This window comes from Dermacentor variabilis, chromosome 8, assembly GCF_050947875.1.
Source record: "Dermacentor variabilis isolate Ectoservices chromosome 8, ASM5094787v1, whole genome shotgun sequence".
Lineage (NCBI taxonomy): Eukaryota > Metazoa > Arthropoda > Arachnida > Ixodida > Ixodidae > Dermacentor > Dermacentor variabilis.
This window is the reverse complement of record NC_134575.1, coordinates 92,420,297-92,564,475: the sequence shown is the minus strand read 5'-3', so window position 1 is coordinate 92,564,475 and position 144,179 is coordinate 92,420,297. Positions and strand designations below refer to the sequence as shown.

The following is a 144,179-nucleotide window of genomic DNA, read 5'->3' as shown; positions in this document are numbered from 1 at the left end:
CTGTTACCTGGTTGCAGCACAGACGACACCCGCGAGAAAAATAGCAACAAGTCCAGGAACTTGCACAAGATGAGTTGTAATGTAGTACAGCAAAATCTGAAAACAGGCTCGAGAAATGAAAGAACGAAGCTTATTTCGTCGTCAAAAGATAATTCTTGAATTCGCTTCAACCGAACGCATCTGTGTGTTTTAACAAGCCTAGCTTCATTTTTGGTCGTCGCAGCGAGTATCAAGATAGTTGCTTTGACGATTAAAAATATCAATAGCTTTTCTTTAAACCTTTCACTAAACTTTTCTAATGTATATTGTTTAACACCAATAAATGTATTCTGCTAAATAGTAGTCTATTATTAATCAGGGCATGGCAGAACCCGAAGGCAGGCGTGTAAATTAGAAAACAATTTTTTTGTCTATAATTGATTCCTTGAAGTAGCGTCAACATGTCGCCCGCAGGTGCGTGCTTCCGCAAGGTTACCTTCAGTTTCAGTCATCATTGGCATTATCAAGATAGTTACCTAGATGTATAAACACAGCAACAGCTCTGATTTGAATGCTTCTCTGTATTTGTTTCTTACGCTATACGTGTAAACACTACGGCGAACGTTCCCAATAAGCATGAAAAAAGTTAACCTTTTTAACCTTCTTTTCTCTACGAACTGCAGCCAAACATCACAGATATAATTTCTAGAAATAGACCGCATTAGCATCTAGGCTGCAGAAAATAAGCTTACACAACCAGATGTTGGTGCGTGACGAAAAAACCCAAGTGCTCAAAATTTGTCCAGCATCCACCATTGAGTATCTCTCTCTCTCTCTCTATCTCTCTCTCTCTCTCTCTGGCCGTTCGCTGCTTTGAGGCGGTAAATCTAATGCATCAATAGCGTCAGACAGAGATGACTGGAAATTTCTGAGAGAGCAAGGCCTTTGTACTACGGTAACCCATTATTGGGTTCAAGATTGTGTTCACCTAGGCTGGTTAGTACATGTATTGTGAAAAAACTGCCCAAGAACGGGACATCTGATGGATATTTGATGCTTAATGGCGCAAGGGCCAGGTGTGGCCAAAGAGCGCCATGCCAGTGTTTATGAGTTCGCAGTGGACTGATGTGTTCTGTGATCTTAGTGTGACGCGGCTGTAAAGGGCCTAAAAGAGTTGATGTAAACTCCATAAAATCTACGTGTAAAATTATGGGAATGACTATTGACGTGTACTATGAACATTAGAATGCAGAGCGAAAGCATGATGCAATATATAAAATCTTTTGGGTCCTAAAATTGACTAGAGCACTACTGCCTCACCAGAGCCATTGAAATCCAAGGGCCCAGAGGCGTGTGCTATACAAAGAAAACTATCGTAGCAGCATTCTCTGGAAACAGGCTGCGTTACTAAATTAATGGGCTTGTGGCATGGAGGACAACATCTTTCAAAAAGGCGAGGGCTGCTTCGGTCTTAAAAAGCGGTTCATCACCAAGAAACATACCCGGATGCAGGGAAATACAATGGCTGTATGCAAAAGGGAAATGTTTCCTCCTGTCTCTTTCGACTTCCCGGCACTCCAGGAAGACATGGAGAAAAACATGGAGAAGACATGGGTGAAACGACACCCTGCCGCAGATAGTAGCCGCGCGGGCATCTTGCACGTCACGTATGACGCGCTCTAACCCGGAGCTACCCCGGAGGCCGTCCTCCCAACAATTTTTTTTATTATTGTACGTGCACAAATTAGACCTCAAACTGTTAGCCAGTGCCGCCAATGTATCAGATATAAAGTGACATTTTTATCGCTGAGGAGACGAGTACTGGGAGCAGTGCACAGAAATCTGCGCGACGTAGGTCCCCCACGCAGACACGTTCTGCTTTCGTGAAGGTGTTACCTTGTTAGTTGTGTGCAGGGGTGCTAAGCAGCAATGCCCGAGTTTCACAAACTTGGGCAGCTCCGCGAGCTCTGGCAGCACCATAAGAGAAATTTGCGAATTGTGTGGAAACATGCAATTCGACCCTCAGCACGCATCCAGTTTCATTGGTTTATCTAGATTCACTCGCGTTATCACTACTTGGGCGTTGCCTCATGGGCGGCCTCAAATAAAGGAGTCACGAGGTCGAACCACGGGTGCCTTCTTTGTTTATCGTTGCACTCATTGTATTACCTGCACGAGTAACGCACAGAAAAAAATGTTTTCTGCTGTATTTTTAACTGCGGAAGCATTGCTATGCCTACCCAACGAGAAAACCAGTCCGTCAATCCGTCCGTCACGTAAGACGAATCGCTATAAGGACTATATATGTATGGATGGACGCTATATATGTATGAAACAAAACAAAACTCGAAAGCAAGACCGTTGGTGGTAGTGAGTTTCATGACTACGATTCAACGCTATGAAGCCGAGAGTCTTACCCACTGGGCTAAGCCGCCACGCTTGCGATTGTGAATATATCTGAACCATATGAATGTGATGTAGTCGTGGTACAAAACAAATGTCAAAGGATAACGGTTTCTATGAAGTCCTTGTTGCATGATTTGGTGATGGTGGAATAAAAGTCATCTTAGGACATCATGTAGAGCCGACTTAAAGCATTGTAGACATCAGAAAAATTCCCATATTGTGAAAATTTATTGCCAAACACGCCCCATCCCCGATACATATCCGTGGTCGCTGTATGTGACTAGCGTTGGCGCATTCCTTCGCCGACCAAAATGCAACCGATCTCTGAGAGCGCGTGCGCTTCACGTAGCTGCAGAAGCCTTCTGTCTGTGGCGTAACCGGTGCGAGGCAGTTGCCTCGGGACGTCGTCACCGCGCTCTGTTTCCCCTTATGGGGAGGCTCTACTCTGAGCTACTGTCGTTTCTGTCGGAGGAGTTGTTCTTCCTTGAGCGTTGCCTCATGGGCGGCCTCAAATAAAGGAGTCACGAGGTAGAACCACGGGTGCCTTCTTTGTTTATCGTTGCACTCATTGTATTACCTGCACGAGTAACGCACAGAAAAAAAGACGATACGAACACTGAGTCATAATCACGGCACAATTTCGCCGGGACGATAACATGTAAGAAACGAAACACAGCACGTTTTCAACGTAAGTGAGTTATTTATTATTTCAATAATAATAATAATAATATTTGGGGTTTTACGTGCCAAAACCACTTTCTGATTATCAGGCACGCCGTAGTGGAGGACTCCGGAAATTTTGACGACCTGGGGTTCTTTAACGTGCACCTAAATCTAAGCACACGGGTGTTTTCGCCCCCATCGAAATGCGGCCGCCGTGGCCGGGATTCGATCCCGCGACCTCGTGCTCAGCAGCCCAACACCATAGCCACTGAGCAACCACGGCGGGTTATTATTTCAAAGTACCTTACAGGGCCCAAGAAGAGCATTGAGTAAGGGGGGCGTCATTGAACAAGAGTTCCTTCGACAGTGGTCATGTTATTTCCTGTCGGTGGCTGATGGACGCGTATGGCTGAATTTTCGTCCAGCCTGGTTCTTGTAGCCTGACCATCAGAAGTATTCATTTAATGCACATAGAATGCTAGTGCCCGTGATTTCTGTGTGTGTGTCCTCTCGTACACATGATCATTTTTGTACATACACATCTCGCGCACATCACTTCAAAATTGTCTAAAGTGTTCTATCACATCATCATTGTACATAACCATTGTGTACAGTGTATATACTGAAAATCATTTTGTACATGTGGCATTTAGTTTATGTGTGACTGTGCCTTTCCGTGGGTATATGTGTTTATGTGTTGGTGCGTAAGGACTCGGACTCGCGTTATGTACTCGCGCTACGTACGTTATTTTGCGCGAGTGTTACATCGCTTTTTATGTTAGGGTGATTTGTACTTTTCATTCCTTTCCCGATAACTTTTTGTATTGATTTAGCGTTTTTATTTTTTTTTTTGCACTGTTTGGAAGCATGTGATCATTACAAACATTTTTAGCTCTCACATTTTTTAGCGCTCATATATCTGTTTTCTCTTGTAATTTGTTCAATCACGCCCCCCTTACTCAATGCTCTTCTTGGGCCCTGTAAGGTACTTTGAAATAATAAATAACTTACTTACGTTGAAAACGTGCTGTGTTTCGTTTCTTACATGTTATCGTCCCGGCGAAATTGTGCCGTGATTATGACTCAGTGTTCGTATCGTCTCTTGTCGAAATAAACTTTTTCTAAACACACAGCACATCAAAGACAGATAGACAGATATGCAGTGAATGAGTTGGTAAGGATAACAAGAAGTCATGAGGAGTTAGATGGGTCTCATCACCGTTGTTAACGGTTCGACGTGTATGAATAAGGTGCCAAACAGCGATGAGGGTTTGTAATGGTCTGAGCAATTCTGATAATGTTAATAAGCGCCGATAAGGGTTGGATCAGGTACGATAATGTTGATAAGAACGGATAAGAGTTAATAATCGTTTAAGTAGCGCAATGCTTACGCATACTTTGACAACCTCCAGAAAATTTTCAGCGTGAATTTTTTTTACATCCTTTACGCTATTGCTCCATCCCGTTCTGCATTTTTTTTTGTGTGTACCGCTGGATAATGTCGATATTCCGCAATGACTACTTGTAAGTGTTAATCTTGCCGCGTGCGTCCACACTTGTTTACTGATGCTGGATGAAAAGCCTGTTATATGTGCGGGTAAATGTATTTCTTCAATATATATATATATATATATATATATATATGTGTGTGTGTGTGTGTGTGTGTGTGTGTGTGTGTGTGTGTGTGTGTGTGTGTGTGTGTGTGTGTGTGTGTGTGTGTGTGTGTGTGTGTGTGTGTGTGTGTGTGTGTGTGTGTGTGTGTGTGTGTGTGTGTGTGTGTGTGTGTGTGTGTGTTTCGGTACATGTACACTTACGGATATGTTTTGTACCTCTGCAATACATTCTTCTATTTTTGTATTCACTGTAGCTGACCGTTAAAGAAAGAAGCAGACATCCCATCTAGCTTCTGTTGAGCAGCTTTTGGTTTCTTGCTCTTGCACTTTCTTCTTATTGTCTGTCTCTGTAAAAAAAAAGCGCGAGAATGCGAATTAAAGTTCAGATAAAGTTGACAGTAGTTTATAAGCATTTAAAGATGTACAAAATGAGCACTCAATGTTCAAAAAGGAAATAATTTTCTTTGTAGCGCGAGGGAACGGTAGATAGACAGATAATGCCCGAAAAAAAAGAGGCACGTCCGTGACGCATTTGTTTCATATTTACTTCAGGCTCACATGATCTGCGGGAAACGTGAAGAGCAGTGTAGAATACTGATCCTGGAGAGCACAATCATGCCAGCAGCTGCCACGACTAGATAACATCCGCTCAACACCTGTGTACTGAATAGAGCCGGTGTCCGCGCTTTCCATGTGTTCTAATGCGACGCCTTCCCAGTTGTCGCTTTTGTTATTATTCTTCTGAATCATTCCAGCGTATGTTCACAGTGGGGCATTAGCTATGAATCTTATGGCTAGGTGAAATGAGCAAGAGGAGGAAAACATAAAAAGAAATTCAGTTGTCGAATATAGCTAAAAGGTCTAGTGTGAGGGATGGAGTAAAAAAAGATTACCACGAACGGCAGAATTTAAACAGTGAGAATCAATTCAGCGTGAGAATCGATCGGTTTCAGCAAGAAAAATTTCAGCTGCGAAGCAAACATTTTTGCCACTGAAACCAAGAGGCTCCCAAAGACCGAATCACAGGCACAGACTTATTTATACACACGCTTCAAAGGGGAATTTTTAATAATATTTCTCTTATCATAGCGAAACGTCTGCAGGACAAAAAGGATTGATCTGTCTCTTCTGGTTCCCCTTATAATGAGCACAGGGGGGAGGGAACTAGCCCAGGCCTGTGTGGATACAAATTTAGCGTCGGTCAGCGACAGCGAGGCCTCCTAATGGACACTTCCATTTTTCATTCCTGCTAAACTACCTGCCCCAGGCATGTAAACATCATGAGCCATTTCCACTCTGTGAATGTAGCGACGCTGCGTAGCATACGAGAAGCAGAAGACGCGGTATTTTGAACAAAGATACGGACACATTTATCGTGTTCATCAGTGGTCAGCGCGACGAAAGGTACGCACACACATTTATTTTTGGAGATCCGCGCTAGTTCTTGATACATTCGTGTTTTCATTTCGCGATATATTGAGGCAGTGAATTTGAGACCGAATTCACCGCACCGACTGGCAGTGGGTCAGTGCCGTCAGCGCCTTCGCAGAACACGGGCACAGCAAGAGGGAGGGTGTGCTTAGGGGGCTTCAGCCCGACCCTTCACCGAATTTTTTTCATGCTGTCATGTACCGCCGACAAAAACAACCCCCGGCACCGGGAATGATCCTGGATTTTGTCTAGAATGTATTTTTCACGCTCGAAAAGGCATCTCGGCGCGAACTCAGGCTGGATTTCGTGGCAATGCCCATGCACCTGGAATCAAATAACCAAAGGAGCTCCATCCGAGCACAAAATTTCACGGGCGTTTTGATGACGAGCGGGCTTATGGCGGCAGCTCGCGGAAGTCGCGGAGCGTATGTTTTTCAATTCCGAAACTTTATGGGTATGATGTTCTCATAAACTGTTGATGCAAAAGGTGCATTGATATTTCCAAAGTCGTGTTCTAGATTTTCTATTCCGGAACTTTGTGGCTTTAAAGTTGTTATAAACATTTGACGCCAAAGGTGCATTGACTTTTTTTTATAGTCGCACATCGGACCATACAACTGGACAAGCCAAACCAACACATTATCACACAACTTGACGAAGCAGGCAGCAAGGTCCGATGACAGGAAGCGTTGTGGTGGCTCATTTGTGCTGTCATGCCAAAGAAAAGAATGTCATCATTTTTTTTTCACCTGCGCCAAAGCATACATGTCAAGACACTAAAGTCAGCAAAGGTAACTACGTTCTTATTTATTTATTTTCACTTTTACTTTTACTCGTGAGGACCACATGGAGCCATTTCAATTTTCTTGTCGCTACCCACGGGTTGCCAGAGCCAGCCAAAGCGCATGCGTTTTTCTCGTGCTGCCCCGACCACCGCACGGCGCACTTCGGTGCGCGTTCGTTTTTCTCTGAACGAGTGGATTTTGGCTTAGCCGACTTTTGGATGCTTTCTGGCTAGCAAGTGAGAAAAAGAAACAACGGTCAGTCGCCCCCATCGCTCTGGGTACTCGACGGATTAAAACGCATTCGCTTGAGGGAATTACCTTCACTTCAATGCTATCGCAACCTCTCCGGCAAGTCTTTTGTCTGGCTGGTGTAAGATACCGAGAAGTATGCGTGTGGTTCTCTGTGGACCAAGCGTCTCACGTGTTCATCGATATTCCTTTGGTAACCACATTTGGTGCCCAAAGTATGCACTCGATTGTGGCCAACATGCTCTCCTTCTCATATTTTTTTTTTACTTCGGTGCCCCAGCCCCACAAAAGAAATAAAGACATTGCTGCGGCGCAGCGAATTGTCGCATGGTGAAATTTCGATTTTGTTACTTCTTCATTTGCGGAAAGTAATGGGCCATGGGACTGTTCAGTTGCCAAATACTCTTATTATATTATTGCCGATAGCATTTATATCGACACTACAGGCATATTGCTAGCATATCCTCATACTGCTTATAAAGTTCAAGGGCGATAACATCATCACCACGCGAAACATGCTGTATGTGCGAATGAAAGCGTAGGGGGGGTTGGGGGGGGGAGGATGGATGAGCCGAGGATGGTGGCCTAGTCTTGTGTAAGCGAGGTAGAAATGAATCGAAGGATGGATGCTATGAGCGTCCCCTTTACAACGGGGAGGAGAGTTGCGCCACCAAGTTCTTGTTATTATATTGCCTAATGTCCTACCTATGCTAAATAAGAGAGACGAAAAGGGTAAAAAAACACAAAAAATTCCCATAATCAAACTTTCTGAAACCCTATTGTAAATTTTATTTTTGTACGCCACCGATGTTTCTCGTTTCCCTACTTTTCTTCCACCAATCTTTCAATCACCTCTTACTAATCTCTATTGCGAACATGTTTCCTTTCCCCCTGCTCTAGCAGAACCCAAGGCCTTCAAGTAGGCCAGTGGTTCTTAACTCGACCGCTGGGCAGATATCTTCGCACTCTCATAAAAGCGGGAAGGAAGCGAGCCGCCTTCCGTCGCGCTCGATGCATCGGAGAGAGGGAGGAAGGGGTTGGCGGGCGGGCCTTAGGATTCTGTGAACTGTGAATCTATGATGGCGCCACACGTTTATTTGCCTTGTTTGGCGCATTATATGCAGTGGCTTTCACTTAGATACGTAGATTTATTGGGGACTTATACGTATATTTAAATATCTTGTTGCGAGGTCTTGTGCATACATGCAGTGAACTTTGTTTCCAGTGACATTGTTTGCCCTTTATCAAGCTGTATCTTCGCATTTGTATAGTCCATTGTATATTCGCATTTTAATGTATATTTTACAGAACTCCTGCTTTCTGTATGTGGTTTCTGTTGCGACCACAGTTTCGGTGCAATCACCCACAATACACGACTGGTGACAGCTGCTCCTGCGCAGTACATTGGAACGAAGGACAGCGTCATGGAGATTTCTTCCTGGCCGTTGCATGACAGTTCCGTGAAAATGTTTGTCGTCAACTTGTTCATTTCATGGCCTTTGCGTTTTCATTTCAGCGGCATGCACTGCTTTGCTGGTTTCGAAATGATATAGTTCTAAAATTCGTGCGATATTCTCTTTACTTAGTAAATAGACGAAAACATGGAAGCATGGATACGGCTATTTCTTGCACAATTTTCGGGTCATACCAATATAGTCTTTTGTTGTCTTGACAGTGCCTCGCGTTCAAGAATTCGTTTGCAGCATCTTTGGCAATGCCAGTGCCGTTATTTTTCATATAGTTAATCCCTCGACAAATTCTATAAGGACGAGGCCGAGCTGCAACGTACCCTTCAACAGCTTCAAGGTTTCCCAACAAAATGCAACAGACGCGCTCATTCCGTCCTCAGTTACTGCGCCCGTACATTTTATAGCCTCGAATGAAGGCGCATGCGACACAGTATTATTCCTCACGAAGCTACATGTGCCGCAGCGAACATACGAGGTGTTATATTGAGGTTGACGCTAAACGAGTGCGCCGGTAAAAATTTTAGGTCAAAGGCAATGCAGTCATTAAAACGGCCACAATCGTAAATGACTGGAGGCGTGTGCCACAATTCTGTGATTCTAGAAGACAAGGATACGCTAGCGTAATTTAGTTTATTCGGCCTTGTTCGGGTCACAGGCCCTGACACGGGTAGTGCAGCCCACGGATCATCCGCAGAGCTCATCCTTTCCTTTCGCAACGAATCCTTTATTCCACTTCTTTTGGCGCTTACGCGTGCAAACTTGATCTAGGTTACAATATGCCTGTGCTGTTTATGATAGTCGTCAAGTTATTATAGTCGATACTCTCGAATCGGTCCAGAACGGATTCTAAAGCTTATACATAATGAAAAAACATGGCAGTTTTGCCCGAAAGGCGAAACATCGATTTCGATAGCAAATTAGTAGACAGCTATAAGAAGTAAGGATAGTAGATTTATCAGCCGCATATGCACGTTTCGCCGGCTATTAAATTATCAAGCAAGGCATCACGCGTGCACAAGCAAACATGAGCACCTCTCACTCGATGACCGCGCACACTCGCTGTCGGTAACCCTGAGATTACCGTGCAACACACCCCCAGAGAGGCTCCTACAACTGGGGGTACACAATACTATTGACGAGCTAATTGAAGCCCACCGTACTGCACAGCGGCACTGCCTTGAAGGCAGTAAGACTGGCCGATGTATCATAGCCCGTATGGGTCACCGGGTGAACCCGACCAGCTGCGCGCCGACCACAATTCCTTCCTACATCTGAAGCATCATTACGATCCAGCCACTGCCTAAGGACATGCTCGCCGGCCACCACGACGGCCGACAACGGGCCAGGACACATGCCCTCCAGAAGACATACGGAACCAACCCCGCCGTGATGCATGTCGACGAGTCTCAACATCCCCTACAAGGCTAATTCCTACTTCATGTGCGCCAATACGAACTCACGACCCGGCCTTGAGACGCAGACAATATCGGGCTCACTAAGAGCCGCCAACCCTACTGAGACGGAGGAGGCTGCTACTGCAGTAGCCGTCGTCTCCACAGGCGCCCACATTGTCATGAGTGCATGACTCCAATGCGACCATTAGTGATTAAAGCGAAGGAGTTGGGGCAGCCACCCGCAACCTAATCATGCAGACACTGAGCTCATGCGAAGAAGCCCACTCTGTAGAACTGATATGGGTCCCGGCACATCCGGGGAATCCAGGGAACGACACGGCCCACCAACATGCTCGCAGATTCGTCTGCCGAGCGCTCGATCTTAACGACCCAGAGACGCCCGGCGAGGGTCTGCACTCCTATCAAGACACTACTTAATGTTGTCGACTATTAAAACGCACACACCCTCCCCACACGAGTCACTCAACAAGCGCCAGGAAGTTGCCTGGCGCAGACTCCAAACGCGCTCATACCTGAAACCGCACATCTGTTCTCACATCTATACAGACCGGATAAATCGCCACTGCCACGTCTGCGAAGAGCTGGCCACCCTCAGTCATATCCTTCGGAACTTTGAGGAGGATCCACCTCCTCTAATTTTCTTGGCCACTCCCTCACCCGAATTATGGGAAGAGGTGCTGTTCAGCTCCAGCCTGGACGTCCAGCTAACGGCGGCCGAGCGAGCCGAAGAGGTCGCCTTGAAGCACTGCCTGACGGCCATCTGGCCTGCCTAACGACACCATGAACTAATTCCTCTCCACCTGACGAAACAAAGCTGTTTCTCTCGCTCTTTCCTCTGCGATTCTGTGCCACAGTATGGAAATCATCATCATATTCAGCACGTGGACATACTCTTTAACCGATTCCCTGCTGTGAATATACGCCATTGTAACGCCCACGTTTAAGCCAACCTCACGTTGTAGATATGTAGCATAGTATGATAATATCAGAGATTTCAAATCATTATCATAATCAATATGGAAAGCGTCATGGAAATAATCATCGTAGTGAACACGTGGACACGCTTCTTGGCCGATCCCCTGTTGTGTGTATGGGCCATGGTATGGAAATTATCTCACTGCGACTGTATGAAAAAGCTAGTTTGTGACAGTTTGCTCGAGTGACACGTACGTGCGATTTGGCCTGCTGCTTACTATTGAGGATAATGTGCTTTTCGAAAAAGATTTTTTTACTATAGGAATGCAATGTTTGTGGAAAGCGCAAATGCTGGACCTCAACGTCGAAGCGACCGTACCTTCAAGGCTGCATTATATTCAGATGGCTTTACACCTAAAACAAGTTTACGATGAATTTAGTACTCAGCCGGGCTGGTACCCCATTTTGGTGAAGTGCTTATTCTTACTACCTTGCTAAAACGAAACCTTCATTTCTAGCTATACTATGAACAGTTCTTGTGATTGTGCTCTTCTTTGTGTGTGGTTGTCATTATGCCCGCCAGTCTGTGACTATGCACCGTTGGGGAATGCTTTGTGTCGTTACTTGCTGTAATAAATACCATAAAAGAACAAAAAAGCGCGATCAAGCTGCTGCACAGAGAGGTCGAGATTGTAATTCCGCGAACACACGCTCTTGCTTTCTTTTTTTCAGTGAGAAGAAATCTACTCGGCGAGAACTTGACCAGGCACCGACCGACTGATGAACAGTCCGAACGACCAGGTCGATACCATGGGTTCAGTGGCGTAGCCAGAAATTTCGTTCGAGGGGCTCACGCTGCAGCTCGGCCTCCTCCTTAAGAGGAAGCTTTGTGCTCCTACCTAAATACATGTAGAAGGGGAGTTTGTTTTTCGCGGCAACCACTGCACCAAATTTGACAAGGTTTGTTGCATTTAAAGTAAAAACTAAAACTGTAATGACTGCTGGTTTCGGATTTTTCATTTGGGTTGTCAATTCTTTATCAAAAATTGCCCAAAATCGCAAATTTTCAGAAAACGAAACTGTCTAGCCTATAACCCTATCTCAACAATGAAAATTGACGTCAGAATTCTGTGAGATGCACCTAATAGTGCATCTACAGTGAACAAAATTGATATGTAACGCATGAATCTCAAAAAATTTGTATTGTGGAAATACGGCTTTTGCAGAAACCTTGCAGACAACATGACCAATTCACATAAGCTACAAATTAACATACCAAATTTCACCGCTTTTACTGTTATTATAGATGTCGTTTACAGAACAGCGATATCTGTTCTTTATGCAACGCTATTAGTTTGTAAACGCCGTGCTTATAGTTTTTTCGAACTTGAATTTTTCGAAATATTTTAAACAATATTCAGGCCCTGAAATGGGGCTTCCAATAGACACTAGAATTGAACTTTCTCTCTCAAATACAACAAATTTTATTAAAAGCGATCCAGGGGTTATCACAGAAAAGCGTTTCTGAGTTTTACATGTATTTGAATGGGCCGTGCAGGAGTTGCGCCCGAGCTAAAGCTTCCTCTTAAAGAATTTGTCGACGGATGAAATACATGAATAATAATTGCACTGCCATTGCCAAAGATGTTGCAAACGAATGCTTGAATGCTACGCACTGTGAAAAAAAGTAAAATATATATTTTTTCATAATATATGCTCGTATGTGCCAAAAATTGTGCCCAAGATAACTGCTATTAATGCTTCCACGTTTTTTTTGTGTATTTAATAAGTAAAGAAAATATCACACAAAGTTTAGAATTTTATCACTCCAAAATCAGCAAAGCAGTGCATGCCGCTGATATGAAAAATGTAAACGCCACGAAATGAACAAGTTGAGGGCAAATACGTTAACGAGACTTTGTCATTCAAGAACTATGTTTACGTGCCTGTGCATATGCAATGGCCAGTGAAAAATCTCGATGACGCCCTCATTTGTTCCATTGTATTACGCAGGAGCAACTGTCACCGCTCGTGCATTGTGAGTAAATGCACCGAAATTATAGTTTCAACAGAGAGCACGTATAGAAAGCAGGAGTTCTGCAAAACATACGAGGGCGAGTGAAATGAAAGCGAGCCAATGCGAATATATGAGAAACGGGGTACCTTATTTAAAAGTAGTCTCCATGAGCATTTAGGCATTTGTCCCATTGACTAACGAGTCGCGGGATTCCCGTTTCATAAAAGTCCTTTGGTTGCTCTTCAAAAAGTCAGCAACTGGCGCACGTTATCGTCCGACACGAATCTGGTTCCCTTGAGCTGTTTTTTTGGTTGCCCCAAAATGTGGAAGTCGCAAGGCGACAAGCCTGGCCTGTACGGCGGATGTTCCAGCATTTCCCACTTGAACTTTGCAAATATTGTATTAACCGCATCAGCGACATGGGGACGGGCATTGTCGTGGAACAAGATGACCCCATTCGTCAATTTTCCCCGTCGTTTGTTCTTGATTGCGACACGCAGCCGTTCCGGCGTTTCACAATATTGTAAACAATTGATAGTCTCTCAAGATTTAGCAAATTCTCTCAGTAATTGCACCTGACGATCGAAAAAAAAAAAGTCAGCACCACCTTTCCGGCGGAAATGACGGTTTTTGCTTTCTTTGGGCATGATGAACTCGAATGTTTCCACTGTAGGCTTAGCTGTCGTGTCTCAGGCTCGTTTTAGTGGCACCATGGTTCGTCCCTGATCACAATTGCAGACAACAAGACAACAAGTCAAGGCAGCACCGAAATTTTCCGTCATCTGGCGGTGGTTCAAAATCTTGGGCATCCATTGCGCACACAGGAGCCGATAACCAAGATGTTTATGAATTATGCTGTGAACCGGACCGTGATTGATGTCCACGCGCTCTGCCAGTTCATTGATGCTTATCCTCCATTCTTGTCTCATCAGCTCATCAACCGTTGAAATTTTGTTAGGAGTGATTGCACAATGGCTTTGGCCCGGTCTTGGACCGTCATTGTAATTTCACGTCCTTCTTTGAACCGTTTCCTCCAACGCTTCACAGTGGCCAATGAAATGCCATGTTCAACATACACGGCAGCCATGCGGCGACTAATTTCTTGTTGGAAAATGCCGTCAGCTGTCAAAAATTTCATGGCACCATGCTGTTCAACTTTTGGAGTGTCCATTATGTCATGCAACCATGTTTAACCCATTGTATGAGAGCATTAAAGAAGATTTATCGTCACACATGCGTGTCCCTTTTGTAAAAGAGAGATGCCTGTGTGCTGCGCGCATGCCTCGCAGATAATGAACCGAACCATTATTGCGCGGAATGGGTTGGCTCACTTTCGCTTGACTCGCCCTCGTTCATTAGAAATACTAAGATACAATGCAATACGCAAATGCGAAGATACGGCTTGATAAAGGACAAGGAAGTGTCACTGTAAACAAAGTTCACTGCACGTATACACAAAACCTCGCAACGAAATATTTAAATATACATATAAATCTCCAATAAATCGACTTATCTAAGAAAAAGTCACGGTATATAATTCGTCAAAAAAGGCAAATAAAAATCTTGCACAATCACAGATTCACAGATCACAGATCACAGAATCCTAAGGCCCGACTCTCCTCCCTTTACTCCCCCTGATGTATCGCCCGCGACGGAAGGCGGCGCGCTTGCTCCCTGCTTTTCTCCTTTGCGCACCCAAGACTGAGTCACCATCGTCAGCCCACCCATTCCAACCCCCCCCCCCGCTCTACGCTTTCACTCGCACATACAGCATGCGGCGCTCGGTCGCGAATCGCCTTGGACTTTATACAAAACATGAGGGAGACGGCGAGGGCAGGAATGCGCCTGGAGTGTCCATATCATTGCTATTGCAATAAAATAATAAGGGTATCCGGCAACTGAAGCGTGCCGTAGCCCATTACTTACCGCAAGAGAAGAGGTAAGAAAATAGAACTTTCACCATACAACAATTCGCTGCCCCACAACAACGTATTTTTTCTCCCTTTTGTGGGGCGTGGGCCCCGAAATGAAAAAAACTCAAAGGAAAGTATGTTGACCAGAATAGAACGCCTACTTTGGGCACCTAATGTGGCTACCGAAGGAATATCAAGGAAAACGTGGGACGCTTGGTCCACCGAGAATCATACGCATACTGCTCGGTATCCTACATCGGCGAGACAAGACCTTCCGCAGAGGTTGCGCTCAAGCGAACGCGCTGCAATTCGTCGAGTCCCCAGAGTGATGGCGGCGAGTGACGATAGTTTCTTTTTCTCATCTGCTATCCAGAGTGTGCCCATAACTCTGCCAGGCGAAAATCCACTCGGCCAGAGAAAAGCAAACGCGCACCGAAATGCGCCGCGAGGTGGTCGGAGCAACACGAGAAAAACGTATGCGCTCTGGCTGGCTCTGGCAGCCCGCGTGTAAAGTAGCGAGAACAAAAAAATTGAAGATGCTCAATGAGTCCTCGCGAATAAATGTCGAAGTAGAAAAAATAAATAAGGGCGTAGTTACCTTGGCTGACTTATTGTCTTAACATGGATGCTATGGCGTAGGTGAAAAAAAAATTGATATTTTTTAGGTGACATGACGGCACAAAAGAGCCACCACAACGCTTCATCTTATCGGACCTCGCTGGGTGCTTTGTCAGTGTGTTGTCAGTGTGTAGAATTGGCTTGTCTCTTTGTATGTTCCAATGTAAGACTTTAGAAAAGCAATGCACTTTTAGCGTCAAATGTTTATAACAGCATTAATCCTACAAAGTTCCGCAATTGGAAATATAAAGCACAACGTTGGAAATGTCAATGCACCTTTCACATCAAAAGTATATTGGAACTTTATACCCATCAAGTTTCGGCATTGAAATGCATGCGCTCCGTAGATGCCGCGGCCTCCGCGAGATGCCGCGGCGAGCCCTTTCGCCATCAAAACGCTGTTCAAGCTTGTGTTCGGTGGGGCTCCTTGCGTTACGGTATGTGACTCCCGATGCATGGGCGATGCCGCGAAATCCTGCCCGCTTTGTCAATGTTCGCGCTAAAATGTCTTTTCGAGCGTGAAAAGGGCATTCTAGACAAAATCTAGCATGATTTCCGACGCCGGGAGTTGATTTGGTCGGCGGTCCATGGGCAGCACGAAAAAATTTCTAGGGGGGCTGAAGTCCCATAAGCCCCCCCCCCCGCGCCGCCCCTGGCTACGCCCCTGCGATGGGTTAATACAGAGTCTCGAGAAGTGTACAGTGTTCTGTGACTGAAAACCAGCACTGCAACTCATCAGCAATTATATGAATGACAGAACCGCATACAGTCCTCTGGTTTATGACGTCATGTCATGACATCATGCTTGCTGAGGCGTCTCATTCCGGACATACAATCATGCTGCAGTGGATTCCTAGCCATTGCGGAATAGCTGGAAACGAACAGGCTGACGCGGAAGCAAAAAAGGCGCACACTGACGGAACCATTATAAAAATTCATTTTTCCCGGTATGACATTAACGCCTTGCTCCATACCTCCATTAAAGCTTCTACGGCGCGACATTGGGACAACCCCGAACATCGAAAAGATCGCCTCCATAGACTTGACGCTGGATTACAATTCTGGCTTCCACTTCTGTTGCGGAGAAGCCAAAAAACACCCATTCATCGATTACGGCTGGGTGTGGCATACACCCACCGATGCCTTCACAAGATTGGACAAGCACAGACCCTGAATATAGTGGCGCACTCTCGAGACAATAGCTCACGTACTTTGCGTGTGCCCTCAATATGTGGCCGAACGAAGAACAGTCAAGTCTACTGTTGACTGCTTGGACTCCCGCCCGTTTTCAGAAGAAAAGCTTTTGGGCGCGTGGAGGAGTGTTGACTCTGTCCAACGTGCCATAAAATCACTTTGGAACTTTTTAAGTGAGACTTGTTTAGACGATGGCCTCTAGAAGCTGTGAGACGTGCAGTCAGTGCGAAATGTGTTTGCGCAATAACTTTTTGTGACAAGATTACTTTTTTGTATGGACAAAATTACTCTTACATGTATTGCGTCCTCAGTGCGCATCCACATATTGGACAACGTGTATATAGTATCTCATTGTACCATAACATAATCACCCGCCACCTACCTTTCCCTGTATTTCCCACTTCCCCTTTCCCCAGTGAGTAGTAGCAGGCTAGAGACACTCTCTCCAGGACGACCTCTCCTCCTTTCTCCTCATTAAAATCTACTCCTCCTTGTTTGCCTACGAAATCCCGCGAAAAGTGCCGCGCGACTAGTTGCGCGGCACTTGCCTGCTTCTTTCAGTCTTAGAAAAAAAACTTTTATGAAGTTCGTATTGAGCGACAAGTAACAAGATCGAGAATTTTTCAGGATGGCCTACAATTTTTCTCATTGACACATGTGTAAATCTACAGCGTCAGTTGGAATTGCATCATTTCCAACTAACGGTATACAGCTGCACCTGTCCACATTGAAATGTGCCAGACACCCTGGCGCACCTTCTACTGCAATGTAAGAATACCGGAGCAAGCATCATAGCGACACAACCCGCAGCAGCAGACCCAAACCTCCTCACACAAACGTGGGAGGCTGCGATCTGTTCGGACCTCGTCGACTAGCGCAAGCTCGTCGCCTAGGCCCGGAGGGGGGCCCAGGCCAGAGGGTTCCTGGAATCAGGGACCCTCCCACCTCGAGTTAGAAGTCAGGGTTTCTAATAAAGGTTTATTTACTAATTAATTTGTTCAATCTTGCCCTGAATATGCAATTTCAGAAGTTAATTAATGTTAAGTAATTATTTAATTAGGCGAAATATAAAAAATACATTCTGACTTGCTCCAAGCGACGGCAGACAACGTTACCTTGGTTCTGTCCACCTTACGTGGCACTCGGATATGTTGTTTTTAGTTTTGGCACAATTTAGGTACGTTGTTGGACAAGCTGCTCATAGAAATATTGCAGGCACACCTATTATTAAAGGATATACCTGCAATGAGCTGCAAGAGGGAAAACAGGAAAAATAAAGGCGACTGTGTAGAAATGCTCATCTCTCAGAACTGAAACTGATGCGTGAAAAGCGAGGCCTTCAAGAAACATTGCTGAGTGACAATTAAGCACGATCGTGTGGAAGAAGGTGCTTCTATAGGGGTAGATTCCTTGAGGAAAATTAATAACGGCGGAATTGTAATAAAAAATAGAAAACGAATAGTAATAGCAATGTCCACATAAAATATTTGAAAAGGGCATGAGGGATAAGATGGCCATTTCATTTTGTCATATACATGCGAATACTTCCATTGATTACCCGGGTAAACACATTGAATTGAATGCGAGACTGAGCAGGCTATTGAGCATTCGAGGTATTACCCGTTTTCACTAAGTTTATTATTATATTTGTTAATAATCGACATTCACAAAGGAATATGCAGAAGGATATCACAAAGCAGTGCTCTCCGCGGGGACCTATATGTCCAGCCAAAAGTGCCTATGCTAGAGGCAAAAAGTGTGTGGCAGTGAAATTGCGGAAAGCTAAGGTAGCTAAACGCACATATTTATTGTAGTGATTAGCGAAAAAAGATTGTTAACTATCCGATAAAAAATTCCGTCAGCGGTGCGGCCCCGCTCTACGGCGCACGCACGGGTCGCATGTGGAAGGTTAGAGGTCATTCAAGGGTGCGGAGCGCCTTTGGCTGCAACGATGACGAAGCGAGATCGGCGCACTGTTCATACTCGGGTCAGCGCCAGGGTGGCGCATCCGTGGCCGCATTCTGGCCTCCGCCTGCTGGCATGAGCATTTCACGCGCGCATAATATAAGGACACAAGTGTTCCTGCGGGACAGCTCTGTCCATGCAGTGGTCTGAGCGCAACGAACGGACAGTAAGTGTCGAGTTAACGTTACCTAATGACGCCGACTAACGCCGACGGTAATCCTGTCCCTCTTGTGCACCATCGACGCCCGGCGCCTGCTGCACCACTGTTAGCGCTCCTCATCACGCCACCGGTGTGGGACGACTGGCAGCCGCCAGGGCACTGTTTCCTCTAGCCGGCAGGATTCGTATCGCGTGCTGCGTCGTGCCGACATGTCGCAGCCGCGTACAGATAAAACACCTACATAGAAATCCACGTGAAGCAGTAAACCTTGCTATCACTCTCAATGTTTCGTCCTTTGGGCGAAACTGACAAATTCTCTGAAGGAAATTTTTTTTTCTTCCTGCCCAGCCAAATGGATTAGCTAGAAGCCCGTCGCATTCAATATCACCAGTTAGACCACATGTGAACTGGTTATAAGAGATGAACTGGAGCAGGTAAAAATTATACTTAACCTGCTTTAAGAAGGCCCAGGGGTCCCAAATTGGGGCTGTCAAAGAGCGTAAAGGGTCATTCGCTCCGCAGCTGGGCTTAAGATTCTGTCTGAGTGAGCTTTATGTGCTTGATATATCCACTCTTGCAATGTGCCCCTGATGTTGTCTCAATGGTAATTGTCACTTTGTAGCGTGGTTCCATTTTTAAATGCTTAGTTATGTAATTCCCCAGATGTAATTTTCTTCAATCTTGCCTGAACGTACTCAACTGCAAATAGAAATAACAGATTGATGCATTGAATGGCTTCCATTTATCAGGTTAAACTTCTTAATAGATTCCTAGCCCTGCTTCTTCTAATCAGCTTAAAGCTTAAAACGCAGAAATTATCTCCTAATTTGAGCAACTTAACTTCGTATGAACGTATGTTCTCCAGCTTAGAATATTTTAAGGCATGTGAATTCGAACAGAATTACAGAGAATTGTCATGCCAAAAATGTGTGCAATACAGATTGATACATAAATTTATTTGTTCGTCCTATACTCCTGATGCGCTGCACTGAAATAAAATGATTATAAGAATGCCGTCCACATAAATTTTCTTTTCTATACTCTAGTGCTCTTACTTCAGTACGCAGTGCATTGCGAAATTTAAAAAAATATCATTAGCGTTTCAGATTTATGACACGCCAGTCAGAATGGTTGTCACGGATGGTATAAAATATTTTGAAATTCAGTCAGCGACCTATAATGAGAGCCAGTATATTGGCGGATCGCTTGATGCGTTTTTATTTAAGAATCACTTTATGTTTGTCATTTAACTGAGAAGCTGGTAATTATTAATTTTGTTTATAATTTCTTAACCTGTCTTTCATATAGTATTCGAGATACAGCTACATGCGCACCGCAATCTAAACTATATTTTTTTTTGCTCATCTTCTCGTCGCATAGCGCATTCGCTTCAATAAACTCTGCCATCAGATGAGGCTACGTGGTGCCAGTGGAGAGCAGACCGTACACTCGATCTACGCAGGAGGTTCTCCAAGGTAAGCCCGACTGCTAGAGCCGCAACGAAATTTGGCGTGGAATGTATGCGGAGAAGAATTAGTTTGTTTATTTGTTTGTTTTATGGTAGAGGGAGGCGGGAGCCAGAGGTGTAGCCAGAAATTTTCTTCGGAGATGGGGGGGGGGGGGGGGGCGCTGACGTTGCATCCCGGCCTCCTGCTTATGAAACTTGTGAAAGGATCAAATACATGAATAATAAGTGCATTACTATTGCTAAAGATGCTTGAAATGAATTCTTGAATGCTACGCACTCTCAAGATAAGTAAAATATGTATTTTTGCATAAAAGAATATATTCGTAGGTACCAAAAATTGTGCAAGAACTAACTGATGTCAATGCGTCCATGTTTTTTGTCTGTTTAATAAGTAAATAAAGTATCGCATGAACTTTAGAACTATATCAGTTGGAAACCAGAAAGCAGCCATGTCGGTGATATGAAAAACGTAAAGGCCATGAAATGAACAAGTTGAGGACAAATTCACCAGGTCAGCCTTTACAATCACCATGTTGCACCCTGTGTGCCGCAACACTGTGATCTCTCTCCCTCCTATGGTACCGGAAGCAACCGGAAGGCCCTCAGCGAGAATTTTAGCTGCGTCGCCATTATCGCGTTGATGGCGGGAACCGTGTCCCCATTTCTCAGCTCGAAATAGCCGTCGCGTTTCTCATCTTGGTGCTCTACTTTGGTGGGGGCGCAAACGCACGATGCCTGTTGTCTGTCATTAGAAGCCGCTTGGCCGTTTTACGATCTGTGACCCTTTCCAAGACACGTATAACAGACGATGACCGCGTTGGCCGCGGCTTTGTTGCGACGTAGCTGGGGTAGGTGGATTTTGCGATTGCAAAGGTAACAACGCGGTAGTAGTGGGCGGCCGTTTCCTCTTTTTTCAGTTTCCTGTCTCTCGCCTACGGCAGGATCACCCTTCTTTGTTTTCGCGAGATTTGCTCCACCCTGAACTTCCGAGAACTGGTATGCTAGCTCTAACATATCGTTCAAAGATTCTGCCTTCCTCTCCTTTACGTAAAGCGAAAAATTCGGACCACACCCGTGCAAAAATCTCTCTCTAATCAGCAGTGTGCGAAGGGAGCTGTACTCGGTATTGTTTTTGGAAATTTCGACCCATCTATCGAAATAACGACTTAGCCGAGCTGTATATTGGGTTGCCGTTTCAACCCCCACTGGTTTCTTGTTATTGAACCTGTCTCGAAACCCATATACTGTGAAGCGAAAGTGCCTCAGGAGAGCGGTCCTAGCTTTTGTGTAGCCTGCTGCATCGTCCGATGGTGGCTTTTTGTAAACGCTAAGCGCATCTCCGTTTAAACAGGCCCAAAGCGTGGTCGGCCACTAGCCTTCAGGCTACTTCTGACCTCTGGCGATACTCTCAAACCGCCGGATAATAGCGCCCAAATTGTCCCTTCTTTCAACAAAGGAGACGAGAAGTCTGCTATTGTTTATCCGTAAACTGTGCTCCTCGGGTACGTATGGGTGCTCACCGCTAGCCTTGCTTCCGTTGCCACTTTGATTAAGCTGGATCCTTACTTCTAATAACTGTACTTCCCCTTCTGCGGCTTCCTTCGCCGCCACTCGCTCCCTCTCATTTTCCTCTCGGGCCAACGCCCGCTCTTCTCGGGCCTGCCTCTGCTGTTCCGCAACCCATGTCCTCAGCTCAGCGCCCTCTAGGCCTAACTGGTTGCCTTGTTTTATCCACTTGTCGAACTACATTCCCTTCAAAATGCCGCTACACCTTCAAAGCTTACGAGCTCACAATTCGCATGCAGGTGCATGCGACATTGGGCAACAATGTGTCAATAGCGCCAATCGATCAATCCACACGATTCTCGCTCTTCGTTCACTGCATGTGCTGTTTTTGTACACAACATCCTGTCTGCAGACGCCAGTTTATTTCCACGGCTTGTCATCCGTTCGCCGTCGGCGGGAAGTCGTCGACGGGGTATACAAGCCACTTGGGCGTTCCGTACTCACGTGAACACAGCGAAGGAGTCAAGGGTCGAAAAATAGAGAGAACAAAATATTTATAGGCTGACAACGAAACACAATTTAAACGAAACACACGAACACTAACACACATGCACTTAATGTACATCAATGATGAAGACGAAAAAAATACAACGAACAGTTAACAGTGGATATAGAAACTAACACTACACAAAACACACTTAACGGTGGTCAACTAAACAGAGTTCAAAAGAAAACAAATGATGGCATACGCATGGCCGGGTAGCAGCAGCAAGTAGATAATCGTGTAGTCGATGACAGAGCTTTCCCAAAGAACGCTGGCACGCCGACCTCGTTGCGGTGGATGCGATTGCTGGGCTGGGTTTCCGGGAGTCGAGGTCTGACGTCTTCCCTCGAGCAGGTTGAGCTAACTTGAGGGAAACTACCGTGAGCTTCGTTGCAGACGTTGGTTTGTCGTCTCTTACGTCAACTAGTAACTCGCAGTTTAGACGCGGCTAGGCGGCTCAAGCGATAGTGGACGGCACTAGCTGCTTGACGCTTTTCAGCAGATTGTAGGCTCAGCATCTAGACTGCTCAGTTTGGTCTGAAACCTGCGTTTATATAACTTATCCTTTCCCTAGTTCCCTGTGTTTGGGAACGACATATATTGGTGACGATCCAGTGAAGTTAACCCATTTGTATTCCGGCTCCTGCCAAGGTCTTCGCCGCGCCCCTTTTAATTAGGGGTGAGGGAACGGCTGATTTCTCTCTGGTGTTAGAGGTTGCGCACTTGTATTGCACCACACACCCACACCTTTGAGTCCGTGGCGGGCATCTATTGTTCGTTCACAAACACAGGAGAAACGACGGCAGCCGGCCCATACGGCCCTGTCGGCACACATACACTGTCAGCAATTCGTGGACACAGGATTGCACAGAGACACCACTTATATCGGAGTATTCGCACCCCTGCCTTCCTAGCAAACTTCTCTATGCACGACCGGGGCAGAGAATACACAGGGGTTCCTGCAAAAAGCCGTCGGGGCATCATGGACAATCTCTAAACCTGCCTCGACTTCTTTCGGCCGCTTGCCCGAGTGGCCGGCAATAACCGTATTGCTCGCCAGTTCCTATTCCTACGAACTTTTGGCGCCCGTTGATCGGTGCTTCGCCGAATCGAATAATGCCGCACTGTGACACTTGGTCAACCACCGGTTCTATAAAAGCAATCCCGCTTGCAGTAGTATTGCTTGTACAGATGTTTATGCTTAAAATTCGAATAGAGTAAGCTTTGCACCGAAGCATCACTACGGAGAGAGATGTTGAGACAGCTACTTTTGTAAGTAGGTAGACCCACCCCTACCTTTTCACAGTCAACATGCTAGCATTGATTTACAATTGATGGTAACTATCGAGCTAGAGTCGCTTTGATGGGTACTTTTGCGTTCCTTTCAAGCTAGCGGAGGAGGATGAGGATATTTCTATGCAACCAACGTTACATCAGCTCACTTCCCTGAATTGTACGCAGACAGCGCTCATTCGCATCTGGTTTTCATCTGTTCCGGCATCAACCTGCGTGTTTTAGGAACACCGCAGGCCTTCTTAACGAGGTCAACGAAGAGCACGCCGCCACACTCCGTCGACGTCGTACTCCCGGATCTGCGACCATTAGACATATCTGCAAAAGAGGATAAGTGACGTAAGTGAAAACACTCCATATTTAGGAAACTATCTGCATTCGTGGCCACGTGTGAAACTTAATTTAGTACTATCAATAGGAAGAAATCAACCGTGCGAGGCATCATCTAACTGGTGGCAGATACGTAAGAGACCTGCTGTGGTTCAAGAGTCGATAAGCTGCAATCATGGCTCCTGTTATCTTCGCTCTCGCTCTCCTTTTGCCGAGCGGCATTGCGTCCACTACAGGTAAGACTCTTTCATTTTCCGGCCGAACAATTTGCTTACATGTACCTTTTTCTGAATGTTTGCACAGCACTCGCGGATAGCTTTAGTGTAGTGTGCCCTTTCTGTAATAGACGGCCGTTGTTCATGTGCTTTCTCCTTTTGAACAGCAAACGAGTGGCTATATAGACGGGATGGCCTATGTATACTTGCAGCGATAATATTTTCAACAACATTACAATTGCGTAATGTATATTTTCTTTATATGCCTTGCTGGATTCGTTTATCGAGACTACTCGCAAAGGAATAGCGTCACTGTTATCAATATTGTTGATCAGCAAATTGTATGACTCGCGACACCACAGCTGTGAAGAAGCGACAACGATGTCTAAGTTTTCATTTTAGTTCTGTTCTATTTCTTGCTACCTCTACGTCACCATCCATTACAATGATTGCGGTGTATCGAAATGCGTCGATGACTAAGCAAAGTAGTGTGAGAAACTATGAGCTCTGCCTAAAGTGACGGAGCCACGCTTAATGAAATTAGCACTTCGTGTCTACTTTGCCCACTTTGAATCTATATATATATATATATATATATATATTGTTACGTGTAGAAAGACACAGACGAAAGAGGCTATGTACACTAGACTCAAGCCAGAGCACCAGGCCGACATTCACTCGCGCCAAGGGCACAGACCCACTTCATCATCGTTCTCGCGGCGGCTCGTCCCTTGAGCATCGCTCGATGATATCGTAATACTACCCTCCGGCGGCAAAAGCGCCGTCACTGTGCTGTTAAATATCCAAAGGGCGTGGAGGGTTGTGGCTTTGAGTCGGGCGACGTGGACAATGTCACTGGTTGTCACAGCAGAGGACGTAGTGGGCGTCGCTAGAACGATTTCGTAGGTGACATCGGTCACTTCACGAAGCACGCGATATGGGCCCGTGTAGCAGGAAAGCAGTTTTTCACAAAGGCCAAGATTACGCGATGGTGACCAAAGCAACACGAGGGTGCCGGGCACAAAATTGACATGACCGTGACGGAGGTCGTAGCGCTGCTTTTGTTTTGTCTTGAGAGAATTGTACACGAGCGCGCGCAAGTTGCTGTGGTGGACGGAAGCACAGTCTCCAGTGGTAGCGTCGGTTCAAGGCCATACAAGAGGTATAAAGGAGAAAAGCCAGCAGTGTCGAGACGGGAAGAGTTGTACGCAAAGGTGATGTAAGGTAGAGCCTGGTCCCGGTCACGGTGGTCGTCTGAAACGTATTTGGATAGCACTTCTGTAAGGGTGCGGTTCAAACGCTCAGTGAGGCCGTTCGTTTGAGGGTGGTAGGAGGTGGTAAATTTATGCTGTATTGAGCAGGCACGCATGATGTCGTCAATGACTTTGGCTAAGAATGTACGGCCACGATATGTTAGCAATTGACGCGGAGCACCATGAATCAAAATGATATCATGCAGGAGGAAGACCGCAACATCAGTTGCGCAACTGGTCGGAAGAGCGCGGGTTACGGCGTAGCGGGTCGCGTAGTCCGCCGCGACTGCAACCCACTTGTTTCTCGATGTAGATTCCGGAAATGGGCCGAGAAGGTCTAAGCCGACACGATGGAAGGGCTCGGCAAGGATGTCGAGCGGCTGCAGGTAACCAGCGGGGAGCTGGGAAGGCTTCTTGCGTCGTTGGCAAAGTTCACAAGCGGCGACGTAACCTCGTACGGAACGGGCAAGGGCCGGCCAGAAAAAACGGCGACGTACATGGTCATAGGTTCGAGATACGCCGAGGTTTCCTGCCGTTGGTGCGTCCTGAAACTCTCTAGAACGGTTGAGCGGAGGTGTTTAGGTATGACAAGTAGGAACTCAGAGCCGCCCGGATGAAGATTACGACGGTACAGAGTAACGTTGCGGAGGACGAAGAGGCATAGTGTGGCGTCGCCCGGAGAGTGTTCAAAACGGTCGATGAGTGCTCTGATGTCGGCCTCACGACGTTGCTCGTCGGTGAAATGAAGCAGCTGCGACACAGAGAATACGCAAGCAGCACTGGCAATATTGGAGGAGTCAGGGTCGTCAACAGGGTAACGCGACAAGCTGTCAGCGTCTTGGTGCAGGCGGCCAGACTTGTAGACCACGGAATATGAAAATTCTTGTAGGCTCAAAGCCCATCGACCAAGCCGGCCTGTAGGATCTCTTACCGAGGACAGCCAGCAGAGAGCATGATGGTCAGTGACTACGGAAAAAGGGCGACCGTAAAGGTAAGGACAGAACTTCGCAACCGCCCAGACTACAGCAAGGCATTCTAGTTCCGTAATGGAATAGTTGCGCTCCGATGGTGTGAGGAGGCAACTCGCATAATCAAGAACGTGATCCTGGCCACGCTGACGCTGGGCTAAGACGGCACCTACGCCATGACCGCTGGCATCTGTACGCAATGCTGTAGGGGCATCAAGGTCGAAGTGGGCGAGAATGGGTGGTGAGGAGAGAAGAGTAACGAGACGAGAGAAGGCGGCGGCTTCTGCAGTACCCCACGAGAATTGTACGCATTTCTTCAAAAGATTAGTGAGGGGTCTAGCAATTGCTGCAAAATCTTGAATAAAACGACGAAAGTACGACCATAGCCCTACAAAACTTCGAACGTCTGCGGCTGTCTTCGGAACGGGAAAGTCTCGGACAGCGCGAGCTTTGTCGGGATCACGCTGTACTCCGGAAGCGTCAAGGAGGTGGCCCAGAACATTAATTTGGCGGCGGCCGAAACGACATTTGGACGAGTTAAGTTGCAGCTTCGCCTTTAGAAATACTTCAAGTATAGCTGTTAGATGCTCAAGGTGAGTGTCGAACGTGGGCGAGAAGACTATGACGTCGTCGAGGTAGCAGAGACATGTGCACCATTTGAAACCTCGGAGCAAGGAGTCCATCACACGCTCAAAGGTGGCAGGGGCGTTGCATAATCCAAACGGCCTTACTTTAAATTGGTATAGGCCATCAGGTGTGATGAACGCGGTTTTTTCTCTGTCCATATCGTCAACAGCAATCTGCCAGTATCCAGAACGAAGATCAATAGAAGAGAAATAGCTAGAACCGTGGAGGCAGTCAAGGGCGTCGTCTACACGTGGGAGCGGGTAGACCTCCTTCTTAGTAATGTTGTTCAGATGACGGTAGTCTACACAGAAGCGCCACGTGCCATCCTTCTTCTTAACCAACACTACAGGTGACGCCCAGGGACTCGAAAAAGGCTCAATGATGTTTTTGTGTAGCATTTTGTTCACTTCGCTTTAAATTGCTTGGCGTTCCGACGCAAAAACTCGATACGGTCGTCGAGGAATAGGAGTATCATCGCCAGTAAGAATCCGATGCTTAACCGCGAGCGTCTGGCCTAAAGAGCGATCGTCCAAGTCGAAAACATCTCTGTAGGACGATAATACTTGATAAAGGTCTTCAGCCTGCGCAGAAGACAGGTCCGTCGCAACCATTTTCTGTATCTTGAGATCGGCGGCCGAGGCTGGCACGAAGGGCCTGCTAAGCTCGCAAGAATCATCGGTCGATAAAGTTACCACGTGATGGTCGCCCAGACAATCAACGTTGGCAAGGCAACTACCTTGCGGTAAAATTTGCTTTGCCAATCCAAAGTTAAAGATAGGCATCAAGGTGCGGTTCGCAGTAATAGTAAGTATACTATGAGGCACGGTAACGTCATACTGTATTGGAATGTCGGGCAGAGGAGTGACGAGGTACTCGCCATCAGGGACTGGTGGGGAAGACAAGAGTTCAATATAGGCTATTGATTTTGGCGGCAGGCTAATAAAGCCGGTGGGGCGTAGGCGGCACTGGGGTGCGTCAGAAAGTTCTCCGAGAATCGGCAACTCAAGGCGAAGGGGTCGTCAGAGCAGTCAATGAGAGCAGAATGCGCGGAGAGAAAATCGAGGCCGAGGATGAGGTCGTGGGAGCAATGAGACATCACGGTGAAGAGGGCAGGAGTGTGGTGGCCGGCGATGCTAACACGTGCCGTACACATGCCGATGATAGGCACAGTACCGCCATCCGCAATGCGGACGATGCGTGCCGACGCTGGGGTGAGGACCTTGTTCAGTCGTCGTCGGAAGGCAGCACTCATAATAGAAAGATGTGCCCCTGTATCGATGAGTGCCGTGACAGGATAGCCATCAACGTCAACGTCAAGAAGGCTTTGGTTCGTGTTTAACGTGAGCAGAGGATTTGAGGGCAGTGTCGACAACGCAGCTTCACCTCCAGAAGCTGCAGTGCCTAGTTTTCCGGCTGGGCCCGGGAGGCGATAGGCGACGAAGAGAAGCGGCGGGGTTGGTGCGAACGAGACTGACGGCGTCGAGGTGAGGGCGAGCAGCTGTAGCGGAGGTTCGGAGCAGGGGCATCAGCGGCAGTGGGTTCATGGCGGGTGGCATAGGGAACGGAAGGTCCAAAGGTGCGGGAATAAGGGGCGGCCTATGTCCGAGGAGGCGGTGGCCAGAGGTTGCGGCTGTGACGAGCGACGTGGCCGATGCGACAGCAGTGAAAGCAGATTGGTGTGTCATCAGGGGTACGCCAATCGGACGGGTTGCGGCGAGAAGTGGCGGAAAAGGGCTGTCGGGGACGAGGAGGGCCGGTAGAGAACTGGTGAACGCTGGGTTGAGATGTTGAACACACGGAGTTCAGACCCATGTTCTCAAATTCCTCTCTGATTACGGCCTTAATCATGGCAATCGTGGTTGCTGGCGGATCGGGAGGCGTGGAGAAAGCTGGCGAACAGGCGGCCTCGAGCTCGGGGCCAACAATACTGGTGACGTCGTCACAGGTGGTGGCCTGACGCGATCGACCCTCACATGTCGACGTAGCAGCGGTGTTGGGTAGCCGCGTGATGTGGTGTGTGATACGGCGGCTCTTGGCTTGTTCAAGGCGATGTCATTCTTTAATGATGGCGTCGATTGTCGAGAGGTTGCCGAAAACAAGCAAATTGAAAGCGTCGTCGGCGATGCCTTTTAGGACATGTGACACTTTATCTGATTCAGACATAGCATCGTAAGCTTTGCGGCATAGAGCTAAGACGTCGAAGATGTATGAAACGTATGGCTCTGTAGATGTCTGAACACGAGACGCAAGAGCCTTTCTCACGGCAACCTTGCGGCCAATGGAGTCGCCGAACAGTTCCCGTAGCTTTTCTTGGAAAGTGTCCCAACTGCTTATCTCGTCGTCATGCGTCTGGTACCACAAGCGTGGAGTGCCGCCAAGATAAAAGATGACATTGGCGAGCATAATGGTTGGGTCCCACCTGTTATTAGCGCTGGCATGTTCATATAGCTTGATCCATTCGTCAATGTCATGTCCCTCCAGGCCAGAGAACACACCAGCGTCGCGATGTTGGGCACCCGTGACGATTGGAGCAGTCGGACCAGCCGAAGCAGTTGCAGAGGCGAGCTCGTCACCGGGAGGCATGGTGACAAGCTCGATGTACCGACCACTCCGGAGTTCCGGGGCGAGGACGGGGATCGCTGACCTTCACCAGAATGTTACGTGTAGAAAGACACAGCCGAAAGAGGCTATTTACAGGCTATTTACACTGGACTGTGGCCAGAGCGCCAGGCGGACATTCACTCGGGCCAAGGGCACAGACCCACTTCGTCGTCGTTCTCGCGGTGGCTCGTCCCTTGAGCATCGCTCGATGATATCGTAATAATATATATATATATATATATATATATATATATATATATATATATATATATATATATATATATATATATATATGTGTGTGTGTGTGTGTGTGTGTGTGTGTGTGTGTGTGTGTGTGTGTGTGTGTGTGTGTGTGTGTGTGTGTGTGTGTGTGTGTGTGTGTGTGTGTGTGTGTGTGTGTGTGTGTGTGTGTGTAAATTAAACGACCCAGACCGACCAAGCTACCAAGCGCTTTTTATTCTAAAAAAAGAAAACCGCCAGGTCGTGCGCAAAAAAGGAGATCAGGTATGATCATGGCTATGGACATATGAAAACGATCAAGTAAGTGAACAGCACGTACTCTAACTGCACCCCGTCATGGAAGCGGCCAGCCCGGCCGCATTTAAGAGAACGTCTAAACGGGAATGGAAGGGCTTCATCCACAAGATGTGAACAATTTCTGCATTCCAACGACGGCGGTCAAACACGGAGTGTTCTGGGACGAGGAGGTAATGCACTGCAAAAGTGTGTTGCACAACAGTGTATGGGCCAATGTAGCATGCAAGGAACGTCTCAAAGAGGCCTGGAGTTCGGACTTGAGTTCAAAGCAGGACTTCGTTTCCAGGGAGAAAACTGGCTTCGTGGCGTTTGTTGTCGCAGCGACTTTTCCTCTCATCTTGGGTAGCTTCCGTGCTTCGCTGAGCGATTTGACGGCAATGTGCAACTCGTTCAGCAAACTTTTCTAGAGGAGATACGTTAGGCGAATAAAGTAATAAAAAGAATCCTATGTCGAATGCGGAGGCAGGAGATCGTCCATGCACAAAAAAGCGCTGTAGGCGGTGGTCCGTTGAATAGCAGTATTATATGCGAATGTCACCAAAGGAAGAGTTTTATCCCAGTCATTGTGGTCAGACGAACGTACATGGAAATCATTTTCAGACAGCGTATGGGGGAAGCGCTTAGTAAGGTCGTTGGTTCGCGGATGATAGGTAGAAGTATATTTGTGCACAGTATCAGTGACTCGAAGAACTTCCTCGATAACTTGGGAAATGAATGCCTTGCCGCCGTCAGAAGAACACGAGGAGCCCCGTGGCGCATGACCGCGAGAAAAGAAGTCACCTCAGAAGTGGTACCGGACTGAAGAGGTGCAGTCTCGCATATCTTGTTAAATGATCGACCGAATGGACAATCCAACTTTGACCGGAAGAGTTCAAAAGCAAGGAATCATATATATCAATACCAGCGTATTTAAAAGGTCCGTCCGGGCAAGGAAGGGGATTTACTAAACCGACAGGAGGGGATGTCGAGCGTTTGCAGTGCTGACATGACACACAAGAGGTAACGTATTTGGTCCCCGTTGGGGATAGGCCTGGTTAGAAGCAGCGGGTCCTGGTGCCGTTCTTGTTCTTTTGCAAGCCTAAGTGGCCAGCCGATACGTTGTCTTGGAGTGCCTCTAATACTCGTAGGCGAAGGCAGCGAGAAAGAACTGGGATCCAGCGATTACCTATCGGATGGTAAACGTAGCTGTGTAGCGCACCATCTTCAAGGTGGAATTGTCTAAGCTGGCGTCGCAAGCGGCACTAGGGTGGTTCGGTGAACCTACTAAGGCGATCCATGAGAGTTCTACAGTAGGAGTCTCCCCGCTGACGCAAGGAGAAATCAGAACGTGATGAAAGCGTAACTTCGTCCGAGGCGTTAGCGACAGCTGGTGTGAAGCATGTGCAGCGTCGGAACGACATGGTGGCGAAGACGACGGCGTGTTACCGGAAGGGAGCGAGAGTGGACAGTGTGACAATGCGTCTTCGTAGTGATGGCTTGCGCCAGACTTGTAAGTTATCTTAAGGTCCCATTCCTGCAGGCGGAATATCCAGCGTTTTAAGCGTCCTGACATGTTTTTCATTGATGACAGCCAACACAGAGCATGGTGATCGGTGACGATGGGGAAGTGGCGGCCTTAACGGTATGGGCAAAATTTCTGAACCGACCAAACAATAGCCAGACACTCTTGCTCTGCGTTAATGCGTTCCGACTCAGCTGGAGAAAGTGTTCGGCTGGCGTCTGCTATAACTTGCTCTTCAGAGGCCGCATTAGGTTGCAGAAGGGTCATTACATTGTGAGCTTGCGTCAGGTTGGAGTATGGTGGGGGCTCTGTTATCGAAGTGGCGAAGCACTGGTCCGGAAGTAAGGTGTTGCTTGAGAGCTTGAAAAGCCGGTTCGCAGTCTTCACTCCATGTCAAAGAGGCAACGGTAACCAGTAGCTCGTGTAGAGGAGCCGCTATTGCCGCGAAGTTGCCGATAGAATAAATCGAGAAAGATAGGATGCCAAACCGAGGAAACTGCGTAAATCTTTCTGCTGTGGGCGAGGAAACTGGAGAACAGCAATAAACTTTCAGAGTCTGGCTGGATGTCATCCTTTGAGAAGACATGGCCCAATACTGTTATACTTTTGCTTGCAAATATGCGTTTTTTGTTGTGTTATCTGGAGACCGGCATTTGCAAGGCACTCGAAAATTTAGCCTAATCGTTGAAGATGTTGGTTGAAGTGAGAGGAGAAGATGACAATATTATCCAGATAACAGACGCAAGTCTTCCGTTTTAGTCCGCTAAGAACATCGTCTACCATGCGCTCAAATGTGGCTGGAGCGTTACAAGTGCCAAAAGAAATCATGTTGATTTCATAAAATGCGTCTGGTGTAGCGAATGCGGTCTTTTCCTTGTCACTCTCGTTCACCAGAATTTGCCAATATCCTAATCAAAGATCAAGGTCGGATAAGTACTCCGCGCTCTGTGGTGTGTCTAAAGCGTCGTCTATTCGAGGTATGGGATATACATCCTTGCGTGTGATCTTATTTAGCGCTCGATAATCAGCGCAATAGCGAACGGAGCCATTTCTTTATATCGCAACGACGGGAGAAGCACAGTACCTAGATGACGGCCGTATTATTTTTCGTGCTAGCATGTCATCAACCTATTGTTGAATGAGCTTTCGTTCGTACGACGCACGGTAGGGACGTCGTCGTATAATAACAGAACCGCCAGTTTCGATGCGGAGTGTTCTCACAGAAGCATGACTCAACACAGGGAAACAGCTATCAAAACAGGCTTTGACCAACCCCAAGACAGCCAGTAAGGCTTTTCGGACTGAGCGGTTGTTAGGTTAGAACCGATGACGGCTGGAGGAGGGAAAGAATCATTCTAACCTGAAGTTTGTGCTGGCGATGAAGAAGGGCAAAGCGTGACAATATAGATAGATTGAGGGCCCGAAAAGGTTGTCATAGTAATCCTTTTGGGCAATATCACACGATCTGGGATTGTGTAAAGGAGATGCAACAGAAGAGCGCGGCCACGTGAAAACCGGACGAGACAAGCGGCAATGAGAATTCCGCGAGAAATACAGCGGGAAGAGAGGGCGACTAGAGCGTCTCCGTCGACGATATGACTGGATGTTACGGCTGCAACGTCTTCGTGACCAGGACGCAGGACGTAGTCTGCAGGAAGAGCCAAATTCAAGCACAAAGTTAAAGAGTCCGTAATAGATGTAAGTATTCTATCCGTGGTATGTACGAGGGTTTCATGTACGTGAAACGAGGGTTGAAGCAGAATGTAGGAAGTTCCAGCCCAGGATAAGTGCAGGCATACATGTGAGACGGATGATGAACTCAATGTGGTGGCAAATGCCGCCGATGGAAACACGAGTAGCTCACGGTCCGTCGGGGTGAATGAATACATTAGCACCGCGCAAAATAAGTCCAAGATTAGGCGTTTCTATTTTCCGGAGTCGCGGACACAGGTCACTATGAAGAACAGAAACGGCGGCACCGGTATCGACGAGAGCTCACAGGGGAACACCTTCAAGAGTTACATAAAGCATGATGGCCAGATGAACAGGAGGAATTTATGATGAGCGATAGGAAGCAGTTTTTCCTCCAAAAACTTTAACACTTAGTTTTCCGAGTGCTGGTCCACAAAACGGGTAGCTCGGCTAGACGGAGAACTCTGCTGAGGGAAAAAGTACGGTCCAGGGTAGTAGCTTCCAGGCCGGTGGGTACGGGCTTTCTCGTAGTCAGCACAACCCATAACCTCTTCTTTCATCCTGCTGGCGAAGGCTGCAAAAGCGAGATATGTGGCCGCGTATACTGCAGTAAAGATAAACCAGACGAGGCGGGTGCCACCGAGGGAAAGGTGGCGCAGCAAGTGCCCTAGTGTCCATCGAGGCCAAATTGTCATAGGTAACTTCAGTAGGCGCAGAGGTCACGGTAGGGTTTGGTAGCGAAGCAACATATGTGTACGTCGGTGTAGAGTGCGCTACCGGAGTCAGAGGCGCCATAGGTGTAGTCGTCGATGCCAACTCTTGCTTTAGGTCCTCGCGCAAGTAGAAAGTTGGGCTTTGAATGCAGGTAGCAGAAGAAAGCCTCAAGTCACGTACTTGAAACTCTTCGCGGATGATGTTGCAGATGACAGCACGCCGATCGGAATAATGGGGAACCTGAGGATCGCTGCTGTACCTTTGAAGACGAAGAGACTACAGCTCGTCCAGAGGCTGGCGAGTAGAAGTGATGCCTTGGACGGAAGCTGTATTTTACACGATTAAGGCGTTGGATGCGACATTGTCAATGGCTTTTATTACATGCCGACCGCGTTGGGCTTACACAGAGCCAAGACATCCTCCATACATGAGGTGTAAAACTCGTGCGGAAATTGGAGCACGTGCCTAGCTACTGCTTGACGTCTTCTGCACGGCCAGACGAGGAAGCGAAAATTATCCGCAGCTTGGTGCTAAACGTTGACCAATCCGCGATGCAGGACTCATGGTTGAAGCACCATGTCATTCCGACACCGCTCCAATAAAATGCGACGTGCGTCCATTTCTGGGTGTCGGTCCCCCGATTGCGCGAACTCACTCGTTTGTAGGTGCCTAGCGATTCGTCGACGTTGTCACCACGGAGTCCCGCAGACAGGGGATCGCGTTGAGGGCTCGCCACAGTCCAAGAGGGCGCCATGGGCGGAGTCGTCGGTGTTGAAGGGTTAGAGGCGCCGGAAAATCTGGGGTTGGAACACCATCTATCTATCTATCTATCTATCTATCTATCTATCTATCTATCTATCTATCTATCTATCTATCTATCTATCTATCTATCTATCTATCTATCTATCTATCTATCCGCTTACGCCGACCCAGTGGCCCATGTTGTCTACTAGGTTGGGCTACTAGGTATGCGCCCGTGGTCATGTTGCCGTTGAGGACGTCGTATCGTCGTCATTCCAATTTCATCATCCAACTCACGTCACCACCCTCATGCACTATTCGTCACGCAGCCATTGTCCCATAGTCGTCGCCCATTCGCTATCACACCGACGTCGAGATGCCGCCCTGTTCATTCGAGTGTCGTAACTCTAGCTTCGCCATTTGATTCTCGGCATGCCGTAGTCATCACACAGTCGTTGGCATAGAGTCGTCGTTATTTCATTGTTCGCATACCATTGTCATTCCGTATGCGTCATACCGTCATCATGCCATTGTCAATGCGTCGTCATCATACTGTCATCATGCATTCATTGTCATACTAGCGTCGTGAGGACGTCTTGGTCATTCCATTGTAGTCATTCCAACTTCATCACGATGTCATCACGTATGCCCGTAGTCATCACGATGTGGTCTTACCATTATAATAACTTGAGAAACCGGACCCCGTCGTCGTCATACTTCGTTCGTCGTTCCATCGACGCCATTTAATTTTTCGTCATTCTATTGTAATCATGCTGTCGTTATTCAAACATAATTACGTCGCCGTTGTCGTGGCATTGTCATTATGTCCTCGTCAGACAGTCGTCGCCATGCACTCGTTGTCATATAGTCATTGTCATGCCGTTGTGGTCGTTCTACCGTTCTCGTCCAACTTCGTCATCCAGTCATCGTCGAACCATCATCGTCATGCCAATGTCCTCACTCCGTCACCGCAACGCTGTCGTCGTTACAATATCGCCATAATTTCAAAATAGCCATGTCGCTGTCGTCATTCCTTCACCGAATTATGTATGTCCATCCTCCTTCGCCATTCTATCATCGTCATGGCGTCTTCGTCACAAAATTGCCGAAGACCTCATGCTCATAGGCGACCTTAACGAGCGAGCGCCAGAAAAAAAAGTAGGCCGATACCGGGGATAGTGTATATCGCATCGCATATAGCCGAATCAACGCAAGTAGGATAATGAAAAGCACAGATTCTAAATAAACGTATGTTAGCAATACGGTGTGTCGCTACCATGCTTGAATGCTACCTATATTACCGTAGACAGTCATCGGGAGATGGGTTCTCCTCTAACTTTTTTTCTTTACTAAACTGTCGCTGAGACCAGAACATGGCACATCTATTGAAAATGTCGCTTCATGTCAGAGAGTTCACACAATGAGCTTTCTCAATCTTCCCGTTTGCAGCCTTCGGTAAAAGTGTACCTCTGTGACGCAGTCATTTCTTTCTTCCGCAGGTAAATGCGTCGACATAACTCTCCCGGGAATCCTTGACATAGGAGAGGTACACATTTCCTTATACTCGTGATAGCCCATCCACTAAACTGATGCAGGAAGCATATGCGCATGAAACCGCCTCAAACAGAACACGACGAAATTCGGAGCCATGGTCACTATTCACAGAGCTTGAAACAGAGATTCGTCTGGCCATGGACGAGTCGTTTTTCCAACCTTACTAGGGGACAAACTAGAAACACTGCGGTAAGAACGTCTTTTTGCTGCCACGTGCAAGCATTAAAGACATTACGCAGGTCCGACGCCTCTGTCGGAACAGTGAAATCGCGATGCAGTTCTCTTCCGGCTTTCCGCTTCTTCGGGAGTCTGCCTAGGCACCTCTGGTGGTTTTGTCTCGTCACCACTCGGAATTATACTACAAGATTGCCCGTAAAGTCTTCTATGTGAGCACGTTGCTCGGCTTGTTCTTGATGCGTTGATACTTCAGCCTATTGTGTTCGGTTAAAGGTTTTGCGCGATCTACGCGTTGTGTGCGCGGTGTGCTGTGTATTCGAGAGACGCCCGACTTTCACGCGAACGTTCAGGCTTGAGTTGTTGCATGCGTGCGTGCGTGCGTGCGTGCGTGCGTGCGTGCGTGCGTGCGTGCGTGCGTGCGTGCGTGCGTGCGTGCTCGAGGTACCCCAGACAACCAGATGCAAATCCGATAAAGTATGTAACAAAAGCCTTGCTTGAAAATTATATTCTATAAGCCCAAACTAGGCCTCGCATCAGGGAGCGCTCGTCCCTCATATATCACAAAGGGTTGTACCAGCCGCTGCCTTGCAGAACGCTCTGTGTGATGCCTGCGCCATAATATAGCGTTCCAAAAACCACCCGCACGGAAGTAACCGTGTTTGAATAATCAACGTTCTGAAGGTTAGGCCGCAGATTCCTAATCGCAAGTACTCAAACGCATGAAACGAAGGACGTCCGCCCCACCAGCTCAATGGCTACTCATAATAACTCTTCACAACCTGTACACTGGATCGAAAGAAACTACGACTGTAGTTCTATATGCCGCAATTAGTGCATGATAAGCATCGGCAAACAAAAAGACAAGCCTAGGAAACACGGAGGGTTACGCGTGTCGTCGTCTCACTCTTTAATGTTTTTGCTTATGATGCGCTACGTACATGAAGTCACGATGCACAAACTTTCCCAAAGTGCCACACATTGCGGTTACAGCGTCGCCGCTACTTTTTGAAGAGGCAAGAAACGAAGGGAGAGATAATTCAAATGCACCCAAGGCCCCTGGTCAGAAACATTTCTTAGGCTAAAATTCTTCGTAAGAAAAAAAAACTCTGCACTTCCACTCTGTGAAGAAGGATGACCATGGTGTATGTGCTGGTGTATGTGCATGTGGTGTATGATCTGGTGTACGTGGGGGCCCCTTAATGACGAACAGCACCTCCGCCAAGGGTCGGCCCGGCATTGCACTACCTTCGGGATCGGCCCACGTATGGGGATTGCTTAACGCCTGCTTCACCTCTGCAGCGGGTCGGCTCTGTATTGCACTATCTGTGGGATCGACCCACGTATGGGGATCGGCCCACGTACGCTACACATTTTACTGGCCAATGACAAAGAGAATTTACAAACACACAGCATCTTGAATTCGTCATCAGGTTCTTTACCGTAGACTGAGGACGTCCTTTCGTTTCATTCCTATGCATCTCAGTTCGGACACCCTATTCATTGACATGAAGGTCGCGTGCGGTGGGGTTTAGCTTTGTCGTTAGGTTTTTTCCTGTACTTTTTTGCTTCTAATGCAATAAAAAAATTTTGTTTAAGTTCACCTTAATTGGAACGCCCATTAAATCCCAATAATTTAGCTCGATTAATTTCGCTAGATTACTTCTAGTTCAGTGATGACGAAATGATATCATGTTGTGTTCGAGCGTAATAATTATACTTGCCATGAACAGTTTACTTACGCTTATTTTAAGTGTAAAATAGTTTGGAGTAATAACGTTAAGAACACACGCCTAAGCAACCTATTTCAAACGAATTATATTTTACCGACGATGGTAAGACTGTTCGAGTTAATACCACATCCTTTATCATTGCAGTGTTTAGGCACCTCAATGGACGTCTGCTCTGCAAATGACGTAAGTTGTCGACATTCTGGCGTGCTGTTTTCGTCACTCGCAAGATGTCACCTTCGACCATTAGGAGGCATGTCGCGTAAAGTTTGAAATTACTAGGCTAAATTTCTCTTCGGCAGCATATGGCGCATCAAACCTGTGATACGTAAAAGGATCACGGCGTTATTGAAAGGTGAATGATGAATGAAGGAAGACGTTCGTTTTCGCCATCTTTCTCAATAGTCACAAGGAAAAAAACTAGCAAAGCGTGAGGCCAACAATGAGCTTCTCAGTAGCGCCGGTATACCCAACAATTTGCAGTTTCCCCTGCAAGGTGAATGATCGACTGCGATAGCCAAGTATTACACAGCTATACGTAGTAAGGATAGTAGTTCTCGCGGATAGTAGTTACGCAGCTATTATCACTCAGCGCACTCTGTCCCCACTGCAGATCGCTTTCAATATAGGACCGGCGCGACCATAGGCAGCCGCAGCCGAAGTAGAACGCCCGCCTCGCCCCGCCTCCTACCCGTGCCTTGTACGCAATGGAGCACGGCGCGCTTCCACCCCACCTTCCTCCCTTGCGCTGCGAGAGTGAGAAAGAAGTGGTTCTTGAAGGAGAAAAGGAAATGGCGCTATCTTCTGCAGCCCTTGCGGGAGCACGGCTCAGCGACAAAGGGGGGGGCGGAGTGAGTGGGAGCAAAGGAGAGTAGGAGGTTAAGGTGTCGCCATGGCATCGGCCGAGCAGACCGGCAGGAAGGGCCTAGTGTGTTTAGCCGGAAGGGTAATCTGGTGACAGGCCAGGATGCAGTGATCCAGCGGCTGCCGGATGGTTGGAGTAGGTCAGGTAGCTTTGAGTGGGTTGGATACCCGTTAGGCTATCCGTCTTTGCAGAAAGTCTTCGAGTCTCGCTGAGAGCCCCGACGAGTCGAGGTACTGGTAGAAGGCTGAAGGAACAAGGCTGGTAGCTCGTTACGACCAGGGAAGAGGATGCCTCCCTGCCGTGCACAAGGAAGCCCCAGGCGTCGGAGTTCCTGCAGGAGACGGCCATGCTGTTGCAGGGAAGCAGGGTAGGCCAGCAGGAGGTGCTCCAGAGTTTCGGGCTTCTCACAGGACGCGCAGGATGGAGAGGCGATGAGGCCGTGCCGGTGGCGGCGAGATTGAGCCACCATCCTCGGTGGACCTTCGCACGCTTTCTCTCGCACCCCGTCCATCCCCCGCATCCTTCTTGCATCCCGCACCACAGCGCAGGGGGAAGGCGTTCTTCGCGACGGCACCTGTGAGGTCCACTGGCCACTGATCCGACGGGCACGGGTCATCGCCAAAGACGTCATAGGAATGCCGGACTAGAGGCGCCGTCCCAATTTCCCCTCACTTGTAAATAAAGGTGTTTGCATCATCATCATCAGCATCACCATCTCTCACCCACCACCTACGGCACACAGCGACGACGTTATCGCAATTCGACTTTATGCGGAGCATCACAGCGACGACCGCGGAAGTCCACCTGAAGTATGTATACAGCTGGTATTGCAATAAAAACAGTTTTACTCCACTCTCCTGGAGTAGTTATTCAAGTCGGTCGCCATCAAATCAACAGCGGAAAACCGACGATTAATGTTCATGGAAATTTCTATAAATTAATTATTGGGTTTTACCTGCCAAAAGCCCGATCTCATTAGGAGGCACGCCGTAGTTGGAGTGTACGGATTAATTTTGACCAACTGGGATTCTCTAACGTGCACTTAAATCTAAGTACATGTTTGTGCAATGTCCCCCTTTTTTGCTTTAATGTAATGATGGCGAGAAAGAGCCCACTAAGAGACTTGAACCATCTTTGTCCTACCCATGAGCATTGGGCGTATTTTATTTGAACGGAATTAGCTGTGCACTTTCGACATTGATTCCGAATTATTATCCCTCATCTTACTACTTTTTTCGTGTTGCTTTGCAGATTCAAGTCCTGGATGTCTTCGAAAATCTGGCTTTGGTATGCCAACATTTACGAACTCTCAATAGTTCAGAAAAGTAGGCCTAAAGCGTGGAGTGTAATGACCTTCAAATGTTTGAATGTGTACTGCGCGTAAACATTAAAATGTCGTGATTACATTTTAGAGCGAATGGCTTTCACGCACTGTAAGACTGAGTTGACAGAATCAAGTACCGCCAATATGAACCTGTTATCGGCCGTTGATAAAGAACACTGACTGAACTGACGATAAACATTGCATTCGTACGATGACGGTGCAACAAGTCTCAGCACGAAGAATAGGGCATATTTAGTGAAATAGTTCAAATATTGCAGTCCTGCAGTGTTTCTGTTCCGAAGCTACGAGTCCAGGTAATCTTTCCAGTGGATACTTGCCTTGAAGTAAATATACAAGCTGTCATCCGTGGCATGCAATGGATTAGGTTATCCTATGTAAATTCCTGTTCTAGAACGTTGCAAGCACATGGTGAAGTTGCCGCACAAACTAAATTCTATAGAACAAGGCGCCAGATTGTGTGTTTTGCACGAGCCCCCACACTGCATATCGCGAACAGGTATATTTAGCCTGTGTGCTGTATCATGATGTTAATTTAACGACAAAATACTCAGAATGAAATAAATGTTTGGTTCGTAGACCTGCCATGGGTGTTTATTACCGTTCACAAATGAAATACTTGTGAGAATAATTTCGGGAGACTTAACACGTTTACGTAAGGAACTCACCTCATCACAAAGATTACAAACTAGATCACGCAGTGAAATTATCTAGATTAAAACACTTCTTAACATTAATAATAATACAGCAATAAGTCCGACCCAACACGCTTTAACAAACAGACTTTGTGGTTTCCGCTGTTCGGTCTTTTAAGCAACATGCTTCTCTTTAACGACATCGACAGAAAAACAATTACTCTGATGCAGTGCCATTGGCAGAGCTTTGATGTCCTAGGCAATTACATATATCAACATCACATTTTCTAAGGCAGCCCTCAGGGTTTTCGCCAACTTCCACCTAAATGTGTACCTGCCCTCGCTACGATCTACAACGCCTCACTCTGCGGGCAACTTTACACCGACCGAACTCAAGACCGTTCACCGAGTCAAAGTTCCGCGGATCGTGGCCACACCCGTCACTGGCACGAAAAGCGATTCGTGCACTAGTACAATACTTGAAGTGCACCGGCTTAAGAGACCGTTTATAGTGTCCCTGTGTATAGTGTCCCTCCCACATGCACTCAGTGCTTACTCTCCTCCTTTATTTCCTCTTTCTATACCCCTTTCCCCCACCCCAAGTGTAGGGTAGCAAACCGGGTGCTCGTCTGGTTGACCTCCCTGTCTTTCCTCTCCTTTTTTTCTTTCTCTTTCCCTCTCTCTCTCTTTCTCTCTCTCCACCTGAAGGATTTCCGCGACCACACGGCCTCCATCGTTGCATTTCCACTGTGTTATTGGAGCAGAGCAGATGCATTTCAAGATAATTATGAAGTGCAGATGCGTGTCTCAATCTACACAACTTGCTATGCCACCCTATTTCGGCAGATGCATCTTCATTACGAGCGGCACGTTTCACTACAGCATAGTTCGCACAAGACAGTTATTTTACGTTTGCCTATCTTGATCCGCCTCTACACCCCCCCCCCTCCCTCGCAAGCACAAAACACTGAAGTAAACAATAACAACCTACTTGGAATAGGTCCCTTTAAAGGCAAACTACAATACAGTTTAAAGGCAAGTACAATGTCTCCTAAAACTTTTCAGAGTGCGGTCAACCTTCCGGAACACTTCATGGTTTTATATCACTCCAAAGCTCCAAGAATACCCCGTGTCTTTCGTATAAACTGCATCTGACAAGGCTATAAAAAATTAATACAACACAAACAGAAAATATTTTCTATTGAGTGTTAACGTATTAATAAGTGCAGTGGTTCATTTCTGTACCGCTGTATGAAGTTTTGATGCTGACAGTAAACTGAGACATTCTATTTTATATTACATGGCAGAAATCGTGTCCGCTTATTCAAGCCGGTTTCAGGAATTGTCCTTAAATGAATACGGAATTCACCGTCGCTATGTTTCCTGTTTGTAATGTAGTTTATATCATAGTCCATACACCAGATCCATGTTTGTTTCATTTCATATTAGGGTGTGTATCTTGCCGCGAAATAATTCTCAGTATCTCTTTCTTTATGCTCCGTCGTGTGTACAGCTATTTGTATTCGGTACCTCTTTCTATGCCTGTAATCTTGCTCTAGCAGTTTTACGATACCTATTTTACTCGTAACACATCCAAACTGGTCTAGGCATATTGTACACAGCCTTATCTGCTTTATTCAACCTGTCTTTTATGGCCCCATCATTTTGTTGTCTTTAGAGTGGCTTAGCTCTCGTATATTGATGCGATCTGCTCATTGGTCCTCTGCGTAGATACGGTCTTCGTGCGCTCTTTATTAAACATTGAACTAACTTACTAAATGAATGATAATTTAAGGCATCGAACAACAACAAAGTAAATTTTCGTCAAACACCTTTTTATACAACGACAGTGCCTTCTGAACGCTTTGGTTACAACGGACATCGCTGGAGGTGTCGCCGCCTTCTCCGAGCTCGCCTCCGTCGTGGTGTACTACGTCGTCCCGAGTAAGTCATTCCGACTCCTTGTGCCTCATCAAATCGTAGCAGATGTTTTACTACCAACGGGTTTTCAGGTTCCTTCGTAAATGGCGCTATCATCGTTGCAGTAAGGTAAAAAATAAATTCCGGGGTTTTACGAGCCAAAACGATGATTTGAGTATGAGGCACGCCGTAGTGGGGGACTCCGGCCATTTCGACCACCTAGAAATCTTTAACGTGCGCCCACTGCACCGGAAATGGGCAATTCTCCATATCGCCCCCATCAAAATGCTGCCGCCGTGGCCGGAATTTGATCCCTCGACCTCCTGCTTAGCAGCGCAACACCACAGCCGCTAAGCCACCACTGTGGGTCTGAAGCAAGCTGTCTGAATCTTAGGTTCCAGGAGCACATAATGCAAAATGGTTCCTAGTTCTCACGACTATTATAACACGGAATAACACGGGAGGTTGAGTACCTTTTTAATACAACGCCACAATTTTTTTCTAACGTTCATTCATGTTTCTGGTGCATACTTCATGTCTCTCCATTATGTAATATCCCGGCTACAGTAATGCCCGTATCCATGTATTCTAATAACTAAATCAATCGAACTCTGGCTGAACCGTTTTGCTCACGGGTATGACGTCGTATTTTAGACATCCAACTGCGTTGACTGCATTGTGAAGCAATTGTCATGAAAAAACAAATAGCGCTTGTGTACTTAGATCTGGGCACACCCTTTCTATAAGACACGTCATCGACATCATTTGGAACTCGCCTGACATCCAGCGTGCTTATAGCTCGTGTTTGGGACATTGAACCCAATTTTTTCATTATGTTGTCTGTTATAATAGAAAAGTGGCTATCTGTATCTATTTACGGGCCTAATGCTACTTCTAAAATAAATTTGGAGCATTTTCGTTTATACGGGGAACGTTTGCGAGCGCTGCAATCACGGCACGCAAGCGGGCACGTCCCGGTATTTTATGCATTTCGCCGGCATCTGCAGTAAGCGTAAAAATACTATTGCTTAATAGATCGAAAATTATAAACTCTTTATTGAAACGTTTTGGAAACCGCTCTACAACTTTCTAACCGGAATTTTTTGCCTAACTTCGTTACTTCAGAAGTTGGTTAAATAATCTTCACTAGTCATGAAATTAAGCAGAATACAAAAAATAGTGTGACTTACTACATACAATATCCAGCAAAATGAACTTGGTCGCGTCGTCTTGAACCGGAATATTTTTAAACTCTGGCTAAAGTTAGCTGGGATACCCTGTAATCGTATAATTCACTCAGTAACCGAAATGAGGCCAAGCTGGATTCACTCGAAATCAGAATCAATTACAGTCACGGGCAGCAGCGCTTATGCTCAGACTCGGACTAAAAGAGAAGAAGAATAAAAGGAGGGGAAGGTGGATGCAGTTTCGCCGGAAAGACGAAGCTGCATTAGCGATAGAGAACTATAAGACAATTAAACGATGAGAGATTCTTACCATTTGGGTACACAAAGACGCTTGGTTGCGCTATTTGTAAAACTCCGTAGTCTATGTAGTGCATTTTCCCTATAAATTTTTATTCGGCATATGCTGGGGCATTAGCTGCTCAATAACGCAATCCACGCTGTTCCTACTTGCTCTCATGTCCTTTCGCGCTTTTGAGATGTCGCGGTGTCTCATTTGTTTGTTGATGTTTTGTTAGCATGGTCGTTTATTTTTGCGCGTGGTAATTTATTACTCCATAATCATTTATTCTGCCACCGAGAAATAAATGAAACCAGTGGTATAAGGCGTGCCCTGAAAAGTAATTAAACTATTGCGTTGCGGAGTTAGATTGGTTTACGCTAATAATCCTAGCCATAAGTTGTGTTCAGAAATTGTTATATATTGTGTCATTTTATCTTATGTCTTAGCTTCGCAACTGACCTTTCGTCAGGCAAAGATTTCTTGATTGTACCTTTGGGTATTAAAACTTTGACAAGGCGTTAGATGGCTTTTTCATTGATGAGTATTTGAGCCACTTAATAAGCACAAAACACATATAGCCCCCTTTCACCTTTAACTGAATTCGCTTGTCACATGGCTCATCCGAGAGACGCAGTCTCTTGGTGGTGTGAGGGCACTGAGGATGTGAAAATGAACTGTCTCCTACTGTGAAGTCTTGTAAATACTCGCGTAAAGCCGTCACTTCAGTGAGCAAACTATTCAATTCTTCGAGGTGCCATGAAATTTCTTCCAACTGTTTATAAATAGATATATATTGTTTCGGACGGACGGACGGACGGACGGACGGACGGACGGACTGGCTGGCTGGCTGGCTGGCTGGCTGGCTGGCTGGCTGGCTGGCTGGCTGGCTGGCTGGCTGGCTGGCTGGCTGGCTGGCTGGCTGGCTGGCTGGCTGGCTGGCTGGCTGGCTGGCTGGCTGGCTGGCTGGCTGGCTGGCTGGCTGGCTGGCTGGCTGGCTGGCTGGCTGGCTGGCTGGCTGGCTGGCTGGCTGGCTGGCTGGCTGGCTGGCTGGCTGGCTGGCTGGCTGGCTGGCTGGCTGGCTGGCTGGCTGGCTGGCTGGCTGGCTGGCTGGCTGGCTGGCTGGCTGGCTGGCTGGCTGGCTGGCTGGCTGGCTGGCTGGCTGGCTGGCTGGCTGGCTGGCTGGCTGGCTGGCTGGCTGGCTGGCTGGCTGGCTGGCTGGCTGGCTGGCTGGCTGGCTGGCTGGCTGGCTGGCTGGCTGGCTGGCTGGCTGGCTGGCTGGCTGGCTGGCTGGCTGGCTGGCTGGCTGGCTGGCTGGCTGGCTGGCTGGCTGGCTGGCTGGCTGGCTGGCTGGCTGGCTGGCTGGCTGGCTGGCTGGCTGGCTGGCTGGCTGGCTGGCTGGCTGGCTGGCTGGCTGGCTGGCTGGCTGGCTGGCTGGCTGGCTGGCTGGCTGGCTGGCTGGCTGGCTGGCTGGCTGGCTGGCTGGCTGGCTGGCTGGCTGGCTGGCTGGCTGGCTGGCTGGCTGGCTGGCTGGCTGGCTGGCTGGCTGGCTGGCTGGCTGGCTGGCTGGCTGGCTGGCTGGCTGGCTGGCTGGCTGGCTGGCTGGCTGGCTGGCTGGCTGGCTGGCTGGCTGGCTGGCTGGCTGGCTGGCTGGCTGGCTGGCTGGCTGGCTGGCTGGCTGGCTGGCTGGCTGGCTGGCTGGCTGGCTGGCTGGCTGGCTGGCTGGCTGGCTGGCTGGCTGGCTGGCTGGCTGGCTGGCTGGCTGGCTGGCTGGCTGGCTGGCTGGCTGGCTGGCTGGCTGGCTGGCTGGCTGGCTGGCTGGCTGGCTGGCTGGCTGGCTGGCTGGCTGGCTGGCTGGCTGGCTGGCTGGCTGGCTGGCTGGCTGGCTGGCTGGCTGGCTGGCTGGCTGGCTGGCTGGCTGGCTGGCTGGCTGGCTGGCTGGCTGGCTGGCTGGCTGGCTGGCTGGCTGGCTGGCTGGCTGGCTGGCTGGCTGGCTGGCTGGCTGGCTGGCTGGCTGGCTGGCTGGCTGGCTGGCTGGCTGGCTGGCTGGCTGGCTGGCTGGCTGGCTGGCTGGCTGGCTGGCTGGCTGGCTGGCTGGCTGGCTGGCTGGCTGGCTGGCTGGCTGGCTGGCTGGCTGGCTGGCTGGCTGGCTGGCTGGCTGGCTGGCTGGCTGGCTGGCTGGCTGGCTGGCTGGCTGGCTGGCTGGCTGGCTGGCTGGCTGGCTGGCTGGCTGGCTGGCTGGCTGGCTGGCTGGCTGGCTGGCTGGCTGGCTGGCTGGCTGGCTGGCTGGCTGGCTGGCTGGCTGGCTGGCTGGCTGGCTGGCTGGCTGGCTGGCTGGCTGGCTGGCTGGCTGGCTGGCTGGCTGGCTGGCTGGCTGGCTGGCTGGCTGGCTGGCTGGCTGGCTGGCTGGCTGGCTGGCTGGCTGGCTGGCTGGCTGGCTGGCTGGCTGGCTGGCTGGCTGGCTGGCTGGCTGGCTGGCTGGCTGGCTGGCTGGCTGGCTGGCTGGCTGGCTGGCTGGCTGGCTGGCTGGCTGGCTGGCTGGCTGGCTGGCTGGCTGGCTGGCTGGCTGGCTGGCTGGCTGGCTGGCTGGCTGGCTGGCTGGCTGGCTGGCTGGCTGGCTGGCTGGCTGGCTGGCTGGCTGGCTGGCTGGCTGGCTGGCTGGCTGGCTGGCTGGCTGGCTGGCTGGCTGGCTGGCTGGCTGGCTGGCTGGCTGGCTGGCTGGCTGGCTGGCTGGCTGGCTGGCTGGCTGGCTGGCTGGCTGGCTGGCTGGCTGGCTGGCTGGCTGGCTGGCTGGCTGGCTGGCTGGCTGGCTGGCTGGCTGGCTGGCTGGCTGGCTGGCTGGCTGGCTGGCTGGCTGGCTGGCTGGCTGGCTGGCTGGCTGGCTGGCTGGCTGGCTGGCTGGCTGGCTGGCTGGCTGGCTGGCTGGCTGGCTGGCTGGCTGGCTGGCTGGCTGGCTGGCTGGCTGGCTGGCTGGCTGGCTGGCTGGCTGGCTGGCTGGCTGGCTGGCTGGCTGGCTGGCTGGCTGGCTGGCTGGCTGGCTGGCTGGCTGGCTGGCTGGCTGGCTGGCTGGCTGGCTGGCTGGCTGGCTGGCTGGCTGGCTGGCTGGCTGGCTGGCTGGCTGGCTGGCTGGCTGGCTGGCTGGCTGGCTGGCTGGCTGGCTGGCTGGCTGGCTGGCTGGCTGGCTGGCTGGCTGGCTGGCTGGCTGGCTGGCTGGCTGGCTGGCTGGCTGGCTGGCTGGCTGGCTGGCTGGCTGGCTGGCTGGCTGGCTGGCTGGCTGGCTGGCTGGCTGGCTGGCTGGCTGGCTGGCTGGCTGGCTGGCTGGCTGGCTGGCTGGCTGGCTGGCTGGCTGGCTGGCTGGCTGGCTGGCTGGCTGGCTGGCTGGCTGGCTGGCTGGCTGGCTGGCTGGCTGGCTGGCTGGCTGGCTGGCTGGCTGGCTGGCTGGCTGGCTGGCTGGCTGGCTGGCTGGCTGGCTGGCTGGCTGGCTGGCTGGCTGGCTGGCTGGCTGGCTGGCTGGCTGGCTGGCTGGCTGGCTGGCTGGCTGGCTGGCTGGCTGGCTGGCTGGCTGGCTGGCTGGCTGGCTGGCTGGCTGGCTGGCTGGCTGGCTGGCTGGCTGGCTGGCTGGCTGGCTGGCTGGCTGGCTGGCTGGCTGGCTGGCTGGCTGGCTGGCTGGCTGGCTGGCTGGCTGGCTGGCTGGCTGGCTGGCTGGCTGGCTGGCTGGCTGGCTGGCTGGCTGGCTGGCTGGCTGGCTGGCTGGCTGGCTGGCTGGCTGGCTGGCTGGCTGGCTGGCTGGCTGGCTGGCTGGCTGGCTGGCTGGCTGGCTGGCTGGCTGGCTGGCTGGCTGGCTGGCTGGCTGGCTGGCTGGCTGGCTGGCTGGCTGGCTGGCTGGCTGGCTGGCTGGCTGGCTGGCTGGCTGGCTGGCTGGCTGGCTGGCTGGCTGGCTGGCTGGCTGGCTGGCTGGCTGGCTGGCTGGCTGGCTGGCTGGCTGGCTGGCTGGCTGGCTGGCTGGCTGGCTGGCTGGCTGGCTGGCTGGCTGGCTGGCTGGCTGGCTGGCTGGCTGGCTGGCTGGCTGGCTGGCTGGCTGGCTGGCTGGCTGGCTGGCTGGCTGGCTGGCTGGCTGGCTGGCTGGCTGGCTGGCTGGCTGGCTGGCTGGCTGGCTGGCTGGCTGGCTGGCTGGCTGGCTGGCTGGCTGGCTGGCTGGCTGGCTGGCTGGCTGGCTGGCTGGCTGGCTGGCTGGCTGGCTGGCTGGCTGGCTGGCTGGCTGGCTGGCTGGCTGGCTGGCTGGCTGGCTGGCTGGCTGGCTGGCTGGCTGGCTGGCTGGCTGGCTGGCTGGCTGGCTGGCTGGCTGGCTGGCTGGCTGGCTGGCTGGCTGGCTGGCTGGCTGGCTGGCTGGCTGGCTGGCTGGCTGGCTGGCTGGCTGGCTGGCTGGCTGGCTGGCTGGCTGGCTGGCTGGCTGGCTGGCTGGCTGGCTGGCTGGCTGGCTGGCTGGCTGGCTGGCTGGCTGGCTGGCTGGCTGGCTGGCTGGCTGGCTGGCTGGCTGGCTGGCTGGCTGGCTGGCTGGCTGGCTGGCTGGCTGGCTGGCTGGCTGGCTGGCTGGCTGGCTGGCTGGCTGGCTGGCTGGCTGGCTGGCTGGCTGGCTGGCTGGCTGGCTGGCTGGCTGGCTGGCTGGCTGGCTGGCTGGCTGGCTGGCTGGCTGGCTGGCTGGCTGGCTGGCTGGCTGGCTGGCTGGCTGGCTGGCTGGCTGGCTGGCTGGCTGGCTGGCTGGCTGGCTGGCTGGCTGGCTGGCTGGCTGGCTGGCTGGCTGGCTGGCTGGCTGGCTGGCTGGCTGGCTGGCTGGCTGGCTGGCTGGCTGGCTGGCTGGCTGGCTGGCTGGCTGGCTGGCTGGCTGGCTGGCTGGCTGGCTGGCTGGCTGGCTGGCTGGCTGGCTGGCTGGCTGGCTGGCTGGCTGGCTGGCTGGCTGGCTGGCTGGCTGGCTGGCTGGCTGGCTGGCTGGCTGGCTGGCTGGCTGGCTGGCTGGCTGGCTGGCTGGCTGGCTGGCTGGCTGGCTGGCTGGCTGGCTGGCTGGCTGGCTGGCTGGCTGGCTGGCTGGCTGGCTGGCTGGCTGGCTGGCTGGCTGGCTGGCTGGCTGGCTGGCTGGCTGGCTGGCTGGCTGGCTGGCTGGCTGGCTGGCTGGCTGGCTGGCTGGCTGGCTGGCTGGCTGGCTGGCTGGCTGGCTGGCTGGCTGGCTGGCTGGCTGGCTGGCTGGCTGGCTGGCTGGCTGGCTGGCTGGCTGGCTGGCTGGCTGGCTGGCTGGCTGGCTGGCTGGCTGGCTGGCTGGCTGGCTGGCTGGCTGGCTGGCTGGCTGGCTGGCTGGCTGGCTGGCTGGCTGGCTGGCTGGCTGGCTGGCTGGCTGGCTGGCTGGCTGGCTGGCTGGCTGGCTGGCTGGCTGGCTGGCTGGCTGGCTGGCTGGCTGGCTGGCTGGCTGGCTGGCTGGCTGGCTGGCTGGCTGGCTGGCTGGCTGGCTGGCTGGCTGGCTGGCTGGCTGGCTGGCTGGCTGGCTGGCTGGCTGGCTGGCTGGCTGGCTGGCTGGCTGGCTGGCTGGCTGGCTGGCTGGCTGGCTGGCTGGCTGGCTGGCTGGCTGGCTGGCTGGCTGGCTGGCTGGCTGGCTGGCTGGCTGGCTGGCTGGCTGGCTGGCTGGCTGGCTGGCTGGCTGGCTGGCTGGCTGGCTGGCTGGCTGGCTGGCTGGCTGGCTGGCTGGCTGGCTGGCTGGCTGGCTGGCTGGCTGGCTGGCTGGCTGGCTGGCTGGCTGGCTGGCTGGCTGGCTGGCTGAGCCCCGCCCCGCCCCGCCCCGCCCCGCCCCCCGGGAGGATGAAAACTTTGCGCCTATGTCATCATCATCACCATCAACCTACTTTATGTCCCTGACCCTGACCCTGTCTTGCGCCAACTGATTCCGACAAGCACCTGCGAATGTCCTAATTTTGTCACTCCACGTAGTCTTCTGCCGACCTTGACTGCGCTTCCCTTCTCTTGGCACCCATTCTGTAACCCTAATGGTCCACCGATCATCTAACTTACACAATTCATGGCCTGCCCAGCTCCATTTCTTTCTCTTAATGTCAATTAGAATATCGGCTATCCCCGTTCGCTCTCTGATCCACACGGCTATCTTCCTGTCTCTTAACGTTACGCCTAACATTCTTCGCTCCATCGCTCTTTGCGCGAGCCTTAACTTGCCCTCGAGCTTCTTTGTCAATCTCCAAATTTCTGCCCCATATGTCAGCCCCGGTAGAATGCATTGATTGTACACCTTTATTTTCAATGATAGTGGTAAGCTCCCAGTTAGGATCTGGCCATGTCTGTCATATCCACTTCAACCCATTCTTTGTTCTTCTGTAGATCTGTAAATTTCCTTCTCATAATCACGGTCCCCTGCGAGCAATCTACCTAGGTAAACGTACTATTCCACAGACTCTAGATGCTGTCTGGCCATCCTGAACTTTTGTTCCCTAGTCAAGCTACTGAGCATTATCTTTGTCTTCTGCATATTAATATAACCACGTACTATTACCTTTTGCTGTTGCTCGACTCTCGGGCGCCTTGGTAGTTTTGTAGTGCTTCTTGCTGTATGTTTTGTTTTCCACGAATTGTTCGTACAATTTTACTGTTCACAATATCCATCATTTTGCTTACAGCTAAAATACCTTCATCACCCCATTTCCTCTGTGTACAACACTAATTTGAGCCAGCGTACAATTTTTATAGCATTTTCTCATTAAACTTTTTCTCGCAAGTATGACATTACACTTTCTATATCGTTAGAAATGAACTCCTACATTATGTACTAAAAGTGCTGTATTCTGGCCCAAGAGATCATGAGGACCATTCATAGTTGGGCGAGAATATTTCCTTACTTATCATCTCTTTTATTATTTTATATTCGCGACACTTGATTCGGAAGTGTAAGACCTGTAAGAATTAGTTTATATCTCGCATAGGCAGCCTCAGTAGGCCAGCATGCAAAGCCTATTCTTGATACACTAGACTTTTTATGACAAAGCTTCCTCTCTCTGCGTAACCTAACACATCTCACAAGAAATGGCTGTATGGTCATAACTGCATAACAAAGATCAACACGTAGGTTTTTCTAGAACCTTACATAAACACGCCCTATGTACAACATCTGAGCAAAGGAAAATACAAATTGTTCTAAAGCGGTTTACAGATTTTTCAAATGTCATGGACTGAAAATGTTATAGAGCGGCAAGTTCAACGTCTCCAACATTTATTCGCGCCGGTTAATAACGTTTGAGACCGTCAACATCTTTGTGAACGTAGCTACACAATAAATGACAGTCAGCCAACATTAAACTGCTCGGCTGCAAGATGACTATGCAACCACAGTCAACCAAGGGCGTTTCTTGCCGATCTGCGTTAAGTTTCCTCTCCAGCCAATGCGTACCATAGAGCATATTCAGCGTGGACGTGTTAGAACTTAGCCTTTGCGTGCTTCATGATCAGTGGTACTTTTTGGAGGCTTTCTTTTAGAGATGTTACATAAACGCGGCTTCACAATTACGATGTGTCGCTCATTGTTCGAATGCTAATCGCATTACCATCGACAGTCATTGTGCGATGAGTTCTGCTCTAATTTTTTACCTCATACGTTTCATTTTCTGCTGTCATCTGACCTATAACTTGTGGCTTTCTATGAACAGCGATAAGTGTGGTGAACGTGGAAGAAAAGTAATGTATCTTTATTCAAAGTACTTATCTTCTTCATATCTGTGCAGACTGTCTGGCATCTTATTGCCTGTGAAGAAAAGTGTAATTTTTAACCGTGAGCACCGACCAACAACCACTCTGCAGAGCAATGGGCCAATTCCTTGCACGAGGACATGGTTAACCGCCTGACGCCTCTGTGTTCTACTGTCAACAAAACCGGCTGCGCAGAACTTCTCTCAGGGAACGAGACATGCAAGGAACCGATCTACATCAGCCTGCCCGACACCCTGAACGTCTCAAAGGTGCCTGCAAATTTAAATTGCCACGTGCAGTTTGAAAGCGACAGCTTTAAGTGTCCCGTTGCGCAGAAAGTCTGGCGTTGTCGGCGTTCGTTCGTTGACCGTGTGTTGGCCGAGCGCTTGACGTGAGGGAAAACTTCCGACGCAAGTAAAGAATTATTAAAATTTTATAGCAGGTCAGAGAATGACCGCTTTGACCCCAAATTTCTCAGGGAGGCTCTTGTAACCAAGGGAAAGTAATTGAACTAAAAAAATTGCAGTTTAGGTGTAAATCGAGCCCAGGACCTTCGGAACGCGAAACCACCACGAAGAGCGGCTTGTTGATTCAAGCGTGTTAGAGGGGTCATAGTGAATGCTTTGTGGTCTTTGATTTATTAACGCGTCTCAGAGAAATGTACTGTTGCGAGCATGCTAATTACGAGTATGGTAATTAATAATAGAATAATTAAACTGAAAAAAATTATGGGGTTTTACGTGCCAAAACCACTTCCTGATTATGAGGCACGCCGTAGTGGAGGACTCCGGAAATTTCGACCACCTGGGGTTCTTTAACGTGCACCTAAATCTAAGTACACGGGTGTTTTCGCATTTCGCCGCCATCGAAATGCGGCCGCCGTGGCCGGGTTTCGATCCCGCGACCTTGTGCTCAGCAGCCTAACATCATAGCCACTGAGCAACCACGGTGGGTATAATTAAACTGACGTCAGTACGATTGTTGGGGTCGTTCCCTGTACTTAAACAAATGAATGGTGCGGATGTGTGAGGTATCGAGGATCAGGTTGTGTTCCGACTTGGTAACGTGTATTAGAATAACGTACTGACGCATAGATAGTAATCGTGAGCATGCTAATTGGAAAGAGGTAATTAGATTGAAGTAAAGGTAAGTGATGGTTCACTGAACCTCAACGACTTGATGCATGTGTATGTGCGATGTATCGATGAGAAGGTTGCATTTCGTGTATCTGGTATAGTTAATGAGTGTTTATGGTAATTAGTATAATAATTACATGTTCTGTGTGAGTGTTTGGATGCTTCATTGAATATAAATTTATGTGAATGTGAATACAGAGAAGCGTGTCACATGATTCAGTATGAATGGGTGTAGCCGTAATTAGGGATTTATTTTCAATTGGTCATTAGTGATTTATAATCGATAGCGATTGGTGATTCTGGATCCATTATGTGTGATTAAATGCACTCTCCAAGCGGTGTTGTAATTCTAGGGAAACTTAATGTATGAGCCGAGACCCTCAAAGTCGACTGTCAGATTGTCAGGCAATACAAATGCTCTCGCGTTCAACTCTTGAAGACTAAACTTAACCGTCTCCCAAGTTTTTGTCAGCGGTCTTAGTCTTTTGGATGCGGTATTCTTAGGCGCTCAGTTTTTTTTTTTCGGCGCGGTTCTAATCGCATAACAGGACGTGTGTCCTCAAGCTTGAACTTTGCGAACCTGTGCAGTCAGCACTCGTGCTGGTATATGACGAAAACTCGGAGTAGAGACTTGACGCTATGAACATGTTTTACTGCTCGCATTCACCTAAGCTATGTAAACCAGGTGCAAATATTTTTTGCAATTTTTTTTCATAATTGAACCGTGCAAATGATCTCCTAATGTAAATTACAATAATTTGTTCAACCTCCGAGACAAAGTGTAAAAGTGACGTGGTATTTTTGGCCGTAAACTTAGCGTTGCGCAAACGGGTGCGATATGCCTATACACGCTGTATGCTTAAGTTCAGAGGATAAAAGAAAAAGATACAGGAATGTGAGGAAGAAGGACGAATGTGGCTGCATACTTATGCACTGATTTACAAGGGTCCTTGCTTTCTAATCTCAAATATATAAATCATTTTATACACGACGCGCCGTTTCTGTAAATAACTAGACACCTCTTCTTTTGTTTCAGTGCATCAATGAGTCGTTTATGATTTGCGAAAATGGGAGCCTCACATCTGTGAGTACTTCCTATAAAAATATTTGCATTTTAAAATTAACGTTCAGTCGTTTAGTGAAACGTGAATTCGTGCTGTCACGAGTATTTTCCTCGCATGCACTATGAAATAAAGTATCGAATTCAACATAATTTCTTACACACTTCTGAACAAGGTTATTGAATGTCTTACGCTCACCTATGCACATTTCAATAAGTGTCTGAGAGGCTAGACCCTATAAAATTTGTTATCTCACGCGAACAGAATCGTGCTCATTGCAACACGTGGCCAGTGCATACAGTAACTCAAAAATTTCATTGGCCAAACAAATGTCTTCCGTTAACGCACATCCAGCAGGAGCAAATTTTCTAGCTTTTGTCGCTCAATGCAATGCGCAATCCCTACCTATTTTTCACTAATCTACTAATGCGGAAGTCAGATATGACCCAAACAACTGCGTGCAACTGGATTATAATTACTAAAGGCTGCCTGATCATTAAGCAACGCTGCATAAAGCCACGAAATGTCATTCGGGCGTCGAGGACATCATATCTAGCGCGTTACATGGTTTTCAGGATGTCAAAATTTGCGCTGCGATAAGTACTTAGCTGAACAATATGACTAGCCATTCGTTCGCCGCGTACCAAGCAGTGTTTATATGTGTTTCCAGGGGAAACACATATAAGTTTCATATCGCGGCTATTCAGCACTTACAATACCAAGCAACATGCATTATCACTAACAGTGCGTTTTTCACGAGTGCTACTCTACTACTTGGTGAAAATGGCATCCTTGTTGTAACGAACTTGTTCAACTATCACCTAATAATGTCTTCTAAATTACTAACTCAACAGCTCTCATACCAATTCATTGATTTCAGGCACCTCATCAATAACGATAATACCAGGTTTGCACGTAACTCCAATTTTCTACTACCTATGGTTCATATTCTAGCTATGGAAAAATGACATCATCATTCGCTGCTCTAAAACTGTGGAATGGTTTACCCGTCAGCATTAAGTCATCATCCTTTCATGCATTTACTCATGCCCTTAAGCTGTTTTATATGTGTAACTAAGTATACGTCATTCATTACACTACACTTGCCATTTGTATGTATTAAAAGTCTTTTTCATGCACCATAGGCTTGTATACATTCTATTTGTTTTTGTTAATTGTATTTGCTATGTTGTATTTTCGCGATTGTGTTTGTTTCTCTTAGTTAACTTGCTCCTATTTAGTACATCTCTACGTTGTTATTATTAGCCCAGGGTCCCGTTGCAGTCTCTGACTTGGGGACCCTTGTCTCTATATTGTCTCTTACCAATTCATTGCATTTAAAGAATAATAAGCTGAAACCGAAACTTAACATCGGAGTAAAGTCTGCAAGAAAAATTCGAATTGATATTTAATATTCCGTGCCCATAAAACACAATACAGAAGTGTCCCTCCTCCACTGTCTGATTACCCAATGCCCTGCCGACGCTGTGAAACTCTAAGTATTTGAATACGTACCTAGTGACGAAATGCCCAGCGTGAACTGTGTGCAGCTTTCCCGAAATGTAACCACGACTTTCCTTAGCTGTTTTTATGGACTCTATAAGTGGGCGCCATAGTGTCGATTCAAGTTGTTAATATAGGACGAATAGGCAAGAACGAATAAGGCAACACGCATATGATGCAACAAGAGAATCAGCACAAGGTTCGCACATTATGGTTTTAGAAGATGGATGCATCACTCAAGCATCAGTAGCTATATAACAATTCTATTATAATATGTAAGCATCACTGTTTGATACGCCACCCACTGTTGTCGCTTGTTGCCATGTGCGTTTCTTTTTATTCCGATCTCTTGGTTTTGACAACGTTGCCTTTACCTGTATCCGTCCGACATAAGTGTTTGTTATTCAAATGGAAAAATATAGTTTTGAGTATAAAGCGCATTTCTTCCCTCCTTCTGTGTGCTTGACGACACGTTGCCTAAGTTAACTATTGGTTCGCGCAGTCGTCACAGTCGTTTTCACTAGCGATTAAAGGCCAACTGCAAAGAAATTTCGGGACGCGAGAAAAACCGTATTTGTTATTCTGTAGACGTAGAGGAGCCTTCGCGCAACATTTTACGTTTGAAATACGGGTGCGAACAGTACAAGGTGTCGCAATTCTGCCCGAAAGGCGAAATAATAATTGCAATACAGCTATTCGAAGTAAGCATAGTTATTCCATTAGCTCTATAAACTTGTAAACATAAGCATATTAACCAAATTAACAAGCATAGTGCCACACGCGCGTAAGCAAACATGAACACATATCGCTCGATGACCGCACAAATTCGCTGTCAGAACGCTGGAGTGAGGGATCGCAGCAGCAGCAGCGAATTGATCTGCGTGCTGCGTCTCGCATCAACGCAAGCTAAGCCGCGAGAACACACTGCACGGCGGACAGTGTACCCGTCGCAGATGGCTTTCATGATGCAGCGGTCCGGGCAGGCCCGCACGGGCGCCCGGGCCGCCCACAGTAGAACGTGTCTCCCTCCCTTACCCCCTTAGCCATGCGCGCGACGGAACACGGCGCGCTTCTTCTCTGCTTTTCTTCCTTGTGTGCGCAAGATTGAGCCGCGATCGCCGGCTCACCCTCGCACGCTTTCACTCGCACATACAGCGTTCGGGGGAGCGGCGACGATTTTATCGCCCGTGAACTTTATACGGAACCTCACGGCTACGGCGACGGCTATGGCAGAAATGAGCTTGCAGTGTTCATATAATTGCTATCGCAATAAAATCTCGCAAAAACAGGTGTTTGGACACCTTAACTAGAAAAAAACGCCGCCGTTGCGGCTTACCGGAAGTGACGTATTACCTAGAAGGTAGGGCTCCTCGGTATGACGTCCGAGACTGGGCAGCACCCGCCGGTGCCGTCGGCGTGCGGAAAAATCTCGGAAGCGACGTCCTCAGACTTACGCCATAGGCGCTACCCCCACAAGGTGCATGTGCCATCTGCTTAGGTGCTGCTTAGAGGCTCCTAAGAAAATTATATACAATTACAAGAACATGGCTTTTCCAAGATAGCTTCAGTGGTAGATACTACTCCTAAAGTATTGGCACAACCATTCCAGCGTAAACAGGAATACGTAAATAATATTAATTGTTGAACGCACTAAATGCGTCCGCTTATCCTTCGAATGAATTTTCATATCGTTTGCGTCTGCATTTTCCAGGACAGTCAAGTCCAGAGCGTCATAAATGCAACGGCGGTAAGCAGTCCACCACACTGTTATTTTTGAACGAAGCGACTTCAAGGCTACAAATTTTGCATGTGGCCGCAAGAAATCGTCAAGGCGCGGTGTGGTCGACCGTTAAAACTGAACACACTGGGGCGGCTCATCGCCAAGCATTCCTTCAGTGCAATGAATGCGCCTTAATTGTTTACTTTTACCAGTTTTGTTTCCTCCCTCGTTTCTTGTGTACGCTCAGTCTTTTAACGTATCGCAGCATTTTATTCACACCCACTGTCTTCTATACTGAGAAAAAAAACATGGCTCTGTAAGAAGCCAATCGTGTTACGTAGCGTAGTTATTCTCTATCAATGCAAAGACAACTGTTACTTCAAGACTTGAAAGCGTTCGTGTTTTCTAAAGTGCTTCGCTCGTTCACAGTATTTTCAAAATTGCTTCAATGAAGGCTGCTTAGCATGGCGTGGCTGTATGGTGTATGGTTGCGGCGGTACGGTGGTACATACAGGGGAACTGTGCTGGGATGCTGAACTGTGGTTCGTAATTCAGACTCAGTATAACTATTTTAAGGCGCCAAAAAACAACACACAGCACACAACAGAGGACAACGAAACGGAGCGCTCTCTCCCATTGGCGTGCCCTCCTGTGTGTTGTGTGTTGTTCTTTGGCCCCTTAAAATAGTTATAATGAATCGATACAAAAATACCCAAAAAGGTGTTTTCCGAAACCATATTTCGGCCTCATTGTGTCACAAAGTGCCAGGGACGTATAGCTGGCCCGCGCTATACCGAGGCGTCGCACTAAGCTGGCTCAGCGGAACCGCATCGTCGTCCGTCTCTATCTCTGAGAATTGTTGTTGTATTCTCGTAATGCTATAGTAACGCCAGCTGTAAGAACCATACACAGCCTACCACACATGCTGTCTGTTCTTTCCACGCCTTTGCAGCAGTTAAGGTAGCAGACCGTTGTCGCAGTCGGTGCTGCATACTAAATTTATTATTTTCTATCCGTCCATCCGTATTCTGGAATATTTTGCAATGCCACATTTTATGCAGTAGAAATGTTCAGATCTATAAACATGTAACTAGAAAAATGGAATTACAAAATGTTTCGTTGTTCGGTGACCTTCTTCGTAGTCACTCGCCCTTTCGAAGCCTTTAGAGCTGCAAAGTGTGAAAAGAGAACCAGTGAATATGTGCAGCTGTGCAGTTTTATCTTCTGTGGGTCCCTGGACTCGTGTACGGCAATTTCAGTTCATGCTGTCTCACTGTATTCAATATTTTTTTGATAAATTCTATGATTGCACTTTTACTTGCAAAGTGGGACGGATCAGCCGATGCCCACCTAAAGCAGCCAACTTCTGCTGTTACGTCAAGTCAGTAATAAAAAATGGTGTTAACATATCTACTTACACTAGGTTAGAGCTCCTAAATGTTTGCCTACAGGAAAGCGCTCTCGCATGGTTAGATCTCAAGTAGTAAATTCACACATATGCATTTATGAAAAATATATGGTAGAGCCTTACAACTCTCGCGTAACATCTCAACAACCACGCAGTGCATTCTGGAGACGCTTTTGATTCTCCGGCCGGCCACCAGTCTTAACGCACTCGGCTGCTCCGCAGCGAAATTTCTTCGCAGCAACATTGCCGTTGCTTTCGTCGGAGACTTCCTCTATTCTGTGCTTGGTTGCAAACGTAAGTGTGTGTTTGACGCTTGCGCTTTCAGTTGTGGACTTGCAGGGTGATGTCCCAGCCCGAACATGCCACGCGGCGCCCGCGTCCCGTCACCAAATAACTGCGTATTATTCTCCCTAAATTTTGCTGTTTCGTCGACGACAAGATGACGAGCGAGCCAGGCAAGAAAATTACATAAGCTTCAGCATGAGCGGAGACGGCGGCTTAATAAAGCACGAGCACTATCATGTTACTTCGCACCGTTTTGTCATGTTTCAAGAAACGTTTCCTGACAAAGTTCCGTTGGAACGCGTGTGCTCAGTACGCTCAGAAGTGATTAATTTTGTTAAGGTATTTGTGCGTGTGACCGAACGTGAACTATGTTCGGTGAAAAATGCTAACATGCGTAACTGTTATTCCTATTTCAAAGGATTCTCTGTTTTCCCTTGAAGATTAACGAAGAAAGCAATTCAGAGGTTAAATAAGATCAAATATATCATATCCACAGGGCTTCAAGAAAGTTGATAAAGGCATCGCCAAGATCGTTCGAAGCCCGAATGAGTGAGTGAGTGAGTGAGTGAGTGAGTGAGTGAGTGAGTGAGTGAGTGAGTGAGTGAGTGAGTGAGTGAGTGAGTGAGTGAGTGAGTGAGTGAGTGAGTGAGTGAGTGAGTGAGTGAGTGAGTGAGTGAGTGAGTGAGCGAGCGAGCGAGTGAGTGAGTGAGTGAGTGAGTGAGTGAGTGAGTGAGTGAGTGAGTGAGTGAGTGAGTGAGTGAGTGAGTGAGTGAGTGAGTGAGTGAGACAACTTTATTTGGTCCACAATAGACGCGAGTAAACTCAACGTCGTGCGAAAAAAATTTTACGCCAGTAAATCTTCGGTCTACCATTTCCATTTTTCCTGAACAGCTTGTGCTGGTGGTGCAGGCAAAGTGTACGGCCATATTTTACGTCACTAGAAGTTGGTCAGTCTTGTTGACCTTTTTTTGTCGGTATCCTTTTGTGAAACGCCAGCGAACCTGTGACCATTTCCACAAAAAGATGTTGCGCTAGTATTATACGTAAGAGAAAATTTGAACCAATCCACACACTGGACATATTATTGACGGCGTTCGTAAGCGTTCTTTGCCGAGCGCAAAGGCTTGTTAACTAATACATCTGTGAATGTATCGTTTTTGAATACATCTGTGAATGAATTGTCACAAGAAAGCTGATAGCAAGCCAAATCATTCAATTCAAAAGTGTGCTGCGACAGTACAGACGTCAGGAAAATTGTCTAGATAGCACTCGCGCATTAGTGATGACTGATATAACATGCTACAAAAACAGCTGGATATTAACATGCACAGCTACATATACGAGAGGCCTTGTCTCCTATCTCCCTGCGGGTCGCCTAATGCTTTGGCTGTGAGGAGTGTATTCTAGGCAAGTGTGTTGACCTCTGTAGTAGTACAGGAACATAAGAGAATCACATAAGCATCAAAACAAAAATTATCATTGACGTCCATAGCACGTCTATAGAATGAACAACAAAAATAAATTACCATTCTAAAAAAAACAAAGTTCAAATCCAAGGTGAAGCCGAGGAAACAACAATAAAATTACAGCACCGAAGTGACACAATGCAATGTGACAACTAACGATCAGCAAGAACATATCCAGGTCAACGTGCTCAATCAGTACGTAGATCAACATATATAGATCGATATATTGCGCACCAATACTAAGGCGTAGAGCTTTTCTTGGACACTTTCATAAAATAAATATATGAAATGATATAAATGAAATATTTCATTAAAGTGCAATGGAAATAACGCATGCGAACGCTTTATGTTTCATAACGCAAGTGAATGTTCATGACGCCCAATATTTCTTTTCCAGATTCCTGAATAGTCCACATTGTCGAATCGTTTGCAACATATGGTGGATTTAAAAGCGAAAAAAATCTTCGATACTACTGAAAACCACGCTATTCTTAAGCATCTGTTAATGTTTTATATAAACAAGGCAAGTTTCTCAAGAGGAGAAAGAGAAATAGAGAAAAGTGTCTGTTTAACAAAAATGAAAAAATATGAAAGATTCAACGAATGCACAGCAGTAAAACCCAGTCGGCTTCGAAATATCCAAATAAATTTTCATCGAGAGCATTATGTTTCAGTCTCTGTTCTACTTATTGTGCTTATAAGTGCAAGCAATGACGTTGTCCACGCTCCACAAGTTCACGATTGCTGAATGAGTAGATGTGATGAGAAGGAACAGACCTGCGAAGCCTCTATTACCGTTCACAAAGCTGAAGTGCAACTAGCAAACCACCCGCAATAGCTACCATGGCAAACATGGAACTTTGGCACTGATAGTATGAATTCATTGTGAAAATATCCCTCAAGCAAGTCGCGAGAGCAGCAAGTCCTCTCCCACATTCTCTACATAGACGACTGCCCTTCCAGATAGTACAGCTATCCAGAGCACTCACACGCCACGTGTAACCTTCACTTTACCATCATCATGAGCAGCAGCAGCCGCCTGTTATTGTCCACTGCAATATGAAGGCATCTCCAAGCGATCTGCAATAACCTCTGTCTCGAGCTAGCTGATTCCAACTTGCGTATGTCAATTTCCTAATTTCATCACCCCACCTAGTTTCCTGTCACGGCGTCCTCAACAGCGGCTTCCTTCCCTTCGGCACCCATTCTCTAACTCTATAACATAGCGTCAACAAACTGACGCTATGTTCCACGACTACGAAAAAGCTTTTGAGAAAGTCTCTCACCGTCACTTATTACATAAACTTTCTGTCTTGAATTTAAACATGGATTTATTAAAATGGTTTGAAACATTCCTCCCTAAGCGCGAGGAATTCGTTACTATCAACGACCAGTCTTTCGTCTTTCTTTCCGTATCTTCAGGTGCACCTCAGGGGTATGTTCTTGGTCCACTTCTTTTTTTAATATACGTCAATGACTTACCCCTTCATGTAACTTGCAAAATTCGGATGTTTGCTGATGACTGCGTCATTTATCATACCATTAATAATGACACCGATCGAGATACTTTGCAACAAAACCTCAACCATGGGCAGTTTTGATGTGCTCGTCGGCTAATGACTCTTTATCCAAAGAAATGTAGACATATATCTTTTACCCGTAGTTGCAAACCCTTCTTGTCTTAAACAATAGCCAACAATCCCATTCAAACAGTAAAATCATTCAAGTACTTAGACGTCTTAATTTTCTCTGATTTTAACTGGGGCATGCATATCAACAGCACAGTATCATCGGCGAACAAAACACTCGGCTTTGAGGCGCCACTTGCGTCATGCCCCTCAGGATGTCACACTTGGGGCGTACGAATCACTTATCACTCCTAAAGTGGAACATGCTTCACCATTCTGGGACCCATATCAAAAATATCTTATTAACGCACTTGAACCCTTCCAAAATCGTGCAGCAAGATCCACTCATTCATCCTACTCATATGACGTAAACATATCACCCTTAAAACAGAAATCTGGGTTACAGTCGCTCTCGCACCGCCCTAAGATAGCCATCGTTGGTCTTTTTCATGTTTTTCTACAGTTCACTTAATTGTATGCCATACGTCATGTACGCGAAAAAATATCACAACGCACAGCTCATACGCTCCAAGTTTTAGAACTACGCTCACACACAACTACCGTCTCTGCTTCATTCTTCTCTCGAACAGCGCCAGATCGAAATAGCCTTGCCCACCATGTTGTATCTACAAATAATCCCCATATGTTCATTACTCATACTGCCTCTATATTGCCAAATTACTTACCCTTTCTTTTACAAATTCATCTAACGTGCGTGTTTGATTGTACCCAATGTATCTACCTTCTTTCAAATGTTCCACTAGGTATTAGAATGAATTGCCCATTGCCATTGTTTCTTCTGTTTTGCCAAAATAATTACTGTTTCTTATTATAATTCATAGTTTACTACGCGTATGTATTTGCTTACACAGGAAGTCTACTACTTTTCTAATGTCCCATTGGTTATTATGTTCAATTGTCGTTGCTGTACCCCACCCCTTATGTAACACCCCTAATAAAGGAGCCTTTAAGGAAATAATCTGACCTGACCTAATGCTGGACCGGTTATCTACTTTACACATTACATGCCCAGTCGAGCTCCACTTTTTTCTCTCAATGTAAGCTTAAATATCGGCTAACCCGGTTTGCTATCTGATCGACACCACTCTGTTTCTCTCATAAGTTACGCCTAGCATTTATCGTTCCATCGCTCTTTCCAGAATCCCTAAGTTGTTCTGGAGCTTTTTCATTAACCACCAAGTTTGTGCGCACTTGTGAGACAATGCAGCGGCCTCCAATGGGAGGGAATAAGAAAACACCGTTCCATTTTTAGCAATCAGAAGTTTTTTAAGGCGCTACGTGTAGTATTGTATTTCGTGATTGTTTCTTCGCAACCCCAGGTTCACTGTAATCACTGTAAGAAACAAATCTTTTTATTGCAAAAAAAATTTACGGGGACAAGAAGTCCACCGAAATGACTATTCATAATTTTTGGAATAGAGTCGGAAAGGATAGAGCACAATGTCTGGTACGTTTGGCGAGGAATGACCGAGTAACTTTGTCACACATTGGTCACCGTAGACGCGGGAATGGGTTACTGTCGCGCTGTCCGAAAAAGTTCAATGACGTCGACTTCGAACACTGCGTATGCGCCATGCGGTCTGTACTTGTGTCCAATGAGCTTCTTTGATGACAACTTGGATGACTGGGTCCTTGCCAGTAGTTGTGCGCCACTCTTCAAAGATTGTCTTTGACGCCAACTTGGGTAATTAGGTATCTGCCACTGGCTATCTGCCGCTCTACAACAAAAAAGAATACCCGCTAAAATTTATCTGATGCTGACCGGAATCGAAATCACGTGCCAAGGATTTCTCAAGAAGAGCAACCCGAGGTATTAGAAAGCTCCACCACAAATGCACTGGGGGTGCGCCACACCTCCTAAATAGCAGGTATGGGACGCTATAACATAAAACTATTCCAAACTTTTCTATTCCAATACTGCAATCAGCCTTCCACGATTAGTCAAAACTTTTTTGGACCACCCCCACTTAACGTGTCTGTCACGAGACGTTACGAAAACCGTGATAGCTCCCCATCTCATATGACGTGTACACACTGATTACGCATGATTTGGTTGAACAAAAGAAAAATAGTTATTTCTGATTCGACCCCTTCTCACCATTAGCCCTCGGCTATTGGTCAAAAGTTTTCGAGCTGCACCCACTTCAGCTGCCTGTCACGCCACGTCACAAAACCACAAAAACTCACGCGTCAAAGTGACGTGTACGCGATTAAAATGCATTAATATGCCGAACAAAACTGAAGTTTCTTCTGAATATCCTCAGGCTGCCCTGTTCTGAAAGGAATAGAAAATGACTGCCACCGATCGCTCAGCCACTGGCGACAAGCACCTGCCAGGGAGCATGGGTTTAATTGCGTATAATAAAGCTTCTTGCGTGGCTATGTAACCTCTTCGAGCACTTTCGGCACTTTCACGACCTCGTTCTGCCAACTCTTCTTTGCTGAGGATCCGTTTCAGCGTCATTCTTAAGCTTTCGTTACATGCCGCCGCGATTTTCGACGAGCCATCGCAAGCTAAGTAAGGCAAAGCGGACCAACCGCAGACGCTGGCACCCCCCTCTTGATCCGGTTATTAATTTTCAGTGCACTGACTCAGCCCCATCGAATCCCTCTCCACTTGAGCGTGCTCCTCGCCTCTTGTCAGCCAATTAGATAAGACAAGCAGCTCAGTGTAGGCAATGTTATTCGTTTTTAAAGCAAACAAAAGTGACCTCCTATAAACGAGGAGAGCGTTTGATTGGTCTGTTCAGACAACCCTGCGGGTGACCACCCGATCCTTGCATCGGCGGTTACGCAAGTTTGATGTCAGGAAATTGGAATAAAAACATATTGGAATAGTTTTCCGTTATAGGGCCTCTGTGCACTCTTCTTAACGACATAATGCTACTTGGACCTAAATTTCCACCGTCGAGTTCGGCTTGACAAAAGCGGTGACGTCAAAATCACTGCGGTTAAGTCGGGAGCATCCCCATTAAATTCTATGACAGTTGTGCAACGTGGCATGATGTCATGGATTGAAGCGCAGAGGCCTTATGCTATGTGGGAATCGCTGGAATGTGCCGCTTTTCAATGAACGCTTTTCGCGTCAAAGCTTCAGTGAGTTGCGCCATGAATGCACTGCGTGTGCGCCACTCTTCAATGAACCTATAGCCAACTTGGGCACTGAGTGTGCGGCACGGAATGTGGCAGTGAGTGTGCGACAAGTAAGCGAACAACTCACAGCGTTCGCGGAAACAGACGCTTCGTCAGTGCCACCAGATAGCGATGCGTGTCCAGGAAGGAGCGCGAGAAAGGAGACCGGTTTCCACGTCACGCATTTCTGCAAACCCTCCTAGAAGGGACATAACTTTTATTTGGGTTCCGGCCAATGAAGAAGTCTCAGGCAACGAAGCCGCTCAAGAAATCGCCTGAGCACTCTACCACCGGACAACATTAGAGCAGCCAGTTCCAGGGATCAAAGATAGCATCATCACGTACAGGGAAATTGTAGATCATTACAAAGCCGAAAGAAGAATCTTTCCGCCTCCACATCGGTCTCTCTCTCTGGAGGACGCTCGCATTTGGCGGCGCCTCCAGGGAAACAATTATACATCCCCTCATTGGATCTACTTAACTCAGGCGAGGGACTATAACGACGCTCTCTGCAAAATTTGTAAGCAAAAAGATACGCTAGACCATATAATATGGGAGTGTGCTGGCTCCCCAAGGGCGAAGGAAAACATTTACAGTAGAGAAACCTAGGAGGTCTTGCTCCAGAGCGCGGCTGAAGATGACCAGCGTCGAGCAATCCGCTTGGCCATTGAGGCCGTGAAATCTCACAGTCCTCAACGCGCGAGGACTGCTTCCTCCTGCCCCCCTACCTACGTGTAGATTAAGAGGCGGGCACCCCCAGCTCGGTGGAACAATAAAATTTTCAATCACTGAATCAATCAATCAATCAATCAATCAATCAATCAATCAGCGTTTGCAAGCACCGGTGTGCCATGCATTTCAATGGTTACGCGCAAGATGCGCGGCAGTGGCGCTAGATGGGTGCGAAATGAGAAAACACCCTTGTACTTAGATTTAGCTGCACGTTAAAGAACTCCAGGTGGTCTAAATTTCCGAAGTCCCCCACTACGGCGTGCGTCATAATCAGATAGCGGTTTTGCACATAGATCCTCATATACTAAATTAAATATTAAAATTAGGCTAGCACAAGCGGCGTACACAGTCGGTGTTCGTCCAAAACCTGACCTGCCGGTCAAGTGCGTTGGCTTTTATGCACAAGCCATTGAATGTTTCAGAGTAATCGCTGGTGCCCGCGTGTCTTCCAGGAAGTTCTACACCATTCGCGTCGCGCATACATGCAGATTACACAAGGTTCGGTGGCAACAGGCAGCGGATAGAACTATCGATAAGATTCTAGAAACTTCCGATACATACAGGCGTGTCCCGCGCTGAGTGGTAACAATTGTTAGACGGTGAAAAGCGCTCACCCGAAAAAGATAAGCAAGTTCACGTGTCAATGCCCCCCTCTAAAAAACCATGGTCCCGGTGCTATCAACATAACAGGAGAGCCAGACACAAAAGGACACTTATACAAAGTAAGACAGTCCAAGAAAAGAGAGTCCAAAGGTCCCCTGCGCAAAGCCTCAAAGTTCATTAGCGCTGGTAGAACGGCTTAAGTCGCACAACATGGACTATTTCAGGTCATGAACGGCGCCGCTGTGATAGCGAAATGCTGTCTGGGACGACCTCCTAGTCGAGTGCGCCAATGAGTCGGATGATCTTGTAGGGTCCGAAATAGTGGCGTAAGAGACTCTCGCTAAGTCCTCGTCGGCGTGTTGGGGTCCAAACGCAAATACGGTCGCCGGGCTGGTACTCGATGTAGCGTCGTCGAAGGTTGTATTGTCGGCTGTCCGCCTCTGCTGGTTCTTGATCCGCAGGAGGACGAGCTGTCCGGCTACTTCGGCCCGCTGGTGATAGGTAGCCACGTCAAGATTCCCTTCGTCGGTGACGTGCGGCAACATGGCGTCGAGAGTCGTTGCCGGGTTCCTGCCGTAAGCCAGCTTGAAGAGCGTTATCTGTGTTGTTTCTTGCAACGACATGTTGTAAGCCAAGGTTACATACGGCAGGACGGCATCCCAGGTCTTCTGTTCGACGTCGACGTACATAGCTAGCATGTCGGCAAGGGTCTTATTCAGGCGCTCCGTAAGACCATTCGTCTGTAGGTGGTAGGCAGTTGTCCTCCTGTGGCTTGTATGGGTGTATTGCAGAATGGCTTTGGTGAGCTCCGCTGTTAAGGCCGTTCCTCTGGCGGTGATGAGGACTTCTGCGGCGCCATGTCGCAGCAGGATGTTCTTGACGAAGAATTTCGCCACTTCGGCTGCGCTACGTATCGGCAGAGCTTTAGTTTCAGCGAAGCGGGTGAGGTAGTCCCTCGCCACGACGATTTACTTATTTCCGGAAGTTGACGTCGGAAAGGGTCGCAACAAATCCATCCCGATCTGCTGAAATGGTCGGCAAGGTGGCTCGATCGGCTGTAGAAATGTCGCTGGCCTCGTTAGCGGTGTCCTGCATCGTTGGCAGTAACGGCAAGTCTTGACGTAACGGGCGACGTCGGCGATCAGGCGCAGCCAGTAATAGTTCTCTTGTATTCTTGCAAGTGTACGGAAAAACCCTAAGTGCCCATCCATCTGATCGTCGTGTAGCACGTACAGGACTTCTCATCGGAGTGGTGCAGGCACAACCAGGAGGTAGTTCGCAAGGGCTGGGGAAACGTTATTCTCCAGGACGTCATTTCCCGAGAAGAACTAAGACAATCCGCACCTAAATATCCTCGGGACAAAGTCGATCTTCACTTGCACGTACTCAGCAAGGCTTCTTAGCTCGGTGTGCGCTCGCTGCTGCTCGGGAAAGTTTTCTGTCGTTATTGTTTCTAAAAAGGCATCGTCGTCTTGGTCATCCTTGGGCGGCGGTTCCACGGGAGTGCGAGAGAGGCAGTCGGCATCAGAGTGTTTTCGTCCGGACTTGTAAATTACAGTCATGTCATATTCTTGCAATCTGAGGCTCCACCGTGCCAGGCGTCCTGAAAGGTCATTTAAGGTCGCTAGCCAACACAAGGCGTGATGGTCGCTTACCAATTTGGACGGTCTTCCCGATAGGTAAGGGCGAATATTTGCTGTAGCCGATATGATGGCAAGGCATATTCCTTTTCGGTTGTAGAATATTTGCCTTCCACTTTTGACAGCGACAAGCTAGCGTAAGCTACCACCCGTTCAAGTCCATCTTTCCTCTGGACAAGGATGGGGCCGAGACCTAGGCTACGAGTTAGTGTGGATTTCCGTATCAGCGTCTTCGTCGAAGTGCGCAAGTACCGATGGCGACTGCATGCGTCGTTTCAGTTCTTAAAATGCATCGGCCAGCGGCGTTTACATCTTAAACTCGACTTCACATGTAGTTACATGTGTCAGCGGCGCAGCGATGCGTGAAACGTCCTTCACAAAAGCATGTAGTAGGCGCACATGCCAAGGAATCTACGCATTGCCTTCTTGTCGACGGGCTGCTGCAACTTTGCGGTGGCAGCTGTCTTCTGCGGATCGAAGTGCACTCCAGATCTACTAATGACTTCGCCCAAGAACAGCAGCTCCCCCGCAGAGGCGTCTGCGTCAGCAGGCGTTTGGTGTGTTGCGACACCACGTACCCGAGCACACGAGGGTTGGACCCTCCCGCATGTAGCCGTGCGCGGCTTAGCCGTGTCTGGGGAAAGGGGATCCTGGGGGTTGAGCCGATGCCGGGTGTTCGGACCGTTAAGGCCCCCCGGCGGAGGCAACGCACCTCTTTGGCCTCTGCTTCACGTAGACGGCACCTCCAGGCTGACCCACCTGGGGGAATCGGCAGTCGCCTTTTCCTGTCCTCCTCTCCAATCTTCATCTTTCTCTCTCGCCTTTTTCATCTTTCCTGTCTTCTCTGCACTTCTCCTTACTTCCTAGATTCCTGGCGGCAAGGGTGAACCTTGTGTGGCTGGACAGCCTTGGTTATGCTATATTTCGTTATAGCAGCGATGTACGGCTGGCGTTGGCAGGGTTTCTCTAGCAAGAACTTCTGTCATGTCCCCCTGTTGGGCTCCATGGTGGGTGGTTGGCATCGCAGCCAAAAACCCAACTATACTTATGGAAAATGCTTTTCCTAAACTACCTGATCGCCCTCAGAAACGAGGGCGTACCGAAGATGTTTTCAGTTTTTCGGACGACAAGTCCCCAACTTTCCTCGATTCCACATAATTCACTCAAGAAAACCAGACAAACTAGTGAGATCCATTTCACCGTTCCTTGTTTCCAAGTCGTTGAATGAACTTTTTGGTACAGGATATAAGGTGTCGAGAATGTCAAGCGGTGATCTCCTTTTGGAGCTCCAAGATCAGAAGCAATATGAGAAACTGCCGAAACTTGTGTTGTTTGGGGAGACCGAAGTAACAATAACCCCGCACCGTACTATGAACACCACCCGCGGCGTTGTCTCCGACGATGACTTGATCGAGCTCACTGAGGCTGAACTCTTGGAGAGCTTCAGTGAACAAAATGTCATAAATGTTAAACGAATTAAGATGAGGCGAGATGGTAAAGAGATCAAGACGCAGCACCTGATACTCACTTTCGGTTCAAGTGTCCTTCCCGAGTCCATCGAGGCCGGTTATATCAAACTCCGTGTTAGGCCACACGTGCCCAATCCTCTTAGATGCATTAAGTTCATTAGTTCGGCCACAGTTCACAGAACTGTCGAGGCCGGCTGACATGTGCCAAGTGCAGTAACAATGAACATTCCTCTGAAACGTGCCAGAACATTCCACATTGTGTAAACTGTGATGGCGAGCATGCCGCATACTCGCCATTTTGTCGAATCGTACCTTCCGCGTTAAAATCGGCAACGTATTATCGCGCCCTTCTATACAAGAAACTGGTGTACCCCAGGGAGGCGTACTCAGTTGCACACTCTTTATCGTTAAGATGAACAAACTTCGTGCTTCTCTACCACCGGCCATCTTTTATTCCGTCTACGTGGACGATATACAAATAGGTTACAAATCTTGCAACCTTACAGTGTGCGAAAGACAGGTACAGCAAGGCTTAAACAAGGTGTCCAAGCGGGCAGACCAAAATGGATTTAAAATCAACCCCCAAAAAAGCTCTTGTGTTCCTTTTACAAGAAAGAGAGGCCTGGTCCCTGATCCTAGTGTAGAACTGGGTGGACAACAAATTCCCTTCAACAAAGAGCACAAATTTCTAGGTGTTATTCTCGACTCGAGGCTAACTTTCATTTCACACATAAAATGTCTTAATGAAAAATGTCTAAAAACCATGAACTTACCTAAAGTTCTATCCCACACTACAGGGGGTAGCGACAGGAGGTGCCTGTTGAATATTTACAGGAGCCTAGTTCGACTACGGTTAGATTATGGTGCCGTAGTATATCGCTCGGCTGCACCGAGTGCGCTAAATATGTTATACCCCGTTCATCTTCTGGGTATCCGCCTGGCCACTGGCGCATTTAGAACAAGCCCGGTGGAAAGTCTATATGCAGAGTCAGACGAGTGGTCACTACCTTTTCAGAGAACGTACATCAGCTTTACCTATTTTCTCAATGTGCGCTCCAATGAAGAACATCCGTGTTTCAAAACTGTTAACGACTTGACGTGTGAAACACTTTTTCATAATAAACCCTCTATGAGACTTCCTTTCTCACTGCGTGCAAGAGAACTTAGCACGGAAATGGATGTCCCTGTTCTCGAACATCGCCTAATGCCTCCAGCTAAGCTATTACCGCCCTGGGAGTGGCAGGTGATAGACTGTGACGTATCCTTTGTAGCGGTCACAAAGCATGCACTTGACCTCGAAATCGCTATGCATTTCCGTGAACCTCAATCGAAGTACAGCTGCTCCGAATTCTACACAGACGCGTCAAAATCACATGCTGGTGTATCTTATGCTGCTGTTGGTCCCTCTCTTTCTAAATCTGACTTATTAAACCCGCAAACAAGTATCTTCACTGCAGAACCTATGCATTACTGTCTGCAGTAAAACATATACACAAATTAAAACTCGACACAGCAATTGTATACAGAGACTCGCGAAGTTTCGTAAAAGCGTTAATTTCATTACAAAAACTTAAAAATCCTCTTTTCATTCAACTTTATTCCCTATTATGCTGTATTTATGTATCACATATACATGTAGTAATATGCTGGGTACCTGGCCATAGAGGTATCGAGGGTAATGTACTGGCTGATAAAATGGGCACATCACTCACATCACCAAACACTTTTCCTACGGCTGCTGTCCCTGTCACAGATCTGAAGCCTTTCTTGCGCAAGAAACTGCGACAACACTGGCAACGCATGTGGAACGCAGAAATAAACAATAAACTGCACGTTATAAAGCCACAATTAGATTTTTGACCCACCCCAACAAAATCACGGCGAACACATGTCCTATTCTGCCGCCTCAGAATAGGGCACACATTTGGTACTCACAATTTTCTGCTTACTGGAAATGAACCGCCAACCTGTGGTCGATGTGGTGAGAGGCTGACCGTCCTCCACGTACCCTTGGAGTGTCGCAAAGCCGAATCTGAAAGAAATATTTTCCTCTTGCATATCGTTATAGCGTACCTCTTCACCCAGCTATGTTTCTTTGTAAAGAACCATTTTTGAACACCAAAGTAGTCCTCAATTTTTTTAAATGAGGCTGTCCTGCATGTTATGAGCCCAATAATTTCGTAGCGCATCCTCTTTCCAGAGGATGCCACTGTGATAGTTGTTTTATGTAGCACATGCCTCCATGCCCTTGTGTCTCGAGGGTTCTAACCAGACCATGGTGCTCTAGTGAATTTTAGAAACTTATGCATTCTTTATATTGTATCATTATTTTGAAATGCACGTTAATGCTCATAGTACAAGTCATTTGTCATCGCCATAATTTTATTACACGTACATTTTACGCACTTTACAGTGACTATATTTTAGGTCCCTTTACAGCCACGTCACATCAACTTCATAGAACCCATCACTCCACTGCGAAATCACTAACACTTGCATGGCGCTCTTTGGCCATACCTGGCCCTTGCGCCAATAAAAACCACACATTCATTCATTCATTCAAGAACAGCAGCTCGTCGTAAGCGAAGCGGCACTTTTCCAGCTTCAGAGTGAGCCCGAAGCCTTGATGGCCTCTAGTAGAGTCGCAAGCAGCCTGCAGAAAAACTACGAAACTGCAGAAAACTGCAAAAAAACTTGCAGAAAAAACTACGACGTCATGTAAGTAGACGAGACAGGTCTATCACTTCAACCCTGCTAACACCGTGTCCACCCCGCGCTGGAACGTTGCAAGCGCCGAGCACAGTGCGAATGGCATGACCTTGAACTCATAGAGGCCCTCTCGCGTGATCAAGGCAGTCTTTTCGCGATACCGCTCGTCGACTTCTATTTGCCAGTAGCCAGTCTTGAGATCCATCGACGAGAAGTATTTAGGGTTGCAGAGCCGATCCAATGCATCGTCTATCCGTGGAAGGGAGTATACGTCTTTCTTCGTAATGTTGTTCAATAAACAATAATAGACGCAGAAACGTAGGGTTCCGTCCTTTTTCTTAACCAAAACTGCGGGAGACTCCCACGGGCTTTTCGACGGCTGTATGATGTCGCGCAGCATTTCCTCAACTTGTTGCCTTATAGCTTCACGTTCTCGCATCGAAACTCGCTATGGGCTCATGCGGAGTGTTCGAGCACACCCTTCAGTTAGTATGCGATGTTTTGCAACTGGTTGTCGAATCCTCGATGACATCGAAAAAGAGTCTTTGTGTCGTCGGAGAAGACTTCTTAGCTGTTGCTGCTTAGTCATGGGGAGACTTCGATTTATGCCGAAGTCTGATTTGAGGACTATGATCGTCGGGATAGACGCGGCAGAATCCGAGAGGGCAAACGTATTGCTGTGTTCCACAATTTCCCCAATGTATGCGATCGTCGTGTCCGTGTTGATGTGCTTGAACTCTTGGCTGAAGTTTGTCAGCAACACTGATATTGCCTCCATGCAGTAGAGTGATCACTCTTGCGACGCAAATTTCACGGTCGAGCAATAGCCGTTGGTCACCCTCGATGACGCCTTCTACGTCTGCAGGTGTTTCAGGGCCGACGGGAATAATGCTGGAGCGGGGCGGGATGCTGACTTGATTTTCTAGCACACTCAAGGCATAGTGACTACGAGAGCTCTCCGGCAGTATCGCTTGATCTTGGGATACCGTTATTCATTTCTACTTCAGGTCGATGGCTGCGCCGCGCTGGTTCAGGAAGTCCATGCCGAGAATTACGTCTCGTGAACACTGTTGGAGGAAAGCGAAGGTGGCAGGGTAGGTATGGTCATTAAGGGTGTTTCTGACCGTGCAGATTCCGGTTGGTGTTATCAGGTGTCCTCCAGCTGTCCGGATTTTAGGGCCTTCCCATGCAGTCTTAACTTTCTTCAACTGAGCGGCAAGGGATCAACTCATTAAGTAGTATTCGGCTCCTGTGTCAACTAAGGAAGCGACTGTGTGGCCATTGAGAAGTACGCCGAGGTGGTGGTTCTTTGTTTTGCGTTGCACTTAGGTCTTGGCGTCGGATCACGGCTGCATCTTGTTGACGTGTGGCTGGAATGTCGCGTTGTCAGGTATTCTCGGACTATCTTTGCTTCCAGACTTCGTCGGAATGGCGGCGGCTCGTAAAGATGTCATCGAGACAGGATTTTCGGCGTCTTCTTCGGCAGCGGAGCATCTTTGTCAGGTCGATGAACAGCCACCGCACCTCCGTCGGTTGCTGTTTTTTGTCTTCCCGATATTTGGCTCGTAGACTGGTCGCGGACAGGGTCACTGTATGGTCGGCGCTGCGGTGACGGGTAGCGGCCTGGTGACGGCAGACCGGACGGTTGTCGAGAACTATGAGTAGTGGCGAGGTAATCGGCGATGTCACGTAGGCGGTCCCCAAGATGTGGACGCGGCGCATTGACAGTAACTCCCTCGGAGTCCCAAGTCGCGGTATGGGCATCGGCGGTACACGTGGCCGGCTTCGCCTCAGTGGTAGCAAAGTGGGCGGTGGTAGGGGGCTCGCTAAACGTCCGTCTTGCTCGCGCAGCTATGCTGAGCGATGCGCGGACGTGCTGGTGGCGGCGAGGTGGACGACGGAATTGCGGCCTTACAGGGCCATTGCGCGGTGGCGGAGGACGACGGCGGGCGACGGTGGCGTAGGTCATGGCTTCCCGCTGAGGCCGCGGCGATTCGGGTACTCGAAGTGACTGCTGAATCTCCTCTCGGACGACGTCAGCAATGGGTGCTACTTGAGGCTGCGATCATGGGAACATCCTCTGAAACGCCTCCCACACTACCACTCTGATGACCTCGCGCAGGTCGTTGGTGCACACTGGTTGAACGTCGACGTAGTTCGTCGGAAGCGTGCGTTGGTTGAACGTTCCAGATTTCGAGTGTTTTCTCTATGGTTGTAGCCTCGGAAGCGAATTCAGCAACTGTCTTGGGCAGGTTGTGCCTCAATCCGGCTAAGACCTCTTGGTTGACATTCCTCATCAAGAAGCGAACTTTTTGCTGTTCTGGTATGTTGGAGTCGGTGTGTCTGAACAGGCAAGTCATCTCTTCCGTGAAGATCGCGATGCTTTCGTTGGGGAGTTGCACTCTGTTGGCTTCTAGCAGGGCTTCGGCCTTTTCCTTGCCCATGAAACTCGTAAAGGTCTGCAAGAAGCCATTGCGAAACAGGTCCCATGTTTTCAAGGTCGATTCTCGGTTCTCAAACCACGTTCTGACTTCGTCATAGAGTTTCATATTAGAATAACTAGAAGGAAATCTGGCGCTGCGATCGTTCAACCATCATGGGAATGATGGGAAGTACAGGCTGCGGATTGGCATTCTGTTGACTGGCGAACTAGTCTACAAGTATTTTTCGGCAGTTTTGGTTTCGCTCCAAGCGCAATTGCTAGAACCTGCAGTGGGACAGCGCAACGCAAAGCTCTTTTGCCTTTCTGTTGCTCGAAGTGGCGATAGCGCGGTGGGCCAGCGGTTGGGACGATGCTTGTGTCGCGGTGTGGTGTCGAAGCCCTGACGAGAAAGTGGCGGCATCGTAAACGTTCAAAGGACATGTTTGACCATTTTGGCTATGGTTTGTTAAATGTGTTAGGTTGGCACTGTAGCGTTACGTGCTTTATGAAACTTCAGGATAGGAAAAAGAAGGCACTACTGATACAAGACATAGACCGTTGTACTTCTAATGGCTTGACAATCAAATTTTATTTACGGCTGCATTACGCATTGCTCATTTATGTGCTCATTGAAATGCGTGTTTTAGGACTTCGAGAACACAAACTTACTTGTGGTAGTAATGGTTGCTGCTTGTTGGCTGTAGTGTAGTGTCGCAAAATGGGTAAGTGCAAGGCCACGCCGTAACGCTTCGGAAGCAGTACGCCAACATAAAATATAATTAAGCATACTCGTAGGAGGCCTCAAGCATCCCTGCTAGCAGTCCAGCAGATGTGCTTAAAAGTACTTGAAGACGTTCAGCAATCGTGACAGCCGACGCAGCTTTTTGAAAGAGCTGGAGAGTTGGCAAATGCCTGTCGTTTGCGAGAAAAGTCTCGCGTTCGCAGCGAGCAGGCGTCGTAGCAGACGACACTTGTAGCATTCCTCTCAAGGGCGCAACAATTTCTCACTATACAAGATTTTTTATTTCCATAAATACTTGATGAGTATCTTTATATAGGTACATGCACGGTTGTTATTGTTATGTTATATTATGTTGCAAAAATAAATAACAAAAATATTCTCTGGCGTTAAACTGGGAAAAGAATCGTACAAGAATGCATACCCTTGTGCGTCCTTGTGACAAACCATAGTAAGCCGTGCTTCCATCTCAAAGTAATACAAAGTTTATGTAACGTGTTGTACATTATATAGCATATTGCAGAAATAAAATTATATTTTACGCGATAATACTTGAGTAAAGCTTCGTTTACTGCGCCGCAAACAAGCGCCACTAGTATAAAGATCGAAGTCAATCGGAAGCCTGTACTTCCCATCATTCACATGTAGGTTGAGGCAACGCTCATGAGAGCCCCCGTAGACACTAGCGCCACATTTCCCTTTAGGGTATTTATTTAGAAACTCTATGGGCGGCATCTTCTAACGCAAAGTATGCATGAAGTAGCTTTTCCTTGGAGTTCCAGCTCTTGAATGTGGCGATTCTTTCGTAAACCTCCAGCCATGTTTATGGATCTTGAGTCGATAATATATGGAACGTCGGTGGCTCCCTGAGCTGTTGCAGCACGATGGGGGACGCTGGGGCTGCCGTTGGGGCTGACTTGGTGACGATCTTCCTGATCGTCTAAGGCAAAATTGCGTGCTCCGGGGGCAGTCCTTGCACCCTGCGGCTACCTCGCTGGTTTTTGGCGAAGTCGGGGTTGTCTTCCACACTGTGGCTTGAGTCACGGCTTTGTGGGGGCGTCCGGTACATGAACGCTAGGCCCCTCCAACAGATGTCACGCAGGAGTGACTAAAGAACACAGTAGCAATACTGTGAATGACGAAACTAACTTTTATTGGGCGAACCTTTGCCCACAAGAACAGGCTACGCTTGTAGCGCAACGATAGCGCGAACACAGTCGGCGATCGTCGGAATCTCCGCAGCGGGTCATGTGCGTTGGCTTTTATACATCAGTCAAATCAAATCAAATCAAACTTCATTTCATCTCTCAACAAAGAGAGAAAGGGTTGCGGCAGCAAAAAGCTGCATTAGTGCAGCTTGACTAAGCCCGCCCCCCTATGGTACATTTCGACAGTGTGGAGCAGTAACTTAGGTATATTACAGCTTAACATACATCTAAGCACATTACAGAAAATTCGAATAAAAACAAACGTCCAATACAGTTACATGGTTGTACAGGCAGCAAATTGGGTTTTTTTATGTAGCACAAAGAAATTAAGAACGGTATCGGAGAGGTATACACAAAATAATTTCAGAAAATAAGCCCTGTAAATGCAACTTAAAAGAAAATGAAAGCAAAAATGAATACATCAGACGCATAAAACTCGATATAAATAGAAGACATACGTATATGTGCATATATATGTACATAGGCAGGAATACCCATCTTCACGCATACTGATATGTATACAATAATCAAATACAAGTACAAGAGTCACACAGCGGGAATGCGCGAAAGGAAATAGGTGAAAAAGTAACGAGGAGACATAGTATCCGGGTCGAATCCACTCGCAGTTTGCGCGTTTACAAGACCAGCAATGCTGTAGGATACGGATTGCTGTTCATAATTTGTACGAGAAAAGCGTGTTAACCTAATGTCTGCATGTCTCGAGTTATAGGGAATTTCGCGACGTTTCAGGTTAACTAAGTTTACGTAATCAACGTTTCCCCCTTCTCAACTTAGTTCTCTACATGCATGCTAGACGAAATTAATAAATGAATTCAACCGGTACTATTCTGTATTCGTAAAATTATTTAGACGTGTGTTCCTGCTCGGTTTTTACATAATTTTAGTTTAGTGATGCTTTCTGTTGATGTTGTTGCCCACACTAAGTGACAATAATTTAGTGCAGTAAAGAAAAGTGAGTTATGCACAGTTCGTTTCATAATAGTAGGCAAGACAGGTCGGTGTCTCTGCAACAGTCCCGTTATTCTGTTTAGCTTTCAGCAAGGACATTCGACATGTTTGTTCCAAAGCAGATTTTCTCAAAATATAACTCCTAGCGTTTTAACCTCATTTAAAATTTTAATTTCTTCATTTTTTTTTAAATACAACCTGTTTTCAATATTTAGGACCCCGTGCTACGGGCGAAACATGATCGCTTGTGCTTTTTAGCATTAATTCCTAAATAGTTTCTATCACATCGGATTGCCATGTACTGGAGCATAATATTTGCACAATTCACGAGAGTATCGGGATTTATGCACCTAAAAATTATGGTATCGTCGGCATATCCTATCCATTTTATATTTTCAGCGGTCGAAAAATAGATCATTCATGTACACAATGAAAAGAAGTGGACCTAGAATTCTCCCTTGCGGCCCACCATGTGGGATAGGTTTTATTTTTGAATTTGAATGATTATGGCAGACATGAAGACAGAAACTCGTTTGCTTGACCACGTACTCAGTGTTCTTCAGGCTTAGCTAAAAGTGTGATATGATGAACAGCATCGAATGCTTTTGTGAGATCTAAATGTATACCTAAGACCACTTCTTTTGCATCAAGCGGCCTAGTTATAAATTATTTTTGGGTTAGTAAAGCCAATTCCGTTTATTTCCTTTTCAGAAAACCATACTCTGATGCCGAGATGAACGAGTGTTTGTCGAAAAACCATTAATTGCTTGTGTACGATTTTTTCTAAGCTTTTCAAAAAGAAAGGTAAAATGCAAGTCGGCCTAAAATTATTTGGGTCGTTCCATCTTTGTGGATTGCTACCACTTTTGCAATCTGCATTTCCTTCCGAAAGCAGCTTCTATCTAAGCATAGGCTCTAAATTTCAACTAAAATGGGCGCAATTATGTCTTTAACAAACTTAATTGGCCTAATTTTCCAATTATTTGCATCACGTGGCTTGGTACCTTTTAGGCTACAAAACACATTTTTAACTTCATTCTCACTTGTGGGAAAAAACACCAGAGTGCCAGAAAATCTTGCTGTTTTATGAATCGAGGGTATGCCTGTTCTGTTGCAACTTGTAGGCTCTCCAACAGCTATGAAATGATCATTTAAAACATTTGAAAGATCTGCCGCGCGGACAACGTGGTTGTTCACAATCATCCTGTCAGCATTGTAAACATCGGTCTTTTTTATAAGGCTCTTTAGTCGCTTCCAGAACAGAGCAGAGTTGCTCACCGCATTGTTAAAATAGCCTTGATAATACTCTTTTTTCGCGGCTTCTAGTTTAGTGTTGACCTTATTTCTGAACACCTTGAAAGCCTTAAGTTTGTCGATATCTTCAGTTTTCAGAAATACCCAGTGCATACGGTTTTTCGAATTCACCTGCTTGTGAGGGAAAGGGTTTATCCAAGGTTTTCGAGAGTTCTTACGCTTTCTGATAACAATACCTCGAAAATCCTTTTACATATAGCTTTAAAATCCACAATGAACGCTTGGTACACGTGCGTCGGTACAATATATAACGTGACTGCAATCATGAATCAAAACTTCCATTCTAAAGGCATGTGGGGAACGATCTGTAATATCCTGCGTGCGCACATGACTGCTACGTTCACGCTTTCTTTTATTGTGTTTCATTCTTTTACGGTGTTTTGTTGCACATCGTGGTATTTGATAGCGCCATCTTGGTCTGAGACAGCGTGAATCTGCAATAGGTCACTTTAAACCGATTGTCCCAGAAATGTTTCAGGGCTATTGCATGCACAAAAACTTAAATAAATTCCGGCATTGACAATGCTTTAAAAATATCGGCGTTGCCTCCTAGATACAATTCGTAGACATAAGTCATAACCTAGAAACTCCAGCAGGGAGCGGATCACTGAATGAACTCTTTTTTGCCAACGAAGAGCGCGATGACTGTACACTCTTAGGCAAAGTTACACCCTTTGGCTTGCCCCTTCTGCCACACAACAATAATCTTTATCTGCCTTGATGCGTTTCCTTTCTTTAACGCTGCGAGCCCGGTACTTTCCAGTAACGAACGGTACGCGCGTTATCAGCATAGAACAGTTTACACCCTTTGGAGTGCCCCAAGGGGTGTAAACTATAACGATAACGCGCGTGCCGTTCGCTACTGGAAAGTTCCGGGCTCGCAGCGTTACAGAAAGGAAACGCATCAAGGCAGATAACGATTATTGCTGTGTGGCAGCAGGGGCAAGCCAAAGGGTGTAACTTTGCCTAAGAGTGTAGGCAGTGACTCCGTATGGAACGACACCGTAGAGTAACGCATGCGCTGTGGTTTTCCTTACTGATAACGACGTGAGGCGAAGGATTTTACAAAGTAAGCACAGCACTATGCGAAGTCTCTGGCCAACATAAAAGACACGTGAAACCCGTGCAAGATCGCAATCAAAGCGCGAACCGACGTATTTCATGGATTATGTGTTCGCAAGGACGTGGATTAAAATGCGACCGATGTATTATTATTTCTTTAGTCAGGTAAACTTTCTGTAACTGATTACTGATTTTAAAAGCAGACAAGTTGCTTTTTCGATACCATAATATTACGTTTGTTGCAAGACAGTCCTTTGCATTTGTTCCTGATTCCTGTAAATAAGAATTTGCATGGAAATATTGTTTTTGCACGAAAAGTTAACACTGTATCTCCCGCATACGGAAACATTTTAATGCGGGCGGCATTAGACGCATCATTAGCGTAAATGTTAAATAGGAGGGGGCTTAATATTGTACCTTGTGCAAAACCGATTTCCACTGGTAGAATGCAGCTGTGAAAGTTTTGAACTCAGACTTACTGAAACCGGTCCCGGAGAAAATCGTCAAGCAGTGACAGAAGTAAATCATGAAATCCCAGCGTAGAAAGCTTCGTTAACTGTAAGTCATGACAGACGCTATAGAATGCTTGGATTACGTCAAGAAATGATGCGCAGGCTACCTGGTAACTTTATAAACAGAAAAATTCTGAACAAATATTCGGGATGGGCCCAATTGCCCTTTGCCTTTTACAAAGCCACATTTCTTCCGTGACAGTATGTTATGAATACAGAGGAAGATATTCATAGTGAGGAGTATATGCTTCTCTAAAATGTGAGTCAAGCAAGGTAAAATGGCCAGATGCCGATAATTTTCTACCTTACCTTGAGGTGCTTTTTGTGGCGTGGAAGAATTTTGGCCGTTTTCATTCTCACTGGAGTATCGCAACAGGACATGCTGTGACTATTAATTGCTAGCGAAACCAACTTGATGCAGCGATAATTTCTCCAAAGCTCAACGACCGAGACATACCGATTTGTAGAGTTTAAGACTAAAAGATTACAATCAGTTAAAGCGACAGATACGCCGTGTATGCTTGTCGTTTTCAGTGCGCATGAATATGGCTGCGGTCTGGCGAACCCTCGTATAATCTCGAAAATAAATCGGTATATTAAATTTGTACACTCTGTCCAACAGATGAATAGTGGGAAAAAAGTAGTTATCGTTTTTCAGTTCCTTCATGCTAGCACGTCTCTATTCATTTATTATCGACCAACTTTTACCACTATCGAAGCAGGCATGCATAAAAAAAGTTGTCGCGAAAGTGATTACGAGGCGAATTGTTGCATTAACTTTGTAAATGCAAAGCTTGAATTTCAAATGGAGTGTGTCGCATTTAGGGGCTCGGCAACACAGACTTCAAAGAACATATTTTTCTTTTATAGCAGCAGGGATTTGCGCTGGTATCCAACCATCCTTAGCAATACGATGCCCCCCGGCAGCGCATTACATAAAGCCAACTGTAGCCAATCTTGGATTCAAGCAGGCAATTTCGGGGCCTGCGTAGGCACGCCGTTGCCTCCGCAATTTCAGTGCTGACAAAGCCACTCCATCGGACATTGAGCGCTCACCCTGCCTTACCAGTGAATACCCTTTAATGGCAAAGCCGGGCGACACAACTGACTCTCCCGGGCCTGCTTTGCCCTTAGAATGCCGTCATTGCCTGTGCATCTTTAAACATTCGTTAGCAACATCCGTTCAATGCTATAGGCATTGTCGCAGTTCTAAAATGCCTGTCAATATTGGCCTGTCAAGCAGAACGGTGCGTCAATATTAGTTTTCACGTAGCATTCGCTCGCCGTACCTGAATATGTATGTAATACGCCATGCTAGCTTTCTTTGAATTTTTAACCAATCACGCCAACTACGACAAGGTGACTTTGGAAATTTTTTTCGCTTCTCACTAAATATTATGCATGTTCTGCATTTTTTTTGCGAACGCTGTTAACTTTCACGCAGTTGTTTTTATAGTGTTTAATGGTTCGATCGTAGACTGTTTAAAAGTGGCACAAGTGCATTGTGTTATTACGCATCATTGCGCGCTTTCTCTGTGAACCCTCGATAGGCGCAATAACAAATTCATAGAGTTACAAAATTGCAAAGCATGTGCGCTTGCGTGTGCATATTTAAATAATCTGGCAGGTAGTTAACTTCAAAATACTGCATAAGTTGATTGTGCAATCATCTGTGTCGCTTACCAGTAATGTCTTTGCTAGCTGAGGTGCTCTAGGGGCTGTAAATTTTATTGCTAGTGCAATGTAAGCCATTGCGGATGACTGCGCCCTTCATTATTTTTCTGAACAAAGACCATATCGCACCATGTAGCAGTGTATCCCGCATTCCGCTTTATTATAATCTTATGCGCCGTTCCCGGAAAGCTCTATCGAGAGTTTTTTTTTTTTCATGCTAGATGATTTTTAGGACCAACTGGCCCAGTAGTCGTAAATTCCTACCCGCAGAAATAAGCGGGCAGGAATAAAGAACTAGTCGAACGCCTCGAAATAACACCGTCGAATAACTGAATTTATTGTGAAATTAACTCATCCGCAGAGGAAACCAAATTATCGCAAAGGCAAGTACAATTGTCCTATTTTTATTCGTAATGATATTGTTTCGACTAAGTGCATTGCCTAATATGTGTATTTCATTTTTACAGACATATCGTACGAACGTTTACGAACACGGTAGCTTTAACACCGCGACGTTCTTTCTGCGCAGACGGTGCTGCACCGCTTCAGCATCAGCTGAAACGCATTGTCTCTTTGAGAACACGCAGCCCGGCACATGTGGGCCGGGACACTCAAGAAGACCCAAGTTGGATTGTCGAAATTGCTTGCTCAAGAAGCACTTTCACTCTGCGAGCTGACCAGTGTTCAGAATTTCCTGCATCGCTATTCTTTTGCAGCGAGGGTGTCCATCGTGAAATAATGCACCCTTTCATTGCTATCTCTCTTCTAAAAGCGTATGCATTGCCAAAGGCTCAGTACAGCTACCCACAAGCACTTACGAGAAGTCTTGTGACGTAGGCCAAGCGTCATTCACCATAATTGGCTAGTTAGAACAAAAATCCATATTTCGATGCAGCGGCTTTTTCTACTTAATTTTTGTGTATTTCTGTATTTTTTCAGCATAAACTACTTTTTTATTTAATGAGAGATGACGCCTGTGGGAGCTTGCCTTCAATATAATCAGCGCCATCCTGGGCCATGCAGTGCCACTACAGTACGGCCAACACGCAAAAAATAGCAACAGGGCCTTCTTACATCTGCCTGCGCAGAGCAGCAACAGGCATTATGTATTTCACTTCTTACTTTTATGCCCCTTGCATATATCATGCATTGCCGGCAGTGTCGGGATTATAGGTATAGGCATTGTATGCAGATGCTGTCTGCGAGAAGCAGAACGTCGCCGACAAACATTAGCAAGACTTCACAAAAAAAAATGGCTGTGGCTTAGCTAAGGTTAAGCCCAGGATGCGAAGCATACTAGCCTTTATTTTAGTTGTTGAACCACTGTTTAGCCTGGTGAACTGCTGTTGCTTGGCTATATTTGGTTCGGCTAGACGAAGAAACAAATCATGCGTTACTCTACCTCGCCTTCAAGAGTGGAACGCGACAGCGTTCCCGTCGACCCGCCAAGGGGTGTAAGACAATGGGCTACGGCGCAGCGACTACGCGCCCCGCATTGGACGCGGTGAGCGTCGAGCAACGCAGCGTTCGGCGCGGCAACGAAATGTGCGCCTGAGCAAGCGACGCACGCCTGAGCCTTAGAAACTGCTCGTTTCTAAGGCAACACCGCATTCACTAGAGGCGCTTTTGTACCGCTTTGAAGCATCGTACTCGTGGCTCAGTGGTAGCGTCTCCGTCTCACACTCCGGAGACCCTGGTTCGATTCCCACCCAGCCCATCTTGCAAGAGTTGAGCCAAAGCCACCTAGAAACAAGCGCAGCTGCTTATATACCGCCGCGACGCCGGTGGTGGTGGTGGTGAAAACTTTTGATTGCTGCAAGAGAGTTTGGGAGCCAGAGAGTGGCCCCGCTACGTGGTCGGCGTCCCTAGTCCGGGACATCGCATGACAATGCCCCGTCTCTCGCCCGTTTCACCAGAGCCCTTTGGGACTCAAGCGAGGAGCAGTTGAGGAGGGCAGTCTCCCATGCCTCTCTGGAAGGGGTAGGGGAAGGGGGGAAGTGGGGATTTTGAGTACATGCCCACACCATGTGGAAGATATCACAGGTCTCCCCACAGTGCGGGCATCGCCCATCCGTGTTAGGATCGTAATGCTTTAAGATTGCAGGACAGAGCAGAGTACCTGTCTGCAGGCGCCTTAATGTTCGCTCCTCCGTCTTACTCAGCCCCTTGGCAGGGGCTGGGAAAAGGCGGTGGTTGTCGCTATAATGCGTTATTATTTCCCTGAATCGCAGCAGCGGCTGGTTAGTCTCCGAGCCAGAAGAGCTGGGATGAGGAGCCCGGTAAATAAGCGCTCGGGCAGCCGCGTCAGCGGCCTCATTACCTCGTACGCCCTGATGGCCAGGAGCCCAAATGATTCTTTTCGGTGTTGGATCAGTGGCAGTCCGTCTTAGAATGCAAGCAGCTAAGGGGGAGATCTCCCCAGCCAAGTAATGATCACATGCTTTTCGGGAGTCCGTAATGATGATTCTCGAATTGGCGTGGGCGGCAGCAAGCGCTATCGCTACTTCCTCGGCTCGCATTGAATTCGGGGCTCGAAAAGAGAGTCCATCGACGTGCATTTCCTGGTGAACAACAGCGGCCGTGTAAAATCCCGTGGGCGACGGCCCTGCTACGTCTACATAATATACACCGGGTCGGGAGCCGTGTTGTCTCTCAAGAGCCCGAGCCCGCGCGTGTCGTCTGTTTTCGTGCATGTCGGTGTCCATGTTACGGGGGAGTGGGGAGACACAAAGCATATGGCGCCACAGTACTGGGATACGCTCCGTCTCCTCTGGAGTGCAGTCGTGTTGGATGTGTAAGCGGTGTAGCAGGCGGTGCCCAGGGGCCGTCTGCATGAGCCGCGTGTATTGGTTCACGAGGTGGGCCTCCCGCAGCTCCTGGTAGGAGTTTAGCACCCCGAATGCCTTCAGTTTGGCATTAGATGTAGCCACCGGGAGATCCAGGGCTCGCTTAGTTGCCTTGCGGATGATGGCGTCTATTCGCGCCTCGTCTTGCTTAGTAGTGCGGAGATATGGCACGGCGTAGAGGATCCGGCTAGTCACGAAGGCATAGACGAGCCGAAGCGCGTCCCTGCCCCGCAGACCGCCCGGCTTGTTGGAAACGCGGCGGATCATACGCCCTACCTGTTCGCCTACTCTCTTGAGTTTCACAATGGTGGAGTCCGGTCTGAGTCTGTGGTGAATGAAAAGGCCCAGAATACGGAGCTCCTCCACCTCTCTAATAGGACCTCCTGACAGAGAGATGTGAATTGCTGTCCGATCCTTTGGGTTCGCTCTGACATGCAGAAGCTCTGATTTCGCTGGAGCACATTGGAGCCCACAGTCCATAGCATACGCATCGACTATGGAAGCGGCCTGCTGAAGGCGGGCCTCCATGTCCCCCACGCTCCCCTCAGTGGTCCAAATTGTAATGTCATCTGCATATAACGCGTGTTGAATGCCTTCCACCCGGGCCAGTTGGCTTGGGAGGCGCATCATAGCTATGTTGAACAGGAGCGGTGATAACACCGCTCCCTGAGGGGTACCTCGTGTTCCCATCATGTAAGGGCCGTATTCCTCGCCCTCAATCCGAAGGAAGGCCTGGCGATTACTCAAGAAATCTCTTACATACGCGTGGACCCTAGCCCCACAATCGGTAGAACTCAAGTTGGCCAGGATGCTTCCGTGTTTAACATTGTCGAAAGCCCCTTTCAGATCAAGGGCGAGGATGGCTTTGTCATTGTGTTGCATAGTTGTGGGTCGTATTACATCCCTGTGCAGCTGGAGAAGGACATCCTGTGCAGACATGTGGGGGCGAAACCCGAACAGGGTGACTGCAAAGAAGCCCTTACTCTCCAGGTATGGAAAGAGGCGATCCCGAACCATCGTCTCCATAAGCTTGCCCGCAAATGAGGTCAATGATATGGGCCTCAGGTTGTCCGTATTCACGGCCTCACCTGTTTTAGGGATAAACGTCACAAGTGACGTTTTCCACTCGGGAGGGAGTGGACGCCCGTCCCAGATCTGGTTGATGTATTCTAATAAATGGAGGTAGGCTGGGTCCGGTAGGTTCGCCAATAGGTTCACTGTTATGTGATCCCGTCCCGGAGCCGTACCCCGGCGCATTTTTGCTAAGGCCGCCTTAAGGTCGTGCAACTCAAAAGGGGCATCAAGTGTTTCATTAGGCCTGCCAGAGTATATGTACTCAGGCCCAGGCGGGTCCTCCGTACGACAGAGATATCTGTCGCACAGAGTGTCCGCAAGTTGCGCCGTCGTACCTTGATACCCTTGCAGAGCCCGCCGGAGCTGCTTTTGCGTCTCCCCTCTCGTTTGGGAGGGGTCGATTAGACTGCGAAAGAGACGCCACGTCCCCTTCGAGCTCATCTGATGAGCTGCTGCGTCGCAGCGTGCTATCCAATTTGAATCTGAGAGTTCGGCAGCATACGCTGCAGCCTGCTCTGTGAGTTTGGCTATGCGGTCGCGTAATTTGCGATTAGTTTTCTGCTTTTTCCACCGTTTAGTTAAGCTCCGGCGCGCCTCCCACAAATGCAGGAGGTGGGTGTCCACTGCGGGGATCTCTTCGGTGGTTTGTAGTGTTGTGACGTGTTGTTTCTGAATGTTGTATATGTGGTTAGCCCACTCCGCGTATCCGCCGGAAAATAGTACGGGAGGGATAGTGTGATTTCGGAATTTGTGCCAATCGGTCAGCTTGGCCTGACCCCATTTTTTGCGCGCTGCCTTCGCCATGAGTGTAATCCGGAGAAGGAGGTGATCGCTGCCTAGAGAATCTCCCAAGTTCTCCCAAGCAGCCGCTCTAGCATTTTTAACGAGAGAAAGGTCGGGACACGTGTCGCGGGTTACCGAATTCCCCACTCGGGTGGGATACGCCGGGTCCGTGAGCAACGTGAGGCTGAGGGTCGAGATGAGCTCCGCCAGCTTACGTCCTCTTGCCTGTTCGAAGTGGTAGCCCCAATGAAGGCTGGGAGCATTGAAGTCTCCAACGATCACTAGAGGCTCTTTGGCTGCCATTTTTATCGCGCGAAGGAAGATTTCATTAAACGTTACGCGCGGCTTATGCGGAGGGCAGTATATGTTGAGGATATGTATTGACGGGTCGCGGCGTCTGAGAGGCAGTACTCGGACCATTGTATATTCTTGCTCGGTACTCAAGTCTAAGTCGACCTGAACCACGGTGTAAGCTTTATTCACCAAGATGAACGTAGAGGCGCCCCCCTGAAAGGTGCTGTAGCCTGATAATTTAGTGTCTATGCCGGGCTCCTGCAGGGCAATGAGTGCCGGCATGTCTCCTAGGGACTGCAGGTAGAGCTGGAGGTGTGACCGTTTTTTCCAAGCTCTGAAACCCCTGCAGTTCCATTGGATGATCTGGAATTTTTCAAGGTTTTTATCATTCGTATTAGATCTGCTGGCCATCTTGTTCTATTTATTTACGGGCGAGCGGACTAGCTCTGGCCGGGAGCCAGCGCAACCCCAGCGAGGGGCCGCACCGACCCACCAGCTGCAGAGCCTGAACCATGTTCCTCCGCTGCCTGGCGGGAGGCTGTCTTACGTTTGAGGTGAGGGGATTCGCAGCTAGTGGCGTTCTTAATTTGGGTGCTGACCCAGGGCTGCACGGCTTTAAGGACCGAGTCAGTGACCTGGGCCATAAGGTCGGGAAGTGCTTGCGTTAAAGCTGCCTTGAACATGTCCTGGAAGGACTCGCGGACTGCTGACATGATTTGATTCGGGAGGGCCATCACCTGCTCCTCCAGTTGCTCGGTTTGGCGCTGCAGTGCCTCTAGGCCGGCGACGCTACCAGCAGATCCAACTACCGTGTCCCCGCACTGCCGCGAGACGCTAGTGAGGCAAGATGTTACGGATGATCCGTCATCCTCGCCATCTGGCTCAGCTTCTTGCATTGGTTCGGATGACCCGGCCTGTTTGGCCTTTAATTCTTGAATTTTGCGCGCTAGAATTTGGTTTTGGCGCCTGAGCTCCTCTACCTGCTGCTGTAGGGCGGTTTCGGTAGGGGAGGGACGGGTAGGGGGCCCGGAGACTGCCCTACTCCAACTGCTCACCTGTGGTTGGACGGGTGCCAAGGGCGGGAAGTCCCTGGCGTTGAGGACCGGGGGCACCGCCTGGGTCGCGGACCTGACAGGTTTCGATGTGCCGGGTTTGGCCTTGGTTTCCTGATCGGCTGGCGCTTTCTTGGCCTTGGGCGGAGGAGCCTGCTTGGGCCCCGTCTTTTTCTTCGGTTTGGATCCGGAGGGGGAGCTCGGTTTGATGGCTTTCCGGAACCGCCCGGCACAGCCAGGAGCTCCGGTAGGGTGGCCGCCTCCGCAGATGAGGCAGCTCGGAACACAATCATGTTCTGCCGGGCCGTCAGGAGTGGCATCGGGAACCTGGACTCCGCAGCGTTTGCAGCGTCCCGGCTGCGGTCGCGGGCACGCATCGGCCCGATGGCCCACTGTGCCACAGCGGTGGCATGCTGGCACTGTTTTCTTGTACAGGCGAACAGGGAGCCGTTCGTAGCTGTACAACACCGTCCGTGGCACCTTGGTCCCCGCGAAGGTGATCACCGCAACCGGGGTTCCCCCTAGCTTGCGCACAGACACCACATTTTGTTCCGCACTGAGTTATCGTTTAACGCTTTCAGACGTTTCGTCTGGCGAAACAGTCACGACGCCTCGACAGAACGCTCCGGAGAGTTTAGGGTGTCCCCGGAACGGTAGCTCGCGTTCCCCTACCGGCAGCACAATATCCCGGAGTAGCTTCTCCGCGGCGTCGACAGATTTCAGTGCACATACAAGGACGTTTTGGTCCCAAACGGGCCACACCTCAAGTCCAGCATTTGCGTCGTCCCCGAGGATGCTGCGGACTGCAGCGCCGGCTCGTCCAGGACCAAAAGTTGCCTTGAGGTCGACCGTGTTTCTTGGTTTCAGCACCACGACGATGTCATCTTTTTCAATGCGCGGCGTATTCTGCGGCCGCCACCGGAGTTGCTTGGAGCTCGTCGAGGCTGCGTTCAGCGCACTCCCGCCCTGCGTATGCGCAGAGCTAGCCGGCGCCTGTTGCTGGGTGGCACCAGCACCAGCGTCCCTCGATGCCGCCGCCGCGTTCTTCTTTTCCGCGCCAGACGCGGACCATATATTGGAGGTAATCGTCCTCGGTTGGTAGAGGATCCTCGCCTTGAGTCGTATCCTCGGATTGATGGTTATCCATTGTTACGATCTGCAAGGACTGCGGGTCGTATCCGGTGACTTGATTTGGAGCCGCCAGAACCGAGGGATCCCCGACCGGGGCCATCGCAGGCCCCGACGCCGTTAGGCTTAGCACCACCGCGGCGTGACGAAAGCTTCAAATGACCGAAAAGTGGTCAAAAATTGGCCCCACCTTAACAAACGTGGTATAGACGGGTACCGCTGAGGTTCCTGGAGACGATGATACCAGGCTTGCAGGGGGAAAACTTGGTGTATCGCAATTGATTGCGATCTGTCACGGAGCCGACGCGGTATGCGACCGTTCCCGTCACCGACCCGGCGTCTCCCCCCCCCCGCGACGCCGCGAGCAACGGCGCGAGTTGGAGCCCCGTTTCTCCTCTGTCGTGACGTCACGGTGTCACGTGGTCAGCCTTGAAGGCGACGCCGCGAGCGACGGCGCGAGTTGGAGCCCCGTTTCTCCTCTGTCGTGACGTCACGGTGTCACGTGGTATGGCATGGGGTCAAAGGTCATTGAAGGCGACACCGCCGCGCCTGAGGAGCTGGGTTGAGCTCTAGTAATATGCTTCGCATAAAATATGTCTACCAAGCGCCGTCGACTACGCTAATGGTAGCAGGCGCGATTAAGCCGACGCGGCTCAAGCCGTTCAGCCTCTTCCAAGTGCATCTTCTGCGAGCCTAGCCCCGACCCCCTCTGCCCATCTTAAACATATCTTTATACGTGTCCCGCAAGACTGGGAATACGAGCAACAATCAGCATCAACATATTTTCGGACCAATAAAGATATTATGAAACATCATTTGGTGACTTAATAGTTGATCATTTCCTATTGCACCGTACAACCGTGCAAACTTTCAACTCTCATTTGCACAATCTAAAATCGTAGGGAATAATGGAATCACCAACATACATCCTAGTCTGCCACTATGGTCACGCCAGTGGGTAGGACGCGGCGCTAAATTGGCAGACCCCGCTATTGACCAATACCGGCGCTGCCAGTAGGCCAGGTGGGACGTTAGAATGAGCCAGCTGTCTGCCTATATTGGCACTACCCCTCACTAGCCCAAATAGGCCATTTGGTGACATTGCTGACGCTGGTAGCGCTGCCGGTTTCGGGCCAATATTTATGCCGCTGTTTGCCGTGATATGGAAATGTAGGAACCAGCCTGGTTGTGCTGCCTGGGCAGTTTAAGTGGCAGCAGTTTGTTTTAAAACGTCACACGTCGTAAGTTCGTGAGCCATCATCGTGTTATCCAGAGCAGCAGAATGTCTTTAGGCAAAGCCTAAACACATAAAAGTTTGTGTTTAGATTTAGGTGCACGTTAAAGTACCCCAAGTTATCAAAATTATTCCAGCGTCCCCCACTTCGTCGTGCAGCTTCGGGACGTCACAATCGGCCACATATTAAAGTGTGCGAAAAAAGTGAGATGAGCTGTTCAAATGGTATTTACATTTTTCCGTGCGCTGCTTTTATCTCAAGTAAAATGTTATTCATGCTAAATCGTGCTGAAGGATTCTATACGTAAACCATCCCTGACAAATAAAACATGAGCTGCTGTACGTGCTCTTGTAAAGGCCCAACATTTATTCGTAAATCTGCGAGGGAATTCAGACCCAATTCCTTTGGGTGCAGTCCATACACACGTAGCTATAAAGCAAATTTGCATTCGTTCTGAAAAAAATACGTGCGCATTTGGCCGTGTGCGACGATAGTAAGCGCATTTGCACGCATCGGGTTTAGCGTTTTTCGCTTGCACATTGACACGCACTGCAGCCTGAACCCTACTTTAGTGATCGATACAACAAAACCAAAACCAGGGAGTGAAAATATAACAATAATAAGAATTTTCGCGCTCACAGGCAAGCATTCTGACTAACTTGACAAACGATTCTGGGTTCTTGTGTCTACTCCCTTCAAAGTTCTTCATTTGCTTTTTCAAAGACAAACGTCGCCTTGCGAAATTTAATATAGAGACAGAGCAGACGTGCAGGGTTTCGCCCATCAAGACGCACCAACTGCGCCGACATCAGGTGACGTCAATGCTTCCAGTTAAAACCGGAGTGTCTTCGTACCTTTATAAGCAGCACGGTAAGAAGCGTTTTTCGCCGACGTGGTTTGTACTGCCCAGACAAAGAGTGCTAGAGGCGGCTTCCAAAAAAACCGTAAGCACTTCTACTGTCTCCTCTACTACAATGCATGTTACTTTACCAAAACTATGTATCTACGACGGCGCCAAGGTGTTATAGATGTTTATTGCCGTGCATACACGTAGGCTGCGCAGTTTTATCATTTCTTCGGTATGATGGTATAGGTAGCTGGAGTCCAACAGGCAACCAAACTTAACACCCTTATGCCAAGCCCATTTTCATTCTGGGGAAAACTTTTCATTCATAAGACAAAAAATTCTTCTTGGAAAAACAGTGATAAGTAAAAAACTGAAAAGAACTTCAGAATTCGTAATCGCGACGCCTATCTACAAGTGAGCAAAGAAAAAAACGGAGAAATGACTGCAAATCATTGTACATTAAAAGGTTCCTCCTAATAGTTCTAACCCATGTCCGTGATATTAGTTTGTATTATGAAAACAAAGTTAGCTTGTATTATGAAAACAAACAAAAAACACAGCCCACTGGTATCTTTACAAGAAAACCTTGGCAGCTCAATAATGCCCCTCAAATGCCCGTAAAGCAACAGCATACACTTTACAGCGCATATCAGCTCTGATAGACGCCCGGTAGTTTCTAGGGCACCATTTATTATGCGCAGCAGCAGGTGCGTTGCGTGCTTCGTCGCGCCAACATTCGTCCAACACTCTTCGAGAAGCTTTAGCTTAGCCATAACCTCGCTGTCGCTTTCGATGCTTCCGCCAGCACAGTGACAAATGTGTACGCTGTTCGCGCTGCGCCGGCTGCTCCAAACAGCAGGGATGAATGCGAGAGCTAGACTGAACATAAAAATAATTTTGGATTACCCCAACATGCTACAAATTCTAGCCAGCGATAGGCCACGCCACGAACAACAATGTCGCACCTCTTACACAAGAAAACATCAAAAATAAACTCACGTAACATCGCAAAAACATAAGGAAGGGACGTCGATAGAGACCGAGTGAAAAAGATCGCTCTACTCACTCAGTCTCTATCGTGATCCCTTCCTCATGTTTCGCGCTGTTACATAAGTTGCAATGAACCAACTAGCCTAGCAAACAATGATAAGGAATGATATTCTGAACAAAACTTGCATTCCTTATTGAATACTGGTTGTAATTAACAAAAATCTTACAGATACAAAATGTACGGTTACTGTATCATTTTCTCTCCACAGAAATGGCCAATTTATCATTAGCTTTTACAAATAAAAGAGCGCTTTACCTCAATAACATTCTGGACAACTCCCGCTTCAGTTACGGTTACAAAACTCTAAGTGTACCTGTTTTTTCTCCCCCGTTTCTACAGGTGGAAGTTTGAGCCGTGCGTTTGAAGACGTAAAGATGGGTTGCGTTGCATTGACGCTGACTCTAGTGTTCGTATGTATGGCGAAGAGCTTAGTCGAAGTAGAGGGAAGCAAGACTCTCTTGGAAACCTATAATGTGCTCATCGTTGTAGGTACGTTCTTTTCGCACAAACTTCCTTCGGCTTGGTTTCGACGTTAACGCTTGGTTGAAACCCATTGAAACGCAAGAAGGACACGAGTTTTGGAAGGAATCAGTGTGTTATGTACGACATGCCACTTTGTCACCCCACCATCGGATAAATTGCAATGCGCGAAAATGAGATGAAACAAGAGAGAGAGAGAGAGAGAGTGAATTTTAATGAGCACCAGCAGTTCAGTCGGCTGGGCCTAGGCCTCCCACGATGGGACGTCGAGGTCCTGCCTCTTCGCCGCTTCGTAGGCCTGCTGGGTCGCCCAGAGTTGGACGCGACCGGCTTACAAGATACAACGACCTTGTGAAATCATTTTACCTCGCAAGAAGAACCTTCCCCACCCCTCACCGCAAGTTAAACAGGGCACAGGCAACCATCCTTCGCCTGCTACAGACGGATACATACCCCTCCCTCACATGCTATCACACTATATACCCCGACATCTACCCGAGCCAGAAGTGCAAGGTCTGTAAAACTGAGATGAAACAAGCGAACAAAAAATCACACTATATACCCCGACAGCTACCCGAGCCAGACGTGCAAGGTCTGTAAAACTGAGAAGAAACAAACGAACAAAAAATTTCGGCAGAAACCATTGCCGGATGACCGTCGACGGTTTCGAGATTAGTCATGAAAGCAATTTAGCGGCGCACCCTATTATCACCGCCGAAACATGTCATGCATGAAGCGTGTACTCCAGCCGGGCTCCTCTGTCGCACTGCCGTTTTGGGCGCTTACATAGAAAGGCGCGCACAAGCGTTGTTTTCGGATGGTTAAATCTCCAAAAGTACTGCCGTGGTTTGTGCAGAAAAAAATTAATTTACAGGAAAACCTCTCACCAAAGGAGACGCACACCAGACTGAAAGCGACACTGCGGCTAAAGAGTAATGTGGACTGCCTTTACTGCCCTCGTGCAAGAAGACACCGCCATGCACTTTGACGAACGTGACACGTACAATATATCGATCATAAACAGACATGACCGAAGCCTATACCGACATCAAAATGGGCGCACTGTTCCACCTTTTAGTACAACCAAAACCTTCAGCATCATAAACGCCCAGAGTCTAATTTTTGCGTAAAGCTACAATTAAGAAGCGGCAAGGTAAGCTCAGCGGGAAATCGACCTCGATGGGTAGTACCAATTAGGCCTCAAGGAAACTTAATATTGTCACGTGGTAGTGACGTTAAAGAACACAGTAGCAATACTGTGAAAAACGAAACTAGCTTTTATTGGGCGAATCTGTGCCCCACAAAAACAGGCTACACCTAAAGCACAACGATAGCGGCAAACACAGTCGGCGATCGTCGAAAATCTGATCAGCGGGTCGAGCGCGTCGACTTTTATACATCAGTCGTCGAACGTTCCAGAGTAATCCCTGGGACCCGTGTGTCTTCCACAAACTTCTACACTATTCGCGTCAAGCACACATGCAATCAGATTACACAAGGTTCGGTAACAGACAGCGGATGGAAACATCGATAACATTCCAGAAACTTCCGAAACCTGCAGGCGCGTCATACGCTGCGCGATAACATTTGGCAGGCGGGGACATGCTGTCGCACGGGAAAGATAAAGAAGTACATGGTGTCAATATATTCCAAGAAAGTTGAGTCAGCGAAGGCCACCGCAGTCACCAGGCATTGTCAAGAGACGAGCCTCCTGCAATGGCGGTAACGCCAAAGGCTATATCCCTATGTGGCGAGCGCCAGCCTGCCGAGGGCGCCTCGTGGCCACCGTCCTCTCGAGTAACAGCGGCCCAGGTATGAACTGGACCTTGTTCCGTGCACACGACGCCAGAAAGTACACACCCGGAGACGGTATTAGCCGCTGTTTACCACTGAAACACTTTGCATGCTGGAAAACCTCCCCAAGCTGTAGGCATTCTAGAATAGGCAGGATTCTCCATGCGCTTTGTCACGACAGGTATGCTACCTTTTTGGGTAATGTAACCCGCGCTAATTCCGATCAGAGAAACCATGCCTTACAATCTTGGGGTAACCCGCACGTACGACCGCGTCCGCCGCCGCTTCTATTGGCCTGGTCTCGCTCGCACCGTCCGACACTATGTTGCTGTCTGTGATCCCTGCCAGCGTCGGAAAACACCTCAGGTGCTACCTGCCGGTCATCTCCAGCCGATCACCGTCCCTGTGGAACCGTTCTTTCGTGTTGGATTAGACCTCCTCGGTCCCTTTCCCACGTCATCCTCTGAGAACAAATGAGTAGCCGTTGCAACTGATTACGCCACCCGATGCGCTATCACGCGGGCTCTCCCTACCAGTTGCGCCACTGACGTCGCGGACTTTCTCTTGCGTGACATTATCTTCCTTCATGGCGCCCCACGAGAGCTGCTTACTGACTGTGGTCGTAACTTCCTCTCGAAAGTTATCGCCGACATTCTGCGTTCCTGCTCCATTCAACACAAGCTGACTACCTCATACCATCCTCAAACCAATGGCCTGACAGAGCGGTTAAACCGTACTTTTACCGATATGCTGTCCAAGTACGTTTTCAAGGACCACCACGACTGGGACATTGCCCTTCCTTACGTAACATTTGCGTACAATTCTTCCCGGCACGACACTGCCGGATTTTCTCCACTTTATCTACTGTACGGTCGCGAACCGACCTTGCCCCTTGACACGGCACTTCTGCCTGCTCAGCAACACGCGGCGCTTCCGCCTGCTCCGATCTCAACAAGCGACTATGCGCGCGACGCCATCGCCCTCACCGACCATGCACGCCAGCTTGCCCGTGCTCGATTGACGGCCTCGCAAACCACTAAGCACCGTCAGTACAACGCCCGCCACCGTGACGTACAGTCTTCGCCTGGTGCGCTCGTGCTCCTGTGGTCGCCCTCTCGTCACATCGAACTTTCAGAAAAGCTCATTTCACGATACACAAGGCCTACCACGTGCTGCACTAGGTGACGCCTGTGACGTACGAAATTGCTCCTGTGAGTTCAACCTCGTCCTCTACTCTGGCATCTAACGATGTCGTGCACGTCAGTAGGCTCAAGGCCTGCTACACTGTTTCCGAGCCCGGCCTTTAATCGCTCCGGGACGGCGCTTTTGTCGCCGGGTGTAGTGCTACTGAACAGTATTTGCGATGACGAAGAGGCGAGCAGTGTGAAGAAGACGACGACGATAAGAGGCTAGCGCGGACTGTTGCCTCTTGGCCAAGCGCGGCGTATTTCCTAGTAAATATACTTGTATATAGGTTTTCGTCTGCGTCTTCCTACGTAACAATATGGATAAAGCGAGAAAGGGCAAGGGAAGACATAAAAAGTCATGGGAGAACAAAGGGGGTTAGTATACATCCGAAAGATAGAAGTATTAGGGTTCAACAGCACAAATGTTATTATGGCGTGAACCAGCTGCAATAGCAAGGCTCGCTGCCTTTTTGTTCTGAAGAAAAATCGGATATTCCGACGTTGTCACAGTGTGAATGCTTGAGGCCACGCACAGCTGAGCCACAATGCGCGTGGTACGCGGGCACGAGGAGAAATAGTAATGCTCCCCCTCGCAATCCGCACCGCACGCACAGAGATTCGTGGCGATGAGGTTGAATCTGAGCAGGTAATGCCCATGCCCGATGAGTAGGTGCCCAAGTAGTCGGTTTGGGGGAAATCAACAGGGTATTGGGTGGACACTATTCACCCAGTTGTAAAGGCAGGTCAAGATCAAGCAGGGGCCATATCTTGACTTGCCCAAAGTGAGTCCCACCACCTCCCAAAAGACCATGCGTGAGTAGTAAAGGTAGGTGCGCTTCTCCTCCCTGTGAAAGTATCGATGCCACTCGTTTTTAGCAATATCATGAGACCGTGTTCTGATCGATCTTAGACATAGAGCGCTAGATCGAATAGCACCTGTAGTGCACGCAGACGATGCCGCCCCGTCGGCAAGCTCATTCTCCAGTACACCCTTATGTCCCGGTACATGAAATAAAAGGACAATACGACCTCTCCATACGACCACCAGAACCGCTCATCCGCACCGCATAGCCACGACAAAGACAACAGCAACGAGAGGCAGTAAGCGTACAAATAGATTGGAACCATGCTGTGCATAGTGGCAATGTAGGAAAGTGCCTAATCAAGAGCACAAACCTCAGTGCCATATGCACTATAGAGGCATTTACGACTTTGAATTTGCGGACACGGATGGGGCGAATGAAGTGATCAAACGCGACGAAAGCGGCTCCCGCCGCGGCGATGACAAAGGCACCGTCGGTATAAACAAGATGGACAGGTGCATATGAAATCCAAGTAGACTGATCAGGGGTAAGGCGTGTGAAATTGAAGCGGAATTTTTCTCTAGGGTGGTCATTTAATGGGTCCTACTGGAAGTCGACTTGGTTGGGCATGAATGTGTCTGGGCCATAGTACGTCACTTGGCGAAGGGTGGACAAGGAAAACTCCACTGCCAAGCTATCCAATTTCACAGTCGAAGGAGGGCAGTTGGCTGCATGGCCTAGTTTTCCGTCCGGGATGGTCCATAATTGGTCGGCGACGAATAGCGGCGTGGCTGGGGTGACGGGGACCGACGGCGACCGACGGCGCTGAGGCGACGGTGAGAGAGCAGGACGACTGACATCGACGGATACGTCAGAAGTAGGAGGCATACAGCGAGGCGAGTAACGACGCGGGTCGGCATATGGGCGAGGAGACGGGGAAAGCAGCGCGAATACGGCGACGTCAAGGAGGTGCGGCAGTGGCGAGCGACGAGGCCAATGCGGAGGCAAGGGAAGCAAATGAGCTTGTCGTCCGGAGTTCTCCACTCGGCAGGGTTGCGGTATCTGGGAGGGGAATACAGATCGCCGTGAGGCGGAGCAGTCGGCACCGGTCAGGCGTCAGGTCGGGAGACGGAGCAGGTAGCAGGAAAACCTAGGTTTGCAAATTCTTGACGTACAACTGCCTGAATGAGGGAGATCGCTGGGGCTGGATGGTCAATGGTGGGTTCAAGTGGGCGTGAATGGAACGGTGCAGGACTTGTAGCCTCGAGCTCGCGGCGAAAAATACGTGTGACGTGCTCATTTAAAGGTGGTGAAGCAGTAAGGTCAATGCAAGACGACGTCGCAGCCGTGTTAGGGAGCCGGGAGAACTGTGGAATGACGTGGCGGCTTTTGGCGAGCTCAAAGCGGCGGCATTCCTTGACAATGACGTCGATGGTGGACACATTATTGAAAACCAACAAGTTGAAGGCGTCGTCCGCGATCACTTTAAGTACGTGGCCAACTTTGTCAACCTCGGCCATTTTCTTGCCGACTTTCCGATAAAGAGCGGACACGTCTTGCATGTACGAGACGTGCGATTCAGTAGAAGACTGAACTCGAGTAGCAAGCTCTTTTGTAGCAGCCAGTTGCCGACCGATGGGATTTCCAAAGAGGTCGACGAGCTGCTCCTTGAAAGCATCGCAGCTACAGAGGCATCTCGTCCTCGTGTGTCCGGAACCAGACAGGAGGAGTTCCGCCCAAGTAAAATAGGACATTGGCTAGCAGTTTTCGCTAACACGCTCATACAGGTTGAGCAAGTCCTCAACGTCGACATTATCTTAGCTGGAGAATATGCCAGGATCGCGGGGATTTGTAACTGTAACGTACGTTGTTGTCAGGGTCGCAGGAGCAGAGGGAGACGAGGTGTCGTCACCGGGAGCCATGGCGGAAAGCGGGACGGTGCGGCCGCTGCGGAGCTCCGTGTCGAGGAAGAAAAACGGCAGCCTCCACCACAATGTTACGCGAAGGACGAGTCAGTAAGACGAGCAAGTATTTACAGGTTGTATTTACAACATCGGTTGCAAGGCTGACCGGTTAGATTCACAGCGCGAGCCCAGTTTCTTCTTCCTCCTCTTTTCTCGAGTGATGGCGCCCACGCGCCTCGTTCAAACAATCAAATATCACACGCATGAGGCAATATGAAGCGCCAATGTACGCGTCGTATGATAGGCGCCTGTCATTGCTACGAGAAGCGACCGCTGCGCGGATAATACGCGTGTGGTTAAGTGGACAGAGGAGAACGGAGGCCACCAAACTGGAGACGCGTATGCAACCGAAGGCAGCAGAACCTGTCTGTACAATCGAGGAATAATTGTCGGATGCAGTGTGCAATGTAAGTGGATTAAATTTAGTAATCTAGCGATCAATACCTCAGATTTAGGTTTAATATAGTCGACGGGGGCGAAAAAGTTAAGCTTGTCATCGAAAACTGCACCAAGTAATTCGATGTGGTTTTTGCACTTTAGAATAGCACCATCCAATCGAATGGACGGTCGCCGTTTTGACGTACGAAAGTGGTCATTATTGAAAAAGGCAAAAACAGTTTTTAATGACTGATTTTGGCCTTGTTCCGCTGAGTCCAATTGCAGACCAAGGTGAGGACCGATTCCGCTCATGTCTGCAGTTGCAAACGCGAAGTGTCAGTAATAAGAAGAATCGTGTCGTCCGCATGCGCTTGTATGGGGACGCCCTCTATGAAGTCGAGATCGAGCAGGAAATGAATAATGACATTCCACAGGAGAGGGCTGATAGGTGAACACTGAGGACTGCCAATCGATGGACATGCTGATACCTCTCCTGCGTGTGAGCGAAACACGACTTTTCGTCCCTTCAGGAACGATTGAAGCAGGAAATACAGGTTGAGAGGGCACCGATGTTTTTGAAAGAAAAAGAGAAGCGCGTCGTGCCACACTTTATCAAAGGCTCCTGTAAAATCAAGCAAAATCAATACAGCTTGAATTGTTGTAGATTTGGGTGCCTACAAGCGCTGGCGCAGTGCATAGAACGTCAGAAGAGCTCTACGTGCATGGGTGAAGCCAAATTGTCGAGGATGAATATTTAATGAGTGTAAACAGTAATACAGCTGGGAATTTAATAATCGTTCAAGAATATTGTCAAAAAAGATAATTCATCCCAGTAGGTCTTATAAGCAGAGGATAAGTTAAAGGGGACAGCCAGGGTTCAGAATGAAAATGATTCTGCCGACCTTCCAACAGGAGGGGAAGTAGCCCAAGAGCGCCATTAAATATTGACAGAAAGAAGTGAAGGTGTTACTAGAGCAGATGTCTGACAAGCATGCCGGTAAGTCCATCCAGCCCCGGCGCTGCCCGAGAGTTGCCTAAGTAGATAGCATGTTCGACTTCAGTCATTGTAAACTGGTGGTCCTTATTATTCCACGGGTACGGGCACGTTGTAAGCCCACTAACGCACCGATGGAACTCGCCGTCAGTAGTTGGCCCATCAACGGCCACATGCTCTCGCGGGAGCAACGTGGCAGAGTCAAATACGGAGACTGTTGATTCTCCGTCTGAGATATCGAGTGGCGGAGGGTGCGTCGCCGGTACGAGTTTTCCAAACGCCAGCTTAAAAGGTTTGCCGAAGATGTTCTGCGCGGTAAGTTCGCGACAGAGCGTTTTGTCAAAGCCATCCTTCGCCAGTCGGATGTTACGCTTGCACACCGCGAACGCACTGGCATACTGACGCCTGAAAACCTCGAGAAGGCCAGGATCTCTCGCTCGCTGGACACGCCGGTGCATCGCGCGTACCCGCGACCGCTCCTCGCTCAAGTGCGGTGTTCACCATGCGTTCGCCCGCATACCGCGCTGTCTGACTACACTCAAACACTTTCGGCACAAACTTCATAAATGCTGTAAAACTGGGCTGCAACCAAGTCGAGCGACATGTCCGAAGAAAAAGCACAGTGACTGATAGGGTCGAACCAAGCAGAGCTCCGCCAGGATTGAAAGATCTGGCAACGTGCGAAATTTGTTAAGCGTGTCACCGGCACCGGTACGCCTGCAGTGTCAGAGAGGAAGAATTCAATGTACAGATGACCATAGAGCGTGTCCGCATCCGAAACCGACCAGCAATACCCATTCTGGACTAAATAAAGAAACGGACACCACCATGGACGTCAATCCACGAACGATCCAGGTATGGTGTATCAAACGTCGGAGGCGACGGCGAGTCATTCAAGATGCATAATCCGTTGGCGCTTGCAAACTGGGCAACCTGTAGCCTTCGTACATCGCCAGCAACGCGGCCCCAAAGCGCATTCTTGGCATTGAATTTCCCAGCAACAATGAAGGTCCTAGATGAATATCGTGAGAAACACTGCCATTTTTGTCCAAGATAGCGTCGATCGGTCGATGAGGCGGGGCATAGATTGCCACAATGACAAAAGCCTGCCCTAGACACTCGCAGCTAATCGCCACGACGTGCTGCGATAGTAACAAGGGAAACAAGTCAAATCCGGGAGCCTGTGCCTGCAGCATTACTCGCCTGTTTGCTAGAGCATAGAAGTTATTCATATAATGAGGTACGTCGGGAATTTTGCCATTACGTGTGTACGGTTCGGATACTATTGCAAACGCAAAGCGTCCCCGACCCATGTAGTCTACAAGCACCTTGGTCGCATGGCGGGTGTGATCCATGCTGGCTTGTAAGAACTTGAGTGCGTTGGTGCTAACCATAATCTATTGCAATGCACTCACTCATCGAACGCATGCGTGAGAACCAGATGCTTTCTCTATTGGAGACGCATGCTCCTGGTCCAACGCGCACATAAGCCCCGGAAAGGACGCGGCACAGACGGCGGAGTAAAGGCATAAGAGAAAGGAAAAAAGAAACCGCGAAACTGAATCCAGCACAGACACGGGCAAAAAAGTGTGCGAGAAAACAGGAGGATGGATGAAACAATGATGGTAATGAAGCAAAAGGAATGATTGCACGAAATACCGAGAATAAAAACGAGCGAATAAGGCACAAAGTCTCGCCCTAGACATGAAAGGGTGCAGAATTAGACCACGGCACAGCGGAAAGTCACAAGACTAACACAATAATGGGTGAACCTGTGCCCACAAAAACAAGATTATACTCGACCTAACGGTGTTGACAATCACATGTATCATTCTTCGAAATCTGATTTACGGGTCACATGCGTCGGCTATTTATACGTCACTGATCGATAATACAAGCGTAATCACTGGTACTCGCTTGCCTTCTAGAATGTTCCACACTACTTGCGTCGCGCATAGTCTGATTACAGGGTTCGGCGACACCGTTGACAACAGATGGAATCGTCCATAACAATTGAGAAGGTTCTGATACACACGGATGCACGTTGCACCAAGCGATGATTTTAGCACTTCTTAGCATAAGACAGAGTGCTGCTAAGAAAGTAAGTTGCTGCGGGCCTCAGAATATATTTGGTCTATGCACGCCACTTTCTCCTCAAACTAGCTCAGGGAGCATTTGTATTTCATCGACGTCACCTAGAGATTGAACTGCATTTGATATTGTAAATGCGTTAGCATTCTGTGGAAACTTTGTTTGTATCTGTGTTTGTATACAACCATTTTCTTGCCTACCTGGGTCACTCAGTAGTCCATGGTAGAATGGTTATTGGGCTGCCGTGCTGAGGGAGCGGGGATCAAAACGAACGATCGGACAAACTTGTGTTACTGTGTATGCGGCAATGTGTACTACATACGTGCCGCATTCAATTAACCTCTTTCACACCAACCTGGGTCACTGTGATGCAGAACTGGGTAGGCATCACTGTTCGAAGAAACACTTTGACGTCGACTTAGAGCACTGGGTATGGGCCGCTCCGGTCTGTGCTGGTCTTCAATAAAGCTCTTTGATGCCAACCTAGGTCACTGGGTATGAACCAGTAGGTGTGTGCCGCTTCTCAATGAACGCCTTTGCCGCCAAGACTTTAGCGAGCTGCGCCATGAATTCATTGAGTATGCGACGCTCTAAACGACTCTCTCACCAACTTGGGTCGCTGACTATGAGCCACTCAGTATGCAGCAAACGAGGGAACAAATCTGGGCGTTCGCAGGCACCGGCACGCCACGCTTTCGGAGGCCACTTGCCGACTTCTCGGCAGTGCCATAAGATGGCGCATCATGTCCGGAAAGAAGAGCGAGAGGGGGGCCCGGTTGCCGCACGACGCGTTTCTCAGCGTTCACGCGTATCCAGCTTTTCTGGACACGAGGGTTTAGTTCGCGTGAGTGCCACCACGTGGCGTACTGGCCTTAAGCTTTTCAAGCTTCCCGCGGTGACGCGGGATGACGTCAACAAAAGAAAAATAGAATAATTAAAAGCTATTCCTGCGCATTGAACTTCGCCACAACGCTTGTCCCACCGGCGTTATCAATGTTCTTGATAAAGCGTAGCCGCTCGTGGCCTGTAAATGACTTGTCATCCTAAGAGCGTTTAGTCGCGACGAGCGATGATTGAGTCTGGGCTTTTGATACGGTTCATTTTTTTTATTTTTTTTATTTTTCATCTTTTTTTGATGCAACGGAGTAAACAATCTACGCAATCGTCAGAACAATCGTCAGAAGCACTCTGTGGTAGCATTTCTTCAGTCGGCACACATTGTTAACGTCCGAACATCACACAGAGTCTACGAGAGACGCCGTCGTGGACGGCTTTTGATTTGGACCTATCGATTTCGTTAAGGACCCGCCGTGGTTGCTCGGTGGCTATGGTGTTGGGCTGCTGAGCACGAGGTCGCGGGATCGAATCCCGGCCACGGCGGCCGCATTTCGATGGGGGCGAAATGCGAAAACACCCGTGTGCTTAGATTTAGGTGCACGTTAATGAACCCCAGGTGGTCAAAATTTCCGGAGTCCTCCATTACGGCGTGCCTCATAATCAGAAAGTGGTTTTGGCACGTAAAACCCCAAATATTATTATTATTATTTCGTTAAGGTGCCCCCATTATTTCGCTAGTGAATTTGCTGTCGGCACTCAGAGGCTACCGCCACCGCTTCAAATCGAGATGTGCTTAAGTATTAAGACATATAAATGGATATGTTGGTTTTGCACCTTGACGCAAAAGTCACGACACAAGAACTGAGCAAACTGTCTCTGTGTCGTCGTTTGTAAGCATGCAATGGCCGAAGCTGCTCGCAATATTACGTCACATTTACTGGCCACCAGGCAGGTACACCCTTTATATGTTCTCCATATTGTATACCATGTTGCCGTTCCGCCTTTATAATATAGCCGCAATGTAGACTAGCAGGTACGAATGTCATAAAGGCTACCCACATACTGAAAGACCTCGCGCGCAACTCCTGACACTTACTTGTACTCGAGAGTTGTGCGACTGCCAATGACATCCTTAACGAATGTTACATAACACATAATGAGATTTTACGTGCCAGAACCACGATTATGAGGCACGCCGTAGTGGGGAATTGGGGAATAATTTAGACCACTTGGGGTTCTTTAACGTGCGCCTAACCCTAAGTGCACTAGGGTGGTTGCTTGGGCTAGTTGGTAATTCATGATCAAAAATAACGTACAGCGCGAAGGGCAAGGACAGCAAGAGACGACATACACAGCGCTGACTTCCAACAATATTTTATTGCGTTGCCACATCGTGTGTATATATACAAGAGGGGACATGGGGGGAGGGGCGAAGAAAATGAAAGGCAGTCACAAGGGGTGTTCTAGCAGCAAGTCACTGTACTAAGAGCATGGTCACTTGAAAAAAAACGAACATTACGATTTATATATATTTATATACGTGACTTCACTAGGGGTCAGTGCGATAGAGGGGGCACCAACGCACAAACTACCAATTTTTCTGATGAAATCAGCTTCCACAATTTTCCGGGTGAGCTGTTAGCTGTGTGTCGCTAAAATTTCAGTATCTGCAAAGAGGGGCACGCAGCCGCAGTCCCGGCAATGGATGTCCAAGTGGCCTTGTACAGCGCTGTGGACGTTGTTACAGTGCTATCTTAGACGATCGTTTAAGCACCTGCCTGTCTGTCCAACATAATTACTGCCACAAGACAGGGGAATTTGGCAGACTAATTTCATTGTGCACGTGACAAAACGTTTTCTGTGCCCGACAGAGCAACAACTCTGATGTGATTTAGGCGCGCTTACACGCTTACAGAGCCTTACCAACTTTTCCGGGGCTGAGAAAACGACTGTGATTCGTGCACGCTCCCCAATTTCCTTTAGTGCGTGACGTTTCCCATAGGCCAATGGGCAGTGACTCCAACCATTTACTCGCCACATGACACATCTACACTGGAATTCAACTGGTTTCACCAACTCCCGCTTATATTCTCTTGACCCGAAACTGCGACTTCGCCTGGCACCCGGGCTCCAGCTTTCCTCTCTTTGTGTCTCGCTTCTTTCCCAATGTGCCGAGACGTGCTTTCACTGGTGCTTGCTGCTCCTTTTTCTCAATAAATGGAGGCATTCATTCATTCATTCGTAAGTCGCTGCAGAAAATAGCATGTCTTCATCTCCATAACTACCCTGTCTCTCACCTGGACTCTCCCATCGCAAAACAATGTTGCTGTGTTGCAAATGTCTGGGCGTCACATATACAATTTTCTAGGAATGGCCAGCAGCGCGGCGTGCAATTTTCGGTGGGTGTGAAAACAGTATACAAAGCGCCTCCTCTGCCACATCCACACTTAGCGCTCAGCTCCGTGAGCTACTATAAGCCGCAAGCACGCAGTACGAAATTAAAGAAACCTATCTGGGGTGGTCAGGGGCAGCTCATTTCGGATTCGTGATGCGTCGATTTAAAATATATATTTCTTATCTAAGCCTAAATGGACAGCGATATAGGCGACGTGAGTTACGGTAGCTCGTTGGTTTGGACTAACGACGCTCTTCATGCAGCACTTTTGTCTTACGCCTGTTTTCGAACGGGAATGAAAGGCAGGAGGGTAACACGCCTTCCTGAAATGAAACATTCGGAATAACTATTTGTTTGACGGTTGGACATATGTCAAGAGCCCCCGATATGAACCACCTGCAAGTCAGTATCAGTTTGCGAAGGGGAACTCAGATGAAACGTTGTCAAGTGGATAGGCTTTTAATTATCATAAGGATATCTTTATTGAAATTCTTTAACATGAGGGGAAAGCCGACTAATAAGCATTTAAATTTTCTGTGTTATGAAGATCTCAGGTTAATATAAGGTGGTTAATATAAGGTTAATAAGGTTAAGGTAATAATAATATAAGGTTAATATAAGGAGGCTGTAAAAGGCTGTGCCTTTTACAGCCTCCTAAACTAAAGAGCGAGTTATGAATAACAAATTGTTGCGGTAAATGTGTAAACACAGACGCCAAGAAGAGTCCTAGTCCCTTTCCTGGTATTCACTAAATGAAGAAGGAGAACGTATATACTCTCACCCGTTGTAGTGATGTGAAAAACGAAACACATCCAAAAGAGTGAGTCACGAATATAACACATTATAAAAGGTGAGCTTGCGCTGGAAAACACTCAAAGCACATTGCAGCGCAATCTCGAGTCTTCAAATGTGATGGAGAATGTGCGCCAGTATTCGCTTCACGCGCGCAATCTGATAAGATAACGCTCTTTCGCTATTGAATCCGTGACAACATACTGGATATTAGAAACACGTGCAGGTGCGTCTTGAGCTAACCTATAACTTTGGAACAGTGATTAGACGCTAAAAAAAGCTCCCCCCCCCCAAAAAAAAATAGAATGAACAAGAGAATACAGTTGCTTTTAATATTAGCTGAAACATAGTGCTCATGGTAAAAAGGGCCCCCAAGCACTGCACAGAGGCGCCGAGATGCAGAAAAGTCAAGAGCTAAACACTTTCCAATTACTGGTGTTTATCAAACCAGCATTTTGTGGTTTAATGTAGCCCTGTAGTCCAGAGGCCAGTTACACCACGGGTACTGTGTCGGAGCTCATATTTCATGTCAGCATTAATTGTCACAACATCACAGCATTTTTTTCTTTAGATCTTAACATTAGACAGCCAAAATACATGCAGCGAAACCATCATCCTAATACTTCAGTACTTTTCGTTCTAACGTACATGTCCGCACTGATCCATATGTTACAAAGTACTGAAAATGTTTCCAATTCTTTCCCCCAGGCAGCTGTTTTTATTCCAAATGATGGCACGAAACCGAGCCTGATGCCACCAGCGCTCAGAAATCTAAACACGAGCGTGGACAATGTTCTCGCACACCCTGTGTGATGCACCGTGGCGCTGAGAATAGTCTATTGTAAAGGCAGAAGTGCGTGGTTGGGCACATGTGCTTAAGGGGAAGCTTTAGCTCGGATGCTCCTTTATAAATACATGTAAAGCAGAATTCGTTTCTCCCGGCAGCCTGTGCGCCAAATTTGACGAGGTCTGTTGCATTTAAAAGAAAGACTTAATATCTAGTGACTGGGGGTTCCAAAGTTTTATTGAGGTCGCCAATGTTTTCTTAAAAATTGGCAAAAATCAAGAATTTTCAGTAAACGAGGCTATCAATTTACAACTCCGTAACTCAGCAATGAAACATGATGTCACAATTCTGTGGATTGCATATAATAGTAGATCTAAGGCGGACAAAATTGATTTGTTACGCATGAATGCCAAAAAATTCAGTAATATGTAAATGCAGATCTTGCAGAACCTTCATACACAACGTAACAAGTTCGCGTAAGATATAAATTGACATAGAGAACTTGTCCGCTTTGAATGATCCAATGGATGCTGTGTACAGAACCGTGATATATGTTCTTGATGCAGAGCTATTAATTTATAAACTTCGTGCGTCTATTATTTTCGAAATTTTGAATTTTTTAAAATTCTTTTCACAAAATTCAGACCCTAAATCAAAAGGCCGCTTGCAACCATCGCTAGAATTGAACTTACTCTCTCAAATGCAACAAATTTCATTATAGTTGGTCCAGGGGTAATCTCGGAAAAACTTTTTTGCGTTTTGCATGTATATGAATAAGTCGCGTCGAAGTTCGGCCCGAGCTAAAGCTTCCTCTTAAGTTCATGAAGTTGATTTGCGCCAAGTTAACCTGTCCATACTTCCATACTTACTTTATAAGAATCCTACCGCACCACCAATACGCCTGCTGCTTCTAACTGCACCAAATAAAACCATTAAACCAATACAAGCAATGGTGACATATCTTACCATGCGAGTGTTCAGACTTGTAACCATTGGATGTGGAGTAAGTTTAGAAATTGTGTGCATAATAAATAAAGCTACGCTAATTAACTTTTCAGTAATTGATCTTACATGGCTAAAGAAAATGAGCAGCTTTGAGCCCGTCCTCGAGATTATGCAGCCAAGGGAAGAAATTTCGATTAAACATGCTTCTGTAATAGGCATGCGAACAAAAATTTTCTAAGCCAATGCTCTTGGAAGGCGTAACTGACGCAGAAAAAGAACATATGTAAAGTCACAGAACAGCACTTCAAGGCGGAACACAAAGGAGGAACCACACACAAACTGCGCTAACAACTTGAAGTGCTGTTCTTTCTGTGATAATGAAGCAACTAGCCCGTCCGTCATTACTTGCAAACCTGTAAGGTCAACCTGACCGCACCCAGCCTTTTGTGATGCTGTCATCAATAGTATGGCTCCGTGAGCATGTTCTTTGTGGCCGGCCAGTCTTCTTTCGATTTTCATTCACGCTGTTGTTTCGAAGGCAAGCAGTTTGAATTGTTATTGTCAATATAGCAGCGAGCGTGTGCCGCCAAAATCTTGCTTGGTAGCAGAAGCGATGCATGACGCAATGATCGTGCAGATATAGCGCGTCGCTGGCATCAAGACAATGCGCTGCCGCCGAAGAAAGAAAGATAACAAAACTGAACAGCTTGGTAGCTGCTCACGGAGCCGTGTCGGTGGTGACGCTGCCATCGTGACGAAATCTGGGGTGGCGGTATTGGCGGCTGAGGCATTTATTTTCTTTATTTCTTTATATATATATACATATATATATATGGCGAAGCCGTTAAGAGGACGTTCTAACTCGGGCCCAACTCCGGCGCGGCCTATTCAAATAGATCTAAAACGCCGAAATGCTTTTCTCAGATAAACCTTGGACCGATTTTACTGAAATTTGCTGGATTCTAGAGAGAAAGGTAAATTCTAGTGACTTTTGGTAGCGGACTTTCCATTTAGGCCCTGAATGTTGTTAGCAGAATTTTAAAGATTCGAAAGTGCAAAAAAGGTAGAAGCGCGAAGTTTACAAATTAATATCTCCGCATCAAGAATAGATATCACGGTTCTGTCAATGGCATCCATTAGATCGTTCAAAGCGGACAAATTCAATATGTCGATTTATACCTTACGTGAATTCGTTACGTTGTGTACAAGGGTTCTGCAAAAGCTGTATTTCCATATTACTAATTTTCTTTTGAGATTCATGTGTAATATTTTAATTTTGTCCGCTTTAGATGCGCTGTAAGATGCAATGCACAGAATTGTGATATCATTTTTCATTGCCGAAAGACAGAGTTGTAAACGTGATGGTTTCGTTTTCCGAAAATTTTCGATTTTTGCCAATTTTCAATAAACAAATGATTACCTAAATCAGAAATTCGAAACCAGCAGTCACTAAATTTTACGTCTTTCTTTAAAGTGCAACAGACCTTGTCAAATTTGGTGCAGTGGTTGCCGAGAAAAACGAATTCTCCTTTTACATATATTTAGATAACATCACCCGAGCTAAAGCTTCCTCTTAAGGGCTACGTTCTCCACTGTCATGTCCGCGTGTAAAACAATATCCCGAAGATAGTACAATGCCGGACTGACCCGCGGCGGTGGTGAAGCAGGCGTTAAGCGCTCCCCATACGTGGGCCGATCCGGAAGATAGTGCAATGGCGGGCCGACCCGCGGCGGAGGTGCAGTTTGCCATTAAGGGGCCCGCATACACAGCTTTGCTGGTCATCCTTCTTCACAGAGTGGAAAGGCACTGAGATTTTTTTTTCTTATCCGCGTTTGTCCTGCATGCGTCTGCAATGAAAACAAGAAGCAGGTATGCATGGAAAATCTAAGGTGGTGGCGGCAGGTGGTTGCGCAGAAGTAAGCATGCCCAGCCCCTTCACGTACTTGCATCTGCATTGGCATGGGTTCGTGGTAGCGATAGTGACCCAACCGCTCCTTTTTCTGCACGCTCTAGCGATTGTGAAACTAAGGATGTGGTTAGCATGCCCAGCCACTGAATGCAAACTGCAGCAGTTACGAGTGGTGGAATCCCGCTGGGGCTGATTGTGCAGAAAGCTTCCTTTCTCAGTCCGCTCTCGCGATGGTGAAGCTAAAAATAAGGAGGAGGCTTGACGGACACAACGTTTATCATCATCATAACATAATGGATGGACGACCTGCGCAAAGGGCAAGGCACACCAAGTTTTTAGCACTTCACTTGTCCTACAGTAAAGCGCTACAGTGGCTAGTATGCCCTCGTGGGTATGGTCGACCGAACTGCTTTTTACTGCTAACACTGGACTGATACTAAGAAAATGCTCCGTTCGCAGACACCTCGCTACACAAAAATTAGCAAAACAATATCACTTTATAAAAGTGCGTATGCCAATTATCTGGTGTCCTTCGTGTATGTGTGGAGGGCATAAGGGTTCTTGCAATGAAACGGCAGTATCGCCGTTTTTGCTGCAGTTGCACGCAAACAAAATTCGCTGAAGTGATCGGACAGCGCTCTACCAGCCGAGAAGACCAACCCACAAATTAAAAGAAAATCGCTGGTTTCAGATCTTCAAATGTACTTGGCGCTTAGCTACCAACTGTAATATTTTTCTTTCTGTGCTCTTATGAAGAAGAAAATTCCACATTACTACAATATCAACAACAGTACACAATATACACTGGCTTTGAAGGTGTGATCACGCACCGCACTTTTGTACATTCAGCACATGTTGTATTGGGGCAACACGTTTGAGCAAAATGATTAGGTTTTCGGTCAAAGCACTGTAACAGGCGGGAAGAAATCGTTGTCATGCCTGGTCGAAACAAGACTATCTGAAATCTTATTTACTTATATATATTTTTTGAAAGATCACTATAAGCGTTTATACATTTGCTTCGTATGAGTTATATACTAGCTTGCCTCGTCAATCTCAAAAATGTATTCTCTTTGCGGGAGAAGGCCTTCGTGAAAAACGACGCAACATAACAGTAAAACACCCAGCAAGGTTCCTATCCAGATTATTGGCGAAATTGTGCACTGAAGGGTGTCGACTAGCGTGCGATTGAAAGTTGAATTATGATAGTTGTAAGCTTGAGTTGCGTCCAGCACGAGCGAGTAGTGTTAGCGATGACATTGGTGCGAAAATGGTCAGCTTGGTCTGCGATAAGTTCTTGTGGATCTCCACACTGAACGTCGCAGTCGTCACGATGAGAGCACTTCTGTGACATTATTTGCCCAGTGGGCTGGGAAGGCTCGAGTGGTAGCTCACCTTGAGGGGTATTGGCTAACAATTATTAATATACATACTTTGCGATGATGAAAAAGATGCAGAAACACTACTGGTGCTATCTAACTCTTCGTAAACAGGCCCCCAAATTTAAATTAGCCCACCCCCAAATTTAAATTCGGCCATTCCCGATTTTCATTTCGCCCAGCCTTAAACTTTAAGTTGGCCCAATTCCAAATTTCAATTGGGCCACCCCTAATTTTGAAGTTGGTCCACCTACGAATTTCACTAAATCGCTCCCACATTTCGAGTCGACGCACCCCACAATATAGGTTGGCCCACCCCCGTATCGCCCCCAAATTCATTTTGACCGACCCCGAAATTGGCCCCACATTTAGGTAGGGCCAACCCTATATCACCCCCAAATACAGATTGGCCCGCCTCCACAAACCACCAAATTTAGATTGCCCCACTCCAATACCACCTGCAAATCTAGGTTGGCCCACCCCCATATCAGCCCCAAACTAACGCTGGCCCACCCTTCGATCACCTGAAATTTAGGATGGCCCACCTTAAATCACCCCCTAATTAAGGTTAGTACACCCAATAACACCCCCCAATTCAACTTGGCCTAACCGCACATCACCCCCATGGCTACTTTAGCCCGTCCCCCTATCACCCTCAAATTTAGGTTGGCCCACCCCATATCATCCCCAAATCCAGGTTGGCCCACCCTCATATCAGCCCCAAACTTAGCCTGGCCCACCCCTCCATCAGCTCAAATTTAGCATGGCCCACCGCAAATCACTTCCAAATTTAGGTTAGCCCACCCCCATATCACCCCCGATTCAGCTTGGCCCAGCCCCACATCACCCCCCATGGTTAGGGTGGCCCACCCCCCATATCACCCCCAAATTTAGGTTCTCCCACCCCGATATCATACCCAAATCCAGGCTGGCCCACCCCCCGTATTTTCCCAAACCTAAGCTTACCGACCAATATATCACCTCAAATTTAGGTTGGGCCACCCCCATATCAGCCTCAAATTCAGCTTGGCTCACTACCATTTCACCCCAAATTTAGGTTGGGCCACTCCCATATAACTACCGAATTCAGCATGGCCCATCCCTGTATCGCGCCCAAATTTATGCTGATGGCACTTCCAATTTGAAGTTGGCCACCACAACCCTTTTTATGAAGACCTATGTATTTATATGGGAAACGCGTCAAGTTTTTTGGCATTGTAGACACGATTTTGCACGATTTTGCTACCAAATTGCTGGGGTACTCGCCAAAGAATGCTGCGCTATAAAATCAAATGCACCGAACGAGGGACGACATATGTTGATCCTAAATGCTGACGGCTAGCCAAGCTAGCTTCTCTGCAGAGCGACCGGGGCAGACACAGCACGGGACATTTATTCAAATGGTTTTTTTACGGCCACACCTACGGATTCATACCACTTGGCTGTAGGGAACACATTAACAGTAGCTATTAATCCAGACGCTGCACATCTTCTCCTAGCTGGTGCATTTCTTATTTGGATGAATCTTTAGAAATAATTAACATTCGGGCAGCGACTCAGCCTAGCAGACCCTTTGTTCCACCCGAATGTTGCACAGGAATGGCACTGGCCACCGGGTGGAATTGTAGCCCAGGTGGACCTCATTCGCTGAGAGTGTGTGCCATTAAGGACAGACGAAAGTCGAAGAAAACGGACCTTCCAGAAGAACGCAATGAGAATCGCTATTTTGTTCTCCCAGGTTCCATGCTACAAAGCACGAAATTTTTTTTTTTTTGCATAACACAAAGCCATGCGCAAGCTTCTAGTTATGATGTCCAATTAATAAAATCTTCATAAAAGCGACGATTGAACAAATGAACACGACACTGCCATGTTTTAGGACAGAAAAATAGAAAACAATATTTCAAGAGCACCACTGGAAAACCAGAACCGAAAGCAAATCTTGAGTTTTGAGTTTCGACCTGCAGCTTTTGTTATTCGCGAAAAACCCGCTCGTTCCATTGAAAACGCGCTAGCTTCGTGCCGGGCCCGCTTGGGGCGCTAGTCGGTACGTGTCCTGAAAAGCTGGATATGCGCACCGGCGAGCCATGCATTTCGGAGGCCATGTGCAGGCTTCGCTGCGGCGGCGCTATATGGCGCCGACTGTTCTTAGGGAAGCACAAAATAGGAATCCCACTGCCATGCACGCCTCCTACATAACTCGTTTCGACGGTGGCAGTACATTGTTTTGCTATATTGATTCAATGCTAACGCATTGCTGTGGACAGTCGTCCAGTGATGGGCTCTGCCACAATTTTTTTTGTGCACGCACCAATCTCATACCCAAAATGTCAATAAACATGGAGGGCTGGCCTAGTAAACGCTGCTATATTTTTTTTGTATCTGTGAAGTGTGATTAAAATGCTCACGATATGCATATATTGCGCACATTTTACAGACAAGACCAAATGAAAATTTATATGACAGAATAGTCGGAGCCTAATTTCAGTTCTTTTGTTCTTCAGGACAGTGCAAGCACAACGGAATATATGTTTCGTTATCAAGATCCCTTTTCTTTAGCAATCCCTGTAGGGAATGGACGTGCACTTGGGCTGGCGGTGGCCGCGGAAGGTTGAATATCTATAGGTAAGGAAGGAAGGCCTTCTTCAGCCGTTTTGAGCCTACGTAATATTCATCGTTTCGTCGAGCGCTTCGCAATGCACTTCCGCCTGACCGTTTAGTACACTCCTATTACCTATAAGCAAAACGGATGAGGCATCTGCTCTAAAAACAGTAGGAGGAATAGGGGGTTCAAGATTGTTTGCCATTGCTGGGTACGTGTTATATGAAATAAAATGGCTAATTTTAGGGTAAGAAAACAGAATGGGAAGATTATATGAAACTTTCAGTTCTTTAAATAACCGCTAGAGCTCCTTGAATTTCGCGCGTGGTATCGGTGCAATTATCGACGCTTAAGTTTCCGGGGCTTAATTTGGAGAGCGATACCTCAGCCTATTGGACGCTTCGAACATGTAGATGTTGGAAAAACAAACTTCGTTGTCGGCTATAATCTTCTCAGGTCAACAGTAATGATTTGATATGTGTTGCTTTCTCGACAAACGAAGTAATTGACAAGTAGCTTGTGTTATTAAAACCACCCGAATGCCCCAGTTTACAGTGAGAAGTACCCGCCATCAACTATACTGGAATACAAGCGGCTTCTATGGCAAATGGCCGAGTACCTTATTTTCTCATTTGCCCAAACAAACATAATCAAAAGGATGCGCCAGCAAAGATACGTTAGAAAACAAAGTTCCGGAAACCGGCAACTGTAGCGTACGAAGCAAGGAGTGACGTAACTACACTTTCATATGTGAAAAAATGAGCCGCCTAGAAACTGATTTCATTTGTCTTCTAATAGTGTCATGGAAGGGCAACGCATAGTTAGGACTCTCGAAGAGCAGCGTAAGCACGATGCGCGGCGACGGGAACAGCAACGTCTATATGCACACTGGTGTCGTGCTCAGGTTCGGCAGGACCCAGTTCAAGGCTACTTCAAATTGGTCTATCAAATCAGGTGACAGCACAACTTCGCTGGCCAACTACTTTCACGCCGTAGATCGGAGCCTTCTTTCTTCCCTTGTTTCCCCACTTATTTCTATAATACAAAAGAGAATAAAAAGGCGATACCAGAATAACTAACAGAACCACTGCCATAGCATTCGCTTAAGAATGTTACAGTGAATTCGCGTAAGAATGTTAAGTTGAAAGTACAAGCTCAGTATTTTTAATTGCTGGGAATTTCAGTAAGCAGGACGAGCAGTGGTCAAACAATCCGACCGTGTTGTCTTCCCGGACATCCTTGTCGAATTAATTATTTAACCGCAATACTCCCCACGGCCTTTACCAACTTGCAGATATGCCTACACATTAGTGTGAGAAGCCTGCGTCTACCCTTGTTCTTCTATTTGCGAATTCCCCCTGCTTACTTCAGCCAATTAACACAGCAGCTAGCACAAGTCACCACGAGTGTGTTGCTCCTTCATTAAAGAAATTCAAATCCCCAAAAACGGCTTCCGGACCACGAAGGTTTATGCTTTCGAAAGAGGGGATTACTCCACAATTATTCAGGAACTAGACTAAACAATTGACAGGTTTGCCCAAAGGGCACCGCCCACAGTGTCTCAGAGACATGATCTTCACTCAAGGGCAAACATTAAGCACTTAGGGAGATGCATGTTTTATTTAAGGTATACTCTCCGGAAAACAAAGACAGAATAAACCATCGTTCACAAGCTAAACACACATTGTCATAAAAAGATGAAAACTCATGTATAGACGTTGTAAGGAGCAACTTGACACAGATCATCGTCTAAAACACCTAGGCGATGAAGTCAGCTCTTAGATAAAAACAAGAAAAAGAGGTTTATTTTTTTTTGATACTTGAGAAGCACGTATTCAAGAGAATCTTAAAGAATTATGCAAGCATGTCAAAACGAACCCTAAAAATGAAATGTGGATTCTCCCTACAACAGATAACAATGTAACTGTCAGCGATAATAGTGATAAGGCGCATTGCTTCAACGACTAGTTTTCTTCAGTATTGTTCAAAACCAAGCCAAATCCCAGCTCTCGTAACCAGTATTATAGATTGCCTGCCACACATTTTGACTTACCATTGCGGCGTTAATAATCTGCTTCGGAAACAAACCACGCCCCGCCCCAGGTCCTGGCAGCATACTCAACAACGTTCCTAAATCCTGCACTAACACTGTAGTCAAGTGTTCTTTGACATTACTGTTCACTGTTACGTTTCGCCTACGACGCGCGGTTTAGCCGGCGCGATTGCAACAAAGCGGCAGACATTTTGGCCCGTTCGGCGTCGCCGCTACGCTCCCCGCCAGGCGTTTCCAGGCGTTTCCAGGCGTTTCCAGGCGTTTCTAGGCATGTTCCGATGCCACGTGTCTTCATGTGCGTGTGTGAGTGTATGTGCCATTGTGCCCGACCGGCGGCGATGCGACAGCAGGGGGTCACCTTCTCCTCCCAGTCATTGTGCCCGACCAGAGGCGCTCCGAGAGCAGAAGTTACCTTCTCCTTCCAGTCATTGTGCCTGACCAGAGGCGCTACGAGAGCCGAGGTTACCTTCTCCTCCCAGTCTTTGTGCCCGACCGGCGGCGCTACGACAGTGTGCGTCACCTTAGCCCATTGTACATTCACGTGCTCGTCTATTGAGGGGTTCCTTCTTGCCCTCAACTGCGAGAGTATAAAAACAGCTGCCCCCGGACGCCAAAAGAGAGGGCTCCGATTTCTTCTGTTGAGTAAAGTGCTCTCCCGTCTCTCTACTTCGGTCAACCTGACCGCCAACTCTTTGCGATGTTAAAATAAACAAGTTGTTTTGTTGTTACCAGTCGACTCATGCTTTGCCGGGACCTTCGGATGCTTCCAGTTGTACCCCAGGCCGCCAGGCCAACGCTACCCTTGGGGCTTGCGACCCAGGTGCAACAACGGGCGTCAGCGCCGAGTTCCCAACCGATCGCACCAGCGGTGCGACCACAATAACCGTTGCCATCGGTGGGATTCAAACAACTCGCGCCAGCGGTGCGATCCAAACAACTGTCTGCAAGCGGTGAGATCGCGACAACAGAGGCCAGCAGCGAAGAGATGCAGTTGACTGTATGCTGAGCAGCTCAACGACGATCCGGGAGCAGTGCAACGAGCCCTGTGTGATGACTGGTTGCCTGCAGCGGAACGACTGCGCTGAACTCTTGACTGCAAGGTTTGGTGAGTGCGGGACTTTCATCTTCTGAGCTTTGCCAGGCTTTTGTTAGTGTCAGAAACAGAGCTGGTAATTGTGGTTGTCGTTGCTGCCGGGTTAGATTGCGGCAAGACAATATTAGGCAGTAGAGAAAGCAGCATTCAGAGCAGCCATGGATTTGAAGTCGTTGCGCAAACCGAAATTGCTGGAGCTTGCAAGAGAGTTGGGTCTGGATGTCTCGGACAAACTCAGAAAACCAGAACTGCTAAAGGCTATTCTTGAGTTAGAGACTGAGGATGACGAGCTGTCGGAATGCCTTGAGACCATCGAAGAGAGGGAGACTGCAAAAAGACAGGAGCGCGAACTTAAAGAGCAAAAAGAAAAAGAAGAGCGTGAACGTAAAGAACAGAAAGAAAAAGAAGAGCGTGAACGTAAAGAACAGAAAGAGCGAGAGCAACAACAGCGTGACCGTCAACACGCTTTGGAAATGAAGCGTCTCGAGATAGAGATAGAACGCGCTCGTAATGGAAGTCAGGCACACGGTGCAGGAGAACGCGTATTGTTCAAAATGACTGACCTGATGCGGCCGTTTAAGCTTGGAGAGGACATTGGTTTGTTCCTGGTTAACTTTGAGCGAACGTGCGAGAAGCAGGGGTTCTCTCGGGAAACGTGGCCACAGCGCTTGCTCACTTTGTTACCCGGCGAGGCGGCCGACGTAGTCGCTCGCTTGGATAGAGAGGAGGCAGAGGATTTCGACAAAGTGAAATCGAGTCTGCTTAAAAAGTACCGGCTGTCTGCGGAGGCGTTCCGTCGGAAGTTTCGGGAAAAAGAGAAAGGCAAAAGTTAGTCATATACAGAGTTTGCGTACAGGCTTATGTCAAACATGCAGGAGCGGCTCAAAGAAGAGAAAGCGTTTGGTGACCACGATAAAGTTCTGCAGTGCATCGGGCTAGAACAGTTTTATAGTCGGTTACCGGAGAACGTGCGATACTGGGTCTTGGATAGGCCAGACGTTCCTACGGTGGCTAAAGCCGCTGAGCTAGCCGAGGAGTTTGTGACGCGTCGGGCTCGCGGAGCTAAGGACGGTCAAAAGGGTGAATTTGGCTCGAAGTTTGAGAGGCCGAAGTTCACACCCATGAGAGCAAAGGGGAACACGCGTAGTGCGGATGCGAGTGGAAGCAGTGCGACCGAACCTAAGGAGACGGCGGCAGCCGAAGCCGAACGCAGAAAGCGGTTCGAGATGAGGCAAGCGCGCGTTTGTTATACGTGCCAGAAGCCGGGTCACTTTTCGGCGCAGTGTCCGGAAACAACACCAAAAGTTGTGTTTTTTTCAATAGGCAGCACTGACGAGAACATGAAGCTTCTCGAGCCTTATATGCGAGACCTCCTCGTGAACGGGAAAGAGTGCCGGGTTCTTCGCGATTCCGCAGCTACAAATGGATGTAGTTCACCCGTCTTACGTAGAACCCCATATGTTCACGGGCGAGTGCGCATGGATCAAGCAAGCCGTGGAAGCTCATAGCGTGTGTCTGCCAGTAGCAAAGGTGCTTATTGAAGGACCTTTCGGAACGCTTGAGACGGAGGCGGCAGTGTCATCTATGCTGCCCCCCCAGTACCCGTACCTATTTTCAAACAGGTCCGATCACCTCCTCCGCGAGAAGGGGCTTTTGTTTGGTGAGGCTAGCGTTCAGGCCTTAACCAGATCGAAGGTTCGGGAGCTCGCTGCAAAGGCGGTAGTTGCGGGGCCGATGTTATCAAACAACGAAAAAGGGTCAGAGGCGCAGCAAGCCGATATTCAGAGCACGCCCGAACTGAATAAAATTGAGCCTGTAGCGTTGAAGGCGCCAGATACTGGAGAGGAAACGCCCGACACGGGAAAGTTATAAGAGCTATCTAGTGATTTGCTCATCGCGCCTACGTCAGACGGACTTGATAGGTTGCTAAAAGTCAGCCGGTCGGCTTTGATAGCCGAGCAAAAGAAGGATGGTAGCCTAGAAAACATACGCTGCAATGTCAAGGAAGGTATCGCCAGGAAAAATGCGCGTTTTGTGGAAAGAGGTGGAGTCCTGTACCGGAAGTATCTAGACCGCAGAGGAGTGGAGTTCGATCAGCTGATCGTGCCTCAATGCTATCGTCAGGATCTGTTGCGCTTGTCGCATGGGGGTTCGTGGTCCGGACACCTAGGAGTTAAGAAAACTAAGGACCGTCTCTTGCAAGAGTACTATTGGCCAGGGTGTTTTCGGGACGCAGACCACTTCGTGAGGTCATGTGACACCTGTCAGCGGGTGGGCAAACCAGGGGACAAATCGAGGGCGCCGTTGAAATTGGTACCTATCATTACGGAGCCTTTTAGACGGCTCGTTATTGATACAGTAGGACCTCTGCCGGTAACAGCCACGGGGTACAGACACATTTTGACTGTGATCTGCCCAGCGACAAAGTTCCCTGAAGCAGTGCCGCTTAAAGAACTCAGCTCAGTTGAGATAGTCAATGCACTACTGTCCATATTTGCGCGAGTTGGTTTTCCTGCGGAAATCCAATCAGATCAGGGCACAGTGTTTACTAGCGCTTTGACGACAACTTTTCTCGAAAGGTGTGGGGTAAAGCTGCTACACAGCTCAGTGTACCACCCACAGTCGAATTCCGTTGAGAAGCTCCACTCCGTCATGAAGCGCGTGTTGAGAGCCTTGTGTTTTGAACATCAAACTGACTGGGAGCTGTGTCTGCCTGGGGTGATGTTTGCTTTAAGGACCGCGCCGCATGCGGCTACGGGGTTTTCGCCAGCTGAGCTGGTGTACGGTCGCTCGCTTCGGTCTCCGCTTCGCATGCTTCGAGAATCGTGGGAAGGCAGGGGCGACGACCCAGTCGTGGTGGAGTACGTGCTTAAGCTCCTCGAACGCTTAAGAAGGGCACAGGAGTTGTCAGGTGAAGCAATGGCAAAGGCCCAGCAGAGGGCCAAGGTTTATTATGATCGGACCGCCAGGTCCCGTCGTTTTGAGGTGGGCGATGAGGTCATGATATTGCGCACATCGCTAAACAACAAACTAGACGTGCAGTGGGAGGGCCCAGCACGAATTGTTCAGAAACTGTCGGACGTTAACTACGTGGTGAGTCTGCCAGGAAAGCGGAAAGCACAGCAAGTTTACCACTGTAATCTGCTCAAACCTTATAGACAAAGGGAAGCATTGGTGTGCATGATGGTAAACGTTCCTGAAGAGCTTCCGGTCGAGCTTCCGGGACTAGGCTCAGTGACGAACAGGGAAGACACCGGTCAAGTCATTAGTGACCTTATCAGTAAAGCACCGCTGTCGCCTGAGCAGAAAACCGAACTACACCAGCTATTACAAGAGTTTCAAGGTCTGTTCTCTGAGAGGCCTGGTAGGACTTCTGTCCTTACTCATGACATAGAACTTACCTCCCCAGAGCCAGTACGATCCAAGGCGTATCGGGTGTCACCCCGCCAGAGCGATATTATGGAGGCTGAGGTAAAGAAAATGCTACAGCTCGGTGTTATTGAGGCAGGTGAGAGTGATTATACCTCCCCTTTGATTTTAGTTGAGGTACCGGGCAAGGAACCTCGTCCTTGCGTCGACTACCGCAGGCTTGATTCCATCACTAAGGATCAAATTTATCCGATCCCTAACATCGAGGAGCGCCTTGAGAAAGTTAGTAGCGCTCAGTTTATTTCCACCCTAGATCTTGTCAGGGGTTATTGGCAGGTTCCACTTACAGAAGAGGCTAGTAGGTATGCGGCGTTCATTTCACCAATGGGAACATTCCGTCCTAAAGTATTGAGTTTTGGTTTGAAGAACGCGCCATACTGTTTTTCAAGCCTCATGGATAAAGTGTTGCGGGGACAGCAAGAATTCGCTTTACCGTATCTAGACGACGTCGCGATATTCTCCGCATCCTGGTCTGAGCATATGGCACACTTGCGGGCAGTGCTAACCCGCCTGCGTGAAGCGGGCTTGACAGTAAAGGCTCCTAAGTGCCAGTTAGCACAGGCCGAGGTTGTCTACCTCGGTCACGTGATTGGTCAGGGTCGTCGCCGCCCCTCTGAAATAAAAGTGGCCGCTGTACGAGACTTTCCGCAACCGCGCACGAAGACCGATATTCGGTCGTTCTTAGGTGTCGCCGGCTACTATCAGAGGTACATCCCCAGGTACTCTGATATCGCGGCTCCCCTGACGGATGCTCTAAGAAAGACAGAGCCCCAAACAGTCGTCTGGGACGAGACAAAGGAAAGAGCTTTTAGCGCCCTAAAGAGTGCCCTAACAAGCCAGCCTGTGCTACGATCGCCAGACTATACAAAAGGGTTCGTTGTTCAGTGCGATGCTAGTGAGCGAGGCATGGGCGTTGTACTGTGCCAACGGGAAAATGGAGAAGTAGAACACCCCGTCCTGTATGCTAGTCGTAAGCTGACCAGTCGTGAGCAGGCGTATAGCGCCACCGAGAAGGAGTGTGCGTGTCTCGTGTGGGCCGTTCAGAAATTGTCATGCTATCTAGCCGGCTCGAGGTTTATCATTGAGACGGATCACTGCCCTCTCCAATGGCTGCAGACCATCTCTCCCAAAAATGGCCGCCTCCTGCGCTGGAGCCTCGCTCTGCAACAATATTCCTTTGAGGTGCGTTACAAAAAGGGGAGTCTCAACGGTAACGCCGATGGCTTAAGTCGAAGCCCCTAACGTAGGAATCAGCCTCAAATTTGTTTGTTACTGATGTTTTTCTTCCTGAGGCAGTATTTTTTTTTACATATTGCTTTTGTTTAGTGTTTAAAAGTGATGATATGCTTTCTAGTGCAATTTTCCAATTTGTGGACGCGTTCTGAGTGATGCTAGACTACTGTAAGGAACTAGGCAGTGGTATAAAAAAGGGAAAGAGCCTGGCAGGGCTTAGTGAGGGTTGTGCCGTGCTTGCTGACTGAGCGGTTGAGTTTCAGCGTAGTTCTAACGCTTGCCGGGAACGAGAACAAGAATGTGAACTCTCCCGAAGTCACTTTGCAGTGTCCTGTGCGAACCTGAACGAGAGAACGAGGCCTTCTCTGTGCGCTGCGCTCAAGAAACGTCGAGGGACGCCCGACTTCTGTTATGAGCATCATCGAGCGACATCCCTCCGGACAGCGGATGCAGTCCCCTGTCCATCGGGATCTCCTTCCCCCGGCGGGGCGGTCTGTTACGTTTCGCCTACGACGCGCGGTTTAGCCGGCGCGATTGCAACAAAGCGGCAGACATTTTGGCCCGTTCGGCGTCGCCGCTACGCTCCCCGCCAGGCGTTTCCAGGCGTTTCCAGGCGTTTCCAGGCGTTTCCAGGCGTTTCTAGGCATGTTCCGATGCCACGTGTCTTCATGTGCGTGTGTGAGTGTATGTGCCATTGTGCCCGACCGGCGGCGATGCGACAGCAGGGTGTCACCTTCTCCTCCCAGTCATTGTGCCCGACCAGAGGCGCTACGAGAGCAGAAGTTACCTTCTCCTTCCAGTCATTGTGCCTGACCAGAGGCGCTACGAGAGCCGAGGTTACCTTCTCCTCCCAGTCTTTGTGCCCGACCGGCGGCGCTACGACAGTGTGCGTCACCTTAGCCCATTGTACATTCACGTGCTCGTCTATTGAGGGGTTCCTTCTTGCCCTCAACTGCGAGAGTATAAAAACAGCTGCCCCCGGACGCCAAAAGAGAGGGCTCCGATTTCTTCTGTTGAGTAAAGTGCTCTCCCGTCTCTCTACTTCGGTCAACCTGACCGCCAACTCTTTGCGATGTTAAAATAAACAAGTTGTTTTGTTGTTACCAGTCGACTCATGCTTTGCCGGGACCTTCGGATGCTTCCAGTTGTACCCCAGGCCGCCAGGCCAACGCTACCCTTGGGGCTTGCGACCCAGGTGCAACAACGGGCGTCAGCGCCGAGTTCCCAACCGATCGCACCAGCGGTGCGACCACAATAACCGTTGCCATCGGTGGGATTCAAACATCACCAATTTTCTTGCTACCTCTGAGATTCCCTACGACTTGTAGGTCGGAAATGTCTGAACGGACGGGGACGAACACGCAACCCCGACAATCTTGAGATTACAATCGATATTAACAATGACAGATGAAACAGCCTTTCTCATAGCCACTAAGACGCCAGTACCTGTTTTTTCGTTGCTGTCATGTCTGTACCCGTTTTACAGAGTGTTACCGCAAAAAATTTCGTTGTTTGTTATATCAGGGCGCAGCCACGTCTCAGTTAGTAGAAGTGTACCAGAACAGGTATCTTCAGGAAAAGAGCAGACCAGATGGCGCTTAGGCAGCGGGCTACGAATGTTAATAAAAGACAGTGATAATGAACATACTTGTGGCTTTGGCTGGGCTTTTTCTTGAGCTGGCGAGCAAATAGTCTGAGCTAGCTACCTGAAAGACGAAACGATTGTTTTAGTGGAGAGTTCATAGGTGCAAGTTTCTTTTTCCATGCGAAGCTTGTCCACAGACAGCTTTAATGACTTCTTTTGACTTTTCGCAAACTCAATTAAATTTTTTCTAGCTTCTGACGTCAATGGCGAAAAGTCCTCTCGGATGGAAAAGGCAGATTCCTTTAGCGCAGGTGCTTGAACGGTTTGTTTGTCCTTAAAGAAAGTAAACTTAGCTATACTCGGCCTGCGTTTACTTTCGGCAAACACTCCCAACCTGTGTACGCGCTCCAATTGTGTGCCGGTTATTTGTATTTGAAGCTTCTCAGAAGAGGGATGAATTTTATTTCTGAAACTACCCAGTTCTCCTTTTCTTCGTCTTCCAATCCAAGAAATAGAAAATTGCAGCGACGCATCCTATTCACAGTGTCGTCGTACCTTGCGGCAATACACTGAAATTGCTCGTTTGTGCCACTTAATGAATTGTGGAAGGCGCTATTATCAGCCACATTAAGCGAAGGAGGAGCTATTTTAATGAATGCAAGTTCAGTTGTCAAACTGGCGACTACCCCAGACAATTCTTATTGCTCGTCGTGTAGACGCATGACTTATTAGCAGCAGCTTTTTTGTTCTTTGAGGTGCTTTATTTCACTATCCATAGCTTCCTGCTTCTCTTTTTACTTCGTAGCTCCCTCAGCATACCCTGCTGTCCAGCATCTAATTTATGACCAGTTTCTAATACGGATGCTGGCGTTAGCTAATGAATCCAGACCACGCCCTGGGTTAGGTTCTACGCCATCTCCAATCAACAACGGCATCTTCTACAAAGCACAACACAGTCGGGAAGTAACAAGCAACGTACGCCTATATCTTTCAGGCAACTTAACTGGGCACAGCACGAAAACAAGACGCCTGCTGTCACTTCTAATGCAAAAAACATCATTAAGGTAACTAACCTGGAAAAGTACGGAGCGTAAGTTCCACATGCAGTTACCGTTGCCGTGCCCAAGGGAGTCATTCACAGGCGGGCGTTTATATACAGGTACGCGTGAGCAGGCGATAGCAGTAGCGCAGCGTTGTTGCCAGATAAGGTTCCTGGTTGCGTCCAGACTTGGCCAAAGGAGCACCGGAGTCGAGATGAGCGCCGGTGCTTCAGCTACGCTAAGAACCCGGAGTCCGGGATAACGTGCCGACGAAAATCACAGCCTGGAAAAGTACGAATTCTAATTTCCAGATGCTATTATCGGTGCCGTGCCCCTTTCTAGGTGCATGTAAAGCACCCCACGTGGTCCAAATTGTTCCGGAGTCACCCACTACGGAGTGCCTCATAACCAGAGCGTCGTTTTGGCACGTGAAACCCCATAATTCAATTCTGTTACGAGTGTCTGGGGCAAAAATTTAGAACACGTCATTTACACTGATGTTTTAACCATCTTCCAAACAGCAAACTTTCGTACAATGTCGGCATGAATTTCGTTCGGGCCGGTCTTCCATTACTCATTTGCCTGAATTTAGACATGACTTGTTTCGGTCTTTTGACGAAGGGCAACAGATTGAATGTTTGCTACTGGATTTTGAAAACGTTTTCGACAAGGTACCTCACGCACTTTTCTCACACAAACTTTCATTGCTACGTTTACCAGACAGTATTGCTGATTGGCTCAATAACTAAGCCGTACTCAAAAAGTCATAATAAATGGTGTACAGCAATCACCAGGAACTGTTTCCTCAGGCGTGCCTCAGGGCTCTATTCTTAGATAGCCCATCTACTTATCGATATTATTTACATAATACAGGCATAACATCAGTTTGCACAAGAAAATCGTTGATCACTCTGATCAACTAGCCTTACAAAGCGATTTTACATCTGGCTTTTCGTGGTCACAAAAATGGCAGGTGCCACTTAATGGTGAACATATATATGTTTGAATGTAAACATATAAGCTACTCGCATGCAAACGGTAACAATTTCACAGAGCGTACTAAGAATAAGTCAGCACAACCACGTGCTTAGGTGTTACGTTTTCATTCGATTTATGATAGAATGAGCATGTTCAAAACACTGCAGTGAAAACTGGGCGGGGACTAAATTTATAAAAATAAATTTCCGGCTTGCACCGCTTAAGGTGAAAGAAAGCTTTGTTTAAAGAATATTCGACCGATACTGGAGTACGCTTGTACCATTTTGGACACCCCGTACGCAAATTTTAGTAATTCACTCTGGAAGCAGTTAAGAACCCTGCTGCACGCTTCGTACATGGCAATAACTCCGCTCTTACCGCAATAACGCGCTTTGTAAGTCAGAAAAATTCGCATAAATGAAAGGCCGGTGGCGAGGCCGCCTTGAAGTTCCCGCAGCAGCTTGCCGTGACCGTCTAAACAAAGCAAACTAATCACTTTGAAAGGAAAAGTTGGTAAATTTCGGTATGGGCGGCAATCGAACCCGGGCCTCCGGGTAGCGACAAGTTATCCGGACAAGTTGCGAGAACAAAATGAGATCGCCCGGACAACCAATCAGAAATTTCGAAAATGCGGCCTGAGGCCCCCAACCCTTTATATAGGACCGCAGTGTATACGCTAGTTACTGGCCGAACAAGTTACACAAAATATTGCTTCCGCGTTGTTCCTAATGTTTATTCACAATATCACTCAAGCTGTAACTTCTGATGCACCTCCACCTTCCACATTCTTCCACATTTCTTCTCCACCTTGCGGGTTTCCGCAGAGGTACTACGTCAAACACTTGCCTTTGCTTCGTGTTGTCGACAAATTCGACTTCGCCCTGCCATATGCTAGCCGCCTGGTTAGCTCAGATGGTAGAGCGGTTGCCCCGGAAAGGCGTTGGTCTCGGGTTCGAGCCCCGGACCAGGACGAATTTTTCTTCAACTATGAGGCTTTTATTTCGAGGAACCCGCATGGGTTTCCTTTGCAGCAGTTGCTACGAACTGGTGGATGTCGGATTTTCCCTTTATTCATTGCTTCTCTCCACCTTGCCGGTTTCCGCAGAACTACTTTGCCTGTAACTTCTAGTACGCTGTTTTATTCATCATTTCCAATAGCGCCGTTCCGAAGGCAGATACAAGGCACTATGCATTTCTTTGTCATCTATTGGCGCTGAGCGCTGAACGCCAGCGGACCGCGAGCTCCACGGCGCGGGTTTCGCATCACAGCGAGAGATGGCGCAACGCCCCGTGGCGCCTCCTTCAGGCGCTTCTACCCGCCGCGGTGGCTTAGCGGTTATGGTGTTGCGCTGCTAAGCACTAGGTCGCAGGATCACATCCCGGCCACAGTGAGAGTATTTCGATGGAAGCGAAATGGAAAAACGCCGGTGTCCCGTGCATTCGGGGCTCGTTAAAGAGTCCCTGGTGGTCAAAATTAATCCGGAGTCCCCCACTACGGCACGCCTCATAATCAAATAGCGGTTATGGCACGTAAATCCCCAGAATTCATTCTTCTTCTAGCTAGGCAACGCGCTCTGTCTCCTTGGCGACTTTTGCTGCCTATCGAGAGGCCTTCAGCCGGTTTTCTGCTTCTAGCTGGGCAGCGTCCATATGGAGTAGTGCACAGTATGGCATGGTGCGGTGTGGTGGGGTGGGGTGGGCCGCTGCGAACATGCACTACATATATTTTAAGATTCTGGCTGGTATTATCTCCAACTGATCTGCTTTCCTGATTGCCATTTCGTGCTTACATCCACTCTCGATTACGGGAGAGCCAACAATTCTTTTTTCAGCGCTAAAGTGTGCAATGTTGCGCTATTCTTGTGGTACGTTGTGGTTCTGGATGCGCTCCTTTTTGTCCAAGGCACTGGTAGATGAACTGTCGCACCGAGTTGTTCAACTTTTCTATGTTCTCTAGATGTTTAATAGATGTTGACATGATCAATGTATGTTCACTAGGTGCTGTGCCTGTTGACCAGATGACCGGTGTTCTTTCTTTTTTTGTATGATCCGTATTCCGTGATGTATACTGCACAAGTATGGTGCGCTTTGGATATTAATTCTTCAGTGCCCCATGCGAGTGTCCGCTTGGGCAATATGTATGTAAATAAATAAACAAATAAATAAATAAATCCGAATCCATAGACATGACTCCGTTGCAATACGGGTAAACTTATGTGGCTGGAAGCAAAATATGTGACAGCCAAACCTACAGTCATCTCTGTAAAATTTCAGCTGTGTCTTTTATTAAGCTTAGCAAAGGAAGTTTGAGAGCGGGTGCGGTAGCATTAGTGGAAAGAAAACAGTTCACGTTGGAGAAATAAATTGTTCATATTTAATTTAACTGCAGTATAACACTACACTTGGCGCGAAACCCCTGTGGGGGGTAATATTTGGGAAACGAGTAAGCTTATCTCCAACGCTGGCCAGAGAAGAATTAGAACTCGTGCACTTTCTTGCACTATAGTCCGCATGTGTTGCTTACGTATATCATCCTTTATTCTTAGAATAACTTCAGCACTAAAGAATACCTAGTACTACTGATGAAATGTTTAATAAAAATAACGGGTCTTTAGTCATTCTTCATTTAAAGCATTATTCCACGCTTCTTACCATGCCAAAACTTCTTACAGTTGTTAAAATTGGTTCAAGGGGACATAAATCTATCAAGCCTGGAGAAAACTCACCGTTCCTGGAATGCTGCCCGAAACCTCGTCGTCTGAGAAACAGAATTTTCAGTAAACAACATGCGTTTCCCAAATGTGGAGAACATACCAAAGCTCAGGAACATAAACATTTTTCTGCAGTTTCATTGTTATGATGTTTAATAAATGCTCATCGGCTTCCTGAATTAGCAATGTCTCGTCTGACCACGCGTCTTGTTATATAAGGCGTCGCTGCCGAGCGCAGCGCCATTAGAAGGCGCGTGCTTGGGGCCGCCTGAAAAAAAAAAAAGAGAGAAAGAGGATGAAAAAACGGTGAGGGTCTGAGTAACGTATCCATTGATATCGTAACGAGTACTGTGCACGATACTACACTTCTTGTGCTAAAAACACCCCATTTGCCGGAAAATCTGTATTCTTCTGTGTAAAGGCATAACTGGTAGTGGCCTAAGGCACTTTCTAACACTTGACTAAGAATTTTTTGTAAAGCCTCGATTTTATGTATCATTTAATTGCAAACGAGGTTCGCTACAACATGCCACTCCGTCGCATTTGTAGTTCTACCAAGGCAACAGGCTAAAATTTTCGCCGCTCGAAAGACACCTTCGTAACGCTTCAGAGCTCATGCATACCTAGTTTATTGGCAAGGCCTCAATAAATTCGTTCACTTTCAAGTTTTCCTATACGTCACCCAATACTTGGCCCCTACTGTCTCTCAAACATTAAGAAACTGCCTCGTTTATTTCACCGATCGAACTCACCAGGAAACCGTCATTACACGCATCAAAAGAAAGCAAATAGCCAGGGCTCAGTAATTATTTGTAACGCTTCTTGTTATGCCAGGAACGTGAGAATCTTGAGACGCAGTTACATGCCCTGTGTTTTCTGAAATGTAAGCTTTCCATAGTCCAGTGTTTACTCTGGCCATTCGATAAACTAGCTGAAAACGGGAGCGTAGCGCTTTGGAGCGCTTGACAAAAGAATTTTTTAAGAAGGCTCTAACTAATGCACATGACCTTACTTAGCACAGTTTCGCTGTAGTGTTCCCATCAAGTTCGCTGAAATCAATCTTGGTGGCGCGTGTACTTATGTCGGGGCGCTGGATAAAACTTGCGGCGCTGGAAGAACACACTCATAAGGCCACGGGGCACTTTCATACGTTTCGAGGCCTTAATTAACCCAATCACATTGAACGTTCGCTTACACATTACCGTAACTTGCCCCTTGATTTGGTCAAATATAAGCAACATGGCTTGTATAGTTGACCGAGGACGCTGGAGGAACAACGTAGAATCCTCGTATCACGCGCGGAACACCAAGAATACGAGGGTTTATTAATTATCCTTAACGTTCGTAATTTAGCCAGGAACGTGAAAGCTTTGGGACACATTGCAGGCAAAATTCCCCGCATTTGTTCAAAATGCAAACTCTGTGTAATACGGAGTTGACCCGCGACATTGAGAAACGTAGCTGTAAGCGGCAGCGGGGCACATTCGAGCACCTGTTAGCATGCGTTCAAGTTGACACACAAATTCACAACACTGCTCCTCCCACGCTAGCTGAGCTGTACCTCGGTGGCCCGTGTACTTGCGCTAGATTCACCGGCTAAATTTTACGCTGCTCGTAGAACACGCCCGTGACGATCCGGAACACTCGCGTGCGTAACTTTCTGCAGAGACCGTAATTACCCTACACACTTCAAACTGTGCGTATGCGTTACCCCTAATCTACTCGCCTATTTCACCAAATATAAGCAACCCACCGTGGTCGCGCAGTGGCTATATGGCACTGCGCCGCTGAGCTCGAGGTTGAGGTTGAGGTCCTGGCCGCGGCAGCGGCATTCCGATGAGGGCGTAATGCAAGAATATCAGTGTACCGGGTGTAGTGCGTACACGATAACGAACCCCGGGTGGTCAATATGATCCGAAGAACCCCCCCCCCCCACCTTACGGTGTGCCCCACGATCCTATCGTCGTTGTGACATGTAAAATTCCCTAATTTAAATAATTTCCTAAACATGTTGGCTTCTAAGTTCACTGAAGACACGGACAAAACAAAACGCCATTCTTGTTACACTTAGGATTTCTTATCAAGCAAGAAACAAAGCATCTTTTGTCGCACAGTGCACATTACGTTCTCCCGACTTTAACTGATATTGAAGTATGTGCCATATGCACTTAATCTATGACGTTGTAAAAAACATCGTCGTTAATGGCAGTATGGCAATCTGGAATGCTTGAATAACTAACTTTCTACAAAGGCTAGGTAACAGGAGATTTGTTGAGGGATGGTAGGGAGATTGTTGTAGAAAAACTGGCCACCATGTATACGCAATGCCGACTTCGAGCGTACCGGCATCTTGGAAAAATGCTAACATAATCCTAAACCGTAAGAAAGTGGACTCCAAAGACTTGAAAAATTATAGACCGATCAGCTTACTGTCGGTTGCCTACAAAGTATTTACTAAGGTAATTGCAAATAGAATCAGGAACACCTTAGACTTCCGTCAACCAAAGGACCAGGCAGGATTCCGTAAAGGCTACTCAACAATAGACCATATTCACACTATCAATCAGGTGACAGAAAAATGTGCGGAATATAACCAACGTTTATATATAGCTTTCATTGATTACGAGAAAGCGTTTGATTCAGTCAAAACCTCAGCAGTCATGGAGACATTGCGGAATCAGGGTGTAGACGAGCCGTATGTAAAAATACTGAAAGATATCTTTAGCGGCTCCACAGCCACCGTAGTCCTCCATAAGGAAAGCAACAAAATCCTAATAAAGAAAGGCGTCAGGCAGGCAGATACGATCTCCCCAATGCTATTCACAGCGTGTTTACAGGAGGTATTCAGAGACCTGGATTGGGGAGAATGGGGGATAAGAGTTAATGGAGAATACCTTAGTAACTTGCGATTCGCTGATGATATTGCCTTGCTTAGTAACTCAGGGGACCAACTGCAATGCATGCTCACTGACTTGGAGAGGCAAAGCCGAAGGGTGGGTCTAAAAATTTATCTCCAGAAAACTAGAGTAATGTTTAACAGTCTTGGAAGAGAACAGCAGTTTACGATTGGTAGTGAGGCACTGGAAGTGGTGAGGGAATACATCTACTTAGAACAGGTAGTGACTGCGGATCCGGATCATGAGAATGAAATAATCAGAAGAATAAGAATGGGCTGGGGTGCGTGTGGCAGGCATTCTCAGATCATGAACAGCAGGTTGCCATTATTCCTCAAAAGAAAATTTTATAATCAGCTTTGTCTTACCAGTACTCACGTACGGAGTAGAAACCTGGAAACTTACGAAAAGGGTTCTACTTAAATTGAGGACGACGCAATGAGCTATGGAAAGAAGAATGATAGGTGTAACGTTAAGGAATAAGAAAATAGCAGATTCGGTGAGGGAACAAACGCGAGTTAATGATATCTTAGTTGAAATCAAGAAAAAGAAATGGGCATGGGCAGGACACGTAATGAGGAGGGATGATAACAGATGGTCATTAAGAGTTACAGAATGGATTCCAAGGGAAGGGAAGCGTAGCAGAGGGCGGCAGAAAGTTAGGTGGGCGGATGAGATTAAGAAGTTTGCAGGGACAACAAGGCCACAATTAGTACATGACCGGGGTAGTTGGAGATGTATGGGAGAGGCCTTTGCCCTGCAGTGGGCGTAACCAGGCTGATGATGATGATGATGATGATGATGATTAAATTAATGATGCAGGGAACAATTAGTCTTTTTCTAGCATTCTGCATCGTCAACGTAATACCAATGCTAACACTGTGGCGCCATCTACTAACTAGAACTCAAAACAGTTTTACGGCTCGGTGCCGTGTCTGTAGCTCTAGCCGCGTGAAATCAAACAGCCCATCTCAATAATTGCAACGAAACATACCTGATGATTCGATCTCAGCAGAGATGACACTTTACCATGGCGGATTTTGTTGCTTGTTTCTTGCTGACAAGCCAGAGAGTCAGTAACAAGCGTGAATTGGAATCGAAGTGGGTGGTATGGGGCTGAATGGGTACCGCCATGTTGGCTCGGTAATCACGGTCACGGTGGCTATTACGGTTACCGGAGGTAACTGACACAGTAATTCTCGGTATACAAAGGGCTGTACGGGTTGGTGTCGGGCATGTCAAACAGGGTAGCTGGCCCTTGCCGTCGTACGACTCATCCACGCTAAGGATGTTGTTGAAGGGAGCAACGTGTTCTCATCGAGAACGAGGAGTACTGGGTTTATTTACAGTATCTACATAAGGAGTGGAAAACATTACGCCTCATCAGTCTAGCATGACTGAATTGAAGCACACTGAGAAACCGATAAAGTCCGCTTAAACCCCTTCGTTCCTCCCTAGATCCCTGGGCCAGGGAAATCTGCCGTCCCACTTTCGTCCAATCGCAGCGTCCAGAGTCGTCGAAGGTTCTGCGTTTGAGAGCGAGGGTGCGCACAATCACTCCAGCACCTTTCTTCACTGAATACACAGAAACGAGGGGGTGCTTTGTAGTACAGAGATTGCACGCTTGACTCAAACTGGCGGGTCTTGGTTCCTGGGATGACCCAGCAGCTAGCTGGAGCGTCTGTAAAACGACTGTGGCGGTTACCGGAGTCCGTGAGGAATCGGCGTAAAGCGCCCTTTTCCAGGCATTTCTTGCTCCTATCGTCAATGACTGCGACAGTGAACCATCAAACAAGACCCGATCCGCCAAACGTGTCTCACCTTGCTGTTACCGCAAGTCAGTCTGAGGGGGAGGCATTGTTAGCTTCACGAAGCGATTCGTCGCACTGGTGTAGGAGAGGCTAGAATGCCACTACACCCGCTGGCCGATCGCAACAACATGAAACAGCTTCTGTGAAGAAGCGTTTCACTTCTGCGTTGTACCGATTTCTATAAAAGAGGCATTAACAATATTTTTTTTCCTGGCGCCATTAGTTATTAAATAAAGCATACATTGTTGAAGAATCAAGTATCTACGCCTAATCGTGGTACGGAAAAAAGCAACATCATAACTCCCTGAATTACTTCGGAAAGTTCAACGCGATGTGTACCTACCTGATGTGCAAACTAAGATGTCAACCAATCACTAAGAGTGCGCTTTGGTTAAAGGTATTTTTTGACGAAAGAGTAATTGGTCGCACGAACATCAGAAATTTCTCGATCCTTTAACAACAAACCTAACCAAACATATGCTATTGAGTATTTATTCTAGCAAACGAACTGCAATGTCTGGAAACGAAGACGGTACGTTCACAAGGCCTGCCAACGTCGTATCCCATGTTTCGAGATATACTACCGACACTTCTGTGGCAGAAATTTTTTTTCTTCGTTGGCGACTTGAAAGTAGGCTTCAGCCGTATAAGCAAGGTGTCAAATAACTTTTAAAAAACGTTGGCCGTGAGACTGTCAGGCAAACTCTATGATGACTTCTGCGAAACGAAAAGCTTATCGTGTTAATTTTGCACATTTTGGTCTCCCTCTACCGTATCACAAAAAAAGAATTTCCACCTATCTAAAGTTAGAAAAAGTAAACTGCACGAACAGGAAGTGCAAAGCTCCATTCGGTGAAGTTCCTAAGGTTCATTTTCCCTCTGCTTTTCTTTTTACTGAAGCATAGCTGACTATTATTTTAACCATTTCTATACTTCATTCGTCTTTCTTTTCTACTTCTTTCGTTCCTGCATGCTACCAATCGATTCATTATCCTTTACATTTCGTTTGAACAATCTTTTGCCATCATCATCACGACATGCTCGTACGACACGTCATTTTATAACGCAAACCGAGCGAGCCATACGACCACGGCGAACCCTTGAGAAAGCTCTTCCAAACATCAAGCTGGACCTAACTTCAATTTTCCCGATATTTTGCGACTTCTGCTACGTATCGCATTCAGCGTTGCGCCAGCTAGCTGCGCCCCTAGGCTCAAGCCCCGGCTGTGCGACACCGGCTAAGAAGACTTGCTCGTGACCATGGCGTTCGTCCGCCCGTTCGCTGACGATCTCGACACGAGATCTCACGACTGTCCTCCGTGCGCTGCCTGCCTGCTGCCACTGTCACTCGTCCAGCGTGGCTTAAATTGGCTGCGTAGAAAGACCGAGCTCTGGCGGCGCAGTGTCGCCTAAACCGCGAGTATCCTCTTCATCGACCTTTTCGCGCACCGTGTCGACGACCTTCGTCTCAGCCTGGACAGGCTCGACGGCGACGTAGCCACTTGCTTCTACCGCGAAACCGGGCACCTCCCCGGTTATAGTCGACGTCTCTCTTCGCTGACCCCACAAGCGTGCAAGACGGCGTCTAACGACGACGTCTACATCGCTGCAGACCTCACAGCGTTGAAGGGCGTGCAGAATATATTCGCCAGCGCAGGTCAAGGCTCCTGGAAAACGGCGTGACCCTCGGGGGTCTAGGCAAGGCTCACCGTGGAGAGGCAAGTCATCCGGTATGGCACTATCGCTTCTACGTGCGAAACACGCCGTCCGCTTTCCCCATTGTCGATTGGCAAGATACATTCGAACACTTGGAAGGCGCTTATCGCCAGGCGATGAACAAGACGGAGCGAGTCAGTCATCAAAGGCGACACCCATTGAGAAATGGTCGTAAAATTTGTGACGTTCACTCCCGACGCTGTCTGGTACACACTGGAGGAACTTCATCGGAAGGCGAGCAGGCAGTGCGTCAAGAATTCACCAACCGATTTGCGCTGGCTTCCGATGTTCTCCTAGAATTCGTTTCCAGCTGCGACAACTTTCGAGATGCCCTGCGTAAACTTCGCCGTCGAGCTTCCGAAGCACTTTCGTCTGCTGTGAAAAGAGGCTCACTAACGCGAAGAAGCTGGAATGGTCGTTTTACGAGGACGACCACTAATATACGCGGCTGGCAACATTTGCCCGTTCCCACATGATGTCTACTTCGAGCTTCCGACACTAAAACTGAGAACCTTATGTGGCGGTGGTTGCGACATACTTAAACGTCAATTGCACCGCATCTTATGACATGCCAATACCACCTGAACCTAAATGGCCATGCCATAAACGCACATGCAAAGTACAAAGGCTTTCGGCATCAGTGGAAAGTTTTTTTCGCTTTTTCTGCACTAAGGACATTTTAGTTAGCGGAATAAAATGACATTACGTAGAACGTGACACTGATGGTCGTATATAATATTCTTTCTAGCAACATTCTGACACACGCACAGTGCGCTTTTAAGAGCTCCTTCAAGTTTAGTTATTCGCGAAGTTATTTTTTAGATCAAATCGGTGTATGAATCAAACGGACCCAGGAAAGAATTGAATGTACTCAATACGATGACCAAATCAAATAGAGCCATTTTTATTTCATTCAAGATTTTCTATAATTCGCACACTCCTAGCACGCGGAACGGAAATGGTAAATTTCCATTTCCGTTCGCGTGAACAGAAATGGTAAATAAATATTTTCACACTACTTTGCAACTAAAATGTATTGTAAAAAATGACTCGCCATCCCGCGTATCCAGCTTTTCTGGACAAGAGGGTTTAGTTCGCGTGAATGCCACCACGTGGCGTACTCACCTCAAGCTTTTCAAACTTGCCGAGGAAACGTGTGATGACGTCAACAAAATAAAAATAAAATAAATAAAAGCTATCCCTGCGTCTTGAAAGTCGCCACAATGCTTGTCCCGCCGGCGTTATCAGTGTTCTTGATAAAGCGTAGCCGCTCGTCGCCTGGAAATTACTTATCATCCTAACAGCCTTTAGTCGCGACGAGCGCGATGATTGATTCTGGGCTACGGTTCTTTTTTTTTCGTTTCAAGCTACAGTAACCGTCAGAAGCCCTCCGTGGCAGCCTTTCTTCAGTCGGCACGCATTCTTCCGAACATCGCACAGCGTCTACTAGAGATGCCGTTGTGGACGGCTTTTGATTTTGACCTATTATTTTGTTAAGGTGCCCCCAATTATTTCCCTAGCGACTATGCTTTCCGCGCTCATGGGTTACCGCAGCAGCTGCAAATCGAGTGGTGCTTAAGTATTAAGACACATACATATAGAAGTGAGTTCATTAAGGTTGGACGGCAAGCGGGAGGACCGCACGACGGGCATAGCAAAGGCGGTCTCGGCCGGCGTCAACAGCTCGCGATATGCGCTCGCACCTGCCGCCTAGACGGTGTCTCACTGCTGCGTGCGTTGCTTCTTCGCCACTACAGTACCCCGGCGGTGAAGGGAAACCATCCTGGCGGCTCAAGGGTGCATGAAAATAAGGGGGTCAGGATATGGTTTAAGGTAAAGCCCCTCCATACACGTTTCCGCCGACCAGGTTAAGTACCGCCAACCGCCCCTCCTCCTCCACGCTCCCCTCCCACTCACCCCCTTAGCTTCCGGTGGCAAGCGGAACTTACGTAGCTGCAGCTTCCTGTTCCGAGTGGAAGTGACACTTTGTTTTTTAGCGTTGTTTACTTTCGCGCCGCTGGAGAGGCTTTAATTGCACGAGTTGCGGTTGAAACTGTGAATGCGATTCCATCCAAGAACCACCGCCTACTGTAACCAGCGATCTGCTCGTGTTCGCTGCTTCGCGTCAACCTGCGACGGGTTGTGGCACGAGCGACAACGTACAGTGGAATGTAGTGCCTGGGCGCTTGGAGACCACTGCCGTTTTTCGTGCATTTAGACAACAGCGACCGCGAACTACTACTTCAGCGGAATACAACAGCTTGTCCCCTTTGCATTCTTCTTATGGTGACTGCCACAGCTCTGCTAAGCACGCGCGGGCGTCTCACCATCGTCTAACAGCAGTTAAAGCGGAAATTCCCGCAGCGCAACTCCAGGAAGCGGAAACGCCGGAACCGGAAATTTTTAAACCGGAAATGCCGGAACCGGAAATACCGGAACCGGATTTGATGTGAGGGGAAAAGCGGCGCACAACAAAGGTTGTCGCTACTTAAGAAAGCGGCGGTGGCGCGTAGATGCAGGGGCTTTAGTTTAAGGCGGCTCACGTGCACCACCTGGCGGCCAAGACGACGCTTGTCGGAGGATTGGATGATCGGCTCAACAACACAGGTAACGGTAGATAGGCACTCGATGAGGCGATAAGGGCCTTGGTACTTGGGGGCAAACTTAGGAGTCGGGCCAGGGGAATAAAACGGCGTGCGGAGCCAGACGAGGGAGCCGACGGCGAAAGCTTGTGCAGTCAGAGTCCGGTCATGGCGATCTTTTTGGAGGGCTTGATTGTCCGAAGTAAAGGAGCGGGCCAGCTGCCGACGTTGTTCAGCATATTGAGCCATTTCAGAAACTGGGCTGAATTCGGAGGCGTCCGGACGATACGGCAAAATGGTGTCGAGTGTGGTGCATGGTTCGCGGCCATACAAAAGAAAGAATTGGGAAAATCCGGTTGTCGATTGTGTCGCGGTATTAACCGCGTAAGTGACGAAGGGAAGAACGTCATGTCAGTTAGAGTGGACAGAAGTAATGTACATGGACAGCATGTCTCCCAGCGTGCGGTTAAACGCTCCGTTAGTCCGTTGGTCTGCAGGTGGTAGGCTGTAGATATGCGGTGAGCTGTACAGACATGAACGAAGGAGCTCCTGAAAGACATCGGATAAATAGACACGCCTTCTGTCGCTGAGTAGTTCGCGTGGTGCGCCATGGCGGAGGACGAAATGGCGTAAGACGAAGTTCGCAATGTCACGAGCACCAGCCGAAGGAAGCGCAGCCATTTCCGCATATCGCGTTAAGTGGTCGACAGCGACAATGACCCATCTGTTATCAGCGACAGAGCACGGAAGTGGGCCACAAAGATCGATTCCGACGCGGTCGAAGGGGTTTGCGGGACACGGTAAATGCTGCAGGAGGCCGGGCGAATCTGGAAATGGTTTCCGTTGTTGACACAATTGGCTAGACCGAATGTATTTGCGGACTTATGTGTACATGCAACGCCATTATTAACGTTGTCAGAGCCGCTCATATGTTTTCAGCGCACCAGCGTAAGCATGTTGAGGGTCAGCATGAAAGTATGCGCAGACATCGGACTGTATGCGGCTAGGGATTACGAGCAGCCAATTACGGCCATCCGGTTGATAGTTGTCACGATATAATAGTTCGTCCCGTATCGCAAAATGCGTGGCTTGGCGGCGAAGTGCACGTGGGTGTGCAGAAGTTGGCGGAGCGGAAAGAACATTCGGGAAGGAGACGATCCAGGAGTCTTTTCACTGTTCAGAAGGCATGTCTATGGCGGTAAGAGCGGCCAAGGAAAGGCACCAGTTGAATGCGGTTCTGCAGCCCATTTCACGGGAGATCCGGAGAGCGCATCCGCGTCAGAGTGTTTTCACCCCGATTTGTAAACCACGCGAATGTCAAATTCTTGCAGGCAAAGGGCCCATTGTCCAAGGCGACCAGAAAGATCCTTCAGGGAGGCCAACCAACACAGTGCGTGATGGTCAGTCACCACGTCGAAACTGTGGCCGTATAATTAGGGATGAAACTTGCTTATTACTCACACAATCATGAGACACTCCTTTTCAGTTACCGAGCAGTTGGATTCCGCCTTGGTGAGGGCACAGCCAGCATAAGCGACAACATACTCAGGCAAGCCAGGTTTGCGTTGCGCGAGTACTGCACCAAGACTGACGCCGCTGGCGTCCGTGCGTACTTCGGTTGGTGCAGTCGGGTCGTAATGGCGCAGAATGTGTGGTGAAGTAAGCGGATGTTGTAATGTAGTGAAGTCGTCGTCGCAGGCTTGACAAACAGATGTCATACTTATGGATTTCGCAAAAGCATTTGATAAAGTTTCTCACAAAAAGGTGCGTTCCAAAATTAATAGCACAATAAAAAATAACAAGATTACTAATTGGATTTCAGCATACTTGAGCAACCGTCAACAATGTCACTTTTCGTGATCCTTCATAACAGTCTCTTTCTGTTGACTTTGGCGTCCCTTAGGGTTTGGTGCTTGGGCCACTTCTATTCATCAGTTATATAAACGACATCGTAAAAGACATTCCAGTTCATATTAAATTATACGCGGATGATTGCGTGCTCAACTCAGAAATTAAAACCATATCAGATCAAACAACACTGAACGAGGCCTTCCAAAAGATTACTCAATGTGTGATGCCTGGCAGATGCCGATAAATTTTCAAAAAACCGTTTACATGAGAATAACCCGCAAGAAAAATCCCCTCATATTCCAATATTCTTTTGCTGACAATATCCTTTCCGAAGTTGCGCAATGCAAATATCTAGGATTATGGATTACTAACGACCTTGACCGGACTGACCACATTGATCAGGTTATAAGCAATGCTAACCGCAAACTTTTTTTTTCTTAGGCGAGCCCTAAGACTCTCCACACGCATAGTCCGACTGCTAGCTTACAAATCGGTTGTCCTTCCAATATTAGATTATGCGGCGATAACTTGAGATCCATATACTAAAACGAATATTAATGAAATTTAAAAAAGTATAAAAGAAAGCAGTTCGTTTTGTTTACAATAAATGTAGACGCACATCAGTAGCTGATCTGTTGAGTAGGGCTGGTTTGATATCTGTATCCGAAAGGAATCGCGTTTCCCGGCTTAAGTTCTTATACCAATTAATCAAAGGTCGTTTTAAGATTATTCTTCACGGACTAATATCCTTCCCTTCAGATTACACTACAAGAAAACGTCATAGTCTCACGATCACGCATTTTCGTTAACGTAATAAATGCTTTAAATATTCATTTTTTCCAAGAACAGTAAAGGAATGGTATCGACTTACTAACGATCAAGTACTACAGCATTCTCTGACGTCATTCAACAGAAGCCTCAGTGTCCATTAACATCTATTTTCTGTTGTATTCATTCCCTGCTGCCCATATAGTTGCTAATTCATTATTGTTATCAACTTTATGCCCCTTACATTTTGTATTACTGTATTACTCAATATTTTACATGTTCCTGAATAACTACGATATGCCATAAACCTTACAGTGCAGCTATGTCTGCTCCTAAGTTGCACTGCCACCATTGAACTATGTTCTCTCAAATGCTGATCCTTTTTGTTTGTTCGCTAATCATTTGCGGCCTTTGTCTTTTTTCTGGCTTTTTTTGTAAATATTTGACCAGTGCTTGTATCTGTACGCCCACCCTGCGAAAATCCCTTCCTGGGATTGCAGTATCACTAAATAAAATAAAAAATGGGAAAAGTTGCCAGGGCCAGCAAGGATCTTCGTAAGCGGTGCTATGATGTAGGCAAAGTTCTTGACAAAGCGACGAAAATACGAGCATAAGCCCACAAGGCTGCACAGTTCCCTTACGGTGGTCGGCTTTGGAAACTCCGTGACGGTGCGAGGTTTGTCAGGGTCAGAAAGAATCCCGTGTTATGAGACCACGCGACCTAGTATGGTGAGCTGGTGAGCCTCGAAGTGGCACTTCTTCAGGTTGAGTTGAAGCCCTGCGTTGGTAAGGCAGTGGAGAATCGCGCGCAGACGGGCGAGGTCTGTAGCGAAATCGGGGGCGACACGACGACGTCAGCTAGATAACACAGACATATCTCCCATTTTAGACCGCGTAAGATGCTGTCCATCATTCGCTCGAATGTTGCAGACGCATTTCAAAGTCCAAATGGCATGACTGTAAATTCGTAAAGATCATCCCGGGTTACCAACGCCGTCTTTGGACGATCACACTCGGCCATCGGGACTTGCCAATGACCCGAACGCAGATCGAGTGAAGAGAAGAATTCAGCGCCCTGCAAGCAATCGAGGGCGTCGTCTATGCGTAGAAGATGGTACACATATTTTCTAGTAATCTTGTTGAGACGCCGGTAAGCCACACAGAACCTAGCTGAACCATCTTTTTTCTTGACCAGCACAGCGGGGGATGACCAAGGACTACAAGAAGGCTGGATGAGTACACGCTGAAGCATGCCGTTAACTTTCTCCGTAATTATACGACGCTCCGCTGGTGATACACGGTAGGGAAGCTGTGCACCAGGGAATGGCGCCGGTGGCTGTCGGAAAGGTTGAGGCTCAACGCTTGCAGTCGACGCAGTGACTGTGCAGCGGCAGCCGCATAAGTGAGTTGTGCGGCGACAGGTGTCGGCTGAGAGGCAGGCGGCAGTACCTCGGAGACCTGAATGAATAATTTTTGTGATAGATTGCGCTAGATTGTGCGTAGACACTTCTGGAGCTGGCAAATACGACAAACACGAGAGCTGCCTGCAAAACTTATGTAAATAAATGTTTTTCAGACAGACAGCCGTGCCACTTCCTCACGCACATATTCATTGATTTGCGACAGTAGCGTATTGTGGTTAAAGCGGCGAGAGAATCGTCTGTTGTTGTCGGCCACCGAACTAAGACGCGTTGTTTGCGTAGCTCATCAAAGCTCTGGCACAAGGTCGTAAGCTCAACGACGGCGCGTGGGTCTTTGGCCAAAAACATTTGAAAGGCATCGCGTCAATGCCTTTCAGGTTGTGTTTAATCTTCTCTTGCTCGATCATGGAAGGATTCAGGCGTTTACATATGTCGATTACGTCTTCTATGTGCTTTTCTTCGCTGGATCTGAGCTCCGGGTACTGGCAAGTGCCAGTGGCAGAGGCCGATCGCCAAAAGACAGCCTTTGTAACACCTGATGGGCTGTATGAATTTACCGTCATGCCGTTGGGCCTCTGCAACGCGCCTGCCACTTTCGAGCGAATGATGGACACCGTTCTTCGAGGACTGAAGTGGAAAACGTGCCTCCGTTATTTAGATGACATTATGGTTTTTTTCATCGACTTTCCGTCGCACCTCAGCCACCTTGAGCGAGTCCTTGCGTGCCTCTCCACTGCAGGCCTGCAACTAAATCTGAACAAATGCCCCTTCGGCGCTCGCACGCTTACTATTCTTGGCCATGTAGTTTCAAACGACGGTATCCTCCCAGACCCTATGAAATTTAGCGCCGTATCCGAGTTTCCTAAACCAACCACCATGAAAGAGCTTCGCAGCTTCATCAGCGTGTGCTAATATTTCCGACGCTTCGTCCGTAACTTTGCCTCTATCATCACCCGCTTGATGCAGCTTCTCACCGGCAGTTCTGACCTACCAGCCCGGTCCCCGGCGTGCGACGACGCGTTCTCAGCTCTCCTCCGGTGCTGCGACACTTCGATCCCTCTGCTCCAACTGAGTTGAGTTGAGTTGTTGTAGGCTACTGGTGGGATTAGCCTTGCAGTTGCTGCCGGCAATTGCTCCACCGTAGCGACACTTAAAATAAATAAATCACATAATCAGACACAGACCTCACAATTACAAATGGTCACTCCTCAGTTCACCATGTGGAGGTCAAATCCGTGTGCTGTAGGTAACTTAAAAGAAGGCAAGAGACCTCCTTCCTACACAACCGGTTCCCGCGCGGGAAAACAATGTCCTGAAGAGAACTGTGAGGAACTCCTGTCTTCTTGAGGGACCCGAATAACACCCTCCTTTCCGCGTTATACACAGTACAGCACATTATGTAATGTTCTATGTCACCGCACACATCACACGTAGTACATAATGGTGATAACGCCAGGCGAGTCTTATACATCCACGCAGGGGTACGAGAAGAGCCCGCGCGAACGCGGAGCAGCAGTAAGGTGGCTTGGTTTCTTTTGAGACCCTTGATCACGCATGGCTTGTGATGCGAGCTCCACAAAGAACTGAAGTGGCACGACACCGCTTCTCTGAAGAGTCTCTTGTCTTCTTGAGGCACTTTTCTCAAAGGATTCCCAGACAGCGCTCTATGGGCGAGGCTGTCCACCATCTCGTTGCCTATGATACCTATGCGCGAGGGCACCCATTGAAATCGTATGGAGAAGCCTTTGATATGGAGATTGTGCACCGAGCGTAGGGAGCTTAGACATTAGAAATCAGTAGGGAACCCGTGCTCTAACCTTTGAAGGGCTGATTTCGAATCTGTAAGAATGACAACAGGTTGAGGCATACAAAACCGTAGCTTCTTTAAAGCTGCCTCAATGGCAACGCTTTCGGCCGTTGTGGAGGGCACGACTGCAGTGAAGCGAACCGACCAATCATACTTCAAAGAGGGAATGTGAAAAGCAGCTGCACTAGATCCTCTGATCTTGTCCACAGAGCCATGAATAAAATTTGAAGATGACGTACATATTCATTCTCAAGATGTTCCAGTACGAGCGCGCGCGTTGCCGCCAAAGGAGAACTCCGCTTAGCACGAACGTGAGGAATTGTCAACGAACAATCGAGGCTCGTGAAAGACCAAGGTGGTTTCAACCTCTTAGTTGGAGCTCTAGCGTCAAGACCCAGGTAACCTAGAGTATTAAGGGACAAGTACGCTCGGGACTCAGATCTCTTTCGAAGGCTCTGTAGAAGGGCTCGCCCGGCTATCGTCTGTTTGAGGCGGCCAATTTGCAGCAATAACCTTTGTGGAGCGATTAGGCTAAGAGGTCTCGATAGAGACTCATAAAGTACTGCATTGTTAGGGGCAGTCTGCGGAACGCCAAGAGCTCTCCTTAGGCCCTTTCTGTGCAAAACCTCAAGTCGTTCCAGCTGTGATAGTGAGGGGGAAATTAAAGGGAGCTGGTACATTATTCGACTCGTCACTAGTCCATCGTGCAGCCTGATCATTGAAGAAGGGTGATTTCCCCATTGCTCACTTGCAACTCTACGGATTACATTGAGACGTGGAGATAGTGATGTTACAAGAGAGTCCACAGCTCGTCGCCACTGTAGACGGTAGTCAATAATGACGCCCAAAAACCGCTTGTGCTTCACTTGACGAAGGCAAGATTGATCAAGGTATATTTTCAGCCGCGCATACCGTCTTCCTCTACCTCGAAACATGATGAAGTCAG

At 48.1% G+C, this 144,179-nt stretch overlaps 2 protein-coding genes and 1 long non-coding RNA gene across 3 annotated transcripts; 2 read left to right on the top strand and 1 right to left on the bottom strand.

Moving 5' to 3' along the window:
- The first annotated feature begins 42,939 nt into the window (after positions 1–42,939).
- Positions 42,940–68,732, top strand: LOC142591484 (uncharacterized). Its single transcript, XM_075703812.1, has 6 exons — positions 42,940–43,026; positions 52,312–52,469; positions 54,373–54,420; positions 57,612–57,647; positions 67,357–67,428; positions 68,661–68,732. The coding sequence occupies exons 2-6, from the start codon at positions 52,341–52,343 to the stop codon at positions 68,730–68,732; spliced, it is 357 nt and encodes a 118-aa protein (XP_075559927.1). The 5' UTR covers positions 42,940–43,026; positions 52,312–52,340.
- A 15,745-nt stretch (positions 68,733–84,477) lies between these two features.
- Positions 84,478–86,443, bottom strand: LOC142591179 (uncharacterized). Its single transcript, XM_075703543.1, has one exon. It carries the CDS (start codon positions 86,396–86,398, stop codon positions 84,479–84,481), a length of 1,920 nt encoding a protein of 639 aa, XP_075559658.1. The 5' UTR covers positions 86,399–86,443; the 3' UTR covers position 84,478.
- A 5,478-nt stretch (positions 86,444–91,921) lies between these two features.
- On the top strand, positions 91,922–128,490 carry LOC142591178 (uncharacterized). Its single transcript, XR_012830376.1, has 4 exons — positions 91,922–91,969; positions 93,263–93,412; positions 114,164–114,284; positions 128,345–128,490. It is a non-coding gene; the product is annotated as an uncharacterized LOC142591178 (long non-coding RNA).
- The last annotated feature ends 15,689 nt before the right edge of the window (positions 128,491–144,179 follow it).

Coding starts and splice junctions, on each gene's coding strand:
- LOC142591484 (XM_075703812.1), top strand. CDS start 52,341: ATGGTTAACCGCCTGACGCCTCTGTGTTCTACTGTCAACAAAACCGGC. Junction 52,470..54,372: donor ACACCCTGAACGTCTCAAAG/GTGCCTGCAAAT, acceptor CTTTTGTTTCAG/TGCATCAATGAGTCGTTTAT. Junction 67,429..68,660: donor AGATTCCCTTCGTCGGTGAC/GTGCGGCAACAT, acceptor CACTTTTGACAG/CGACAAGCTAGCGTAAGCTA.
- LOC142591179 (XM_075703543.1), bottom strand. CDS start 86,398: ATGTCTGCACAGGATGTCCTTCTCCAGCTGCACAGGGATGTAATACGA.